General features: G+C 39.2%; 14 protein-coding genes and 1 long non-coding RNA gene across 23 annotated transcripts in view; 6 read left to right on the top strand and 9 right to left on the bottom strand.

The window, feature by feature from the left end:
- LOC118241894 (uncharacterized) overlaps window positions 1-3155 on the bottom strand; it is a 9066-nt gene extending 5911 nt beyond the window's left edge. For both annotated transcript variants that reach the window (XM_081725176.1, XM_035529374.2), the window contains exon 1: window positions 3024-3155. In XM_081725176.1, coding sequence (XP_081581302.1) covers window positions 3024-3099 — 76 coding nt within the window. In that variant the 5' untranslated portion in view covers window positions 3100-3155. The remainder of the gene's footprint in view (window positions 1-3023) is intronic.
- Window positions 3156-20089: 16934 nt separating this feature from the next.
- anp32e (acidic (leucine-rich) nuclear phosphoprotein 32 family, member E) lies at window positions 20090-27304 on the top strand. Of its 2 annotated transcripts, none has more exons than XM_027026130.3 (7): window positions 20090-20273; window positions 22483-22632; window positions 22844-22966; window positions 23257-23419; window positions 23558-23685; window positions 23787-23844; window positions 23966-27304. In XM_027026130.3, exons 1-7 carry the CDS (start codon window positions 20220-20222, stop codon window positions 24046-24048), a joined length of 759 nt encoding a protein of 252 aa, XP_026881931.1. In that variant the 5' UTR covers window positions 20090-20219; the 3' UTR covers window positions 24049-27304. The 2 variants fall into 2 exon arrangements, with proteins under 2 accessions (XP_026881931.1, XP_026881932.1); XM_027026131.3 differs by lacking the exon at window positions 20090-20273 and adding an exon at window positions 21242-21450.
- Window positions 27305-32391: 5087 nt separating this feature from the next.
- plekho1a (pleckstrin homology domain containing, family O member 1a) lies at window positions 32392-45338 on the bottom strand. 2 transcript variants are annotated; one of them, XM_027026145.3, is made up of 6 exons: window positions 44354-45338; window positions 43650-43796; window positions 39137-39277; window positions 37787-37891; window positions 36883-36984; window positions 32392-36563 (listed from the first exon to the last, which is right to left on the bottom strand). In XM_027026145.3, the coding sequence occupies exons 1-6, from the start codon at window positions 44411-44413 to the stop codon at window positions 35439-35441; spliced, it is 1680 nt and encodes a 559-aa protein (XP_026881946.2). In that variant the 5' UTR covers window positions 44414-45338; the 3' UTR covers window positions 32392-35438. The 2 variants fall into 2 exon arrangements, with proteins under 2 accessions (XP_026881946.2, XP_081557236.1); XM_081701110.1 differs by having other exon boundaries at window positions 37787-37811.
- A 130-nt stretch (window positions 45339-45468) lies between these two features.
- On the bottom strand, window positions 45469-53888 carry vps45 (vacuolar protein sorting 45 homolog). The gene is made up of 15 exons (XM_027026147.3): window positions 53650-53888; window positions 53095-53229; window positions 52595-52655; window positions 52393-52472; window positions 52116-52184; window positions 51719-51856; window positions 51309-51419; window positions 50848-50982; window positions 50441-50554; window positions 50158-50325; window positions 48936-49094; window positions 48660-48767; window positions 48186-48307; window positions 47546-47677; window positions 45469-46668 (listed from the first exon to the last, which is right to left on the bottom strand). The coding sequence occupies exons 1-15, from the start codon at window positions 53740-53742 to the stop codon at window positions 46581-46583; spliced, it is 1713 nt and encodes a 570-aa protein (XP_026881948.2). The 5' UTR covers window positions 53743-53888; the 3' UTR covers window positions 45469-46580.
- Window positions 53889-54073: 185 nt separating this feature from the next.
- On the bottom strand, window positions 54074-59514 carry crdh (cone RDH). 2 transcript variants are annotated; one of them, XM_081701115.1, is made up of 7 exons: window positions 59324-59514; window positions 57503-57637; window positions 57169-57381; window positions 56005-56166; window positions 55491-55610; window positions 55160-55364; window positions 54074-54796 (listed from the first exon to the last, which is right to left on the bottom strand). In XM_081701115.1, the coding sequence occupies exons 1-7, from the start codon at window positions 59415-59417 to the stop codon at window positions 54691-54693; spliced, it is 1035 nt and encodes a 344-aa protein (XP_081557241.1). In that variant the 5' UTR covers window positions 59418-59514; the 3' UTR covers window positions 54074-54690. The 2 variants fall into 2 exon arrangements, with proteins under 2 accessions (XP_081557241.1, XP_026881933.2); XM_027026132.3 differs by having other exon boundaries at window positions 57169-57360; window positions 59324-59513.
- Window positions 59515-61653: 2139 nt separating this feature from the next.
- Window positions 61654-72039, top strand: pogza (pogo transposable element derived with ZNF domain a). The gene is made up of 19 exons (XM_035529441.2): window positions 61654-61797; window positions 62479-62593; window positions 62697-62825; window positions 63196-63293; window positions 63610-63694; window positions 64097-64315; window positions 64467-64661; window positions 64916-65004; window positions 65426-65799; window positions 65948-66102; window positions 66266-66366; window positions 66530-66676; window positions 66885-67019; window positions 67255-67493; window positions 68056-68196; window positions 68636-68695; window positions 68785-68897; window positions 69079-69103; window positions 69749-72039. The coding sequence occupies exons 2-19, from the start codon at window positions 62491-62493 to the stop codon at window positions 71406-71408; spliced, it is 4068 nt and encodes a 1355-aa protein (XP_035385334.1). The 5' UTR covers window positions 61654-61797; window positions 62479-62490; the 3' UTR covers window positions 71409-72039.
- Window positions 72040-72481: 442 nt separating this feature from the next.
- psmb4 (proteasome 20S subunit beta 4) lies at window positions 72482-75594 on the bottom strand. The gene is made up of 7 exons (XM_027026115.2): window positions 75435-75594; window positions 73857-74063; window positions 73575-73721; window positions 73342-73423; window positions 73031-73147; window positions 72863-72951; window positions 72482-72621 (listed from the first exon to the last, which is right to left on the bottom strand). The coding sequence occupies exons 1-7, from the start codon at window positions 75545-75547 to the stop codon at window positions 72609-72611; spliced, it is 768 nt and encodes a 255-aa protein (XP_026881916.1). The 5' UTR covers window positions 75548-75594; the 3' UTR covers window positions 72482-72608.
- Window positions 75595-76316: 722 nt separating this feature from the next.
- LOC113587462 (uncharacterized) lies at window positions 76317-84699 on the top strand. The gene is made up of 6 exons (XM_081706232.1): window positions 76317-76328; window positions 77612-77910; window positions 80477-80563; window positions 82917-83048; window positions 84484-84583; window positions 84691-84699. The coding sequence occupies exons 1-6, from the start codon at window positions 76317-76319 to the stop codon at window positions 84697-84699; spliced, it is 639 nt and encodes a 212-aa protein (XP_081562358.1).
- A 696-nt stretch (window positions 84700-85395) lies between these two features.
- Window positions 85396-90710, bottom strand: LOC113587460 (digestive cysteine proteinase 1). Its single transcript, XM_027026123.3, has 11 exons — window positions 89868-90710; window positions 89638-89703; window positions 89449-89541; window positions 88804-88976; window positions 88470-88719; window positions 88143-88338; window positions 87846-88036; window positions 87640-87731; window positions 87162-87323; window positions 86658-86847; window positions 85396-86254 (listed from the first exon to the last, which is right to left on the bottom strand). The coding sequence occupies exons 1-11, from the start codon at window positions 89908-89910 to the stop codon at window positions 86067-86069; spliced, it is 1644 nt and encodes a 547-aa protein (XP_026881924.2). The 5' UTR covers window positions 89911-90710; the 3' UTR covers window positions 85396-86066.
- Window positions 90711-90842: 132 nt separating this feature from the next.
- sytl1 (synaptotagmin-like 1) lies at window positions 90843-98269 on the bottom strand. 4 transcript variants are annotated; one of them, XM_027026127.3, is made up of 15 exons: window positions 98019-98269; window positions 96839-96980; window positions 96588-96730; window positions 96284-96428; window positions 95964-96018; window positions 95809-95845; window positions 95575-95669; window positions 95384-95473; window positions 94999-95093; window positions 94730-94832; window positions 94156-94317; window positions 93952-94030; window positions 92944-93043; window positions 92603-92796; window positions 90843-92325 (listed from the first exon to the last, which is right to left on the bottom strand). In XM_027026127.3, exons 2-15 carry the CDS (start codon window positions 96952-96954, stop codon window positions 92183-92185), a joined length of 1557 nt encoding a protein of 518 aa, XP_026881928.2. In that variant the 5' UTR covers window positions 96955-96980; window positions 98019-98269; the 3' UTR covers window positions 90843-92182. The 4 variants fall into 4 exon arrangements, with proteins under 4 accessions (XP_026881928.2, XP_026881926.2, XP_026881925.2 ...); XM_027026125.3 differs by having other exon boundaries at window positions 94999-95165; window positions 96839-96983; window positions 98019-98268; XM_027026124.3 differs by having other exon boundaries at window positions 94999-95165; window positions 98019-98267.
- A 4939-nt stretch (window positions 98270-103208) lies between these two features.
- On the bottom strand, window positions 103209-109598 carry fkbp9 (FKBP prolyl isomerase 9). The gene is made up of 10 exons (XM_027026120.3): window positions 108837-109598; window positions 108113-108258; window positions 107102-107291; window positions 106646-106791; window positions 106115-106304; window positions 105351-105496; window positions 104937-105123; window positions 104505-104650; window positions 103793-103956; window positions 103209-103676 (listed from the first exon to the last, which is right to left on the bottom strand). The coding sequence occupies exons 1-10, from the start codon at window positions 109244-109246 to the stop codon at window positions 103497-103499; spliced, it is 1905 nt and encodes a 634-aa protein (XP_026881921.2). The 5' UTR covers window positions 109247-109598; the 3' UTR covers window positions 103209-103496.
- Window positions 109599-109678: 80 nt separating this feature from the next.
- On the top strand, window positions 109679-112871 carry crtap (cartilage associated protein). Its single transcript, XM_027026121.3, has 7 exons — window positions 109679-110252; window positions 110431-110580; window positions 110997-111168; window positions 111326-111454; window positions 111597-111742; window positions 111900-111983; window positions 112533-112871. Exons 1-7 carry the CDS (start codon window positions 109794-109796, stop codon window positions 112569-112571), a joined length of 1179 nt encoding a protein of 392 aa, XP_026881922.2. The 5' UTR covers window positions 109679-109793; the 3' UTR covers window positions 112572-112871.
- A 1072-nt stretch (window positions 112872-113943) lies between these two features.
- On the bottom strand, window positions 113944-124027 carry susd5 (sushi domain containing 5). 2 transcript variants are annotated; one of them, XM_027026119.3, is made up of 5 exons: window positions 123853-124027; window positions 120865-121039; window positions 118549-118658; window positions 118143-118331; window positions 113944-117545 (listed from the first exon to the last, which is right to left on the bottom strand). In XM_027026119.3, the coding sequence occupies exons 1-5, from the start codon at window positions 123938-123940 to the stop codon at window positions 115942-115944; spliced, it is 2166 nt and encodes a 721-aa protein (XP_026881920.2). In that variant the 5' UTR covers window positions 123941-124027; the 3' UTR covers window positions 113944-115941. The 2 variants fall into 2 exon arrangements, with proteins under 2 accessions (XP_026881920.2, XP_081557172.1); XM_081701046.1 differs by lacking the exon at window positions 120865-121039 and having other exon boundaries at window positions 123853-123984.
- Window positions 123788-125701, top strand: LOC113587457 (uncharacterized). Its single transcript, XR_003411742.3, has 2 exons — window positions 123788-123927; window positions 124025-125701. It is a non-coding gene; the product is annotated as an uncharacterized LOC113587457 (long non-coding RNA).
- A 693-nt stretch (window positions 125702-126394) lies between these two features.
- fbxl2 (F-box and leucine-rich repeat protein 2) lies at window positions 126395-137589 on the top strand. The gene is made up of 14 exons (XM_027026128.3): window positions 126395-126690; window positions 127344-127405; window positions 127517-127571; window positions 127682-127756; window positions 128034-128128; window positions 128513-128677; window positions 132736-132862; window positions 132971-133045; window positions 133676-133806; window positions 133930-133990; window positions 134162-134206; window positions 134448-134504; window positions 134707-134919; window positions 135688-137589. Exons 1-14 carry the CDS (start codon window positions 126661-126663, stop codon window positions 135793-135795), a joined length of 1299 nt encoding a protein of 432 aa, XP_026881929.1. The 5' UTR covers window positions 126395-126660; the 3' UTR covers window positions 135796-137589.
- The last annotated feature ends 2925 nt before the right edge of the window (window positions 137590-140514 follow it).

The following is a 140514-nucleotide window of genomic DNA, read 5'->3' as shown; positions in this document are numbered from 1 at the left end:
CCTCAGCTTTGCCTATCTTCAATCACATCCCTGAAGAAACTAGGTGCTCTCAATGAATGCTCATATCAATGCATGCTAAGGTATCTGACAGAAGCCAGAGGGACATTAGCACAGTGGTTAGCCATAACATTCAATAAGACTTGCTGCACTTTATTAGTCTCAAAAAAAAAAAAAACAGCAAAGAGAAGTTTGTTTTCAGTGTGTGCTGAGAAACCTCATGGCATGAGCTAGCTGTTATCCTCTCCCAGCATGGAGGTAGTAAAGAAAAGAACTGAGTGCTACTACCTGGATCAACACCAATAAACAAGTGGGATCCTAAACAGCATGGCAGTAAGCACTAGCTGTGAGCCAGGAGTCTGGTAGTATCTGGTGTTTATTTAAGACTACCAGCTCCAGGGGATGGTAGCCGCCCGCTATTAATTTAAGTGTCACTACAGGAGACAACACTGGGAATTGGGTACCATGATCCAGGTCTCATGGTCTCTGTCAACCATTTCACTAAGGTGTTCCACTATGTCTAGCTAAGTGATCCTATCCAAACAGCATTGTGACTTCTTTATCACACGGATTTGCTGAATAAAGAAGTAACAACAGCAAGGCCATATTTTAGTTTGTGCTGGATTAACATGGTGTAGAGGGTTTTATGCTGAAGGTATTCACATGCCCTGCTGAATGAGGCCTTCCCCAGCAGGGAAAATTAATGGAGCTGAGCTTTGTCCAGGCACAGTAAAGTCTGTTTACTAGCAAAGCTTTTTCCCTCTGCATGACTTTTTTTACAGCTTGCATCCCTCTCTCTCATTCTCTGTGCATCATTACTGAGAAGACTTGTATAGATATGAGCAAAATTCTAAAGTTTAAAAATTGAACACATTGTTCAGCCTGTGGATATTAGACCACACAGAGCACCAATAAATCAACATTAGAGACATTTGCTGTCGCCCAGCAAATAGCTGAACAAGATGAAACAAAAAAAAAGATGGAACTGAGCCATGATCAACACCTTTAAACTGAGAGCACAGTGTATATATACTAGTATGTTTCTGACAGCTTCTTTAAGATCCTTAACATTCCTTAAGAAAATAGAAGATACGGTTCTTTTTTTCTCACGAAAGGAATTATAGCACAGCCATGACCAAATATAGATATCATATAACTAGATACCAAAATCTCCCAGACATTACACTGATATGTGCTATACATGTCAAAACAAGTATGGAATATTAGGATCATAGCACTAATGTGAGTTAAGATCTCCCAAATAAAGATTTATGACAGATTTAATCTCTTTATGTGATCTTTGGAAGGTATGTACTCTAAAGAGAGACAGAACACAGAGGTGCTATTCATCATGTATTAATTCAATTACTAATTCTGAGCTTCTTTTGTTTTTGGTGATTAATTCACCAAACTGCTTTCCCAATGTCACATATCTGAGAGCATTTCTTTTACTACTATCTGCCAGGTTTTCCATCCTAAAACCCAGTGCTGTGTTAATTCTCCCTGTATTATAAATAAAAACCATAAACCTCTCACACTTTACCCTGTATGACTCAGAATAAAGTTTCACTGTGAAGATGAAAGAACATTCTGGCTTTCTTTTTTTTGTCTAGGTCTGGGTTAAACTACATGACATCCCAGCCCTATTAACAATTTGCATTTACTTCTGGGTCACCTGAGACCTCATTTTTCTTAGGCACTTTCTAAACCCCCACACAGCTAAATTCCTGATACTGAATGAACGTCTGCAATGTTGAACAAACTGTTACAAGATGTACACTATGGCCTGTTTCCCAGATTAAGTTAATCCCAAACCTAAACTAAAAGGACTTTCAGTTGTGACTCACCATAGAAATTACAGTTGCGTTCATGGCTAGGAGACCAGTACTATAGATATTAAACACAGGGAATTTAGCTGTCCATGGTGTATGGTCTATGGAGCAACTGACTTTTTTTCTTAGTCACTCAAGCACAAGCTTATCTCTTTTCTTCTGGGGCAGGAGTCTTTTGAGTGTGAATAAAGAGAGTTGTGCATTACTTCCTCACAGACACATTCTACAGAAAATAGTTACGTCACCCATATGATTGTTCTGGCCTCTTGAGCCAGCTCTCATACTGGGGAAACCACACACCATAATACCGCTCACTCTCACATGGCTTTGTCAGGATGCCCCTGGGGGTTATACCTTTTCCGGGGTATTTCTTCATCTAGCAGATGCCCTGAAACTATAGGGAAGTGTTTAATGTTCTCCAAAATACACGAGAGAATTGCTTTAGGCAAAAGCACCACATGTCCCTTTGTTGTATTGTTTTTTGGAAGTAAGAGCTACTTAAGGAAAAAATGATCGGATGATCTAAGAGAAATAAATGCTGAGAGCAGCATTTTTCTTTATTTCAACACTTACCTCAGGGCTGCCTTTGCTCACCCTCTTCTACATTTTCTATTACCATCCCTTGCTTCTCTGAGGTCAAAATGTACAAATATATAAAGATTTCTGCCCTAAGCTATCCCATTTCAAAACTTGTTGCGACAAGAAGCATGACCATGGTTCATGCGGCCTTGCTGAAGCAGTCCCAGACAAACTGAAAACCAGATGCTCAAGGGATCAGGGGGTCTATGTCTACCTCCATAAATGTTTTCTGAAACTGTCACAATTACTACTCCCACTTGCCAGACAACTCTGTCCTAAACAAAAACATGTGCAACCAGTTACCTTAGTGCTCTAGACAGATCACACATGTTGTCTATTTTCCTTTTCATCCTAAAATATGCACTTGTCCACAAAAACAACCCTCTAGAAGCACATGTGGTCTAAAACATTCAAATAGCTTTTATAGCTCTGAGACCTAAACATCAACATATTCTCACATATCCAGCTCAAACATGCACATACAACTTTTCCCTCTCTTTCTCTCTCTCTCTCTCTCTCTCTCTCTCTCTCTCTCTCTCTCTCTCTCTCTCTCTCTCTCACTTACAGCAAAGATACACATTCACATACACTTATACATTATTTCTTTGGACTCACCGCAGTAGAGTGGCAGTAGTAGCAGAGATCCTGCCATGCACACAGCTATAACACAGTGATGAGGTAACCTGGGCATGTTGATCTTCACAGAGTTTGTGTGTGTATGTGAGTGAGAGGAGCTTGCACACCGTGCCTCTGAATGACTATACCATGTAAGTGGGGAGGAGAGGGAAGGAAACAGCCAAGGGGGAGGGGGTGGGAGAAAGAGCGAGGGGGAGGGAACTCTCCTGGCTTGCCTGGATGCCTCAGTTATTTCCAAACTAAAGGTGCCCCTTTTTTATACTGGCCAATGCCAGCCAAATTATAGAGGTCTTGGTTATTATAAGTGTAATCTAATTTAAGGACTAATATCATCAATTTAAACAGAAACCTTTACAGGTGAGTTTATGACTGGCTAGCTTTGGTTAGCAGTGCTGTTTTACGGGTTTTGGATTAAGATCTGATGAGCTGACGGTGGTTTAGGATGGAGGGTCTGTGGGCCCACAGAGAGGTCAGGGAGGTTATTCTCAGGTCAGTAGATATAAATGTCATCTAGACAGCTGAAACACATTGTAGTTGTTGTGATGTACAATAGTGATAAATGTGTGTGCAAGCTTTGAGCAGAGTGTGGGAAAGATGGTTTCAAAATCAGCAAGAAAAACACTAAATAAGTGAGTATGATGAACTGCCAAAAGTCCACAGGAAATATTTGACAGCAAGCACATTAAGTCATGGCTGTAAGTGCTTGTGAGCAGAGAAACATTTACAGTATTTAGCTGACACTTTTATCCAAAGTGACTTACTATTATGACTGAGTACAACTTGATTAGATGAGGGCTAAGGGCTCAAGAGTGGCAGAGCTTGAACCAGCAACCTTCCAATCACTAGTCAAGTACCTTAACCACTGAGCTAGCACTGCAGAAAGCATTTAGCTGACACTTTTATCCGAAGTGACTTACTATTATGACTGAGTACAACTTGAACAATTGAGGGTTAAGGGACTTGCTCAGGTGTCCAACAGTGGAAAACTGGCAGTGGTACTTGAACCAGCAACCTTCTGATTACAAATCAAGTACCTTAACCACTGAGCTACCACTGTCACAAGTAAATACACCCACATGTACACACATTGGCAGTAATGGTGTTACTCTCACTTTAAATAGGCAAAGAGACATATTTTCGTTTTTCGTGACAAAGCTGCAAAAAAGTCATTACAGCTTACAAGTGGATCTTAACATCTTTGTCTTGTGTGCCCAAATGCTCCATTTCTCATACTGTACCAAGCAGCAGATGTTTTTCTGACCTGGATCGCAAAGGAAGGAGCTTTGAGCTCCCCATTCTTTCTACTCAGCATGGGGTTGGAGGAGAAGCTAAAGGTATTAAGATGTACATCAGCAGCAGGACATGACAGAGAGCAGTGGGTGTCAGAGAACAGACATGGGCAAATGGATGAATATTCATCCCACGTCTTTCCCTGCAACATTGGCCTGTTCTGTGACCTTTAGTCTGACTCGGTGGGATTTGGCTTAGTTCCCCTCCTGCATAGCCCCCAGCTGTGTGTGCTGGATCATGGGAGTGTGTGGGTGACTGGCCATGTCAGCAGAGTTTCTCACAGGTAAAGCCAGCTGATGTCCTCTTTCCCATCACATATCCCAGGGAGCAGCATTAGGTCTCCACTACTCATGTCAAGACATGCCTTCAACTCAGGCTAGAATACCACAGGCATGCAGTCAGAGTAAGAGTGAAACTTAAACACCAGCCACACAGGGTGGTCACTGCCTACAAGGGTCGGTAAGGAAACAAAAGGCACATCAGCAGTGTCCACCATGGCAATGTAAAATCAAACAAACCTGCACGAAATATTGCTCTACAGTTGAGAGGCCAAGGCTTGTTGGAGATGTGCCCCAGGAAAGTTCTGGACTTCATGTGGTGTCTAATCCCATCATTCATCATAACCCACTTCCATGTTGTGTATGTGAAGAATGCACCATTGCTCCAGGGGTTAGAAAGGCCTCAGAGGGTTTGAATTTGTGCAGGGGTAGGCTTCGGAAGAGTTCACTGCTAAGCTATTTGTTCAACTTCATAGATACAAAAAAGTGAATTTGCAAGCATTGTTAAAGACAAAGTCATCGCCACTGTAAAATCTCTGGAAAATTACTGCCCAGTTCCTTTCCTGGGAAGAGATTATGAGTAGTTCTAATCTTATTTTGAGTCAAGAGGTATATAACTTTGATAAGACAATTAGAATAGAGTCATGTATTTCAGTCATTGTAAATATTAATCAGGAAAATTTTCACTTTTATAGTGTTTTTATCTGAATTTGAATTTCAGGGCTGCCACTCCAGACTTGCATTGATAAATTGGTTGGAATGGGCATATATGTCAGCCACTTGACTGCTCTTTTGACAGGAAGATATGGAGTACACATTCAGGGCAGAGACAGCAAGGACAAATGCTCTACCTAAGAGACATGTAGAGATGTATGGCTGGCAGGCCCAAGCACACACATTTAGGGCACTTGAATAAGGCACATGTGACACAGATATATCACTGTCCCAAGACATTAACTTGTCCTTTCCCAACACGTACTCATGTAAAGGAGCTTTTCCACTCACTGGAGTGTTCTCGGTTCTATACAGTTTTAGGCTGTATTTTCCAGGCTTTCTTTCTACTTCTTTTTAGCAACAGAAAGATCTTCTTTTTTTCTTTTTTTTTTGTTTCAGCTTCTTTGTCACAAACACAGTCTGTGCTGTCTATTGTTTAAAGACAGGTGTAGTGTGCACAAGGACACCATATTTACCCATATTTTAAGTGTTAGTCTGTTTTGTTTTTTCATTTTAAAATAATTCCAACAAAATAACTTTCTATTTTATTTTGGAAGGAGGGAGTGGATTAAATGATGCATTGATAGAACCATGGTGAGGGAATTTGCCATTTGACAGAGCTTCACAGAAATATTTCTAAGGGCAGCCTTTTTCCTTTTCTTTGGGTTGTAGTGAAAGGACTTTTGTGTTCAAATTGCAACAAAAAATTAGGACAGCTATAGTTTTATAAAGTAACACCTTTACAGTCTATAATAATATCTACATTAAATATATAGAAGTTGTGTTTGCTTCAAACTTTGACTTAAATGATCTAACCTTTCTGCTGCAATATGTATTTTAAGGTTTATAACTACGCGCTTTATCATCTGAAAACAGGACACAGTGATAAACGTCCAAAAATATAGTCCACAAATTCCACACTATAGTATGGAAGTTAGCATTCAGTGAGAGCAGATGATAGAAGAACTCTCATACTCTTAGGACCTCTCTGTGGATTGCATGTGAGAGGGATGTGAGGCACACTCCCACTGCCTGCTGTGTGCACACCAGGAAATACAGCAGTGCGTGTTTGTGCGTGAGAGCAGTGGCAGGATGAGCCCCGATGTCCCCCAGGAGCCTGATGCGGGCCCCAGGAGTTAGTGTGGAGGAATTTGCCACACTGACTCTGAGGCTCTTACAATGAAAAGGCCATTAAAGAGATCATTTGTTAATATAAGCCACGTAGCATTTGCATGGAATCTGGGATCACTTTCAGAAGCTATTTTACATGCATGCAGTACACCAAATGCAGACCTTTTATGCAGTAGTACGGTTGAACTAGTGTCTGAGAAAATATAACTATCCTTGATAATAGTATTGTATACAGAATGTTCTTTTGTACATTTTGTACAACAGTAAAAGTATTTTCTTAATACACTAAAATATCATGTTACTCAATAACTCCTTAAAGCAAAGGTATATTACATTCTCATCAAGTAACAAATGCATTTGAAATTTACAATAGGACAGTATAAAATTAGGTTTCTTACTGGTTCTTGACAGTATTTTGGGATACAAAATGCCAAGATTTCAACCACAACAAATGAATACCGGCTAAGTTTCATCTGCAAGGCAGAAACACAACCCCGTTGAACCAGTGGGTAATTAAGGTTGTACTTGTATATGATTACAAGCATCCTACTTATACCAGCTTCTCTTTCAGGTTGCTGAGTGTTGACAGCGAGAGAGGGAGAGAAATCTTACAGGTACAGGTCTCTGCACTTTGTTTATATAATAATTCCGGCTCTATGCTCCACCTCTGTTTCCTGCTTCCTGCTTCCCTGATGAAATACTACAGCCATGTCAAAACGTGAGACCTAAGATGCATGCACAACATGAAGGTGCCTGTGGCTGCCTGAACAAGAGCTGGGCAGTGCAGCTGCTTCCGCTGCACTTGTCACTGGCCCAGCAGCTGGAGTTCGTTTCCCTCAGGATGATGATCCTGCATAGGGGTGGCCAGACTGCATCATCAGACCCTAATGTTAAAGGAGTTTGACGGTCCCTTTATCTTTATGCAGCAGCTCCAGGACTGTTGCAGCCTGTTACTCCTCTCTTCATATTGGGGCTCTGCAGACACTGCCAACCTGAAGGTGCTGGGGCAGTTAATTGCCACTGTGCCACTGCCCTTAGCACGTGGAGGAAGCCATCTGGCTGATGGGGGACTATTTTGCAGACCACATTCCACCATTGCCTGGTTCAGTACGAAGTAATACATACCAGGTGAAGGCGAAATGTTTTCACAGAGATATTCACAAATATCTGCTGGTACCTGTATCTGCCAGTACATGTATCCACTAGAACCTGTCACTGTCACTAGATTTTCAAGGAAAAGGCATAGATTCCACCACTCTCCACCATTTCACTGCGAGTTATACTGTGTATGACTATGTATGTGACGAATAAACCAAACTTGAAACTTGAAACTTGAAGATTCAAGGCACTGGCTACTGTCTAGCCACTGTTTTCATGGGCATAATGGCATGTACTCAGAGATGAGTCCCGAGATAGACGTCCAGGTGTGACTTCTGCTGCCTTCAACCAGGAAGCACTTACAGGGTCATCCTAAACGGTCAAGAGCAGGAAGGGCTAAGGGGAGGTGCCACAGCTCAGGAGGACACTCCTGAAAGAAGGGATTGATGTCACAGTTTCCTATTGATTCCTACTGTCCCGGTTTTTTGTCTGTGCATTCACGGTGATCTACACAAGTGATATGCCTCATCCCACAAATGTCATCTGTCACAAATGTCATCTGATTAACCTTATTTTGAGTCAAGAGGTACCTGGCAATACCAAGTACTTTTGCACCTCCCTATGATCAAGGGATCTTCTTCAAAAGAATTGGCATGGTTCTCATCTGGCCAATATAATGGAGTACACAGAGTTACAGCTTTGTAGGATCCCTGGTAGACTATGCAACACAATACCTGGAAGGGGTGGCTGTCTGCAACAATTCAGCATACAGTATTGCAATAGTACTCCTCCAAAAGAGATTCTGACTGATCAGGGCACAGCATTTATATACACTGTGAACTGCATGTATTATTGGGGATTAAATTAATTTGCACCAGAGTGTACTACCCCAGAATGGTTGACCCAGTAAATCAGTTTAATCAGAACCTGAAAACTATGATTTTAAAGTTAATACATGAACATGTCATGTATTTGGATAGGTGGCTGGATGCCCTACTGTTTGCTGCCTGAGAGGTCATGCAAGTCTCCACCAGATTCTCCCTGTTTGAATTATTGTATGGGCAGAAGCCATGGGGCACCATATATGTCATCCAAGAAAATTGGGAGGAAGGACTGACAAATAGCAGAAATGAAATACATTCTTTACCTGAGGGCAAAACTCCATTCACTGGGACACTCAAGAAAAGTTCTTCAAGCTCAAGAACAACAAGCCCACACATAAAACAGAGACACCCAGCTGCATGTGTTTTCATTGGGAGACAAAGCGCTCGCATTGCTCCGCAGTTCAAGCACTAAATTACTTGCCAAGTGTCAAGGACCTTTTGAGGTTACACAGTGGGTAGGGGAGGTTGATAAAAAGATAAGAATGATGCACTCCACATTTAACACTTCATCATTCTCTCCTCATCCCAGAAAGCAGAGTTTGCCCAATTGTAGGCAGTTTGTGCATGTGTTTTTGATCCTGATTTGTCCTACTGACCTCATTGAACATCACAGTGAGACAACCTCATTAGTGGTTGTCCACAACAGCTCATATAATTTAGAAAAAGGTGCCTCACTATGAACTCAGAAATCAAGGGCTGGTTCCCAAGCTCAATGGAACTGTTCCTTTCTGAGCTGTCTATAGAAAAGTAAATTGGGGGTCTAAATTTTATGGCTATCCAGTTTCATGTATTGATGAACTGCTTGATCAGTTCAGCTGTCCTGAAGTCAGTGAGATAAGCCGGCCTCACTACAAATCCAAAGAAGTGTACCATTCAAAGGATGAAGGTATCTGAGTTTCCACTTGGGTCACAGACAGACGCATGCCAAAACTGACAAGATTGCAGCATTTCTGAAGCAGAAACTGAAATAGTTTTTGGAGCTGGCTGCCTATTAATGTAGGTTTGTATATTCAGACATTATTAGATCACTGACTGATCTGAGTACAAACGGAATGCCAAAACCAGTACAGTGGATGCAGCAGTGCCAACAGGTTTTTTTAGTTAAAGTGGTCCTTTGTGAGGGCCAACTGTTGCATTCATTATATTAATAAATAATAAACTACTGTTGAATAAGGTAAGTAAGAACAAGCACCTATCAGGTACAAGGCTTTGACATGAGAGATGTTGTGTTCTTTCAAGAATATATAAAGTGTAGTGGATGTCAGTTGTCCATTGTTGGTCACTAGGCTTTCAAGATTGCATTAACAACTAAAGGTGCTATTGAACAAATCCTTTTATAGCATCAGTTGTAATAGATGCTGCTTCATGTCATAATCACTAAGAGTGATAGCATACATACAGTCCCATTTAGCCATCTCAAACAGTCCTACTATTTGAAGGCCTATATTTGTCCATGGAGCAACAGGTCGAGATAGCTGTAGTGGCGTGATGAGAGTCTTTGCTATTTGATCTGAACTGCAGCAGAGCATACAAGCTGAGAAGTGCATCCATTCCAGTGCACCGATATAAGTCACATACTCATTGCTTTCTTTGAACTATGTCCTGGTGGCTCTTATGTAAAAACTTTTTACAGAGATGTAGGCACTACAAAGCTACAGTTATACTCAGATCTTTGCACAGTTTGAAGTATGGCTGAAGGTTAGAGGTCAATAACTATGGGGAAGCAGGCCATTTGTGTTGAATATGAATGTTTAAAAGCAGAGAGCTCAGGGTATGATACAGAGGCAGAATTGAATTAAGCAAGTGAAATAGCAGCTTGTGCAGTGGTGAGCAGTGCAACCAACTAAAGAAGTTCAGTCTCAGATTCATCAGCAGAAGGCAATTGTAATCAAAAGAAAGACAGTCCGCAGTGTGATTTTGTGAGTTAGTGTGGTAAACTACATCATAATTGAAGTACAACAAACATGCTGACCTATCTTGCAAGGTGCATTCCAGCTCTATCAAAGAAGAGTAGTGAGTGCCCGTATCTAAAATCTACAGATTCTTATTCCACCTGTTTTCTTCTATGTCATGACTATTGGTCAAAAATGTGATACATCAACATGTTTGATTACACCAGCAGAAAGCAACTGACTCAATTCTTGAGACAGGTCTCACAGACAACGGCAGACATTGCAGTTTTTGATGTACAGGTGCGGAAGCCTCAGCAACTGTTACCTGGTGCATGAATCCTTTCACATTGTACAATGCAGGAGAGTTCAGACAAGCTGTGGAGATCTGCATGAGTGAGGTGGCGGTAGGAGAAGAGCAGGCAGGTACATCAGAAGCACAACTTAAGGGCAGATATGAGGTCCATGACCATCAATAGCATTCCAATCTTGATAACATAAAGTTGTTTGTAGATATCCGTGTTTCTCACATTTGGTTATATACAACCCAACATTTTGATTGGAGTATGTATGTAACAAGGTAAACTGCAGGCAGCTTTAAGGGTGCTTCCTTGAAATAGTCACCATACACACATTTTGGTATAACAGACACTGAAGCGTGTCTTGACTGTCAGATTTGTTTGTGTGTGTGTGTGTGTGTGTGTGTGTGTGTGTGTGTGTGTGTGTGTGTGTGTGTGTGTGTGTGTGTGTGTGTGTGTGTGTGTGTGCTTTCCCAGCACAAATGTCCACCAGTGGTGTCACAAATCAGTAGCTTGTGACAAATGTACAGCAATTGGCATTCTTCCCTCACAACCACCTAGGACAAAACAACCCCAGCCCTCTGTCCATCTGCAAGACATAAGGGAGAAAAACCTGGTGAATGCTGCTGTGTCCTGCATTTCTTAACATTGTATTCATAGCAACACCACTAGATGTCAGTAACAAGCTTAACGCACTAAAGTTATAGAAGTGAAGAAGTTGTTGAACACTTGCATGTATGTAATGTGATGCTGCTGTTTGCCTACATGATGGAATACAATTATGAGTTCTACTTAACGTTATATTGGGTTCCCATGTTTTTTTACTTAAATATACCTGATTGGTGATGAGTGACATGTAGTGTGTAGTTACTAGCATACTTCCAAATTCTAATTTGAATAAGATTACTAGAGCACCGTTTCCCAGGATTTTTCTGCCTGGTCCAGGGGAGTTCAACATTCCATTCATGACCTGGGGAAAAATATTTTGAAAACTACCTCATGGTCATCAATGTTGATGGACAAAAATGGACAGATGCTAGATTACCTGTGCTTCTACTACATTACCTCAGTATAGAGGGCCAGCAAATATTCTACACATTACTGAAGTCAGGTGTTACATTGGATTTGGCTCTGATTGCTTTGCATGGCTATTTTCTATGAAAAGTAAACGTGGTTGTAGAGGGACACATGATTTACCATACACCAAAAAGCCATTTTCCATACACAAAAAAAAATTGGAACAAGTTTTAATTCTTTCCTCATACTGCAACATCTGACATCCCATTGTATGTGTTTTTGTTATCATGGCATGGTAATATTTGTAACATAATTTATAATTTAATGTAACTTCAAATTGGTTTACCAAACACTGCTGCATGTTCTGTCGATATTTGTATGTTCCTACATTCATAAGCAATGCAGAGAGAGTCAGCCTGCGTGGTTCATTTGAATCCACAGAGAGAAACTAAGTAGGGTACTGTCACAGAATGCTCCCACCCAGCACCCACAAATCACATTGTATGGCCCGCCGCATGAAGGGGAATTTACATTTGTTTCCATGCCCTCCATGATGGCACGCACCTGCACGGGGTTAACGTTGAGTGTATGTCTGTTTATTTCAATCCCTGGCAGTGTGAGCCTCATGGTTGGTCATTGTTAGTGTTGGTGTAGAATGTTAGTGCCAATGAGTGTGTAGCCACTGTTAGTGTAACCCAGCATTTATATCTTTTTCTGTTGTCATTGTTACTGTTTATACTGTTTGTGTATTCCTGTCCATTAGTGTTATTATGTGTGAGTGCCACGAATGTCCTTTATGTTTTATGTCATTAAATGTTTCACATCGTCAAGGAAGTCTATGCATCCTGTTCACCGCTCTATGGCACTCAGGCCGTTACAGTTACTGGTGCATAAGGAGATACTATTACATTTAAAATGTACTTAATAGGTCCTAAGAGAAACTATAACTATAAAGTTTAACTTTATAGTTTATAGTATAGTATTACTATACTATTAACTATTAATACTATATTATAGTATTATTGACGAATGCATAAAGGATGTCAGACACTGGATGTTGAGGAACTTTCTCTCACTGAATCCTGACAAAACAGAGGTGCTTCAATTAGGCCCAGAGATGGTTAGGTCCTTACTATGTAATTACTCAATGAATCTCAATGGTCTCCCAATCACTTCTTCCCTAACAGTTAAAGATCTTGGAGGTATTATGGATCTCAGTCTCTCATTCGAAGCTCATGTAAATAATATTTCTAGGACTGCCTTGCTTCATCTTAGGAACATTTCAAAGATTAGGAACATGCTCTCCTCACATGATGCAGAAAAGCTAGTCCATGCATTTATTACTTCAAGATTGGACTACTGTACTGCCCTACTATCAGGCTGTACTACTAAGTGCCTAAACAAGCTCCAGTTAGTTCAAAATGCAGCAGCCAGAGTTACTACTTGTACTAGAAAATTTAATCACATCACCCCTATCTTAGCTATTTGACATTGGCTCTCAGTAAAATTTCATATTGATTATAAAATACTTATATTAACCTACAAAGCACTTGTCTTGCCCCACAGTACCTTAGAGAACTCTTAGTGCATTACGATCCACCACATCTGCTTAGATCAAAAGGTGCAGGCTCTTTACTAGTATCTTTACTAGAATAATAAAAACTCCTGAAGGGGGCAGAGCCTTTTCCTATAAAGCTCCCACACTATGGAATAACCTTCCTGTAATATTCAAGACTCAGATACGGTCTCAATATTTAAGGTTAGGCTGAAAACCTATCTGTACAGTGAGGCATTTTATTAACTGCTTCCCATCTTAGGTAAAGCTGTAGATCTGGGGCTCCATGGGCATTGAGAGTTATGGTAAACTCTTTTTCTTTTATCACTCAAGTTTGTTGACTGAGAGCAGCAGAGTGCTGATGTTCCAGGGTGCCCTCTGATTGTGTTTCCTTCTGGCTCTATCCTTTTAGCTGTGCTGCCATAGCTAGATCTGCCAGAGTCCATCATTGTACATTATAGTTGTTCCCTAATTTACACATCCTCATACCTGGACATGCCTAATAATCTAGTCTCTCTTTCTGCCAAGGTACACCTACACCTGATATCATATTACTGAGCCTCTTCCCAACTCAGCTGCCACGGCTACTCCTACCACCCCCTGATGTTCCCTCCTGTAGCCCACCACACCTCAACCCTAGCCAGCATCTCTCCGTTGCCCTTAATGGACGTTCTCTTGTGGGATGGGTTTCAGACACCATCGGGACAAGACTAGGACCTCTAGAAAGTTGGACTACACATTAACTGCTTATTTTTTTCATTTTAATAGTTATTTATAATAACTTAGTTTTTATTATTAAGTTAATTATTTATTTTTCTCTTACATTTGCTATTATTGTGCTGACCGTTTTCAGCCAGAGGAGGATGCCCCCCCCTTTGAGTCTTAGTTCCTCTCAAGGTTTCTTCCTCATGCTCTAGTGGGGGTTTTCCTTGCCACTGTCACCCATGGCTTGCTCACTGGGGGCTTGGACTTGAACATTTGTAAAGCTGCTTTGTGGCATCTGTTGTAAAAAGCGCTATATAAATAACTTTTTGATTTGTTTTGGGGGTTTTTTTGGTTTTGTTTTTGTTTTTTTTATTTAACTTGGGAAATCCAGCAAGCATTCCACCAACACTAAAGTACCCATATAATGTTGCTGAATAAGTAATCCTCTAATTTCTCTAATTTCCTTTAGGGGATTAAGTGTTATGTTATATGTGTTTGGTGAGTAATGACTTATGTTAAGATCATTAATTTTCACAGGCCAACTAACTAACTACTGTGAATGTAAAAACAATCATTTCAATAATGAAGGCCACCCCATCCCAAAATGCCACCTATAGGGTTTTAGAGGGAATACACATTGCTGTTGTCCCATGATGAGCAGTTTCATTGACTGAAATTCAAATGAATGTTCCTGATAACAGTACTCAGTGCCTGTTCCTTTGTTATTTTTAAATCAATCACAGGACACTGTGAGAATGACTATCCTGAGAAGCCTGAGAAAACAGAGGGTGGTGGTTTCTGAGACAGTTTCACACATGACCCTGTCTCCACACTCCTAGAGAATGGAGCCCCTGAGACAGCTTCACATGTGACCCTGTCTCCGCACTCCCAGAGCATGGAGCCTCTGAGACAACATCACACGTGATCGTCTCCACCCTCCCAGAGCATGGAGCCTATGAGACAGCTTCAAACGTAATTCTATCTCCATGCTCTGTACCTCTGGGCTTTTTTGTCTTTCTTTCTTCTTGGTTCTTTTTGAGCATAGCAATGGAAGGGATAGGTGTGAATGTGATCAAATAAAAGTAAAGAAAAGAAGAAAACAATCAAAACAAGCAAGAAATATACAAACAAGAAAATTAGAAAAATGCCTCCATTGGTTAGCTTCACTCAAGTAGCACAATATGTTTTATATAATGCACAATGCAAATTAAATTAGTTGACTTTATCTGAAAGCATTGGAAAATCTGTTTTCATGCAATACAGCATCCAAATTGTCCCAGTGCAGCAAATTAATTTAGAACAATATACTTGTAACAACTCCTTATTGTTTCATGGTGAAGTGGCCTGGGAATATTCAACACAATGAAGTTCTTATATTCAAGACTGTCCAGTTTTGGCCCAGCAAATAAATGGATCCTTATGGGCCAGACATTTTTGAAAGATGAGTGTGTTCTATGATTTGATCTTTCTAAATGTCTTGAGGACACTTTTAATAGCCTTTGGGCCAGACAAGACAGTGTTTTGTGAATGGAAATTTTGTATATGTGCAGTGGATGTTGTGTTTTCTGTAGGTAAGGAGCAGAAGCCCATTACATAAGTTCCAAATTCATCATCACATGCTCAAGGTTATATAAAAAAGGTTATATTAAAAAAAACTACCAAAGGAATTACCATGTACCAAGGACTCTAAAGTCTGAAGGTTTAAACAACAGAATCAGCAACCAACCAACAATCAAGATTTTGTAGGGAGCTGCATCAATTCTTTTCTTTATTTATATACAACTTGTGCATGGGTACATTTAATTAGGCATCTTAAAAATATAAATTATTCAATATAAAATTAAATAATGTAAGACTGTGAGATAATGAAAATATCCTGTTAAATATCCTAAATAGCTGATTATAGCTATTTTGTTATCAGATAATGGCACTTACTCATATATATAATGGCCATTAGAAGAAACCAGTATCTGTTTTGTCAGAGGAATTCACTCTAATCTTTGGGTAAAGAATCCATTCATAAATTTCAAAGCATTTATACCTGATTGTCAATAATCCTGGTATAATAGAGACAGTATGGTTTTACTTCCAAAATAGAAAGATTAATCTTTTTGTACCAAGACTAATCTTTCTGTACCATCACACACATATAAGATTTGATGAATGATCCAATGCTGGATAAAAATCTTAGGCAAAATCTAGTCAACCATCACTAAATATGGTCAGCTCTGATCCAAGGAAAATTTTATAAGTGTGTATAAGACATTGAAAGTGGTTTTCCTAAATACACACATATAACACAGAAACTGCTTATCTAGTTCTCACTGGCACCTGTTTGTCTAAGTATAGCTGAATGTTGTGGTGTCTTGCAACTTTGTTAGGATAGCTCATACCATACAGTATTTACACACAAACACACAGTGCAAATGAAATGCCTTCATCTGAATATGTGCACATAAATACTTAACACACACATCACATATATATATATATATATATATATATATATATATATATCCTAAGAAGATACCAGGTTGCCAGGTGAGTAGCTACACTGCACTATAATAAGAGATGTATATATATTTAAAATTGTAGTGAAGTGCACAAGGTTTCAGAGAAACAGGATGTTTCAGACAAAGGTCCTTCATCAGCTGAGCAAGCAACTGCTGTCCGAATTGTTCTATTTCTCTGAAACCTTGTGTAATTCATTATAATTTTAAATATATATACTTTAGAAATGCCCTTCTATAAATCTACAAACTGATTTTCTGAGTTATCTCATTGCTCCTCTGGAACAAATAATGTGATCATTCACAATCTACAGGCCTGTAGAAAACAAAGGAAATATCTTTCAGGATAGAAAGCTTCCTCTTTGGCTGTGCCATCTGTGTCAGAATGTGTCAGTGATGGACCCATGCCCTCTGTCCATATGCTTGTGAGTTAAAATTTTAAAAAGAGGTTTTTTAACTTGACTGTCTGTAACACTACCATTTACTGTTTGGGGATTTTTTTTTGGGGGGGGGGGGGGGGGTCATGTAGTTGAGACACTACACCTGGAACTAATTTAAATCATGCTTTGTGATCTTATGGGGTAAATATGTATATCAGAACAAAACAAAACCTGTTCCTTTTAAATGCCTCTAAGAACCTTTGTTTGTTCTTCATTGTAAACCTGAATAGCAGGTTACCATTCATTGTTCACAATGTTAATATAAAGAAGGCAATTATCTACAGCTTCAAGATATTGGCACATACATATATAACAATGACTTTAGCAGGGTCAATGTCAAATACCTCCACTTTATTTAAACTCACTATAAAAACTCACAGTACACTCTATGTAATGCCTGATAAAGTTTTGAATTTTTAAGGGATTTATACCTTTTCCACAAACATTGTCTTTGCATTATATTTTTTTCTTCCCATGTTATAAGATAAGTTAAGTGACAAAAATAAGTAAATAAATTTTTTATCTTCCTATTATGCTCTCATTGTTTTGACTGGTGTCCTATTCAAACAATTTTTGCTTCAAGAATACCTGATATCGATAGAATTATGATAACACACTGTACTCTTACAGTGTTGTAGGACAAACATTCTTGGTATAAGTTCCCAAAATGTTCACCATTTTAATCACTTCCTAGTGTCTTCCCGGTGATACAGGATAGGCTACAACAATCCATGTTTAGTCTTTGCTGTGGCTTTGTGTCTGGCCTTCTCAATGCTTCCTCCATTATGAATCTTTAAGGACTCCCCAGGCAGTCTGACTGCTGATTCCCTATTGTCTTCCTGTATTCAAATACACCAGTGTCTGCTTGCCTTTGTTCTACACTGCCGAGACCCTCACATACCCTACTCCCCCACCCTCTCACTAGTGGTTTGGCTAGTAGTGGGCCAACATGCTGCCGAAGGACAAAAGGGGGCAGTTAACAATGCAGAGAAGTGACAACAGCTCACAATCAAGGTCAAGGAGAAACGGCGGTGTTCCAGCACCATGAACCATTACTAGAACTTATCCTCTTGATGCTTCATGGTTAGGTTTTTGAATAATAAAAGACTGAGGTCTTTGACAGTAAAAGAGTGCAATGGTGCAAGTCAGTACATGTTTATAAAGTGTAGAATATCCTCCATTGGTTAGTGCAACAATGGTCTATCTTGATATTCTTTCTTTACATTTTGTATTTTATTTAAACTGTTTAAGGGCTAACTGTTTGTAAAATGTGGTGTTTTGTTAATACAATTTCAGTCTTTTTAAATTATGAATAGTACCACAAATACCATTCCTAGTATACAGATACAAACATGTGATCTGTCCAAATCCAAAAAATATATATCCAAAGATATATTGCTCCATCTAGCGACAAAATCTTACTTGAGTTCGATGGTCTAAAATATGTAAGCAAATCTAATTATAACTGCATAAGGCCATGTCCTTGTTCTGTGTGCCACCTAGTGGGTCTTTATGCCTTCACATACTGGCATCCTTCTACCAAACTACCAAAATTCATGGACTGTTGTGTTTTTTATATTTGGATTACTTTATATTCACTGATGGGATTTTACTCCAGCAGTGATAAAATGTATATAAAATATATTTTCAGTTGCCTGTGGGAGTATGTCACTAATGTCTTTAATCTACCCCTGTGGTTTTGGTTTGCTGAGTTTGTAGGACTAGGACCAAGTTGCAGAGTTTTAAATTTTGTAGCAAAGGAGGATAAGTGCTATAAAATAGCACAGGAAAACAGAGATTACTAAGAACACTGAAACGATACCAAGTACATGGACCACAATGCACATTATATGTAGTGTAAATATAACCATATGTATTACCAAACCTATTATCAACATTTGTACTATATTATTATGAAGTACTGAGCAGGAAAGAAAAAACTAAATCACATAAACAATGCTCTATTTTCTACATCCTCTGTCATCTGAAGTATTTCCTGTTTCCTGTCTGTCAATTGCCTTTACCCCTCAATCCTGAATATCTCCCCTAACGCCTTTAGTGGGGTCTCTCCGTGGAATAGCTGTCTGTTTACATATAAACAACAAAAAAACACAAACCCTCTGTAAGTGCATAAAACAGCAATTTGACTTACTACATATTCATACCAAATATTATACCATTTGAGGTGTATATGGACTTGGGGTGTGTTTGTACTTGTTCAGACAAAAACGTAACTAAATAATGGCTGTGAACGTTGAATGACTGTAAGGTAGGGAAGATTATTCACTTCCTAAAGCAGCTTAGTAGCTCTATCATAGTATCCGTTCACTCCAGGGTCATCGTGCAATGTCCTAGTGGTCACCTTGGATATTACACTAATGGGCATTATCACCAACGTGAGGTCCTTTTCGGATTGAGGGGTGGAGGTAGCATGAATTTAAAGAAAAATAAATAAAGAAATATGGATGCTGAAAGTAATTTTGCCATTCGGAGTTTAGTTATATTAGGATCCAAACCCCATATCCACATTTTTCTTGAGTGTATTCACTGTGACAAGGCCTTTTCTCTATACATGAGCGTTATTTTTTACTATGATTTTTACACTACAGCTTTAGCATAGTTGTTAACCTGGTGGAGACTTGCGCAGACTGAGCATGCTTTCTGACTAAGGCTAAGTACAGAGACTTTGGTCTGTATGTGCTGTGCAGACAAGTGGTCAACAATAAATTGCATGGGACAGATGGCCTGTAGCCTTTAAGCCACCATGACTATCGTGGTTTATAGTCAGCCATTTTATTTAATAGCTGAACGGGAAATATTCCTGGATGATAAGATCTCTTGGCTGTTGTAGTTCATCATATTTAGCCTAATCTAAACGGAATCTTTAAAAATTTAAATGTTGGTTGCTGGGTTGCACAGGGTTTCTTGTAATGAAATCTGTTCGCTCTTAATCGATTTGTTTATTGGGCGCGACATGGCCACCGAAATTAAGGCGCCAATGAGGACAAAGAATGGGCGGTTTTGTAGTTTGAAAGCGTTATACTGACATTCTCATCAACCCATCTAATTTTACTGCGCGCGCAATTCCAACCAATCAACTGCCGCGACAAAGACCGATTATGTTGATCAGTGTGCTCCGTTTGAATGGCATGTAGTTCTACCGCTCATGCGTTTAAAAACAAAAATTAACCAATCATGTCAAAGAAGAGGCGGGATTTCGAAAAGGGGGTTGGGTGCGAGGTATCATGGAGGATCAGTTAGAGAAGGGTAGACGTTGAAGGAAGCTGAGCTGTGGAGGCGCGCTCTGGAGTTTCTGACAATTTATTTTCTAAACGATCTCGTCCAGTACAATATCTTCTAGAGCCATGGAGATGAAGAAGAGGATCAGTTTAGAGATGAGGAACAGAACTCCAGCGGAGGTAATACATTGGACTTTAATTATTTATTTTTCAAGAAATGCGAAATGATGTTCGCGTAACCTGTCTATTCTGCAGACTCGGAATACTTCCTCCACTCTGCAGTTAGACCACATGGGCACTTAAAAGGATGTGCGAGTAAGAAAGGTTCTAACATACAGTTTTCAGGAGCGCAGCGAGCAGTGTAATCGATCATAGTTGACTTTAACGAAATGCCATATTCGCGTAAATACTTGTGTTATTTAGAATACCCATCTGCTTCGATCTTTAGCAAGACAAACTCTGGAAGCTTTTGTCAACTCGTTACTGTCCCCTTCGCCATTGCATTACAGCTACTGTAATCGTTAAGAACGTCCGAAGCGGCATTTGCGCCACAAAATAATGTTCTCCTAATTTACGCATAAATTAGGAAACTTAAATTAAACAAAATCGATTTCAAAAACGTCGTCGATTTTAACGGCGATATTTCATTTCGATCGGTTGGTATGGCACAAAATCTAGAAACCAGTGTTGATCTAAATTCACGATTTTGTCCCGCCGTCATCTTTATCTCTGAATTCGGATCAGTTGTTAGAAATACTAGTCAGACTATTTACTGCGAATAATTTGTCAGTAGCTCGACGAAGTTTATTACGAGCTAACAGTTAGCTAGCTTCACGGATGCAGACTTCAGTATGGCTTCTCTAACCTAGTTGTAAAGCGAGCAGTTTCGTCTCTCAAGGAGGACATCTTACTCTCCAACTCTTCGACATATTAACACTCACTTGTCGTTGATGTTCCCCCACCAAACCCCTCTAATAATTATTTTCGGACTTTCGTGTCACACAGACAAATGAACTAATAATACGTCAGTATTAACGGCAAAGCGCAGTCTATATTTAGGCTCTTTACTGTCGGGCGGAGGAGACGTGTGCTCCTGTAGCGCCTCACCGCGTGTTGTGAGAACTGAGGACAGTGCGCTGCAGGTCCTCCACGGACGGACGGGGAGTGGGAGTCATTTTGTTGCATCGGTTGACGAATGGCGGTGTTTTCTACCTTTGACTTTAGTTGCCTACTGTGTGTGATAACAAAGTTATAAATGAGAAAAAAGGCCTAAGGCACTTAACTGAAACCGAGTCGCAACCGATAGTGGTACTTTCAGTCAATCAGTTAAAACTACAAGGAGTCCTGAAAGAACAAGGTGCCATTTTCCTTCACGTTCATATAACGATGTCGTAATCCTGTAACCTTATCTGATTTCGTTCAACTGCGGTTGTATTTTATATATCCGAAATTGTAACACATTCTAAAACAAAATGTGATCAATCGATGCTGTTATTACTTGACGGAATGTAGCAGATGGTGAGGGAGCAACCCCCACCCTAGCCAGCTAACTCTAGCTAGCTAGCTAATTTAGTAGATGGTTGTAGTCCACCGTAGACAGCAGCCTCGGAGAAACGCGTTTGTCTTTAATAGATACAGCAATTAGAATTGTCACAGGAAAGCAAAGTTTTGCGCCATGACTTCTTTGTTAAACTAACTCGATTGCGAGCGTGGTGGTTACGTCATCAGATACCCATGCATAATCTCGAGCGCCTTCTTCTGAGACGTTTGTAGACTGCTCAGCCCATTCATCCGTAAATGACAGTTGTATCATATGTTTTATATTTAATAACGTGTTCATTTAAAGCGTTTGCGATGTGATTGTTGTGATGCCTCATAGTAACACTAATCGTGGAACAGAGAGGAAGAGAGAAATTATTGGTGACTTAGAAATAAAGGCTTCAACATGTGATCAAAGAAAAATTTAAACTTGGTTTTGAACATTGCTTTTGAGAAACATACATGTATGCCTAGTTTTGCCCTGTTAAGACCCATTGTCACAGTCAGCCTCAGATAAAGTTTAATAAATGGTTTGTATTTGTAGGAATTTACAAGTAATCATATATTAATCATAATGACACAAAATAATCATATTTTAGTACACTAAATAGACTGAATTTATAATGTGAGCATGAGCACACACTCCAGATGTTAAGAATGCTCTAAATATTTTTCACATAAATAGTCACTTTGTTAGACAGCAAAGTGAAATGCTGCATTCTTTATAAATGGCAAGGACCCGAATAATTACCCATTGAGAATTGACTATTAACTTTTCTGCCATTAGATCTAAGGACCTATCCACTGTCCTACCTGGTGTGATTTTACTCTCTATCCTTTCACCCTGCAGGTAGCAGAGTTGGTGGTGGATAATTGTCGCTCTAGTGATGGAGAGATTGAAGGCCTCACAGATGAGTTCAAAGAGCTGGGGTTCCTCAGCATGGTCAATGTTGGTCTCACATCCCTGGCCATGGTACCATCGCTGCCTAAACTGAGAAAGGTCAGTCAGCCAGTCCCAAAAGATGGATTGGCACTTACATTGTTAAATATGTGATTGTATTTTATGAAAGCATCAAATTTCAATTAAACATGAATCCCCTTATTTACATGACTGCAGTTTTAAACTAAAAATTTACTACTTTATTTTTTCCCCTTTCTTTCTCTAGCTTAGTCTAGTTCTGTATGTGATCCCTGTGCTTATGTTTTAACAGTTGGAGTTGAGTGACAATAACATCTCTGGCTCTTTGGAGATCCTATCTGAGAAATGCCCCAATCTGACATACCTAAACCTGAGTGGGAACAAGATTAAGGATCTCAGCACAGTGGAAGCCCTGGTGAGGAGATCCTAAGATTCCAACATGAAATGTGTAATTTAGTTTAATATTGGCCATGCACCAGTTATTTTGTTTGATAATACAAACAAAGCCAGTTAGTGTTTTTAACATATGTTCAAATTAATGTGTTATAACAAATGTTCTTATTGAGTTCTTATGAATGAAATTTAATAATCTTCAGTAACCTTCAGAATACCTGCTGAATAGGCATATTTTTGTGTGTGGCCTTAGATTATTGCATGGGTCTATTCACAATTGACCATGTTTTGCCTTTCTCCTGTAACCCTCAGCAAAACCTGAAGAACCTGAAGAGCCTGGACCTCTTCAACTGTGAGATCACCACCCTAGAGGAGTACAGGGAGAGCATTTTTGAGCTGTTGCCTCAAGTAACGTATCTGGATGGCTTCGATGCAGAGGACAACGAGGCTCCTGACTCCGAGGCAGAGGATGATGGTGTGTGGAGTCAAGGGGAATGGTTATGCAACCTGTTGCACCACTTAGGATTAATTCATATTTAATTATATGACATGGCCTTTAATGACTTTAAGTAAAACTATAGTGAGTTTAATAAAACTCTTTTTGCCTGCCCAGATGATGATGAGGATGGTGAGGAGGGAGCAGGTCCTGTTGGGGAATATGATGATGAGGATGATGAGGAGGAGGAAGGATCCGAGGGTGGAGATGTTGGGCTGTCCTACCTTATGAAAGATGAAATTCCGGTAACGTTGTTGTCATCTCTGTTGAAAGTTTCTCACACACCATCCTTAAACCGGTCTCCAAGTTTTATGTCATTAATTATGCATTAATTAATGCACAATAGGATGAAGAGGATGATGATGACTATGTAGAAGAGGAGGAGGAGGAGGAGGAAGGTGAGGGTAAGTATAAAAGACTGATATCTAAGTATCCTTTGTTGTTTTAATGCCTCAGGCGTCAGAGGCCTGCATGGGTTTGATGCACTGAAACATGACTTTTGTCTTGGACTTGCTTCCTTTGCAGAAGAGGAGGCAGAAGTTCGAGGAGAGAAGCGGAAGAGGGATGCAGAAGATGAGGGTGAAGATGATGATGAAGATGATGACTAACCATGTGTGTTTGACACCTTGGAAACCCAATCTGAATTGTAGATCAACCTTGGAAAAAAGCGTGATCTTGCAGATTGTTTTTCTCTTTGTATACCATAGATATATCACTGTAGAGGCTAAATGTTTTCTTTTGATAAATACATTATATTATACTATATAAAAGGGGTTTATTGACGATTCATTTATAGCCATTCCAAGTTTATGTCCCAACATGAGAATCTTGCCAGCGTGAGTGAATGATGGGAGGTCAGGTCTGTGGTTTACGGTTTGGGCCTTTGTGCATCCAAACGTGCTGACCAACAGTCTGTTTCTAAAAAAGGCACTCGGACTTTAGTACTGGGAGGCGATTTGACACAGAAGACCTGGTCCGTAAACAATAAACTCCACTATATACCTTGTGCTCAGCCTGCCAGTGTCTTTCCCAAGGCGTCTTTGAGGAATCGAAGAGTCAGCCTGTTCCTCATCTACCTCTCCTGGCTGTCTCAATCTCAGCCCACCATGGATAATCGGGCCAATCCTCTCCAGCTAGCAGCTCCCGTGTTCCTGGATCGACTGGTCCTCGTTGAGGATTTCCGCTGTGGCGCTGTCCGTAAGGGATATCTCCACTCAATTTAGCTTAGGTATCATAGGCCAGGCTTTCTCAAATAGACAGTCCAGATGGTATGTGATCTCATGGATTTTAAAGTGTGATGTATGTAAATGTGATGTAAATGAATTGAAAATAAGGAAAACGGTTAGGGGTGGGGTATAGTTTGACAAGTTGATATCATATCTAATTTTAATCTCACTCACTCTTTTTTTAGATCAGTCCACAGGTGTGTTAAAATCATGTGATAATTAGCTTCATCAGCGGTTTACTCCTCAAATATCCTGCAGAATTCAGTTTTGTTAGAATCTACAATTATGCTATGTCAAGAGCTAAACTAGTCAGAATTTTTTCCTTTTTAAGAGAGGCATTGCTGGAAATATATCATAATGATCAGGTTGAATGGCTTTGTTGGGTTAAATAGTACCCTTGAGTACCTTTATTCCTACGTCTTGCTGTGGAAACAGATTAGTTTCTACCTTTTGTGGGGGTATTTTACAGAGTAATACCTTTAAACTAATGTTCGTATGGCAATATGTACAGTATATAGTATCTGTTCCAAAAGGTTGGTGTTAGTGTGTTTTTTAACAAAGCTATTTGGTTATTTGTTTAATACAAAGCACAGGTCGGAGGCCTAAAGTCCATAGATACAGGTCACCTGTTTTATTTTTCAGTACTTGGCTGTTGTGAGTGTTGTATTTGGGGTTTTATGTGATGTAACCCTCTTAGGAGGGATTTAGTTTTGTTCAGTTTTGATGTTTGAATTTTGATTTTCTTTCTGTCCTTGTCTGGGTTTTTTGTTTGTTTGTTTGTTTTGTTTTGTTTTTTGGAAAATAAACATGAAAGATGGCATACTTTGAGATAAATGTTTTGAAGAAAGTGTAAATTCTTTGTCTAGTAATGAATTGTGCAAACCTTGATGAATGAGTGATCCTTTGAGCATTAAAAGAATATCTCCACAGGAGGTGATGCTCAAAAGAGGACTGTTCATCTGTCTCCAGGGGGTAAGAGCTGTTGAAGAAAACAAATTGCTATAAGCAGTTTCTTGCATTGCCATTGTATAGTAGTTTTCTGTGAAGCTACCTTTTCAGTTGTCTTGCTTAAAAACAGTTAAGGCAGCGGTGTTTTTAATGTTGACTGGTTTAGCGACATGAAAACTCAAAATTGTGTTTGTTGAACAATATCTGAGAATGTAGACATATGCACCTCAGAAGCAAGGCTTTGTTTATATTGAGCTAGCATTTTAGGAATTCTTGCATTTCAAGAAAATATGTTCTACTCCTGCAGTAGTAGTGTTGTAATTTGTGGAAAAAGAGTGAGCATAAAAGATTTTAACTAAATTTGGCAAACAGTTGAACTGAAAGCATAAGGTCGAAGAACTGAGTGTCAACCATGTTTTAAACATTCATGTGGTATGCAGATAAGGGTTTTTTGTTGTTGTTTATTTGTTTTTTGTTTTTTTTATGTAGATTTAAGGTGAGTTCTATTCAGGTTTATTTTTCATGTTTGTGTGCACTGGCCTAAACTGTGTGTAGCTACATGTAACAAATGTATTATGACCAGATTTTTGCTTCAAAATGAGTTCCCTGGAAGTTGGAGTTGACAGCAAGTTCTTACTTATGACTCAAGAGATGTTCACAAGTGCCTATATAGCTGTGTGAGTAACCTGACCCTTGACATCTTAATTGGCACTGTGGTGTGTGCATTACAGGACCTCTGAAAGCTGTCTGGTGTGTTTAATACTATATAGAGCTGCCATCTGCAAAGGCTTGTATACATATCATTAATTATTCATCAGCTAAACATGCTTCCAGCAACAGTAATATAGTGGAAAGGGGTGGGGTCAGTGTGAGAGCAAAACAGACATGGTTACCAAGAGAGTTCTTAATAAGTCATGAGTAAAGCACTGTCCCCAGAACCAATAGGGATGGCTGTAGAGAACATGATGGGTGGAGTCATGATATCACACATTAGTAATTTATTGAATTGATCAGTGAGAGTCTTGTGCTGCAGCAAAGCAAAACATCACTGGAGCTGTATACAAACAGCTTTAGTTTTCAAAGAGAATGCCTGTTTATGTGTATGTTCACGTTTTACATTCATTGGGTAATCTTCTGAATCTTGAGAAAGCATAAATTTGCTGAACTGACAAAAGGTAATCCAGTACACAGTAATGAATTGTTGCCATGAAATTACTTCACCATTACACACATGAAGGACAAATTCTGACCTGTAAGATTCCCTTCATACCCCTGGCAAAACATACCCCACCTTTCAGTGTTTATTAGAGGCCTAAATGAATTGTTTCATTTAGGGGAAATGCTGTTGGCATTTGGTCACTGTAAGAAAAACTGGAGTATGAAATAACAATGGTCAAGATGAAAGACATCTTGCTAAAAGACACTTTCACGGGGGGAGGCAGTAAGACATGTCTGGATATGGTGTTTTCTCTTGAATGGTCTTTTGTTTATTTGTTTGTTTTTTGCCTCTGTATTTTTAAATGAAACAATGATTATGATGTTAAAACTCAAAATGTCAGTTTTAATTCAAGGTTGTTTACATCTATACTGGGTGAACCAAAGGTATCATGACTTTTTTATATATATAGTCTCCCTTCCAGGGGACCATAAGTAAATAAAACAATTTCAAATAAACATAATCTTGAATAAATTTGTGTTTTTACTTGATTAAAAATGCTTTGCAATTAGTGTTTGCCTGAAGCCTGCTTTCCAGAGATCTCACTAGACTGTGCAAATCTTCTCCAGTGACACTGCCAGGTCTGCATTGCAGCCAACGGCCATGCCCAGCTGGTGCAGGGTCCTTTGTCTTGTTTTCAGTACATGAAGTACATGCTCAGGTTGGACGACTGACTTGGCTAGTCAAGAACATTTTGCTTTGTGGCCTTGAAAAAGTCCATAGCTGCTTTATCAGTTCTTGGAACTTGCTTTTCTGTTCCAAGATGAACATCCATCCATTAAACATTCCTATAGGGACATTTGGTTGGATCTGAGTTGTTAAGACACTCCTGAAAAAAAAAATAAAAATAAAAATAAAATTTTATATATATATATATATATATATATATATATATATATATATATATATATATATATATATATATATATATATATATATATATATAATTCATTGTTCTGCTGCTGTTGGCAATCATGTCAATAAAAACATGACTTTCCTGCAGCCATGCATACCTATCAGTTCTGACTGCCAGTGGAACTGGATTTTATATCGTTTTACAAATGAGGCAGTGGGCTTGGAAATAGAAGCAGTTGTCTTTTCTATTTCTTTCATTGTAGTACAGATTAATACATGTTTTATATGTTCTTAATCTTTAATACCAGAACTTTATTTCTTATTCTTTTTTGGGGAAAGTGTAACTTGGCCATTCAGTTTTTGAAACTTACTGGTGGTATGCAGGTTGTGGTAAATTCAGTGATGTCTACCAGTTTGTTCCATGAGCAGGGCATTCTTACTTCTTAAAAATGTATTATTAACATAATATTTTGGCTTTGTGTTTAATTTATTGTGATTTTTCAACCTTATGATAGCCTACTTTATTGACAAAAACAAAAGATTTAAACGCTACATCTATCTAGACCTTTCATTTGCATTTTTGTGTGTAATTTGCATTTTATGAACTAATATTAATATAATGCATCTGGCTAAGATAAAACTAAACAGGTTCAACAAGTTATTGTCCCTAGAATGGAAGGACAATGTGTAAAAAGGCTGTAATTCCAATTCCAATTAATTCAAAGTGAAGGATATACAGTGGCAGTTTGTTTTAGTTGTCTGAAAAATATGTAATTTGCTGCTGTTTTCATAGTAACCACAAGAACAGAGATTGTTAGCCTCTCAGGTGGACCAATGCTTTGTTGCATACTAGCTCCTCATTCAGGGGCTACAGGACTCTTGATTCCAAGGCCAGGGTGAGAAGGGTGTTGGAGAAGTGTGAATACATGGGCTGTATGGGTACCCCTGAACACTGCATCAGGACTGTCTGCTCTAGGTTTTCTTTGAGTGCCATTGTGTAAATACACCTGTGCTTTATGGTGGCACCCCTCAGAACGAAAGCAGGAAAGGGCCCTCCTGTGTACTGGCAGAAGCCCCTCTGGGGTGACTTTACAGCTTTGTTGACAGCTGGCTCCTTGCCAACAGCTTTGTTGCTTCTTCATCAACACCCTTAGTTACAGACTGGCAAAATCTCCTCCTATCTTAACACCACTGGCACACAGTTTAAATTCAACCAAAATTAACAGAGGAAACTGAGCCTATTATTGGGTGATTGGTGCTATTGCATTATGATAGTTGAAAATCTTGATTCTATTTTATGGTTGCTATTGCACCAGCAACAACATACTCGTTTTAGAATTTTTAGACTGCATTGAATCAGAGTATAACAAATAAAATGATTTCGGAATATGCAATGTCTACAAGAGAACAAAATGGAATATTTTGAGCCTGCTTATTCACTGTAAACATTTAAAATTAGTATTTAATATTTTCTTTAAACCAACATCTTCATTGTTAAATTCTTAATTCAAATAAACTATAACAGTCACTTGGAGGCGCTCTTCCACCAGTTATCACTATCCATACGGAACCATATCTTTTCCTCCTTGCTGAAATACGGAAGGGACTGAGCTCACTCCTGACAGACTGTTCTATAGCAAGTCCTTCCATCTGAGAACACTATTATGACTAGTAATGGACTTGCCTAATGTACATGTTCAAGTAAAAGAGAGCATGTTATTCCTTTGCACTTAGAATGGAATATAGGAATTTGAACAGTGCTGTTGTATATCATAAATGTAATGTTTACATGTTTATACTAGTATGTTTACTTGAAAGTAGGTCATAGCTTCTTCAGTTTGAATGTGTATATTTATTTCCAAAAACACCAACATCAACATACGCAGCTTGCAGGTGGGGAAAAAGTGTTTGTGAATTCCTGTTTGATCAAAAATATTTGTATTCAGTTTTGCATAGTCCACTATTATTAAGCATCCTATACATCTGCATAATGTTTGCATCCACCTATGCAAATGGCCTTGGCTTTGTGGTGAGGGGAAAGACATTTGTCTGTAACCAAATAAATAAATAAACAAACAACTAAACTCTTGCAGTGTCCAACACAAAACAGCTTTTCTATGGCGTGAATCCCTGAGTCTCACATGCACATTCACACACATGTCACACAGCCTAAAGCTCTTCCATGCACATGCTACTCCAACCCCCACTGCTTGAATGAAGAGCACAAGTCGTCCAATCAGAAAGGCAAAGTCTGCAGAAGCCTTATATGTAGGCTATGCAGTGAGGGGCCAGGAGTGTTCAGTAGCTGATGAGCACTGTTTAGCTTTTGTTGTCTGACACAGCATCTCCACATGCCCCAGATGGGGAAAATCCATATTACCTACAATCCTCTGTGCTTTTTATTGGTATCAAATATGGTAACTCAACAAATCTACAAACTCTCAAACTGGGACAAAATCTGAGGCAGGCACACACACAGCTGAGGAAATACAAAACAATACCTGAGTGACAAAGCACTTAGAGGACATACAGAAGAAATGTGAACATGGGAATATACTGAAAAAACTGTTATGCATATTTGTTGCTAGTTACTGAGGTCCAATATCATGAATTGAGTTTTGGTTTGGTTCTGTGAAATTAACTACAAAGTGAAATGCACCGACCTTAGGAACTGCTGTGATTTCAATGCACAGACTGTGTCATGGACAGGAAAATGCACAAAAGTTAAAGTGACAATATTTTAGACAGGTTGTACCTTTTTGTGCTTTCAAACTATAAATAAAATTACCAAACCACTTTTGTAAAAGCCATTTTGTGAAGCCAGTGTGCAGGTGTTCCCAGCAGAATCCACAAATAAGCAGTTGCTTATTACATTTACAGCATGATTGTGCAACAGCTCACAGGATTAAAACAACTCTGAACCTTGATATTTGATTATGAATCTGAAAACACACTGTTACTTTTCTGAGTAGGCCATATTTGTATGACTGCAATAATGCCGATTTTTCAGATACTTGCTGGAAGTGTATTCATAGAGACACAGACAGGTGAAACTACACAGATGTTTTCTTCCGGTCCCCACAGACTGTCACCCATGTGGTGTCACCGAGGTTCCTCTTCATCTCCCTTTCCTCTACAACCCTCTTATCACATCATGCCCTGTAAATGCAACAGAGGATTCCAACAATGCATGAGTAAATTCAGCACAGTTTATTGTGTTGGTTCATCGGTAGCACAATACACCAGCATTCTATTCTGAATGTTTAAACTATGCATCATAAGAAAAGATTAAATACATTTAGCAACACATACAATCAGAGAGAATCTCCTCTAATACAATATTATAATAAGAGGTGCACACTTGCTTCATAAACGTATAACCTATACAGAGTATAATGAATTAAATATAAAAAGCATTTCCCCAGCTAATCTGAATGCATAATCCATGTTATCCTGAAGAAAAGCATGGCAAGAGGCTGATGGGAATTGGCAGCCGTTCCTTTTAGCTCTGGTCAGAACTGAGTGAGAAGACTGTATAATTCAACCACAATGGATCAGTTAGTTTTGAGAAAATGTGGGGGAAATATATTGTTAACAATTATAAATGATTATACTCTTATTCTATTATATTGATTGGAATTTATTTGCAGGATCATTTCAAGTTGGCTGATCATCATTCTGAAAACCCAAACTTGTGACTCGTGTATTTGGCAAGAAAAAGCACAGTGACCCAGAGCCTGATTTCTCTTGACATATTTTAAAGTGGCCATTTGCACTGTAGGGTGGTCTGGAAGAAGCAATGTGTTAATTATGAGCCCTGCATTTTGTTATTGTGGCCATGCTGTTTTGATATTAGTAGTATGGAATGTCTGTAGAGCATTTGTTCTGCAGACATAAAGAGAATGATTTGAACCCTTTTAAAACTTTTATTCAAGTATTCCTCTAAGGACTCAACTATTTTTCCTGAAGAGATAATCAACATGTACACACTCAAAGTAAATACATAGAAATGTTCTGTTGAACTAATTAAAACTGTTGATCTAAATTAAAATTGCTATTACTTGAACTCTGTATAGCTGAATGAACAATCTTCAGTTTTATCAGTATGTTCTGGTTCCCTGAATATATGTAATTCAGAATCACCTGTAGCTTAGTCACAGTCATGTTGGATAATACAGCATGCTTGTGATGAAGACAAACAGATCTTAGGTAATTGTCTTTTAAAGTCACTAAACATGAAATATGAAAGCTATGGCCGTTGTGATCTGGTCATTTTGGTACACGTCTAAGGCCAGAGTAAATACTGCATATACTGGGAATTCAACCAGAATATCTGGCCTATATGATGCAGTTTAGGCATCTTTAATGTGGACAATGTGTGCACAACCCATATGTCTCTGCACTGAGTATCTGTCTGTGAATATAGGTCATGTTTGGTAGTCATTCTTCTTGAGCTTCTTCCTATGGAAAGAATGCAGGAGTTTTAATGTTTTTTCTCAGGACTCCAGTTCTACTAATGCCATTACTGTAATGTCCCCCTATTAATCCATTTGATTCGGTGGAGGCACACTAAAGCTAGATGCATCAAAGCTAATGAGTCACAAAGCCAGGGCCCATCCCCCACAATTCCCTCTCTCTCTCTGACACACACGTGCACGCACACACACACACACACACACACACACACACACACACACACACACACACACACACACACACACACACACACACACACACATCTTTAGTTAGCAGATTAATCAGGTTGGCTTCTCAGCATTTAAATTACATTAGTGGTTACATGTACTCCATCTGATCACTTTTGTAAACATGAATGTTAGTCATGTATGGTTGCAGGATAGTCTGATTTTACATGGCCAATCATACATTACTTTTGAATATGTCTTTCCTAAAAGATAACATAATGACAAATGCAGTCCCTCTCCCAAGAGACTCCAGAGCTGGTTAAAATAGGACAGAGACAAAAGAAGGCGGCTTTAAATCATTTAGTTTAGTTTGGCAGTGGGAACACTTACACACAGCCTGGAAACTCACAACTGTTTGCTGAATATTTGAAATGTTTGAATGCTGATGTCTGATAGTACTGACAAATGACTGGATATCTTGGATGAATTAACAACATTAAATAACTGTGAATTTTAATCATTATGAAATTAATTTATTTATGTATTTATTTGGTAAAAGGAATTAATGGTTGAAATATCAGACATTTCAGTATGTTAAAATTGTGGGGAGATCAAATCTAGACTTGTCAAAATATCCTCTACAGGTACACCTCATTACATGTGTAGCTTAATCACCTGTGACTCATTGCCTTCAGTAAATGTTTCAATTATGCATCCTTTATATAGATTATGACTATGGGTGATGGGTGAGATGATACACTGTACAGCATCAAGGTGGCCAAAATGAGTAATCAGTTTTTTATCACATATTAATGTGTCAGTTCACTTGCTTATGGGCACCATTGTTTCTAATAACAATACATGTGTAACAAGAGGTGTCACTCAAAACAAACACATCCAATCCCATCATGAGGAAACAGGTTTAACATCAGCAATCCTTCAGACCGACAGAAATGTCCTGACTGAAACAAATCCATCTGTCACATTTAATCGATTATAACTGTGTTAATGTACTGTGATTTAAATGAGCAGGGATGACCCTTAGTGACCCTCTAGGTCACTAGAGAAGCTAGGACCAATAAATGCCCTTAGCTCTTTTGGACCATATTGCAAATTCTTCTGAATGGTAAATATGAGTTCTGGATGAATGCCCACCTTGTACAGAAAGTATATGATACAAATACAATTCAGTAATGTAATCTTCATATCGAGCCCATTTGGAGCTGCAGAAGGACAATTAGCCACTTAGAAACAGAACACCTGTTTCAGCACGATGATCTCACACTTGCCCTTCACAACATTCAATTCAGCAGGACAATTTAATGACGTGAAACATGCTGCAGATGATCCGCCAGCCAGGCAGGAGCCAAGTCTGCCCTGGGTCGTCATCACCTCAGCAGCAATTTCTTATTCATTCTGTGACTTATGATTCACACTGGCAACCAGTATGATGGAAAGTTCAGGCCAGGAGTGGCTGCTTTCCTAATGACTGCTTGTTTCTTAATATGAACTGTGAAACCATATAGAGAAGACCATCTTAGAGCATAATACAAAATAACTGTGCAAGATAAGCGTAGCTAATGCCAGACAGGTGCGCTTGAATAAAGCCCTCTGAAAAAGAAGAGGAAGCATATATAAGGGCAGTTAGATCTTTCAATCATCTGATGAACATTCAGCTGACCCTACTGTAACCCTAGCAGCTGCTATTAAAAGCCCGTAATTATCATTCTTCCTTAATAAGCACTTTCTACAGCTACAAAGATTCAATTCATTGGCATTTTTCATAGAACAAATCTCTGTCATTATTCAAAGCAATGGCAGGGCTTCTGAAGCTGGAGGTGGAAGAGTTCCCCTGTACTTGAGTCAAAATGATGAAAGTGTAATAACAGCACCATTTCCAGCTGGGTATGCTGAACATACAGGGATAACTCAAAGCAAGCATGAAATTGTGCCATTTATACTATGCTTAAGCAGATAAATTGTACTTCCTGTAACATTAATAAGTAGTACACTTATATATACAACATATTAATAGGCCACAATCTTTATGCTGTGGCACAATAAAGTGTTGTATGCTTTAGTCTACTTTTTATCATCAGGGCATAAACTGCAATCCTTTGCTCCACTATGCACTCTTTTAAGATTTGACCAACTCTATAAACTCTTAGGATGAAACATAAAAGATCACTGGCACATCAATACACTTAAATATATCCTCTTCCTATGACCTCAAGTCTCACAGCATGCTTAAGTAAATGTGTTTATATATTAAATGTCCATAAAGACTTAGGTTTACAAACTGATCAGATCAGTTTTGACTGAGCAGTGAGCTTACTCTGAAGGGGATGAAGAAGGATATTGGACAATTTTACCTCAGATATAAGTTGCTGAATAAACAATCACTGGTTTACGGGGAAAATCAAAAGGAATATTTTTATTCATAAATTCACAAACATATGTACTGTAATTGCAGTACACAGTAACTTAAAAATATGTAACCTTCACTGTAAATGTTGCCATGTAAATATCTGCAATATGGTCAAAATTAATCAATATGGTCACTAAATTTATTTATTTATTTATTAATATATTTTTTGATGCAAAAGCTTGGAATGAAATACAAATGTACATTATGGCCAGGTGGTCAGAGAGGGGCATGTATGACACCACCACCCCCAGGGCTTTTGTATGTGTGGGTCACAACAATATCTGACCTAAAATTGACAGCCTACTGCTTTATGCAGCTTAAAATACTCATCATACACTACCCAAACCTTGAAACAAACTGTAAAAAGTGTTTGTTACACAAACCCCCAAGGTCCACCGAGGGTGGTATAACAAACAAATCCAATTTTTAACAAAAGCAAAAGAAGTTAACCTTTACATTACTGAGACAAGAGTACAGCTAAAAATAAATTTACAGCAATTTACAGTGCAAAAAAGTAGAGACACATTGGAGATGCAATGAATAATATCAATAATCTACTATGAGAGTATTTATGGAAGAGAATTTAAAAAACTAGTGCATTGTGTGTGTTTATAGTGCTGTCTCATCTAATTAGGTAAGAATATGCCCATGAGTTCCATAAAGCAATGTGGCTATAAATGTATCAGGGGCTTTTCTGCTTTTTGCGCTGTGAGGGCATGTAGGTGAATGCAATCTTGCTCTGCTCTGCTCGCTGTTGTCTGGCCTGTAGCTCCTTCACCTCTGCCAGGACCTCCCTTGCCTCCTCCCAGGAGGAGAGAGCTTCCTGCAGCAGTCGTTCAGCTGTGGCCCTCCTGCTGTCCCAGTCTGGCGCATGGCTGAGAGGAGAGTCCATTCCCCTTGGCCCTTTCAAATGGGGTGAACTTGAAAGCCAGATACTGGGCGAATCTATGCCCTTTGCATGGGATGAAGCTGAGCCAGCAGAAAGTGGTGAGTCTGAGCCCTTGATGTGGGTCAAGTCAATGTATTTCATAAGGGGTGAGTTGGAATCCTTTGAATCAGGCGAATCAACACTCTTTGAATGGAATGCACCCTTGGAATGAGGGGACTTTGACGTCTTCCAAAGAGGAGAATCTTTTGCCTTCACACGGGGCGAACCCATCGTCTTTGAAGTGGGCGAGTCCCTGGCTTTAAGTTGCGGGGAAGAGTTTGTATTTTTCCCAAGAGCTGAGTTGTGGGAGTTAGAGCTCTTGGAATGTGGAGACTCTGAGCCCCTCAAATGTCGCAAACGTGGGGAGTCAACACCCCTCAGATGGGGCTGGGAGCCTATCTGGGTCCTGTGAGGTACCTGCTCCTGGATTTCAGCCAGTAGCTCCTGGGTCCGCTGTAGCCCCTGGGTGATCAAGTCCTCTAGGTGGTTTATGGGAGTCTGGAATAGCATGTCTGGGCATTTGAACCTATCGTTCTTGGTGGCCTGCCATTCTCCTCGGGACAGGGCATCATCCATGGAGCCACAGCGACTCCTTCCCTGAGCTAAGAGCTTCAAACCAGGCTGGGCGTGGTGTGTCTGGCTCTGGTGGCTCCAGAACAGCTCACTCCCACGGGGTAGGCTGTTGGTCTTCACCCCATCCTCTATGGAAGTTGCTCGGGGCCTGGAGACATCTGTATCAGCACGCCTCCTACCAGGAGCCAACAAGTCTAGTTTCCCACGATTGTCTTTGACCCACACAGCACGATCGTCCTCAAGCAATGTGCCATCCTCCTCATGCACCAGGTCCAAAGTCAGCGTTCCTTCTGAGGTTGTGGAGGCCTGTAGGTGAAGCATCGTTCTTGTAACCAATTAAATATGTCAATGCCCCAGATCCATTTTTGTCAAGTGCAAGATGATCAGTAAAAATGAGCACTTTATTACGCAATATTTCAGAGACACAGAATATTTTGGACAGACGTCCTTCATCAGCTGTGCCACCAAAACACTTGAAGGTGTTTCCACAGATATTCTCTTAAGGCTATCGGAACTCTAAACTGCTTCAGCTTTCACTGAAAGTACTACTCACAGATAAGAAATCAGATAAGAACAACAACTGATTTCTGACTGAGCTCAAAGTCACTACTGAAATGCCACCCACCACAGCCATGAGATGAGCCCGGGTGGGCAAGCGGCGCCGGAGGGGGATCTTGACACGGTCACGTGTAGGGTGAGCCAGAAGGCTCTCCTCATCAATTGTGACCTACACAATGAGGAATAATGAAAATGACAGTTAAAGTGGGAAAGGCTATTGCCATGGATGTAAGTCATTTCGTGGAAGCTTAAATTAATTCTAGATGTTTATTCTATAATCAACACTGCAAACACATGTCATGGTTCCATGCATAGAAGATGCCTTATATAGGAGATGCTCAATTCACAGTGTAAGAGTGACTCCATTTGTGGGGGGTTTTTCACACTTCACACGTTCATAGGAGAAAAGGCGTTAACATTACTCAGATTACAGTCAAACTAAGTTCACAGCTAACCTCTGAGTGTCATCTGGAAAAGAAGGCTGGTGCAGGTAGCTGGCAAAGAATATTACAACATCTTCTGTTGATGGATGGCTTTTTCTAAAATGAGGTCATTTACTGATAAATAAATAATGGAGAAAGCGATTTAGGCTTCCTTCATTGGATTTCTGTCTCTCGTAGAAGTCAAGTTTTATATATATGCTAATTTCTGCTTAACTTCAAAAAACACTATCAACTATCAAAAAAAAACAAAAAAACCCACATCCCTTTCAAAGAACCAAGGGACAATAGGTTTTACATTTTTCTGACAGATGCAGTGCTTTGTCATGTCCTCTAAAAGGATTACAAAGACAGAGCTTTCTGCTCCTATTAAGCTCTATCCCTCTAATGGTGCAAAAAGAATGCAAACCTACACACATGGGGAGGGTGGGAGCATGAGCAAGACCAGCAACCAATTGTGGATGCAAATACAAATATAAGAATAAAACAGCAAGGAACAAAGAGAAAGAGACAGAAGGGACTTCAGCTCACCTCATCCAGAATGCGGTTCTTGGCTCTGTTAATAGCAGTGTTAAGAACATTAATCCAGGACTCTTTTTCCTCTGGACTAACAGCCAAAAATACAAGATTGGGAGTCTAAGGAGAAGACAGTGAATGAGAATATTTCTACCTTAAGTCAAGTGTGCTTCTTTTTCTTAATACCCTATAGTATCAAGTAGGCAACTGTTTGTTTAATGCTGGCACTGATTAAAGAGGTTGAGAAAGAAAAAGAGGGGAATTATGATCTTGGATTTAAGCTTTACATGAAACACAAAACCACTCAAATTTTGCTGTAAAGCAACACATGCTCCCTAAACCTATGCTAAACAAACTAAAGTTGGCCACAGTCTACAGATGGCAGAACGAGGAAAAGGTATGTGGACAATGAAAAAATAAGTATTCTTAAACTTATGGCTCTCCCTCTTTTACTTTTATACAAACACATGCACACACACAAACGCACACACACTTATCTGGTCAATCTTGTCACTGTTTTCTCTACATGGGCAGTACTATATTTCACATTTAGCAGATATAGTATAAGAAAAACAGCAAAACAGCAAAGATTAAGCAAGTAATACAAAAATTATGGATCCTTAATCCATAAGGAGTAATCTTACAAGAAAACTGACTACTCTTACACAAACATGCACACACATGCACACACACACAAACGCACACACACACACACACACACACTCATCAGGTCAATCTTGTCACTGTTTTCTATATATGGGCAGTACTATATTTCACATTTAGGCAGATATAATATAAGCAAAAACAGCACCACAGCAAAAATTTAAAAGGTAATACAAAATTATGGATCCTTAATCCACAAGCAGTAATCTTAGAAGAAAACTGAATGGACAGATCCATTTGACTGATAGCAAGCTCACAGAGGCTGACACTTATATTAGCATGAGGGGCAAGATTGTGACAGACAGTCTAATACTGAAGCTTGTCTAAAGTACATTATGTATTTCCCTTCCACAGTTGATACTCATGACAGTAGCAGAGGAATTGGATTAGCACATGTAACTGCCAAAAAGAAATGACTGTACAAGAAACTGTATTTAAATTATTTGCCTCCAGCTATAGTACAGTTTCAGTTTCAGGGTGTAATCTTGTCTGTCTCATTTAGCTTTCATTTATGGATTTTCACTTGACTGGTGAGACTGAAAATGACTATCCAGGTAGTGCTTTATCAAAGAGTCAAACACTGACACTGATGGTATGGATGAGAGCCCTAAAATGAGTATGATCTGGAACTGTATTTCTAATGTGTCCTTTGCTCCTCTGCTCCTCCCCACATGTCTGTGGTGCACACCCTTGAGGACTCACCCGGAAGCCCGGCTGCTGGCAGCACAGGAGGGCAAACTTGCTGTGGTTCTTCTTGCTGTGGCTGTGGGCCTTGCATACCTCCTCTGAGCGCTCGTACTCCACCAGGTCAAACACTTCATGTGTCTTCCCATCATTCTTCATCTACAGAGAGAGTGTAAGTAAACAACAACCTCACAAGGCCACAAAGCAACAGTCACAAACAGTCCACCCCATGGGAAGATACAAGTTGTCACACGTGTGCAGAATAACTGACAGCTATCTGTGACCCTTCCACATGCTGAATGTTCTCCTGATGGTCGGCCACAGCAGGCTATACTGACTCGAGCCTGAGGGACACAGGTTAGCACTGTCGCTTTTAGCACTGGGCACACAATGTGACAATGAGTGTTCAAAGCTCAGTCCATGCAGATACCACTGCAACTGAAGTGATGACTGCTGCAAAAATCTCATCTTACACATAATGACTGGTATGATTGCCTTTCAATGTCCTTTTGGCAGGAGTTAACTAAATACCGAACAACATCCACATGATCATTAAGTATTGCATATGAATGCAAACAGTAAACTTTTGCATCATGGAGATCTATCTGTTACACTTTTTTTTCTAGTAAATGTTTATACCTAATTTGAACACTTAGAAATTTTATGTAAAATTCAATGTTACGATAAAGTTGTTAAATTCAGTGTTAGTGCAAAGCAGTGTTGCTGCAAGCGGTCATTAGGCTCCAGACAATGGCAAGCAGAAGGTCTGAACTGTTTTCAGTTGGTCCAATCTCTCTTTCTTTTATTTTGCCTGTGACCCATCTGGGAAAATGGCTCATTTAAACACAGGTCAATTCTAATTAAGCCTGTCTGAGTCCAAAAAAATGGAGCACTTCACTGAGCCCGACAGAGGGATCATATGTTATTCCCTTCTGGCACTATAGTTCCCAGAGGACCACAGATCACAGCAGTTCACTGCAAGATAGAAAGAAAAACTGTGTGGAATATGCGGTATCAGTGGCTTCTCTGTGTGTCAGTCTGACTATAGTGATCTTACAGCCTCAGCAATGGTAAATGGGCTGATACAGCTCACTGGGTTGGAATTCTATATTGTTGCTAGGCATTCACCATAGCAACAGACCTGAGCAACAAAGGAATGAACTGTCAGAGAGCCAGTGCAAGTGAAAAAAGATCAAAGCAATGAGAGTTCATAGAGTGTAATAACAAACAGCAAGCACAAGCATGCCAATCTGGTCCTCAGTAATAGGCAGATACTAAACATACTCAGCAGAAATACAATATGATGAAAATGAAAACAGGATAAATATATATATATATATATATATATATATATATATATATATATATATATATATATATATATATATGGACATGTAAAACGTACTCCATATATGCTCAGTACTAGTGTATGTAACCTCATTTCTAGTTAACTGTCCTCCTGGGGTCACATAGTTAAGTGTGTGATCACAGTGACAGAGAATGAGTGAGCTAATGGTAATATGGGGCAAATGACCCCTGGAGGAACATGCCTGGCCTCTCTCCACCACATCAATATTTCATTGCCCTGCTGGTGGCCCAAGCATGGGGCCATCCTGCTCCCAGGATTAACCACCTCCAAAAATAACCCACTAACTATCCAACCCACTCTAACCAACAGTGGCACCTTTAGGCTCACATAAGATGCATAAAGTGTGTTATGAATTTTGCATTCACTGTATAAATGCATTGCACCCATTCTCAGAAAGCAGCACTCAAAATACCAGACGACTTCTTTGGGGATGAAGTATGACTGTAAGACTTGGCTGCTTATTAAAGGTGCATATTACCAGTAGTGCACTAATGAGCTTTAAGACACAGCACTAGAAAAGAAGGCATGAGCTCTGTGTCATGAACATGGCTGTTTTACAACATACTACTCATTCTAAGTGCCAAGGAACAAGGCAATTGAACAGTGTACATAGAGCCTTGACGAGGAAACCATAAAGGAAATTTTGAGTAGTGTGGCTTCAAACAGTAGTCAACGTGAAGTGAATACTATACACTAATGTGCTCAGAAGTTTTGTTTCTACACAAAGTAGATTAGAATTAAAGACAGAAAAAGGATTTGGAAAATCCATTGATTCATTGCACATCATATTCTTAAATCTGGTTGGCAGCATTGTTTTTGGGCCAACCTTGCTTTCTCAAAATAAAGAAATCAAAATTAACATCATTAAAGTAATGGAGATATGTAATTCTTTCAGGCTTACATCACTGTAAATAACGGACAGTGTTATGCAAACTGAAAGACCGTGGTTCAGTGCATGGTTCAGACCGAGGTTCAGTGATTACTCTGCTGTTGCAGCAGATTCATTTTCATCTATAATAAACCTTACTTAGATCAGTCTTGTATTTTCATGAAACAAAAATATCACAGTCATAAGACCGTGTAGTACAAGCTGGGATTCCAGTCTGATGAGTGTGAACATACATCCCACTGCATGGATATTGAATGCAGGAAGCTATTCTCCATACGACAGTGTTGTAAACTGAAATCATCAGCCCACCTACTTTAAGATACATAAATTATTCACAATATACATAAATAAAGCATTTGAGCGTAAACACTTGAATAATTTAAAACGTTCAACTTTCCCCACAAATAATACAAACTTTTCATGATGCAGAGGACAAGTAAGAATAGAGAACCCATTTTATTAGCCTTTTCTGTACATAATTTACAATGAATAGAAATTTAGGTATTGTGGTTACTTTCACTGACATCATCTTGGCAGGCAGGACTGTGTGAAAAAGTGTTAGAATGTAGTGCTCTGCAGCATATCCTGCCACTCTGTTACCTGCTCCAGGACCCCCAACACTCCCTCCAGGATCCACTGGCACCTGAGGCAAGCACAACTCTGCGCATGATGCAACCTGCTGACACCATCTCTGCTCACTGTAAAAATAACTGCCTGCCTGACAACATCTCTGCCCGAGATGTTGCTAGTGAAAGCTAATATATAACATGCATTGACTTAACTCGCTAGTGCTAGAATTTGATTTCAATTAGAGATCCAGTAGGTGCCCTTATTAATCTGTCTATTGATTTCTTGTTCTGTCTGTCTGTCTGTGGGCATTATACTAGCTAAATTACCTCAGTAATAGTGCTACACAAACTAAGGCTATTCCTCGTTTTGCCATTCTGACTAAAAGCAATGACAGCAATCTCTACTGCTAACTGGTTTTTAGGATGAAAATCCCAAGGAAAATCTCTCATTGCAGTTCCCTGAGTGTTCTTGTCTATCCTTTTATTCAGTGTTACACAGAGCTGAATGCATGAATGAGTGACCAACATTGAGTCCAGTTTGATTTTGAAAGGAGCAGCACACCCACAAATGCATTCATCAACAGTAGCATACAGCCTATTCTATGGGTTGGAAATATATTACTCAGCTTAGAGAGGCAGGAAAGTATCTCTACTTCCTCATGAAGAAACAAACCTATTTCACTAATATCTGCATAATAACGAGTGGATGCAGCCTCCAGTTTTTATTTTGAACCATCAACATGCTATCAATTAATCTTTTATTGAAATATTGGAATCGGAAGGTGGTTTACAACAAACTGCTTAATGTATTCATGTGTGTGTATTCGTGTGTGTTTGTGTGTGTGTGTGTGTGTGTGTGTGTGTGTGTGTGTGTGTGTGTGTGTGTGTGTGTTGAGAGTGTCTTGGTTTTGCATTTGGAGGCTTGGACATCTTCAGGCACATAAAGAGATGCAGCTGCATCTTTATCTTCTAATGTGTGTAATAGCAATTGTCCTTCATCCAAAAGGTTGCAGCTGAGTGATGGAGGGGTGCGCCATTCAGCAGCAGTTTTTAATGCAATTTCGGTTATGGAATAGAGGGGGTGTATTAACATATTCCACCTTCCTGCTTCCTGAAGTGACGGAACTGCAAAACTAGCAGGGCTTCAGGCTAGGACATGAGACAGCTGTTGCACTTCTGCACAAATTCCTGTCATTCATTTGCTCATCCGGGTTTCATTTTTTAAAATTGCAGTAACAAATATATGTAAACTGTAAAAGTAAATTTAAAAATAAATTCCTATTACCTTCCAATTTACTTTCTATATTTATTAGTGGAAAGGGGAAACGTTTGAAGCAACTAGTCAACCTTAAAACCTTAACTATGTATTTTAGTCCACAACCTTAAATATGGAAAGGGAAAATAGGCCTACAGAGTACTAAACTGCAATTATCAGATTTAGTTTTTTTTTAAATATGAACCAAATATTTAGAGCATGTATCTATTTTTTTCAGTAAAAACGAATAAGGGTTATTTTTAATGCTACCCAACATGACTAAAAATGTAAGGAGCCAATCATATTCCACCATGACACCATGACAATTTCCAGTAGATGGCAAATTCCAGGAGCATATAAGACAATTTCAAGTTACGGTTTTTAATAAATCCAAAGTTATTATTATGTATCTTAAAGTTAAAATTTAAATTTTAAAGAACTTAACTCACCTCTTTCTCAAAAATATACAAATGGTCCCCCTTAAGCATCACAAACCGATTTCTCCATATTTCCCTGAAAATCCCTTTGCCACAAAACTTGCGAATCCAGCCTATTTTATCAGGCTGCGATGACAGTTGGTTGGCATCTTGAAGACCCTGCGTGTATAGAGAGTAAGACCGTTAATGCGGCGCCTATCTTAGGTTACATAACAGACGGAGTGAAGTGCGGAAAGAAAACCCGGTCTTGCACAGACAACATGGTAAATTAATATTTTTAGATACCTGTATGACAAGCGATGCAGATTACATAATGGAACATAGTTGCTATTAGTTATTAGTTGCTATTAATTACTTTAAGGGTGTGGCCAATTAGCCTAAACACTCTATCCTAAAAACAAAAGCAATATTACCTGTTCTGATCGCCCTTACAAAAAGCGCCCATACATGTATGCTCAAAAGCATACAAAAACCATTCCGATTCCACATTAAATAAAAATCAAGACAAAGGAATAGGCAAAACCAACTTGCAGATTTACGAAAGTGGCATAGCCTATAAAAATGTTACAAATATGCCACGGTCATAGAAATATTTAATAAACCGCATTAACATGCAGTAAAGCATTATGCACAATATTTAGGCCAGCACACATATTTTAAAAGTGCGCCGCTGTATTGTTAGAGCGGCATATATTTATTCAAAATGTACACCTCACCCTTTTGACCAGATGTCTTCTCTTCATGTTGAACGTGCTATGTGAGACTTTTCTTATCATCTAGTCCACAAATTGCTCCCGATTTTCTGACAAAAATAAATTTTGCTGTTGGGTGTGCTGTTCTGGACCTCTTCGGTTTTTTACGAGTTTCTATCTACCTGCCTGCTACCGTGCTGACGAACGTTTGGAAGCATGCATTACCGGTCGGGAAAGAGCTCGTTCTCAGAGCTAGATAGCTTGACGGTGCCTATTACTGAGGATTTGCAAAACGCGGGCATAGTCTCTCCATTGGCTTGGGTGGCTCCCCGACAGATGCTAAGAGTTGCAGTGAATCAGACTGAGGAGTACTCCGCTTTGAAGAGCTCCACTGCTCCATTTACTGAACCGACACGGCTGCCTCTGTGATGTCACGGATGAATATTGAGGTTGAATGAGTGTAGCTACTTACGTCCTTAAGTTAACACAATAGCCCATATCGTTTTTTGTTTGCTTGTTTTTGTTCAGTGATTTACCTAGTAATCTATCTCCATGATTAAATAGTTAAAATAATAAACTATTTTGTTTGGTGGGTATATCTTAGCTGCAAAATATCTATTGTATATTGCAATGATTTTATATGTTAAAAGAAAATATGTCTATATTCTTTAATCATTGTCATAACCTTTCAGTTAATTAGCTATTTAATGTCTTCCTAACCTACAGGATTCCAAAATTCACCTCTCCATAGTCTGATACACAAATATTTTCACATGCACCATTACACAGTAGAACTGAGTTTAGTATTTAGTGTTATGATCCTCTATTAGAGGTACAAAAAAAAAATGCTCAGTCGAGAATCTTATCTTGGGCTTACAACACTTGAGCCTTATGTCACAACAAACGTGTGAGCTCGTAGCACTTGAGTGCTTGATATGAAAGACAGCTGGCTTGAGCTTAAAACCACTAGCAATTTCCACATTATAACCACTTCATAAGCTTTTTGATTCCTCAATGATTTAAGAAAAATAAGTGATAAAGGTTTATTAAATAAAGTAAGAATATGAAAATTGACTGTATGAAAAATTCCAACTTATAGATTTTTTTTCAGTTTAATTTTAGAACATAGTGATGATTACTTACCTAACCAAGGCTTTCTTTTTGTTTATTAGGCTTAGTCATAAAATATTTAGTTTCTTCAGTATATCACACTGTACAATTGCCAAAGATGAATTATAAGGACATAGAAAAGGTGGGATACAAGGGCATACACAGTCACACCAAACCAGTGGTCTGTATTGATCTTACTGCAGCTGTGGTCACATATTATATTAGGTGTAAATTCAAGTGTCCATTCAGGACATATCTGCATTTTCCCAAAAAGGTCCTGTCCATCACAAATGATTAACTAACAGAAAAAGAAAGAAAAAAGAAAGTTAAACATTTGTCATATAGAAGTCAAATTATTTCTTTTAATGATATAAGCACTAACTATTAGTGCTGGCGGATGAACCAATCATCTATCATTTTAGGAGTGATGAAATTACAATTACTGTCAGTAACTGTGTATCAACACTACATTAAATCAGTAACAAATGAAATGCCCAATAAACCACAAACATGTATAAATTTCATATGGTTGTCTTTTTAAAGACATATTTGCAGGTATAATTCAGCACTGATGCAGAAGGAATAATTAATATTTCTTTACCCTTACACACTTGCATTAGATACACTAACATAAAATGAAACCACTGCCAACTTGAAGAAAGGCCACTTGTTTGTCACTTAAGTGTTATCTGCAGTCTGCCAAATAACAGATCATTTTGAGACTACACGACTCTGATTTTAGCTTTCACAGGAACAATGAGGACATCTACATTATTCACACAGAGCAGAGCACAAATATTATATAGGAATAATTCTCTTTCTATGCAGTTACTTTTGGGAGGTGGGTGTGGTCGTCGCGTTGATGTAGTGCTGTCAACATTCTTTGGGAATATCATAATGTCCAACTTAATTTGGATTATATAAGGTCGATCACATGTAACTTTTCTTAGTTTCACATAGTTTGGAACATCATAGACACCTATGCAATATCATGGATTTTTTTTACTTATAGTATAGTATCTCATATTCAGCACTGGACAGAAATGTCTGCAGTAGGAGCTAGAGAAGCATGAAGACAGCTTTGGGCTCAGAGCACATGCAGCACTCTGTCCATGCAGCGGAAAGAGACATGAATGAGTGCTCAGCGTCTGGTTGGCGGACGACCGGCTCCATGTGTCCTGTCTCCACCATGCCCCAAACCAACTGATGATGTCACCTCCTCCAGGAAGCTGTGAAAGAGTGGGAAGAACTATTTATTACCATGTTTACCACATTCATGATAACATACATAACAACTTTGAAAACCTGCTAGCACTGTCCTGAAATGTTTCATCATTATTAGCACCAAATAAAACTATTATAATAATTAATGCCTCTTTAAAATATGTAAACAATGTAATTCCAGTCTTTTATTAACTCTTTCTAAAAATAGTAAATAGTTTTATAGAAATGTACTATTTCTATAAATACTAAATACATTCTGTTGTATATATTTATTATTTATATTTACCTATTGAATACAGGTAAGGCTGATGGACCCAAATTTGATTAAGGGTCAGTACAAGAACATTGTGCTGTCACATAGCCATATATATGTCAAACTGAGACATAAGGAACCATTTACATCTCATTTTGTTCTGGTCTATAATGCTGAGTACTAGAAAGTGATGCATTAGCAGTCGTTAGATCAAGAAAATCAAGTCTGGAAGTTCACTAAAAACATGAAATGGAACTTCACATGTGAGAATAGCAGCAAGAGGTGATGCAATGTTTGAGTTGTTTTTTTTTTTAAATAACGCAGTCACAGAGGATTCATTGCAAATGGAACAACAAAAGAAGAAAAAAAAGAGAAGGGTAATAACCACAGATTAGGGTTATAATAGAATGTTTTCCTTTCTTTCCACATTAAGTTTTGCACATTAGAGCACTACTAAAACCTTTCAAATAACAAATGGGGCTGAATGGAGTGATGCAAGGACACTGATTGCTTTTTATATAACACTGCTGAAGGTTGGTAAAATGTGGGGACATTCTGAACAGAGTAGTATTGCTGTGGGCTAAAGCAGGGGCAACTAATACACAAAAACAGAGGTGAAAGCCACTGACCTCTTGGTGTTGTGAATTGTTGTTCCCCCAAGCACAATGCGCACCCCTGGCATAGTGCGGTTCAGGTTGTAAACAGTAAGTGCTTCCTCATATGTTGCCCCTCCGATGATGAACACAATAATGTCCTGTGGCCTGCAACGGACAGACTCATAGTCAGTGACAGACAATCACACAGCAGTGGGCATTCATATGGGGTGAATACGCTTATTATACAGTCATTTGCAAGTATTCCTCTATTAAGAAAAACAGAGGGAAAAGTGGAGGAAAAAATATTCCCATTTTACTAATTTTGCAGATGTAAGACAGAATGCAGTCATTACTGCAAATTTGTGTCAGGTTATCATCTGACGCTAAAATATGCATGAATGGTTTATAATATTGCATTTTTTAAGAGTCTAAATACTTCCACAATTAGTATGAGACTGTATGAGACTGAGTATATTTTTCTATTTAAAAAAAACGTTGTTTAATGTTTAAGGCACTCCTTGTCTCTGTGGAACACACTAAAGTTAGCTGATTTACTGAAGGGCTAAAGCTAAAAACAAAGCAGATTTGGACGTAAAGCCACATGGAATGAAAATGGCAGCTACACGGAACAGGGTTAAGCAGTGAGGGAGTTCAGTTGCAGGAGGATGTGAACCTGTCCCGCAGAGAGTTTGGCCCAAGGTATGGGAACTGGCTGTCCTTCAAACGGCCTTTAATCAGTTGATCCAGTGTGTCATGCAGCAAGGGTTGGTGCTGGGTGTAGACGTTCTCAACACCCTACACACACACACACACACACACACACACACACACACACACACACACACACACACACACACACACACACACACACACACACACACACACACACAAACATAAACACACACAACCAAGAAAAATTACTATAACTACAACTACATCATGACTATAATTACTATAAAATAACTGCTAATTGAAATTGACAGAAAATTGACACAAGAAATGTACATATTGAGACACAAATACAAACATTAATGCACTTTGTGATCACTTCATACAAACTGTCACAAATCTCAATACATACATACATATATCAACTGAGAGTTTGTATTTAAAATCAGTAGATGGCGTTTATTGTCTAATCTTGTACCTTGAGTCCTTTGAAAAACTGCTTTGTGATGGCCACAGCATCTGTGGGGGTAATGAGATCACTTCCTCTGATTCGCTTGCCTCCATATTCAATCACAGACTGTACCATCTGTTTGCAAAAATACAAAATTTATATTTCCATATGTGGCATGTAAAATACAAAATCGATATTATATGGAACAGTCTACCATATAATACCTCTATTTACATCAAAGCAATATGTGGAACAGAAAAGAAATGAGCTCTGCAACCTGATAAGTGTGGTGGGAGCCATCACCTTGCGGTACCTCTCAGACACGCCTCTTCTGTTGAGCTCCTCCAGAAGGCTGGGCAGGATGTTGCTGCTGTGTCTTTCATAGCGCAGGGCGTAGAGCATCACCAGTCGCACCGCGTCCAGCTCTGCCACACGTGGATTCTGCAGCAACCGCCGGACGTTCTGTAGTGTCGCAGCAGGGGAAAGTTTTCAGCCTAACCTTGTGATGAAAAGCCCATCCACTCCAAGCTAACTGTCTGTCAAAAAGCTTGCGAAAGATTTTCTTTATTTTCTGAATAATGCACAAAGAAATCTACATAAAATGTTTTATTAACAAACATTTAATAATACTTTGAGGATGTTTTGCCAATTTGAAGCAGATCCACACTCCGGTGTTGCAGCTGTCATGGTGCTCAGTGACCATGCTCTCTTTATTTTTGCTTTGTTCCCTGTCTTTGGCCTTCTCCTGTGTTGGCACTCCCCGTCCTTTGCCATCCTCAGGTGTTTCTTGTTTTATTTCATTAGTCTGTATATTTAAACCCCTTGTTTTCCAGTACCTGCTGTCAGTTTTCCTTATCTGCATGCATGTAGACAAGCTGTTTTTCCCCCACGTGTTCATTATTCACCCTCTTAAACCCAGCTGTGTTTTCCTTGCTCATTCCGATTGTTGCTTCATTCCGGTTTTGTTCGTTTTTTGTTGTGTTTGCTGTTCTCATTTCTCTTCAATAAAAACAGCTAACACTTGCATCTTGCTCTGTGCCTTTTGGATGTTACACAAGCTCAGATTCATGTTTATCAGTGTCCATTGTTCCATGGTATTAAAGTAGATCTTCCCTAAATAATTGACAGTTTCTTTTGTTCAAAATGTTAAGAGTACGTATTACAAAGGTTTTAAGGAAAGCCTGAAAAATCTGACTGTTCACATGAAGTGTGTACAGCAGTTAAATGTGCTGGAGGTACAAACTAATTGTTTGTTTACTATTCTTGTTTAAACTAAATTAAATATTTATATTATTTCCTCAGAAACAACCCATTAATATGTCATTAATAGGTCATTTACTGCAAACGGACAAAAGAAAATATACTCTCTGAGTTTCTCCATAATTTTGTCAGTCAGCATAGTTTTGCATGTTTCTGGGCTTCAGCCAAGAAGACATGGCCTAAATATAGGTGGTTGTTCTCAGTCTTCAGTGTGTGCAGTGAGGCATGTGCGGCATGCTGTTAATGAGCACAGCGGACTGGGTACCTGCTGGGCGCTGGAATGGTCATTTTGGCAGGCCAGTTCTTGTTCTACCTCAGACACCTCCATCAGCAGCCTCTCACTGACCAGACGTGAGAGCTCGCCCACCACCGTCACATGCTTGGACACTGTGCCTGACATCTTCTTAAACTGTGGGTAGTTGTCCACGAATGCCTGCAGAAAGAGGGGGTGACAGCCCACAAATGGCAGGGAATTGAGTGATAATGATATGTGACGTAGAAGACTGCACTATGAGGACAAGGTACTGCAGCATGCTCCTCAGCCTCACCTTCATGTCAGCAATGGACTCCAGTTTCTGCTGCCCCTTTGGCTTTTTCTTCTGGAAGTCCTCCATTAAATTCTTAATATTTGTTCCAATCTCACCAAAATTTAAATACAGATTCTGTGTCACAGAAAGAAGATTTATGAGGCTCACTTTAATAAGATCACACACACTTTCAATCTGATCTGCTTAAGACCAGGCATTGTTAATTTTTCATTGTTTGCTATGGCTGGTTTCCCAAACAAAGATTAATCTAAATTTTTAATTAAAAGGTATTCACATTAGAATCCCCACTGACACTCTAATCCAGCCAAAATCTTAATCTAGGTTTGAAATACCAGACATAGTGTGATATGCATGTTATTAAGATACATACATCTTAAGCACTATACTGTGAGTTTGGTGTTACCCACATTGGCATAAAACTCATCATTCTCTGCAGACAGCACCACCTCCTTCAGGTCTTTATTGATGCCGGGCACACGGGACAGGTCTATTCTATTGTTATTGAGGGCAAGTAACTCATGGACCATAGCCTGATATGTCCACTGGAGGAACAAAAGCATAAACATGCCATTCAGAGAACACACTAAGCTGGATCAGAAAATAACTTTATTAAAACTTTGTTAAAGTAATCAGAACAAGCAGCTGACAAGAATAAATGCTTGGGGTTCCTCTAACAAGCAGTACTAGTAATAACAATAGCACTAAGTAACAAAATTCTTACTAAAATCAGAGGGTCTGGGATCATTTTACACAGTGGTCTCTACTGCTCTCTTGTGACCCCAGCTCATAATTACAGCAACTGAAGTATCTACTATACATTGATCACAAGAAAATGAAAGATTCCATAACTCAAGAAGCAGGTTCTCACCTGGTTAAGGAGGGGTGTGATGGCATCGTCACTTCTGTCCAGAATTAGGAGGAGAGGAGATACTTCTGTTTTTCTGAAGTCAAAAAGCTCATACTCCTTGGTGATGATTTGCTTCAGAAAAAGAAAATTGGTAAAAGATTATGCCATATGTACAGTATGTATACCTGGGAAATACACAATACAAGTATAAAACAGCTTTAAAGCATTTGAAAAAATTCATTCACATTTTTGAATTTACATTTGCCCTATTTCTGTTGTTCATGATTAATGACGGCATTTTTACAAAACAGGCTCAAAAGGTTAACTATATAAGCATTTTGTAAGACATCAGTAATAAGTGAATACCTTCGGGTAATAATGAACTTCTAATTCTACTACTGTATATATTTTTACTGGGAGGGACACCTTACCTTAACACTCTCAGCCAGTCTCTTGGCCATGTCAGAAGAGAGCTGGTAGCGGATCATGGGACATTTCTTCAAGGCCAGCAGCACAGAGGTCAGGCCTTGAGTGACACGTGGAAGAGTAATAGGCTCCCAGCTGCGACCCTGAAGCAAATAACACAATCACAGAGCACAAGTCAAGTATAGCTGAGTGTATATTTGAGAATCAATGAGAATAAAATGTTTTGGTAAAACAACAATGTAATTTTTTTCAAAAAATGTTAAAACTCACAATTATCTGGAATCTATAAGAATATTCTCTGTACCACGGACAGTGCATTAAAACAAAATTAAACTTGTCAGCATAAAGCTTTTTCAGCATCATGCTGCATACTGCCAGTGTCCCATATCCCATGACTCTTACCCTGGATACTCCATGTAGGTTGAGGGAGAAAAGATGAGGATTCACAGCGATAAAATCTCCATAGAACTCCTGCAAAGACAACACAATACAATCCTTTTTTTTTCTAATGTATGGACTGAATGCTACAAGTTGTTTTTATTATTATTATTATTATAATTACTCACTGTGTATTACTCCTCACTAGTAAACCATAACTTGTATAAAGGAGAATGGCTGTAAACCCTCTGCCACATGTTCCAGCAGGGCATTTTCTGCAGTGTTCCACCATCTTACTAACCTGAACCTCTGTAACGACCTCCTGTTCATCTGCCTCTGCCAAGGCCTTCACTTCACTCTTACTAATGACGTTACTGAAATCTACAGAAACAGACAATTCAGCAGGTTCATAATAAAGGACAGACATATTTATAATAACATTTTGGATTGGATTGGGAGCTATGATGGATACGACAATGAGGACTACGCATGCTGTTCCTCACAGATGAAGTAGACGCTGTACTTCGGCCGACGCAGCTCCTGGATAAGATTCTCCACATTCTCCTATGCACAGAAGATTTATGTCAATATAATACGAATGTATGGCTTTGTGGAGGCAGATGTTTTTTATACTGCTGTCATGCTGTATTGCCAGGACTCTACCACCAAATCATAACTCTAAGCTGAATATTTAAATGATATTTTGTTTTTTGCCAGTTTATTATTACGGCTCTTATTATTTTGTTATTATCCCTATTGCTAATATTTTTATATTTTCATAGACTGTTTGTCTTGTCACACTTTGTTTTTGTTTCCTTTAAAGTATTCTTGGTAATGTGAAATCAGTCTTGTATGTGTGTGCAGGATTTTCAGATATCAAACATCTTAGGCCCCTGGGCTGCGAATGTACATAAGCTTGTCGTTCTATTGTTGTTTACCGTTGTAACTGAGGGCCACACAACTTCACAATCCAGTGTGTTATCATAACTTAAAGAATAGGCACCTTAGTGGGTCGCAGGTAGCAGATGGCCTTCAGATGTTTCATGCTCTCTCGGTTCTGCGAGTCAATGCGTTCAAACAGGTAGACCTCTTTTTGCAAGATCTCGGACTGTGTGTAGACCATACTCACGATGCTGGTCTATAGCAAAAAAATTAAAGTGAGATAAAGAAACACTGGCTGATAACTAGCTAGCTGCTTAATGAAAGGTCCTAGCCTGAGTGTCATGATATTAAATAAACTGATTAGTAATTCGTGCTCTCATAATAAAAAAAAAAATTAAAAACAAAAACAAAAAACAGAAAATATCTGATAGTCGAGTATTGCCGAGAATTGTCACCGTGATACTGCAGGCTTGCGTGTTCTTTAAAGGGTGGAAATAAGAAGTTTTCTCATTAATTTTAAACGATAGTTACTGCAAAGCCTCATCTGGTTTCCCCAATTTGAGTACATCCGATACTTGTTGTAAAGTTCTATTTTGAATAAAGTGTGAAGAGCTCTGAATTATGTGGATAATAGCAGGAACTAGCTAGGATAGCTAGGTTAAATAACTGAACCTACCGTCTCTTTATCCATGAGCAAAACCTTCATCCCCGTTCCACTGCTTTCTATCATTTTGGAGACGTACTGCTTGACAGCTAAAACCACGTTCATTTTTATCAACAGTGCCTTTTTCAATGCCTATTCAACAGAAATTGTTTTAGATGAACAAACACGTAATAACGTAATAAAACACAAGGTATCTCTAGACAGTATCTAGTTATAGTGCACCGAATTTTTGTTGACAATGGACACAACTCCCTGTATCCCTCGTAAAACCTTAATACTTCCGGTGTGTCTAACGAAATTGTAATACGGATCTGGGATCTGTTAGTATTATCAGTTAGAACAGCTGGTTACGAAAACTCATCGCCATAGCGGACCTCGAAACAGTTCACAGAGGAAGGACAAACTATCCCACAATGCAATGCGACAATGTAAAGTAAAAACGCCATATTGGTAACGCAGTAAAACGCCATACTGTTAAGGTAACCGATATTTCTTTATTTGTTTAATCATTTAAGTGTTTATTTGACACGTCTTACATACTAGCAGATGGCACTTAATATTTTAAAATTATTTTTATTCGCCAACTGCACATTACACAGTAATAACAGTTAAGAAATAACAATAACCTATTCATGTGAACCCTGATAAAGTTTATTTTAACCACAAATTGCAGTAGACATAGATATTATACTTTATTGTTATATTTTGAGTAATTATTATATTTTGAATTATATTAGGATAATTTATTATAAAATGATTATAAGATGAATGATTAGCATATCATAAATGGCCTACTTCAGAGAGGTTTGACAGATTCCTGGCAAATTAATGAATTTTGGTTTCCAGCTATTTCTAAAATTCAACAGAGCTGTTGTAATTAAAATATAAAGCAAAATCATAATGTAAGCAGACACAGGGTAGATAAATATTTAGCACAAGCTCCTCTAAATCCACTGCGTCCATGTGATAATGGCAGAAGATCACTGGTGTGTTGATTAATGGCAGAAGATCACTGGTGTGTTGATTAATGGCAGAAGATTAAACTGGCTGGTTTCAGTCCTCTTCTTTCAAGCCCACCATTTCAGAACTCACGTCCCATAATCTCATAGCAGTGACATCATCTTTAGCCTCTGGACTTGGCTCTTTCAGCTGGCAATCACTGACACAACATGCATAACTTTCATAATCACAACAAAGATTTTTGTGATAATATATGTTTACACACATATACTAGATTTGTAATATTCAAATGAGAGTGCTAACTGAATTTTTTTTTTAAACTAACTAATAGTTACTAATAAATGTTGCGAGTTTTCAGCCTGATTAGAGACCCAGGCTGACACATCTGATCACATGTAACAACTGTCAAATTGGTTTTGTCATACTGCAAGTCGTACTGGTATCTCAGTACAGACCACAATAATCAGAATATGATTATCACACACCTTTACCATATAGCCTACTGTGTTGTATATACAAATATCACATTGATTTTACCTAGAAATCTAGGGCATGAACCCACCTAAAGTAGCCGCCACTGTACTTCTCCAGCCCCTCTGTGACAGCGCAGTAGATGGAGGTTTGAGCACCCTCCTTTGGAGTCTTCATCAGTATGACAGAGGGAAAAAACAGCAGGGCACTGAACAAAGGGTGCCGTGACTTCACATAGCGGCCCAGCTCGGTGCGGATCACTCCGGGATGCAGGGCATACGCTGTTACTCTACAGCCTAACGAGAGCAAGAACGGACCAAACGTTGAAAGGCATTCAAATATTTGTGTGTTAATACAGTAGAAAATATTGTGTTCATAATTTTTTTTGCAGTATAAGAATGTGAACGGTTCTGAGTTCATACTTTTGGTCCGTCGTGAAAGCTCTTGGGTAAAGAGCACGTTGGCCAGTTTGCTCTGCCTGTAGCTGACCAAAGCATTATATGGTTTTTGATTGAAGTTCAGGTCATCAAAATGAATCTTTCCTGGAGCACAATTGCATGGAATGGAGTTTTGAAAATCAGAGAAATTGAGTTACAAGACTTAACACAGATTTCTACACACAAATAGCCTGTAACTCTTGGGTTGGCTGTTCACACCTTGGAGAGGAATTCCAGCACACTTTGGTAAATTCCCTGTTCAAATGCACTTGATTTAACTCATTATCAGACTTAGTAGGGGTTAGAGAAGGGAAATCAACAAACTTTCCTCCAGGGTCTAAGTAGGGTACCATGCTTTAACTGAATACTAACAGCATATCTGGAATCGAAGTATAATGTATACCATTTGTGGTTCAGTTGAAGACCATTAGCAATAATTTAGATGAAAACAAAAACAGACTGGTAACACTAAGAGCTCAAATTAACAGGTAATGCTTACCTCCTTTGTGAGCAATGCTGGACACATTGATTACACGACTAGGGGCAGACCTCTTCAGAACATCAAGGAGCAAAAGAGTAAGGAGAAAATGGCCCAAATGATTGACAGCAAACTGAGTTTCAAACCCATCCTCTGTCAAACTGTGGGGGCACATCATCACTCCTAATGGAGTACAATAATTGTCACTGTGCTGTTGTGTAATACTTCAGTAGTACATAATACACTAATTTAACGGTTTATACTCAATATTTTATAATTAAGGGCACGTATTTTATGTATATACACAATCATTTGTCATTCGATAAATAAAAATTGTAAACATTATAAAATAAAAATTAAAGGTTTTTAAACATAACCATAAATTCGCTGGCCTGGGCGCTATTTCCAAATGTACACAGACCTAAGACAGAAACACAGCAGGTTTCTAAGGTTTTCTACACAAAACTATAAGGGTGGCTTTAGCGTTTATCCTTTCCAAATGCTAGTTACTTGATGCCAGAGCAGGGTGTCACCCGTCTCCATTACGCCAGCTAGCCAACCATCTAGCTAGTTTTGGGCTAAGCCATCATTATTGATAGGTTGTCTGAATGGACTAGCTATAGTTCGTGCTATGTCTTGGCTGCTTAAAGTAAGTGGTTAAAGGTAACGAGCTAGCTACCCTAGCGAATTACAATAGCGAAGCGGTGGTTAACGTTAACGAACCTTGCCATTTGGCAAAATGGCGCAGCTCAAAAACAGGTTTAAATTCGTCTTAAAATTGTGTCTGACCTGTTTCAGGGAATACTACTACTCCATACCGTAAAAGTCCCTGAAACAATTCATAAAGTTGATTTATATTTACATATTTATATATCCACCTCTTTAAAAACGTTTAAATAACAGTGAACTTAAAGATATAGCTGAATCAAATCTTTCATAAAACATCTGAACAACTTCAAATTGGACATCTTTCAACAGTCCCTCTCTATTAATCATGATAATACACAGTTTTGGAACAGTTCAGAACTTTAACAAGATTTGACATCTCAGGGTCATCTGTAAAAGGCAGATCAAATTACAAATATTCCATGAAATTACTCAGGCAAAGTTAGAAATAAATATCTATTGACATTCAAACTCAGTTGTTTTTTTTTGTTTTTTACAATAAAACTTGAATGGGCTCACCAGCATTGTTGATAAGTATGTCCAGTCTGTCTTCAGTGGTAATGAATTCATGTACAAACTTCCGTACTGAAATCAAGGATGCCAAGTCTAATTGCCGCACCACCACATTCACATTTCCTGTGGAACGCTGTATTTCAGCTGCAGCCTTCTCTGCTTTTATGAAGTCTCGACAAGCCATCACAACTCTTGCTCCTGAAAAACATGCCCTTAGCCCTTAAAGTGAATGATTAATTCACTGCAGAATATTTCAAGATAGCATCTTCTGCATATATGTTGACTTATTTGATCAAATAAATGTGTCAGGTAATGATAACGATGGTGACAGGATGTATACCTCTCTTAGCCATATCGCATGCTGTTTCTTTTCCAATGCCTGTGTTGGCACCAGTGATGATAACCGTCCTTCCATCTAATCGCACAGAACTATAGCATCCTCCACCTGCAATCCACTTCTTCAGCAGAATGAAACCTACATTTGATATGCTTCCATTAAAGGTCAAATCAAGGATGTTGTGATTGCTTTTCTCTACTGGACTTAAGATACCAATTATTTATTATCATAGATTTAGTTGTATGTCATACCTTTAACCACTGAGGTCTAACACAGCACATACATGTTGTAATACTATAGTAATAATTAAAATAGAACAAATAATAAACAAATAATCTTTTTTAAACATTGGGACACCTTGTCAACAACAACAAACAGGCGAAGCATCAGAAAACTGATGTTACTGAATGACTTGGCCTCAGTTGGCTATGACTCTCTTTTTTCATTTACTTCTATCAAATACCCTAAACTATTGAGGCCTGCAACTATTACAGACAACCTGAAAACAATTAGGCTGGTGTCTGATTTGGAAAAATATCTGAACTAGTTGCTATTGTGGAAACACTTCATGTCTTAATACAGTTCTGTCTACTGGCATAATAGTGTGTTAAAGACTTTTCCCTTATATTAGTTCATATTTTTTGTAACAGCTGTATGTTCGTTTGTGCTCTGGCAAATTTATAGTTTGCCCTTTTTAAAAATAAACATATGCAAGGTTTTGACCAAGCTTAATGCATTAATGTTACTATTATATATATATTGAATCATCTGTGTATATCTGCACAGCGTCTTGTGTATTGTCACATGCAATGTTTAGACTGACATGGGATTCCACTTTGAAGCACATCTTGATTTTACAGATTTCAGGCCAAAACACCTTGCATGACTTTAAATTGTTTTTGAAGTGCAAGTAATGAGTGCATGCCATTCTTCACAGTCTGATTATAACCCTGTGTGGAATCCAGTGAAATGATACCTTTTAAAATCTTTGGTCTGAATTAATTAAAGGTTAAAATGCTACTGACTAAATTGACATTTTCTAACCTAAAGGTGCAGGGTTGGCATTTGGCAGTAGAAAAAAAAATCCCAAATAATATTTGATTGATTACAGAGATTATTCAATTAAATTAAATTATTAAAAATACTGCAACATTTAAGACTTTTGACTGCAATCAGATTTGGAGATCTGACATGCAGCCCTGAGCTGATTTGATGCTCTTACAATGATTACCTCTGTACAGAAATGTTCTATCTCAGATACAGTATGGTTGTTCTATGCACAATGACACATTTTCCATGTTGGAGCTATTTCTGAAACAGTTGCCTAGCCAGATTAGTATTAATAATCTCCTCAAAATGGAGGATTAAATTTTAGATTGTGGCTAGATCACAGAGTTTTCAGTTCTGGAAATAAAATGTTAACCTCTTATATGGTTCAGAATCCTGTATGTTTCTAAATGATTGCTGCATCCATTAAACCATTATATAATTTCATAAATTACAGAAATATTTACTGTGACATGTTTACATAGGAAAAAGCTTGAATAGGACTTGTAACTAACAATAACTATATAAATTCATCAAAACAAATCTATCAGATGTTCAATTGTATAGAATTAAACAGAACCTTATAGTCAGTAAATATGTCTTTACTTGTACATTATATAACTGTAAAGGATCAACATTTTATTTTATAATTTTTGTGTATTATGTAACTTTCTGTGTATATAGTCAGCATTTTAATACTTAATACACTGCAAACACAATCAGACCATAGCCTAACCAAAGATTACAATACAAAGTATACAATTAGGTATAACTTACTTATGGCTGTAGCCACAGTTAATGCCCCATATTTGGCCAGATGATTTGACTTCAGTTCTTCCCATACATGAGCTGCTGAGATATCTAGATTCATGTTATATGTTGAAGAGAGCTATCAGGGCTCTCATTCTCTATAGATAACTGCATACGTCTTTCCTCTTCATTAAATGTGTGAGTTGTAATACTACTGTCTAGCACAGAATGCAGAACTCTAAGCTCCTTATGTGGAGTTAAGGTATTATAACCAGATTAGACTAAGATTATGCTGCACAGCTCATTGTGTAGTACTCAGAGAAAACTGCGCTACACAGCAATAATAAAAAGTGCTATTAATTAAACAAATTTGTCTACTATCATAAGTGTAGTTACAGTATAACAATGTATAACAATGAACAGGAACCAAAATAACAAAAACTAAAAGGTGGTGTTATCAAATGTGTGCTGCACCTTATGAAACTTACAAAATGCAATACAGTAAGATATGTGATATGGTGCCTCCACTCAGCAATGCGTTAGATATTTTGTTCTGTGGTTTTGCAGCCATTTGTTCCATGTTCCACTGCAAAAGTGAGTATGTAGCATCTTACAGCCCCACGGTTCTTCTCTATAAGGCAGAACAGGTGTAAGATGGATGGATGGGAACACCTTAAACTGACTATATTTAAAAATGTGTGGCTTTTATCTTTTAAACTCCATAAGGTGCGCTTGTTATTGATGAAGTTACATCCATGGCTTTTTAATAATTAGTAAAGTGGTAACGATTAAAGTGCTGGGGCCTATTAGCTATTGGTTTCAAACCAGTAACAACTTTCAGCTGTTATTACCACAAGTGTGTATATTACCGTTTGTTCAGTAAATTTAAAAAAAAAAAGTCTTATTAAAAATATTTATCATAGAGCGCAAGAAAAGGTCACTGTTAGCTCAGTGGGAATTTGCAACATTATCAGTGCTAATACGCATCCATGGGGGGTGGGGGTGGGGGTGGGGGTCTAAATTCCATGAAATCCCACCTACATTTCGAGAACAGTTCAAATTCATGAAGCAAAGTGATTTGTTGATAACGTGGTTATAATCCAATTCGACCTAGCTGGCCTGCCAGACGGATTATATATTCGACCAACGGAGCCACTAGCCGACGGTCTACTTTATTAAACCAGCCTACTGCTATACGTTTAAATCTAGCAGACGTTGTGAATTTAAAATAGTGCTTAGTAACTATTAACCTATAACTTGAAAGTTAACTTACTACATAAAAAGCAAGACCTAGACAGAAAAGATATGTCTAACAAGATTAGTTCTTTTGGTGATTTTGCTCAAGGTGGAATTCTCGATAGCTAACTAAGATAGCTAGGTTCAGTTAGCCATCTGGCTAATTTGTATGATTCACTGAGGCTGAACAGTTCTAACATCGTAAAGACTGCCCAACATTTGATATGACACACCAACCCAACTTTTAGATTTGTTAATGTTGGTTGAAGAATCATGTGGGCCGGTGTGCACGTGATATTATTTTAGGAAATAACTTGACAAATTTGTGAATATGCTCCGCAACTTGTATGGTTAAGACATCATCGCCATTTTGAAATCAGATCAATTGCTTGCTAGCTCGTTGTTAGCCGAATAACCTGGATGTGGTAACTTGTGTGATTTTAGCTAGCTGCCTACCAAACGTGAGTCTAGTTTGTATAGTTAGCTATAGCTGTATGGTTTTTATAGTGCGGCATTTAACAAACACATTAACGTTGACATGTAACAGTCTACTGTATTTTCCATCAGTGCACTTGCTACAAGCTAACGTTAGCTGAAAGATAGCTACAAGCTAGCGAGCTAACAGTTAGCTGGTTTCCATCAAACATCAAGTCAACTCAAGTTCCTGAATAATCAGATAGCTAGACAGCAGTTAACCCCCACCACGAAACACACCTTCAGTGGCAATAACTTCGTCTTTACGGAAACGTATAGTCGAATACACCATGTATTAGTTTGATTAGTTAGCTAATGTCGATTGCTTTTTTGATACAAAATGCGTGTTTAGCCTTGAAATGTCAAAGACGCCTCGAATGAATGCACTGATATTTTAGGACTACAAGAAGTATCACATCTGTGTGGAATAACAGAGTTGGTATCTGCATTATTGCGTACAACTTGACATGTGACGATGTTGGGGGGGGGGGGGGGGGGAAGTACACTTTAAATTCTAGTAATTGCACCATTTTTTAGAAGTTGGAATATGAGCGATTGGCCTGCCTCAATCCCAAAGATCGTAGCCAATCAGCTTGTCGATGAGAGGTTGGGGAAGTGACGTCGTGAAGTGTTCAGCCTACCACCGCGAGCGGCTTGGAGAAGGAAAAAACGCCTGCAGAGTTAACATTGCATTGTTTTTCTTCTGATTGCAAAGCCCGCGAAGAAATTAAAGTTACACACGGAATACGGCGTTATATTTCGGTTTGCACGCTTTAAAAACAGTGTGTGAGGTAAGACACTTGTTACTTGTCTCACTCGAAGCAGTGAGCTACGAATGTTTGGAAGTTTTTTTTAACTCATTTAGCGAGCCAGGGTAATATGCTAAGGCTAAACAGTGCAGCTAGCACAGTCTGTGGGCAGGGGGGCGCACATGCAGCTCGCCAGCACAATTAGCCTTAGCTGCACGCGCTGTGTTGTGGGAGGTTCTTATAGATCGCGAGCCTGCGTGTAATGCGAACGGCGTTTCTTGCAGCTTCTGAGAAATAGACCCGATAACAACAGCATTACATTGTGCTTTATGTTGGAATATATTTGCGACTATCTTGTTAACAAGGAGCGTTACAATTTAACACCATGTGTAGCTATAATTTTTTAAGGTGTTCTTTCTGCACTAATGTTTCGCTGATGTGCGCTGTTTGACTACAGAGGAAACGTATTTTTGATATTTTAAGAAACATCTGTATACAGTCTTTTCATCTGAGTGTTCTAAACTACTGTTTTGTACCGTTTTTCTGTGCCATATTCAACTGCGCGAATTTGTTAATGGATTTAAACAATTTCCATTGTCATTTATGCGATATACATCAATAATGCTCGTATCTCCCACAACCATCAGATCACCTACATCATCTTTCTGACTGACTACTTATTAATTATATATTTTTGTGTGTCTGTTTCTATATATTATATAGACTTTATGGAACATGGCTGAGTCGGAACTTTACATGCAGTGTGAGGAGGAAGAATTGGCGCCCTGTCAAAATAACACAGATGAGGCTGATCAAACAGTAAACATAAATAATGCAGGTAAATGACAGATATTGAAACCTGTTTCAAGTTGTGTGTTTAGTGTTTTAAACCATAGATTTTTAAAAAAATATTAAAAAGTGAATGAAATTTATTTTCTCAGTGCAAAATGGGTGTGAAGTATTGTCAGCGGCACCTCCTGATTGCACCCTTGTGGTATCGCCTTCTGTTTCCTCTGCCCCAACTCCTTCCATGGGTGGTATTAAGACAACAGTTCTGCCAATTGCTCCTGGTAGGTTTCCATAAATGGAGACATGAATCAAGGAGTGAAATGTCAGGTTTGGCAGACCTGTGAGCAGTTGCTGAATCTGAAGTGATGCACAACCTGAACTTCAGACAAAATTGTTAGAAATGTAAAATAAAGAATATCAAAATGCTTTTGCACGAGGCCAAATGCTTATTAAAGTAACCCCAAACCTAAATTCCATGTTGGTGTCTCTTCAAAATGTATAATTGAATCCTTAGATAGTTGTTTGCTTTTGTTAATATTTACAAATATAAGAATTCTCTGATATAGTTTATGCTTGCAGACTTTTGTTGTTGTTTGAATTTGACAATTGAGCCATTCTCAGCTCCTGACTGAATAACTGTTTTTCTTTAAGCTCCTGCTGTTCACAAGCCACTTTTGTCCAGTGTCCTGCAACCTATTCAGATAGCTGCTGGTGGAAACCCTGGCCAGTCTATCTACATCGCTTCACAGGTTTGTCACCTCTGACTTGAAAATGACAAACCTTTGACCTTCCCCATATCATGACCTCTGAAAAAGGGCTTTTGACTTGGAATGATACCCCAATGTTTAAATACTATTTCTATTTGCCAGGACAGGATGAGAAACTTTTAATTATAATAGCTGTTTCCTTACATTTTTACATTTTATTTATTAAATAAGATTCTTGGTCCTTTGCAGGCATTGAATGTGATATCTTCTTTTCCACTTGTTATAAACTGTTGTTAGATTCTGATCATCTTAATTCTATGCTTGTCTTGTAATATATTTGTTTTATCTTTGTTTCCAGGCCCCTTCAGGCACCCCTCAAAGCTTTGGAAGCCCAATAGGTTACATCCTCCCTGCTGGTCAAGCTGTCACTTTTTTAACTCCCGGTACAGTTTCCTTTAAAATAATGCCCCCTGTTTCTCTAGACAGTAGTTATTGATCTTATATACTTGTGATGAACATGTTGTTTTTTTCAGGTTATGCATAACTGTAAAAAATTTTTTAATATAAAGCAGTGTCAGGATGAAGATTTTCCTTTTCCCAGAGGTTTTTAATCCACTCATTCGGAGACCCACAGCCAGACCAGGTTTTTATTTAGCTGTCATCAGACACCTGGGCCTTTTAACCAGGGCTCCAGAACCCTTGATTGCCTGGTCTTGGTGTGTAGGGGGGTGGATCAGAGTAAATATGTGGACTTAAGTTTATGGGGACTAGACTGAAAACCCCTTCTTTATCATCTCTTTTGCTTTTCGTCACATGCTGGTTGAGTTGTCATGTCTCTACTTCAGCCCAGACAGGTCAGTTCATCACTCAGCAGCTTCCTGCACCATCAGCCATGCCACGAGCAGTGACTCCAGGAAACTTCTCCACAGTTCAGATCCCAGTCACCCTTACCATCCGTGGTGCCTCTGGTGTGCAGAGCATCGCCACTGTAGCCTCTAGTAGGATGACTGGTCTTGGTGTCACACCTTCCAACCTACCTCCTCTCTCCTCTCCAGCCATCTCTGGTATCAGTATCATGGAATATGGTTTATGGCTCATGGTTTATGTATAAGTGTTGCCTGTCATACATTACATCAAAGTAACATGATATTACATGCATACAGTTATTCTTATTTCTCATATTTTCCTTCATTGATTCATCCAATCCTTCCGCAGGCACTACAGTGAGATTTACTACCCCTCCACCTTCTGCACCACCAGTTGCTGGTCAGGTGGGGAGCCCACAATTGCAGCCTGCAAAGGTAGTCCCAGTCCCAGCCCCAGTGTCCACCAAGGCCCTGTCTCCCTGTGCTCTGGCAGCAAAGCCCCAAGCCCAGACCTCTACTCCCAGTACCTCTGTTAACACCAAGGGTCAGTTATATGTTCTAACTTTTTTACATGGCCACCACTGATGTTCTGATGTTTTTTTTGTTGGAGCTTTACCTTAATACTGATAAACTAATGCATATCTACTTGGATTTAAATTGGATTTAAAATGATTGAAATTGCATCTCACCTAACTGATGTTTGCTGAATTCTTTTTGGTGAGGAATTTGTGCTTTACTGATTTCATTGTCAATTTCTGATGTAAGAGATTGAACTGAATTTCTTTGCATATATTATAGTATTTCAGAATGCATCCAGACTACCACAAACATGTTCCACCTGTGGCACCTCTTACAAAACTGTGCAATCTCTCCGTGGCTATGTTTGTGTAAGTTCCCTATCACTACAATATTCAAGCCACATATAAGTAATGGACACTGTTTCAGGATCGCTCTGTCAATGATCATACTATACCAAAACATGACATTGCTAAAAGAACACGACTCTTACTAAAATTGTAATTAATAACCATACTTGGAGTGTGCCACAAACACATACATTTTGACACTCTGTGAAATACAGAGATATCTGGGATTTGTGGTAATATTGTCCATGAGGGATCAGTCAGTTGAGAAGGTATTAGACTCATGTTAATTAGTGGAAACAGTAATTTAAATGAAAGAAATTTCAGACCACCTACAGACACTTGATTCTCCTGCAGAGGATAGGCATATGGTGGACAGTCAGCCCCAAGGTTTTTGATGGGTTTTTGTATTTGTTGTGGATTTTTTTTTTGCGGTCCATTTCAGCAATGCAATCCAGAACTTATTAAGAGCATCCAGGCATTGTCCCTCCATCCCAAAAAAAAGAAGACCAAACGCATTAGCATCTCTGTGCGTTCCACCCCCTCCTCGCACAAAACCTCATCCTCGATGTCCATCGGCAGTAGACATCCAGTAGCCTCCCCACCCGTTCCTCTGAAACACATTACCACGTCTGAGATCCCAGAGGGAGCTCCCAGCCCTGGCACCGGGGACTATGACCAGCACGGCAAGCTCATCATCCTGGTGGAAGACTTCTACTACGGGAAGGACCCTGGACAACCTGTCGTCATAGAAACCAGCCAGGTGCCAGTCATGATGAAATGCCATCTCTGCGACAAGAAGCTAAAGAACAACGTCAAGTAAGGTCTAGTTCATGGAGGTTTGGAGAGGCAATTTGAGGGTTGACTTTTTAATGTTTTCTGTATGTTTTCTGCATTTAACTCCATCCATGTTGGTTGGTTGTCTCCCTGTCAAGCTGTTTGTGTCTAAGCACTTCTCACTCTGCAGGCTGATGAACCACATGAAGCACCACATGGAAATGGAGCGGCAGAGGGGTGATGTGGACTGCCACATCATGTGCCAGCACTGCTTCCGCCCGTTTGGCACCCCCTTTACCCTGCAGTGCCACTTGGAGACTGTCCACAGCCAAGTAGAATCCACCGGTAAGCATCCGTACAGGGATCTGGATTCTGCTTTCTCCTATATGTCCACAATATTTACTTTACAGTAATTGTTCCCTTATGATCTGTGTACAAACATAAAACCAAAGAGAGACTCAAATGCTGGGTGAGGAGTAGTATAGAATTGTCATTTCTTTTTCTACAGCGGTCTGTAAGATATGTGAGTTGTCCTTTGAAAACGAGCCACTGTTTCTGAATCACATGAAAAACGTGCACAAGCCTGGTGAAATGCCCTACATATGTCAGGTAATTCTGATCCGTCTGCTGAGAAGGCTCTTGTCCACTTGGGCTGAAGTACAGTGTTTTAAAAATTATTTTCATTTTTCTGGTTCCTTGTTTAAAATGTAAAAAAGTCTTTGATTTGCTTTATAGAAATGACTTTGTAGAAATGCTCTTACTGCTTCTTTAGGTTTGCAATTTCCGGTCGTCTTTCTACCATGATGTTGTTGTTCACTTCCGAGAGATCCACAAGGACTCAAACAACCTCCTGTGTCCCTATTGCCTTAAAGTGTTCAAGTCTAGCAACAGTTACCAGATCCACTACAGTAAGCATCAGGTAAGCAACAGAGTTAGTATTGGTGAGAACTAAATAGTGAGAGAGAGCTCTTTCACGTCACTTCCTCTTGTCTTCAGTGGAGGATGAGTGTTGATGTTATTTTATCATTGAAAAAGGTCTGATTTGACATCCAAAATGGTAAGAACAGTGAGTTGCATAAACTGTATTTTAATCACATCTTTTGTCCTGTTGATGTTCATGCATCCAGAAAAAATCAGTACTGCATTGCGACAAGTGCCGACTTCAGTTCCTCTTCTCAAAGGACAAGGCAGATCATAAGGCATTATATCATCAAACTCACCTGAAGCCCGCACAGCTGATGGGGCTTAAACCTGGCACCAGGGTGAGCTGCTTCTGCCCTTGCTCTCTCATGTGATGCACATTCAGACCAGAATGCCTTGTACTTACTTTGCTCTCAAACTATATCTTAAAGCCAGCTTTATGTAAAGTAATTGAAAGGTAATTAAAAATGTGTCTAAGCACATGTTGGGACACATTAAGACCTTAATTTATAGTAATAACTTCATACATTCAGCAATTTTTGCAGTAAACCTTTACATGTTTTATCTGTCTATCAGGTAACCATCCGGGCCTATTCCATGACTAAGACGGATGAAAACATGGGATTTAAAGGACCAAGCAACACTGCTCGAAGCCCTACTGTGAAAGAGGTCTCACCAACCCCTGTAACCCCAACAACCCCCATACCTGCACACTCAGTTCCTGCACCTCAGAATGCTATCCAGAAAATCATCCATCCAAAGAGGAAGCCTGTTGAGAGCATGTTGGATCTCCTTGCCAGATTTCAGAGCCATTGGTAAGTATATGGTGTGCCAAGACTCCTATGTCCAATCCTGGATTTTGTGTCAAAGAGCATACACATTAAAAAATGTACAGGTTCTGCACATTTCCCATCCTCACTTTACCAATGAGTCAAATGTATGCAAAAGTGACCAATCAGTTACATAGATTAAAGGAGCAATAAGTCATGTTTACCACCAAAAAGTAGCAAACAATATTTATGAAAATGGTTGTTTATTATTTTTGTGCAGTATACATGAGAATCAGATTGCTTTGTAGTCAATTTTATGCTGCATAAAGTGTGTTCCCCACTTGGATGTTTAGTATATAATCTGAAACATCCAGACCATTTGGTGTCAATATAATGGCTGTTTCATAACGTGAAGACAAATCATTGAAAAAGTTACTTATTGCTCCTTTAAACTACTGTTCATTTCAAAACCTAGAACTGGATATTGGATTTGAGGTTTGGAGCTGAAGACATATCTTAAAATGCCTTTGTTGAGGCTAAGAGCAGCTCCTGTAGACTGTCCTGACTATAACCCCTGTACTGCATAACCTCTGTCTTCTCTTGCCAGTGAACCACCAAAAAAACAGTTGTGCATGGAATGTAACTTCGAGATTCCAGATTTTTCCCGACACTTTCCCACTTTTGTACACTGCTCCTTGTGCCACTATAGCACCTGCTGCTCAAGAGCTTATGCCAACCACATGATTAGGTGAGTGAGTGTGTGTGTGCGTGAGCATATTTAATAGGTACTCAGGTGCAGGTTCAAGAGAGAGCAGTGAATAAGTACTAGGTTTGTTAGAACCAGAGATTTGTAGTTAATGTTCTGAAAGTAAAAATTCCCTTGCTGTTTATTATTCTCTCGTTATAAGGGATTGCGTGGAGGTGGTATTGTTTTTAACCTCCTTGCCCTGTTAATTAGCTCAAGCTAGCAAGTAAAATTAGTTAAATCAGTTGGCACAAAAGCATAAAGTACAACACACCTGACCCTTTATAACTTATTAATTATTCATAATATTATACGAACCAATAAATGTGTATTTATGAATTGCTCTGATCATGAAGTGTAAAACAAAATGTACCTTTGGTTGAATCATCAGTATATTTTGTCACTAAGATGCCTTGCTCTAACATCTTTTGTATCTATGCAGCAACCATGTGTCTCGCAAAAGCAACACTAAATACCTGAACTTGTACAAGCCCTGTCCAAGGTAAGAGAGCTCTGTTTTTCTTAGTTTTACTGGTAGCAAGAAGAAGACTGGAGGTGATCTTGTGTGCATGTTTTTTTTTTTCATTGCAGGATGGGTCAGCTAAGCTGCTGTTCATGTGATTACACCACTCAGGTTGGAGATCTAATGGCCAAGCATCTGGTTGATTATCCTGGTCACTGTGCTAGCCTCTTCAAGTTCAATGGTGAGATTCTGTATTTTACATATATAGGAAAATTGGCTTTTCTCCCATAGAAGAGTGGGATAAACCTACTGGGACATAAATGGTTTTGGTGAGGGGTTGAAATATAGGCATACCATATGTAAGAGAATGTAAGTAGGTAGTGATATATTAGTCATTTATTAGCCTTTTCTGTTTCTTTCAGAGGGATTTTCACGTGGCTATAAAAGGTAACTTGAATTCACTTTATTCTCTTTACAAATAATGAAACACTTGAAAACTAAAGAAAAATTAGTCAAAAGAATGTTTGTTCTTTTTTTAAATAGATTTCATGTTCTTTTTGTAGCATTATTTTGTTGTACTTAATATATTATGTATATATCTTATTATATTTTATGACTTGCATATCGTTATATTATATATATATATATATAAACAATTTTTGCTTATATATTTTATATATAATGCTATAGTTATATTCTTAGGCACATTCTGGTACTCTTCTGTTTTGCACATTGCTACTATTTGCACTTCTTGATTCTAACTGCATTTTGTTGCCTTGTACTGAGCAATGATAAAGTTGAATCTATATCTGTCTGTCTGCGTGCGTGCACACTTTCCTGAGAGCAGTTTTATCATACTTTACTAGTTTGTAGTTTTGTGAAATGCTGCTTTACTGTTAGCTGGTATAGAACCTGCTGAGATTGCTGAAACTTCATAGCTTTATTCTCAAGTCAGTAAGGTACATCACAGAACAGCATGGAAGGAAAAGCTGCTAAGGAATTACTGCACAGGTGGCAGTACTTGGTCATAATTATAAAGGTATGGATGTGAAACTTTGTATCTCACTTCATGAACTATTGTTTATTCAATAGATTTGTCTTCATACCAACGGACCTGATTAGGGGGGGTCAAGGGCTCAATACTGGGACATTCATGCCTCTCCAGGTATTGCAAGTGAGTCGGAGTTCACTTCCCCACCCCACTAAACCAGCCACCCAACCCAACCATTGCATAAACCTCCCTGTTAGCTCTGTCCATATTCCATCAATTCCTATTCAAGTGCAGCCTGTAGATCAAAGCACTGTCCCTGATGAGAACTGTGGGACAGAGCCAAAGGACTCAACACTAGAAAACAGAGAGCTTCCAAGTGGATCCCCTACAGAGCCAGAAGATACTACAATAGAGCACCTTACTTTAGCCCAGCTCAAGATCGTACTCTACGCCCTGTGCTTTGGTGTTCCTCAGGCAGCCAACCACTTTGACACTCAGCCAAGAGAAGTTCAGTCCTTGTTACTCAAGCGTCAGCTTCAACTTGGCTCCCCAAAAAGCAGAGAAGGTTTGATCCCCCGGGCAAGTGACCGGCTGGCTGAGTGGGTGTTATGTCAGCGTGAACAGCAGCTACCTGTAGACGAAGGCAACCTTTTCTCTAAAGCTTCAGAGTTCATGAGCACTGATGGTGGACCAGGCATTACTTACCAGTGGGCAGTGGATTTCCTGCTGCTCCATGACCTAGGTCTGCAAGCTTTGGTCACATCCAGACGCCTGCTACCCCATAAAGCCCAAGAGCGTGTGTACTCTTTTACTCACTTTATAAACAAGCAGGTCACCTCACAAAGCTTTGGTATGTCAGTCATTGGTGCCATGGATGAGCTCTCTATTTTCATAGACATGGAGCAGCTTGATCCAGCCTCAGCTGACTCTTCTTCCATGATGTCTACCTTCAAGTTGGTGGGAGAAACAGATCCACTTATGGATGTTGTATTTGCGGCCTTAGCGGATGGCACCATGCTTCCGACCATGGTGTTTCTCAGGGGCGAGCCCCTCAGCCCAGATGCACCAGCCCTGCCGGACATCATTGTCTTAGAGGCAAAGCCAGAGGGATTTTCAGATGAAGAAAGACTCCAGCTGTGGCTTGATAAAGTTTGGCGTCTGCACTTAGACCCAAGCTCTGGAGGGAAGGGATTGCTGGTTATGGACACCTACCGTGGACACATAACTAATGACTTCCTTGCATCACTCAACAGTGCCAACACTCTTCCAGGCATGGTGCCACGTGCTTGCACTTCTCGTCTTCAGCCTCTGGAAGCCTGCATTGGGCCAGTGTTTCGTGAGTTCCTCCAAGCACGCTGGAGCCAGCATGTGACTGAAGCACCACAAGACCTGATTGGTGCTGAGCCTGCTGACCTGGCTCTATTACTCTCAGCATGGCTCACTGAGATGCTGGATGTCTTGGCGGCAAAGCCAGAACTTCTTCAGCAATCCTTTCATCAGATGTTGAACACTAATCCAGAGATGACACCCACAGGACTGTCTGAGTTAGTGCGTAATTTAACAGAGGCCCTGGTTGTCACTGCACTTCAGGACCAAGAAGATGAAGCAGAAGCTAGACAGAAACGCAGGAATTCTGAGGTTGCTTCTCCAACCTCTCTGCCCTCCCCTCCAGCCAATCAAGCTTTAAAAAAGATCTTTGAGAAAGATAGTGATCTTGAATCTTTCCATGGCTTTGAAGATGCTGAAATGATGGACTGCTAATTTCATTAAAATGGCATGCAATGATGTTGCTCCAAATAGGTCAGTTTTATGACAAGCTTTTCAAGGGTTTTTTTTTTTTTGTCACCGAGCATTATTTTTGAACACAAAAAGAACATTAGTTCTTGACTAATGTGATTAATCAAGTTGTGACTTTATGATTTCATATTCTTTTATAATTATTACCACAGATGGAAACAATTTGTTGGCTTTGTTGCATGTATGTTTGTTTTGTTTTTGTTTTATGTATTGGTATAGATATTGCAATGACATCTACAATATTGATAATGTAATTTAACATATCTTGAAAGTAATGGCTAACAATCATGAGAACCATAATTAGCATATTTGTCAAGGGCTTTCAGATAACTTGTAGCCCAGTGTATTTAAATAGTTATGTCTGCTGTAAAACTACTGAACTGTTTGTCTTTATTTTCTTTTGTCTATTTAGTATATTACTGTTGTTATTTCAGGAATATTAACTCTGATTATGCTGTTAAAATCTGCATCAATTTACAAATTACAGTCCACCTGTCCCACTATCAAAGGATATTTGTTACAAAGGATATACTGTATTTAAGGCCATATGTAATAAAAGGGCTCTGCTATATAATAAACCTTTTTTAATCTCTTAGTTGTTTGTGTGGGTATTAGAAGGCATAAGTACACATTTTAATTTCAATCAGTACATTTTATTCTGTTATTCTTGTATGCAATAATGGCAGCTTTCTTCACTAGCTTTCTTCAATCTTTACGGTGGCAAACATTGTCCAAAAACTTTTCGTAATATATATTCGTACAACAACCTAGTCCTGAAGCACACCCAGTTCCGATGTTTGATCTATGATGTTTGATCCGATGTTTTGAGCTCAGGGGTTAAGGTACTTGACTTGTAACCAGAATGTTACTGGTTCAAGCTCCACCACTACCAGGTTGCCACTGTTGGACCCCTGAGCAAGGCTGAAGTTGTACTCTGACATAATTGTAAGTCACTTTGCTGCAGTTATAAATATACACATTGTATAATACTCTATACTGTTATATATTGTTGATAACAAACCAGACACTCGCCCTAACACGTTTTAAGAGTTTATTTTTGTAATAAAGAACAAATCAATAACATTGATCATACTAATTCCAACAAAGCAGTCCTCTAATGGAGCAAAGAATACTTAAGAAAAACCAAATGTGCAGGGTGAGCCTTCACTCAAATCCACTGTAATAAGAAAAACAGCAACAATCATTCAATCATTATGAAATCTCTAATTGTATTTGGTATCTGGTACAGCTAAATGTAATTTACAAAAAGGGGGAACATTTTCAGATCCAATTAAAGCCATAATTTTTATCATCAGTCAAACAATAAGGTTATATTGCTATTAAAAAAGGGAAGAAAATGTGCGCAATTAGATCAAAGTAACATTTTCTCTGCTGTGGTAAAGTACATGTCAACCTACCTGACCATATTGGCAATGTCCCAATTTGTTTCTGATGACAGTGGACCAAGAATTTCAACTCCTTCCTCGGTCACAATTGCAATCTCATGCTGAAGTAACAGAAATTATGACTTAAAATATGACTTAAAATATGTGTATATTTATGAAGATCAGGAAGAGATATCTTACTCTGTTGTAGGAACGAGCATCCCGGTAATACAGCACTTTGAGGCATCGTTCTATCAAACCCCGTGCCTCATCCTTGGTAATTTCTACCTTGTTTTCCACCACCTCCCTCATCAAGGGCTAAAATGACAATCAGGTACACTCAGTTAATAAATGCACAACTACATTTGTGATTATTAATGGATTAGCAATAAAAAGCTCTCATATATTCCCCAAGTGTTTATCATACAGCAGGGAATTGCACAGATAATTAACAAAAGAGGCTCTATGCAAAAATAAAAGGTACAGATTAAAAATGCTTTCCTTAGAATTACCTGAGCCAAATAGGCACCAAATCCTGTTGCTACTGCTGGGGATTCATATGCAATTCCAAGCTTGTCGACAAAGCCAAGGAAGCTAAAAGATAAAGAAGCAACTGTGTTAAAGAAAATACATAATACATTTTTTAATCCCTAAATTCCAGCCAAAAATGTACTTAATTATTAATTAATAATATTAATTAATAATAGCGTTACCATTAACTATTAATATTTGAAAACTAAACTACCTTTCTCCATTGTAGAATCCACCAATAACTACAGAGTTCCACAGTGGATTCATTCTGCTGCGGCGGTTGTACATGACACGTGTAAGCCAGGAATGAATGGCTTTGGGGCTGTAGCTGTGGCCATCTCCAAGGAGCTCCTCATCAATCCTGAACCAAACAGCATAGGAAAAAAAGTATCTCAACTTTGTTGTTTAGCAGCATAGACACACACTACTATGGTGCTTCTATGCATCGGAAAACAAAGCACTACAATACTAATTATGGAAACTCTTAAGTACTTACACCATTTGTTCAATTATCTGTTTGAGGTACTGGTAGTCTGCATAGTCCCCTGAAGCACCCAGGATGGTGTTGTCATTGACTTTCATGAGGCGGGAGATGTTGCGGAAGCGTGCCAGGGAGCCATAAGAGCCGAGCATATCGGCAGCAATGATGACGCCACCTGTAAATTTCACCCCAAGCACCGATGTCCCAGTTACCATTGGGTTACTGGAAAAGGAAACAAAAATGTCAAAAACAGCCAGGAATAGCTAATGGATAGACAGCAGGTATCACAGTTAGCACAGCATCTTGGTGGTTATCACATTTGACTCTCAGCACTAAGGTCTTGGGTTTGAGTCCCTATCTGGATGGTTGTTCTCCCTGTGTGGGTTTCCTCTGGGGTCTCCAGTTTCCTCCCACAGTCCAAAACAGAGGATAGGCTGATTGAATACTCCTCTGCACCTAGTGTCAGTCCTCCAGAGTACGCAGTATGCAAACTGGCTGCCGCTTCTCATCATCAGTGTGTGTGTCATTGTAAAAAGTTGATATCTGTCTAATAATATTATTAGATAAATCTAACTACATGTAACTAATAATAATATCATCATTATTATTAGTTAAGTGTAATTACATTTATCAGATAAATGTAACTATATATCACTAATAATTACATGTAACCAATAATATCAGTTATTATTATTATTATTATCATCATCATTACCATTATTATTAAGCAGCAGCAGCGAACTGAAAAAGAAATCAAGTGATGACCGTTAATGATTTCTCACAAGATAACCTGGTTTCAGCTGTCTCCTATTGTTTTGAAGATAGAACGATGAATGCGTGTTAATACTAGCTAGCGCTAGCTATATTCCTTTCCTAATTACCAAGCTAGCTAGCTAACCTAACTATCGCGATGGCAGAGCCTGAACGAAAGAGGGCTGCTAATTAGCATTAGCTAATGTGGCCAAAGCAATGAAAACCCTGATCTTGTTTTAGAGATAAAAGACACTGACACTGAATTAACTAGCCATCCAGCTATATTCATTTACTTCATAACCAACTAGCTAGCTAGCTAGCTAGTTAGCTAACCTAGATGACACAGCCCAAACAAAAGAGGACTGCTGTTAGCATTAATTAAAAATGATGTTGCATTATCAACAACAAAGTTAGCGAACCCAGCTAACGAGGACCTGGTTTAGATAGCTAAACCATGTCCTCGTTAGCTGGGTTCGCTAAATAACTAGGTTAGCAAAGTTTGGTCTGTGCAAAAGGATAAATAATAACGCTAGCGATCACAGGCCAAATGTTTGACCAGCGAGCTAACAGCTAGCTAAACCTCCTATTAAAATCATATAGGTAACGAGTAAGTGAGCTTCCCAAAATACCTTGCTAGTCAAGCAGCTAACCACGTAATGAGCGGCTAGCTAATCTAGCTAGGCTATCTTACCGAGGCAGTTAACTACCATCGCGATTTCCACCATGATGATGCAGCACTGTTAGCCATCTGGCTAACCTTGCTAAGCAAACCGAAACTAGCTAGCTAAATTGGGTACCAATCAATTGCCTACTATACAAGACATTAATTTCAGATCTTACAGTGTGTGTTTCGTAGGCCCACATCCAGGAGTACGGGTACCTGGAAAAGAAAAAAATTGCCCAGGTTTTGGTCCATTTTCCCAGAAATTTAACTTCAGTCCACTTGTCTCCATGTTCAACGGTGACGGAAAAGACACTGCAAAAACGACGCTTTCGTTCTGCTTGTTCAAACCCACATTTGTTTGTCGTCACTTCCCCTTGGCGTTGTCCAGCTATTCATTTTGCGATTGAATATGTTAAGTATTCTGATTAAATATCAGACTATATTATATATCGTCGTATACTGTTATATAAAAAGCATAGCTTAAACGTGCAGAAATTACTTCGTTTGGAATTGATAACGTAGCAGCTTCGGCTAAAAGAGACGCATAATGTAAAAGTAAAAATAAATATACAGCTAAGCCGCTGTTGTGGAAGATATTGGGCTATATTAGGAATTAAATTATATTAACAGTTAACTGACAGTTATAACAGTTATAATATATGTTATAATAAAATTACATTGCGAATATTGCATTATACTGTATTAATTATAAGCACAGGTGACTTGCAGCTGAAAAATAAGAAATGTAAGAAAGTCTATGCCTATGCCTTTGAAACTTTTTAGGCTCGTAAAAGTCACTTTCTAATATAACTAGTACCATAATGCGGTATTCCTTCATCTTATTTGATTTCTTAATAAACCTCCTTTGTGGATTGACTCCAACATTCCACATCCCATGGCTGATGTCATTTTAAAACCTAGCTGAGTGACAGTAAAACAACTGGATATTATATATATAGCCTACCTATTGAATGTATAACAATTAACGACCACTAGATGAGAAACAACAATTTTCAATATTTTCTACACTGCGGTGTCAAACATTAATGTCTGACAAAATGTCTTGTATGGTACATTAAGACGGTACTGGTAAGCTTCAAAAGAGAAAATAAATCAACAGCACAATAAATCAAGAACACAATATGTCTAGGATGTAGGCATAGACCTGTCAAAGATTACCATAAAATACATTAGCAGACCTGTTCTAAAAGATACAAATCAATTCTAAGATGAAATATGTATCTTAAAATATCAAAATATCTGTTTGTTGCATCTTTTGAAATTCTCGCTGTAGGAATAAAGTAGCTAAAATAACAAAAGAACTAATAACATTTTGAAAAATACAAGGAAAATAAATATCGTTATAATTAATACTCAAAATTCTTACTAGGTTTCATCTAGGTGTTTCTTTCAATAATGCTATTATTTTACTTAGTGTCACCAATTTATTTCAATCTTGTTAAAAGATTAGTCTGAGTTATTTTATGTAAAATGAGTTAAAAGTAAATTAATTTACACATTGGCAAAGGTATATCTTGGCATCATCATCAAAGTCTGTTCTCATCGGCGCAAGACGCGTAGTCGTCTATGGTAGGCCGATTACCACACGTCACACCTGATCTATTTCTGATTAATCTTGGGGCCTTCTTTTGTCCTACTTCATCTTCCAACTACATTTTCAGCCCTCTTCCAAGAAATTATGCCTTTTCTTTTTTTTCTATTTCGAACGATAATTTCATTTGCTTTTTAACAGAATAGTTAGCCAGTGCCCAAAACTGTACTGTTTCTGAGGTATACTTTTTACTTATTCTAGTTAGTTGTTAAGGAGCGTAACGGTTCATTAGGAATAACCTAATGCTCTCTAAATGTTCCAGCAATGTGGGACAGTAACATAAAATACTTTTTCATGGAAAAAAAATATTTCGCAATTATTTTGGTGTGTTTTAGTTTGAGTAATTACAAAATACTATTAGTAGCCTTATGATTTGAAAAGAGAATGCCACTTATAATTAAATTTACGATCAAGCTAGATCACGCCAACTATAGTCATAAAAGACGAACCAAAATAAATGTTTCATAACTACCAGTAGTGTTCTGCTAATAATTCAGTACATATTTAGTGACTGACTGCTTGGCTCTATATAGTTTATGACTTCAAAACCTAGTTGTCCCATTTTACCTGATGTTACATGTTTCATTAATTAGCCCGACGTTTAGCATCACGACCTGAGCTCCTCGCGCGTATACCATTTAGTCTGCGTTCATCAGGATTATCTTCTGATATGGGTGTTGACGTTACTAGATTTTCTAAGGCGCAGAATGAACTTTGATCGATTTTTGGCCGTTTTGGAAGGTAACAGAAAAATTTGTATGTGTGAATTTGTCTTCCACAAATCTTTGTTGCATTTCACATGATGGCTACCGTCTTTACAGGCGCCACGCCACCCCATCACTGTCGGGGCGCGGTACCGAGAACTGGTACATTAATCTATCTAGTACTGTTAGCTCCGTGAAACACAGCATCTTCCCCATCACTGGGCTCGTAGACTCGTGTAGCATTCGGTTCTCAGCAGAGAACCAGACCGCCCGGACAAGTTGTCAAGGACAGGAGTACACTCGTCAGATATTCGAGATCATCATAAGAAACACTAGGTAATGCATGACTATTACATAATTTTAGTCAATAAGTGATACAATACATAGCTAGTATTGTCTTAATCCATGGAATATATGTCAGTTTGATGTTGTAATGTTCTCCGATCATGGCATTTCGGTTGCAAACGTTTCATCACCAGACGAGGTGACATCTTCAGTGCGAGCGTCATACTGTGTTTGATACGTGAACTCAACCCGAGCTACCGATATTTACCTTATTTACATATGTCAGTTTACCAAGACGTTTTGGTCCTCTTGGTATAGGATCTTAGCCTTCCCTCTGGATAAAGACCACAACACGTTTAAAGGGGAATATCATCCAAATCACATCTGATACCTGTAAGATCTGTACATTTTGTAGATGTGTGTTGGTATGTGTGTTGTTTCAATATTGTTCAATATTATTCAATATTTCAATATTGTTCATTCAAATAAGTGTACTGTACTATAATTGGATTGAGCCTTGTGTGGTTCTAAAACAAATACACAGTGGTATATGTCTTAAGACATAAATTAAGAGCTGAGGACAACTAAAGACAAATTAGTAGCATTGTTATTATGCATCCATTATTAAGCATCCATAACACAATCTTACAGACAGTATGAGAGAGCGAGAGCAAGCAGAGAACATGGCAGAAAACTGTGAGTCTCCCTGCCGACTGGAATAATGACATTTACATGTTTTAGTGTTGTTCTATTAGTTTATTTAGGCTGGTCGGGCATGTCCTTTCTGTTTAGTCTATGTACTTGTAAGTATTACCGTCTTCTTGTGCATCTCTCATTTTTCGTTATTCTCTCCCTATCTCTGAGATTTACTTCTGTTAAGCATGTTCTGTTGCATGCTGTGTGTTTGCTCATTAAAAGGTGTGAGAATGTCATCTCCCAGGGATTGTTCCACATGAAGAAGCCTTTTAAAATGTACAGAAAGAAACACCTGCAGTGCTCTTTTTGTGGATGATTTGTTGAAACATTTCCTCTGTGTGTGCATGTTTGCATTTTACTGGGATCTTGTCTGTGACAGGGAAATTCTGAACAGTCTTCATTCTTCCATCTATATTTTGGGTTTGCTTGTGGTAGCAGTGGTATTTGGTGCTATGTTTGACAGGTATATATGTTTATATGACAAGATTTAGCATTGTGAAGTGTCATATAGAGTACATGATCATTCTCATAAGTTTGTGTAAAAATCACAATTTGATCTGAATGAAATTCCTCTGCAAATCCTTGGTTACAATTAGTTAGAATACACAGGCAAAAATGCATGCACCATAGAAATACTACATAAATAATTAACTCATATAAGAATAAATTCCTTTGATGACCACTTCCTCATAATATCTTTAATGTTAAGGCCCTTGAATGGGTTAATGTATGACACACTTTACACTAAGGTTAAATCAAAGGTTCACTGTTTTAATTTTAATCATGCCTTCTTTAAGATGTATATCTGATTATAGTGCAAATAATTAGAATTAAACATCAATCACATTAATGATACGATAAGTAACAAACTGCAGGTAATTCCGTCTGACATTCTCAACATAAGCATTGAGAGACTTTCATGATTTGACTCAGGTGCATCACTTTTAAGACTTACACAGAAACTACAGGGAAAGAAGCACTAAAGAATAGATCTAAGAATCCTGTAAAATATTACTTACATCCTGCACATCCCACATACTCATGCTCAGTTTTTCTCAATTGCATTACTCTTACACCCTCTCTCTCTCTCTCTCTCTCTCTCTCTCTCTCTCTATATATATATATATATATATATATATATATATATATATCTCTCAGTTATAGCAGGAGGTTCACCATACTTTTGTCTCTTGCCCTTCAGACAGTGTTTGGGGTTGCTGTTGACTTTGCACCAAACTTTCTGCTGTATGTGACCATACACTTCATCATAACAAGCACCATTTTTGGTGTCATCATCAATGGGTTTGTGCTGAGTGAGTCTGTGAATTTAGGCTGTGTTCAGACTGCCAGCCCAAATCTGATTTTGGTATATCTAGATTGTATAAAGATTGATTTTTGAGAGTCTGCTTGACAAAAAACTACATGAAATACAATTTTTGCAGATTGGATCCAAACCACATTTGGATGTGGTTTGAAAAGCAATTCCAATTGGATTTTTACAGATGTTTCTGTTTGGACACTCTGGCTGCTCAAATCATATTTCAGTGTCGTTTTTGTCATGCACAATGTGACAAACAACAAGAATGTCAAATCTAGAGTAGCAAAAGTGCTGGGATTCAAGAAGAGCATTAAGAGACATGCCAGAAAATTAAATGCCTTTTCTGTTGTTGGCCCAAGACTATGGAATATCTTATGCTTTTCTATAAAGATGTTCCAATCACTAGATAAGTTGTTGTTTTTTAAGGTGCTGTATAAAGATAATAAAGATGACCTGTCTTGACTCTGCTCTTCCCAGTCCCATCTACATTTAAAAACATTCTCAACCACTCCATAGACATAGAATGGACATCCACAAAAAGACACATGCTGGCAAAAATCTTCACTGATTATTTCTTTGTGTTGGGCTATATGCTGCTTGCAGACCTGGCTTATCTCATTTGAGACTAGAGAAAGCTACAGTTCACCATCTCAGTACCATCCCAGGGTTCTACTTTATTTTCTATATCTGGTAAGAGACTGCTCCTCCCACACTGACACATCATGCTGTGCTAGTCAAATAGAAATACTGGTGGCATTCTACTGTGAATTCATATTTGAATATAAATTCTCACCTGGTCTGATGAACTCATTATCATGTAATCATATAATCATATAAAGACATATAATCCCCAGGGCAATTTACACAGAACTTTAAAATAGGCAGAAAGGCAGGTTAAATACTTCACATGGATGTTTTATCTTGAAGTACATATTTCTCTGCAATATTTTCTGCTGTTTTCACCACTGTGGATGCATTGCTAGCTGAAACCACCTTGAAGCTCTGACAAAAAATGAGAGTTGTAGTTTAATGAAATGGAATGTTATTTTCTATGTGGATTAACCTAGAGGACACCTGTTCGTTTTTGATCAATAGCATGTGATTACGCAACAGAATGTAACACCTCTTATGCATAATTTTGTCAAATTGTATTCATAACATTTTGAGTGTCATGTCCCAACCGAAACCCAGTCAGATACGGGTCAGTGTGCACTCACACATCCCCATGAACACCAGTCACAGCTACAGTTTGTAACACACTTCTCCACACACCTTCATTCCCTTTCACCAGAACGCTGATCACACACACCTGTTTCCAATCATGCTAGGCTGCCAGCCATGTCTGCATGTCTCCCATGTGACTGTATATATGCATGTTTAGAAATGAGTGTTTGTGATTGCAAATTCTTCTGAGCTACTGTAAAAAAAAAAAAATTCCTTGTATGTGAATATAACAGGCCAATAAACGGACTTATATGCTGCCTTTGCTCTGTAAATATGCCTGAATGCAAAATTGAAAAATAAAAACAAAACAATTTGTCATAAACGGAAAATGCCACCTCTGATATGCCATTTAAGTCACAGTGCAGCACAATAAAGTGGTTCACAATCAATATAAGTGACAGCTTTACTTTTCAAAATAAAATTAATGTCTGCACAGAGCCACCTCTAACTTGGCAGTGTAATGACGGTTATTGTTTCCATAGCATTTAAGACTCTTTTATTTTCTCTCCCCATATCATTCCCATTTGATTCTTCCCTTTCTTTCCAGCCTGGATTGTTTAAATATTTTGAACATCTATCTCATCCTACATTTTAGGGTTCATCCTCAATCAGCCTGCTGGCTATTGGTAAATGATAGAAAAGAGGAAGCTATTGTTCTTCTCTGAAAATCAGCTTCGGTCAATGGTCACTCATTCCCTACCATGGCAGAGGTATAACAGCAGCACACTTACTCTTCCTCTCTCTCAGTTAAAAGTGCCCAGCACTCCTAGAAAAAACTCCCAGCTTCCATAAAAAGCTCCATTCAATAGCACTATTAACTATCACCACAACAACAGGTACCGCCCCCTCTAGGCGGCCAGCCAATCAGGCAGTCATAGTTCAGGAGTTTTTCCTGAATGGGACAGACTAAAGCTAATGGTTCACATTTCCAGGGCAACAAGGGAATAACTCACATCATCAGGGAATAGGGGTCTCCTGCCGGTCCACATAATGTGATGTTATGATGTTTGTTCTTGCTTATTGTCATTTCTGACAGCCCTCAGAAATTAAGTTGTTCTAAGTTTATTACTGTTTTTAATAGTTAATATGCTTTTTTATTTACTAAGCTAATAGTTTGTTATTTAGTGATATTTAATCAATACATTAGGAGGAGGTGTCATGATTGGCCCCTCCTAGTGTCCTGTCTCCGTGGTAACCCTGTCTCGCATATTTGTTTTACTTTGCTTCTTCATTGTTCCATCCCTCGTTTGAGTTATGCTGCCTTGTATCACCTGTTCCTTGTTAGCCCTCATTAGTCTGTGCTGATCATTGTTATCTAAGCCTCTGTCATGTTTGCTGTAGATTGTTGTTTGTTCAAGCCTCTGTTTGTGTAAGTTATGTTATTAACTGTAACCTGCTTCCCTTTTTTGTTATCATGTGTCTTTGTTCTTTTGTTTCCCAGAACTATACATTTCAAGTTTCAAGTTTCAAGTTTGGTTTATTTGTCACATACATAGTCATACACAGTACAACACGCAGTGAAATGGTGGAGAGTGCTCTGTCCAAACTGAGGAAGAGAACCAGGGGTGCATAGAGAAAAAATATATATATACAGATAAATATATATTCTATGTATGTACAAAAATATATTAACAATGTATGTACAATATATGTATATTATGATTATATACACAATGTACAATGTATATGGTTGAGTATATATGTACATGTTGGTAAACTGAACCTGGACTCTGTTTATGACTCTGATTTTGTATTTGCCCCTAATAAATCTTGCTCCTCTCAGCATGTGTGTCCATCTCATAATCCTTCAACATTACAGGACACCCGATATGTCTGCCATCTTGGTGCTGTTGCAGGTGGACAGGTGTGAGGCAACGCAGGGGTGGAGTCAGCACTGTACCACAGATCTTCCTCAGATGAGGAAGAGAGCCCTCATCCTCGTCTACATCTGGTGAGCAGAAAACAGTGGCACTTCTTAAGCCCATTTCTCGTGTTCTAATTCACTGCAGATTTTTGTGTTTTTAAAATAATTTATTCAGTTCATCAGATAATTACAAAGTCCTTCTTGGTAGAATAGGTGTAATAGAGAAGGAAAAACGTCCATGGTTTCACCAAACTGTGGGATTGATGTACACATGAATATGTAGAGCCTCCAAAAACATCAAAGACATGCTCAAGAGTGAGAAATGACTAGTCGAAAAATGACTGTAGTATTGTAGTCTGCCATTCCTTGGCATGTGCTACATTCAAATTTATTAACACTATAAAATAATCATTATTTTAGTTATCAGCCATTCCTCACTGCAGGAGTTGTCTGCCATATCTCTGTATCTCTTGCAAGAGATGTAATAGATGTGTGTGTGTGTGTGTGTATATATGCCAGATCGCTGGTTTTGTCCTCCTTCCCTATAGCTGTTTGCTTCCCCAGAGCATGTTACTCACCATCGGGGTTGGGGCCTGCCTCATCATGCTTGCTATCCCAGCAGGTGACCAGACAGCTGTGTCTTGAATGTGTTGAATTATTAGGAGATTCTCGTTGAAGTATAGCCTTGAAAAAAGCTTTTCAGTTTGGAATGCCACAATATGTCACTTATGGTCACCATTCAAAGTTAACTGGTTACCTTCATTCCTCAGGTTCGTATAGAATCCTTCAAAATATCATCAGAGTGGTCCCATAGGCATGTATACAGCAATGAGTTCCTGAAACTATAATAATGAGCAGTTTAGTTTAGTTTCACCCTCTGCTAGAAATCCATCCTATACTAACCAAGAAAATAGCCTATATGAATAGATGGATGATTTTAAATTTACTGTATTTATGAAAAATATTCATATTCTCTTTCCCCCCATATATGTTTTTGTTTCTCTGAAGGGTGAGAAGGTCTTGAGTGCTTGCCACTGCTGTATATTGTTACCCAACATGGGTTTTATCATAACACACTAAATACTGCATTACAAGATATGCTGCATTTTAAAACTAATTTTACAGTTGAGTCTAATATTAAATCCAGGTGTGGAGCAGTTGATTTTTTCCAACACAGACAGATGGGCACTGGGGTGTCCTCACTGTCTGCAAGAATGGGTGGAGTATTAGCTTCACTGATAAATCTGCTGCAACATCGTAGTCCTGTTATGCCTTTGGTGATATTTGGCTACACCCCCCTGCTTGGTGCAGTTCTTGCATTGCTCCTGCCCAAGGCAGCAATACGCCACTACCGGACACTATTCAAGATACAGAGTGGTAGGCAGATGATATACAACCCACAGAACTGGACAGCTCTTACAACTCATAAAACAAAATTCTCACACATACAGGCACTACACACAGCCTACTTTTTAGAACAAGCACATTTGCATGGCCCCTTTTCTTTCTTCTCTCTCTGCAGGTTTACTGCTCAGAAAAATGACAACGATTTCCCTGTAGATTTGGTCCAGTCACCAAGCAACACAAAGGGCCAGGAGCGCCAATGCCTGACAAAAGTCTCTGTATGCATACATACATGTAATATGCTTCTTTAGGTTTCAGATCAGTAAATACCACAGTTTTGTAATACATTTGTAATACATTTTTATAACTTTGGGTTTTGATCCAGGCTTTATAATGTCACATTGAGAAATATAGCTGTCAGCACAGGCTTTAAATGAATGGTTAGGAGCATCTCTACTCTGCTACCACAATTTCTCACTCAAGCCTATGCAAAAAAGAACCTTTCAACACTACACTTTTGTACACAGAACAAGCAGAATATACTTTTTAAAAATATATTTCCCTTGAATAGATGTTTATCCTTCACTACAACCAGTATCCCTACCAATGTCTCAACCTGCTTTAACACCCTAAACATCTTTCCTAATGTTATATAAAACATTTGTGTAGTTTGGTCACAAAATGTAAGCGCCAACCGTCACAATTCAAGAATACTACTAAAGGACGTTCACTACTTGAACTGTGCAGTGCCTTGACTATAAACAGTCCTGTAAGGGTGCCTTCTGTTTACTTAATATGCAACACCACAGCAGTTAATGATTCTGTTGCCTTGTAGACATTAGACTTTTCTTGGTATGTCTATTTTTGTTGTTTTCTTTAGACAAGAATCCTCTTAACATTACAATTCACTAAAATCCAATACCAACTGCATAAAAATCTTCCCCATTGATTCTAATAGACACCCTTTAACATACTTCATTTTCTGAACACATTCTTGTGGTCAGTGCTGCATTCAGGGGATCGTCAAACTCCTTATGAATATCATTAACCAAATTTTTGGTTGTTTTTAAACCACAACAACCCACAAATCTAACCCATTAATACATTTTTATTTATCTGATCAATAAAACAAGGCTTGATACATGTTTAACCCTGTTGATGTTTTTGAGGCAGAGGACTAAGCAGTAGTGCCCCCTTTAGGTTGTGTGTATCATGCACCAATTTGCATCCTGCATTCCAGTCAGTCACTCATTACACTATTGCACCATAAATTGTTTACTATAAAATTCACTCCGACATGCTCCAATTTAACATTTAGATTAAGGCCTTAGGCTTACTTTTTGACCATAGTTTCCTTCTGGACGTGTGTGTAAGAGGGAAGTCTTAGGGTAATCAAATTCAACATATTTCTTTAAAAAAATAAAAATAAAAAATAATAATAATTAAAACGTAGCCCAACATTCAGCATCCAGAATATCCCCACAGGATTCTCAGCCATGTTTGCATGTACATACATCACTTCACATGGTAGTTGGGATGTGTGAAAACATGGTATTTCCATGTGACTGGCATTAAGGTAAAACAGTCTGATTATGAGAGAAGATTTATATAGATTCCATCAGGCTCTTAGGTGCCTGTTATTCAGCAGAACACTCACTGAACATCATGCTTAATCACTGCAGAGCAGAACTCCATGACATCCTGCACATCCAGCTCCAGTTACAAAAAGTGTCCATTTGTGCACATGTGCAAAAACATGTATTAGACCAATGTAACATATGTAGCTGCAGTTGCTACCCCACAGTTGTTGTCCTTCATTGACATGAGCACATAGCCATCATTGCCCCAGTAGGTGGACCAGGAGTTCTTCACAAGCCAATAAGTTTGGTTGTCCAGCATCCCATAACCCACTGCCAGCACAGCATGGTCCAAGTCATCCATTCCATTCTCTAAATCACAGAAATATAAACAAAGTGGTCATGTAGGAATGGATTTTCTTACAGGCACTTATTGCAGCCTACAACACATTAAAGCACTCACAACTCAACATCTACCCTGCAGCATCCAATTACAAGAGCTCAGCGGTGGTCATGAACAGTTTTCTGGTTGCTCTCCAGACCATTCCCCATTGATCTGTCTGACCAAAAAGCCAAGCAATGGTGGCCAAGTATGGAACCAGTACAGGTTCATCAGGCACATCATTACTGCAGGGTTTGAGAGTTGTCTTTCAGCCAAGAACATCTAGCCAACAGCAGCTATGTGGTCAGAAACTGACCACTGATGGATGGCTATGGATGGCCAAAAAAGTCACTTACTAAGTGTACATGTGGGTGAAGGTAGGAAGGAACTCACTGCAGGAGGGTTCATAATACACGCCGTTGCTGTAGAAGGTGAAAGAGCGGTGGGAGGCATCGATGCTGACGGCAGCAGGGCCGTTTTTGAACAGCGCAACCTTCAGCGCCTCCATGTCTCCGCTGGTCACATTGGTGTAGCTCTTCACCCGGGCAGTCAGAGTAGACTCATTATAGTGACACAGGCTGTTCTGAAATAAAATGCAAAGAACACAATTCAAGTTAAACATGTAAAACACTATAGTGAATGCAAAACACATGGGGCTAATCAGAAGTGAGTGAGCATTAGCCTTTACACTTACAACATTTAGCAGATGCCATTTTTGAGAGTGATCAGTATGACAGTACGCATGTTCCCTGGGCGTTAAACACCTGACTTTGGTCCTGTTAGCACCTTGCTCTACTTCAAACACTGATGCTGCTCTGAGCACTCTTACATGCCATGTGGCTGTAATCTTACACAAACAAAGTTCCACCAATTCCAGGATGGGTCTTTAATACACACCATTCCTGTGTATGCTCCATAGCTCTCTGCAGTGGAGATGCCACCATGTTTCATGACCCACTCAAATGCTCTCCACTCCTCCCCTCCATCACAGCCATTGTTACCAAAGCCCCATGTACAGTCCACCAGCATCTGCTGAGACAGCGTCACTCGCTCCCCTGTCTGAGAGACAGAAAATAATGAAACAATTAATTTAAAAATTTGCATTTTTATAAAATGTAGAATATAGTTGTGTCAGTAAAATCAAGTTAACTTTGAAGGTGTGAGATTTGAAACATTCAACTTGAAATCACAACAGCTTGTCATGACTGCAATACTATTAATTATTATTTTATCGTCATTTTATTTATTTATTTTTTTTACTAAGAGGATCACACTTAGAGTGGACCTTTTATATTTATGGCTTAACAGTTAAATGAAAGGATACAAGTACCAAATGTATAATTATCTGTATTGCAAGTGTGTGTTACATGTTTACCTTTATAAACAACGCTCCCTCCAGGGCACCTGTGGAGGCAAAGCTCCAGCAAGACCCACACACTGCCTGATCCTTTACGGGGGTCACAGCACCTACACACACACACACAGCATGCAATCTCTCTCTTATCACCCATTCAGATATCACAACACCTGAACAAACCCACGTGTTACAGACCTATGCACACAAAACATGTAGACACCCACCATAGAGCCTCCAGTCCAGGGAGTCAGGTGGGGTGACAGAGCAAAGTTCCATAGGGAAGGGCTGGGCTTTGTTGGGAGTCTTTCGTCCTCGTCTTCCCCTCATTATGGCCAGCTCATCCTGTGAGCGGTCAGCCAGGTGATTCACAGAGAGAGAGAAAGTCAGTCCAGCCCTGTTCATGGAGTGAACATACCTGAGAAAAGTAGAGGAAGACTGCGGTGACCTACACATCCTAGGACCTGCATTAGATTTAGCTCCCCATCTTGCGCTCATTCTGAGAACCATGTACATTTCCTCACCGAAGGTTATGTACAAAGTGGTGCTCTCGCGTTTCATGCTCCATTTCATTTTCATAGGAACGCTCATATTTTTCTTTAAAGTGTCCAAACAATCGCTGCACATGTCCAACAGGGGATGTATGAATCAGGTCTTGAATGGGATTGGCCAATAGCTGGTGCTCCACCCCTGGACCAGGAAATGGGCCACAGCTTATACCTAGCAAGAAAATAGACCAAATTAGATATTCATACATGTGTAAAAGCCTAAGAGACAGAAAAACTGTGTGCACACATGTATTAGTAAGAGTAATGGAGGGAAAATTAGTGTGCATGTTTGTATTTAGATACCTTCTGGTAGAGAGAAGTCTTTAGGGTCAGTATGCGGTTTGAAATCACTGTAGTCAATAAGGTATTTGTCATAATGGGAGCCCAGCAGCGTGTTGTAGCCCATCATCTCATAGTGATGAGGTGTGGCCACGGCTGCCCCTCCATCTGGGTGTGCCACCCACAGACGATAAGTGTTCTTTTTGTGACCGATAATTGTAACGTTCTTCCACACCTCACACAAGACACCTGCATAGTACTCGATCCGCTCAAACTGCACACGAGCAACATTAGTGAGGTTCAGAAATAAGTTATTTATACACTCACTGATTTTGATTCAAACTTAATCATAGCACACCTGAAATCCCTGAATGTTGGGCAAGGCTGCCTGAGGTAAAACTGGAGCCTCCTCAGTACCATTGACCTGGAAGCATTTCATGGCATTGAATTCTGTCTCCGTGGTAACTGGTGTGATCTTGTAGCCCACACCCTGTGTCATCAAGGCACTGAGCTGTAAAGTGGAGACCATGCCTGACGAGGGGTCACCGCAGGGCAGAAGTCACAGGTACACCAATTAGTATGCCTCTACATTAAGGACAGGTCACTCAAAACAAAAATCAACCATGATTTGGTATCCCAGTGATCTGTGTGTGTGTGTGTGTGTGTGTGTATCACAGATCAGGCACAAGAAAGTTCAATATTTTAATCTACTTCCTGCAATGAAGCAGGAAGAGTAAAAAAAACATGGGTCAGAGGGAGTAGGCTGTAAGTGTTGCTCAAGAAATTTCTGCATACATGTAAGAATAAGTTCTCTAATGGTACTTAATACAGATAGACTCTGACTGTCAGCCTTCAGGAATCTGGTTAGGTTCTGTTATTTATTTTAATGCATCGGGCTGACACAATGAAAGACACTGGTATAACATACTGAAGAGTACATTTCATCCACAGCTGGACGTACAGGACCTAGAGTGACTAAATCCACTACCAAGAGATCACTCACCATGGTAATAGTCAATTCTGCTTCTCTTTCCTTCTAGGTCATACCAGGCTTCAAATGGTTCCTTGATTTCAGCATAGGGCAACGAAATCAGGCCTTCAAAACAGGAGCATGCCGATTCGTGAGAGAAGAGAACAACCAAACACTTCAACAAATGGATGAGTCTCTGCGTGTAATTAAACAGCTTCATACCTTTCACGTGATACGTATTGCCGAAATCAGGAACCGTTCGGCCAACAAGCGGTGTGGCCTCCAACACTATGCACACACAGATATGTGATTTTAAATGACTGCATTTTCATTTCAGCCCTTTCACGTAAATAACTTATGCAGAAACGCATGGATGACCGATCGCTCAGTAAGATTTAAACACATCCTTGTAGGTACGTTCATCAGTCCCTATTCTTGAATACAAGCCTTACCTGAAGCGCAGCAGAATAACACGGCTAGCCCTAGAAAGGACATCGCGGGGAAAAAATCGGTTAAGAAAAAGAAAACTATGGAAAACACACAGCAGAAAGCCGATCTAAAGTTCAGGTTGTTGATAGCGATCTGGCTAATGAAGGCACTGGACTTATAAAAAGGTCCAATCAGAGCACACGTAGGCGTGACTCAGGAAAGTCATATGACTTTAGGTAAGTGGAACTCACATGACTATAGTCAGATGTTACAGAATCTCGTGTACTTGTATCAGCAATAGAAGGGGGTTTTATTTTTTATATTTTTTTAATACCATGTACAAAATCGCATTTGCAAAATGTTCATGCCAGTTTGACACCAATTATGAATCTCACAACACTATGCAGGGACAGGCTGCAAAACACGTTTCCGAAATGTGTAAACCGAGATCAAATCTTTTCCTATATTTGCAGAAACCTAATATAAGTATCTAGCAACTTCAGGGTGCTAGATTGTCATATTAGGTAATGTAGCCGATTGCTGCACTTAGCTGTGGAATAGCACTTCACGATCGTCAGCATCGTCTGGTATTCCACATTTCATATTCCAAGGCCAGTAGTGTTGCATGTTAAATTTGTTCCAGAACCTGAATTTGTCTGGTCTTATGAGCAGCTAATGTAGGCCTGTCTATAGTCACTGATGTTTGTCAGCCTTGTTTATGATTAACATGTGCACCAGAAGAAGAAAGGAAAACAAATGGTGACCATGTTTAAATCACTTAGGAAATAACATTGAAGATGATGTCTGTAAGTGTTCCTTATCTTGAAAAGCAATGATCAAGGCTGTATGTTTACCTCTCTATTTTAAGTACTAAACTATGGGTTTAGCTACAAGGCCCAACACCCCTTTTCATTTAAGTAAAAATATGGATGTAAAGGATGACAAGTAAAAATAGAACATAACTAATGACCGTCCACAATAAAACTGATGCTGAAACATTGTACACTCAGAAATTCTGTTTATTAAACTGCATATTTTAGCATTTGCCAACCATAAGTTCATTACTCTCATTATTATGTTTCTTTTAAATATTTTTTTTTCCCTCCAAATTTACCGGAAGCCAGTTTAGTAGTAGTAGCTGAAGCTGAATTTCACTGTACAACAGCACCTCCGGTGCGGTGTGGGCAAGCCTGAAGCTCATTAAAACTGCCACCAAAGCGTTTTGAAGTACCAGCCCTGAAGACTTGACACACATGTAGAATATGGAACTGTGCATCTCTGGCTGCCATAATTCATGGTATTGGGTCTCTGCAGAAGCCTAACACCCTTCTCTTCCTATCGAAATGCTTCCATTCGTTGCGCACAGATACCCAGACAATAAATGGCACCTTAAAAACAAACCTGAATTGAGGCACACCTTTCATCAAATACAGCACTGGGGAACGCATGGGGGAGGGGTGTTAATGTTGTTAAAATATAGCCTATGCAAGGTAGGCTAATCATTTACCCAATTTAACAGAAAGAGCTATTTGCAAAACAAAACAAAAAATTTAAATAAAAAAATTAAGGTACAAATTGTAACATTTTTATATTACTGATGTGTTAGACTGTGAAATTTTGAATTCATCATATTAACAGTGAAACAAATACTTTACCTCCCTTTAGGATACAGATACACAGACAAGTATAAAAAGTATGTTAAATGTGTCACACTGGAGCACAAAATAAACATTTACATTTAATTACTGTTAATAGTACTTTATTAAATTTTTACTTTTGTGAGAATAAGGATTAGCTGCAATGTGTCAGCCAGTTATTCAGATATTCTAACAGTGAATGCTGAATTATTATTTTTTTCAATATTCTATTGGCAACATGTAAATGTATTTTACTATTAGGTTTGTTTCTGTTCCCTTCACACAATTTTCAATTACACCAGTTTGTTGTCTGTTTGATTATCTTAAACATGCAATTTAAGCTCAACTGATTTATGATATGACAAACTAAACCTTCATGTAACCACGAAGAAAATCCAAACTGACCAGTATAATGGTGAATGACCCTTTACGTGACCTCTAACCTTTAAATATTTCCACTGTTTCTGATTACATTTTTAATAACCAATGTTAAGGGCTAGCTCTGCAGACACAAATTTACCCTAGTCTTGATTTCTTAGTCACAGTGGCAGTAGTTTATTGCCATTAAAATTAATTCCTCAAGTATATGATCTCTAGAATGCCATGAATGTTTTACTTGCTTTAGAAGAATCACACTGGGAATCCAAAAGGAGCTGCAAGATGGTTCTGTTACATTGACAAAGCCACCTTAGATAGGCATGTCACTCTGAACACAGCCGTAGGTTGGTTCTGATTGGCAGAGCAGTGTCCACCCAGGCGTTGGAGTTTTTGATCACTGTATTCCACACACTGATCTCCTCTTCAGTGGAGTCCATCCAACAAACCATCTGACCATAACTCACACCTGAAAAGCACAAACACAAGCACTGAGAGAAGATGAAACTAACTAATGAAGTTTGCATGAGCAGATTTACGACTAATTAGTGACCTATGAGATGATGTAATGCAGTTAGTCATTAACCACACATCATGTACACACTCTGCAATCTACCTTTGTTTGTTTTCTCCTTAACAAGTTTGCTTTCCTCATAACCAGTTTTATTCAACATCCTAAGCTGCTATATTTAGGGATTTCAGAACAGTAACATGTGTGAGTGTGGGTGTGTGTTTGTCCGTTGTACCTGAGCCCATGCTCAGACGTACTCCTCCCAAGCATGCGGATGAGTTCCACACAGTGATCTCAGTGCAGGCCTGTGTGAGGTCACTGAGCTGCAGGCCATCATACACCATTGTGTGGTTGAACAGGGGACTGACCGAGCCACGGACCACACGCGTCTGCTGACCGCTAATGCCACTCTCATCTGGCAAAACCACGCTACACACACAAAACCAAGCATCATCCATATGTGTACTTGCCTTTGAACACAAACGTGAATTAATCTCAGTTGTCAGTCTATGGAAAATGTTTACATTGTACAGTGCTGTATACAGCTGACAATTATTGTGAGTAGGGACTGTATACCTTTTGACATAGGTGCTGGGACTGCCACGCTTTGGAGGAATGAGTCCAACAATCTCCTTCAGCCAAATATGTAACTCACCAGTCAGAGGATATCCTCCTTCTGGATCACATATTCACAAACATAGGATCATACGTGTGTGTGTGTGTGTGTGTGTGTGTGTGTGTGTGTGTGTGTGTGATATACAAAATTGTAGTGAAGTACATAAGGTTTCCAGAGAAACAGGATGTTTCAGATAGAGCCCGTTCATCAGTTGTGCAAGAAAAGTGTTTAAACACACACGGTCAGAGACACAAATCAATCTAACAGATCTTTGGAATGGGAGAAGAAACCCAAGTACCCATAGGAAACCCACACAGGCACAGCTAGAAATAGTCAACTCCACACAGGCAGTGGCTGATCTAGGATTCAAACCCAGGAGCAGTGAGGGAAGCAAGGCTGAAGCAGATCTGATCTCTCAATCCTAAATCACTCTTGGTCATGTGAAATTGTATATGATTATTAGAGCTAAATGTGTCAGATATTTACATTAATTATAATTTATTGACATGGTAAGTGCTAGATTAACAACAGGAGTATTAATAAATGCATATGTTTTGAGTCTTTATGACAGACTTTCCATAGTACAGCTCTGTAGACTGGCTAAATTATATACACATACATACACAAACACGCACGCACGCACACACCCACACACACACACACACACAGAGATCAGCTGCAACCTTAAAACCAGGTGAAGTAAATAACATTAATTATCTCATTACAATGGCAACTGTCAAGGGGTGGGATATTAGGCAGCAAGTGAATAGTCAGTTCTTGAAGTTGTTGTGTTGGACGAAATGAGAATAAATAAATTATTTGGCCAAAATCTGTTTCTCTGAAAACCTCGTATACTTCACTGCAGTTTTGACTACAGCTACATTGTATACTACAATTTACTAAACACTATAAAGCTGAAATTCTTTACTCTCATGTATGTCTCTTTGACTATATGTATGTGTGGTTACCTTCAGAGCCAGGAGGTATGAATTTCAGCGATAGTAAGATGGTTCCTCTGCTGAGGATAGCATCAGGATTCATTTGTACCTGAGACCAAGAGAGAGATAGAGGAGTTCAGTAAAGTCAGTCAGACAAATAATTTTTAATTGATAGAGTTTAATGGCGTATCATTGATTCTACATTCGCTTTATTGTCATTGGTATTTGGCTCACCCTTGGCATGAGGGGATACCAGATTGGTTGACTCCGCCCCCAGTCCCACTGGGCAAGCCCCACCTCCACCTCCCCCAGGAAAAGGTTCCTACGCACACGCTCCATATGCCACACTGACACACTGAGTACACGCGCCTGAAGGTCTGACTGACGCACTTTATACTGGGAAGAGGATTAGTGTAGCAGTCAGTATGAACAACCTATCATTACAGATCTTAAAAAAGAATACTTACAATATTTTCAAAGTAAGAACATTTTCTATAGTATTTGAAAATACCATGAGAGAAACTGGCAATATTCCAACAAAGTATATGAATAAACTACATGAAGATTACAGTGAAGTTTTCTATATATTCCATATTGTTTTCTAACAAGTCCCAGACATTTACATGCCTGCAAATGTCCCTTTTTTGGTCAGGTCATACATGCCTAATATTGCTCATGTCATATGGAAGGGTCCACCAATGTGTTTTATTTCAACCACAATATGCACTGTTAAAAACAGGATGCTAATTCCAAAATCCTATCTGTACTGTACTGTGCTGTGCAGCACCAACTTAACCAGGGTTCCTACTTTCAGTGTTTCATCATAGATAGGGTTTAAGGTTTTCCTCTTCACAGAAGTCTTCCTTTTACTGCGAGATGTGTTGTCTGGGAGCAGGTACACTTTCACATAACTGTAATGAACAGGCAAACACATAACCAGCACCTCCTAGGAGGGCACACTTAAGTATTCAGTGGATGGTAGTTGGTAGTAGTGCACTTAGTTACTTCCCAAGTACAATAATCCTCTCTGCATGAACATCAACACATCAAGAATGGCCACGCCTGTCCAAAACTTACGGGTCAGAGTGGCTGTTGCGTGCTGGAGCTAGGTTCTGACATCGGCACACACGAACACAAAGCTCCTCCCTCTTGGTGTCATACTGCAGAGAGAACTGGATCCGCCCAGTTATGGTAATGCCCCCAAAATCCCCAACACTGTATAGGCTCATAAGGCTTCCACTCACCTATGACATAAATGGATACTCATGCAGCTAACTAATGTTAGCATTGTCTCACAGCTAGAGTGCAGGACATTGCAGAACACACACAAGGTAAAATGGAAGAGGATGTATGTTAGGACTAGTTCAATGCTGCTGCTGATAGTGTAGGTGTGTATATATCTTTCATATGTGTGTGTTTATGTGCACGTGTGTTTGTATGTGTGCGCACACACAAATCTTACCATATGATTGGAGTGCAAGCTGTTAATTGAGCCAAATTTGGAGTAGTATAGCTCAGTGCTGCCAGAGTCAATATCACCCTCTGAGTCAACCTATAAACATGCACACCAAAATTAAAACAAAAACACTCTTCACCTATAACAATCACTGTTAAAATACACTGTACACAAGTCAGCAGAGTGTGCTTGAGTACCTGTGTGTGTATGTCTGTAGCATAGACCTGCAGTGGTGGTGGTGTGTTACGCAGCATGTCCATGTCCTCGGCAATGTCAGAGTCATCAGCATTTCCTGAGACAGAAGGGCAGTAGAATACGGAGGTTAGATGGTTGGACAGAGGAGGCAGGGCTGAGAAGTAGGCCCTAAAGGGCTATTTTATAGGGCTAATTAATGACATGAGACTTCCTCCAAACATGCATATAATACATACCTCTAACTCCTGAAACACTTTCTCTGTTTTCTGTATTCTTATAAAGGAAAGAAGTATAAAATGTCAAATAAATGCATTATGCAGCATTCTTAATCTTGCATGCATGTGCACATGCATGTGCACACAACCACACACACACAGACAGCCAAACTGACCTGTGCCGCAAGTCTTGTCCTTGGTCGTGGTTGAGGAACCACACTGAGGTTGGGACTGAGGAGGAATTGTTAAAGTTAGCTGAAGAACAGGATGTGTTATTTATTTATGTCTGTTTTGGACCAGAAGGGAGAGGGATATATAGTTATGATGTTCCTGCACATCAAAATAAACAGTTGTCCTGTTAGGCTGTGATAACGCCTAGTTTTATTTGCATCCAACTAATATTCACACAAAAAATATTTCCATCTGTGCTGTTAGGCTCTAGTCATCTGATGATATACTGATCCAACATAAATTTTAAACAAAAAGGTCTTCCAACCTTTCGCTTTTTTCTTCGCCTGTTTCTATTCCATGTTCTGCTATTCCTGTGTCTTCTAGATCTTCTGTGTTCTCCACTGTGCTCTCTTCCTGCCTCTCTGAATTCTCTTCTTTCTTTTCCTCAAATGCTGAACTCACAGGCAAATCTTCACAGTGGATATACAATATACAAAAAAGGGTAAATAAGTGCAAAGAGTAACAAAGAATGAAATCTAGACATAAGCAGGAATAGGATATGCCCTACAGTAGGAAAACCTTTCCAGACATGCTTTTTGCTTTAAATGGCCTGTGACACATCATATGACCTTTGCTCCGTCTTTTGTGGCGTATGGAGGCGTGGATGATGTCAGCCCCTCGACTGTGATGTCGTTTCGCGCGTTCCTCATTAAACCACGCCCCCGTGAGAGAGCGCAGGCGCACAGGGTCCGACTCCACTTGCTGCAGTTTGCTGAACACAGACACGCCAAAGCAGGACATACATTACATACAAACATACTAGAGGATTGCTTCCCAGTTTCACAGCCATATATAAGAGTTTAAATGTGCTTACACACACCTGATCCGGCCCTCCTCCTGTTGTTGTAATTCAGCATCCCTCAGTAACACATTTAAGATCATGGTTTGTTCTACCTCAGTGAGGTGCCCCAAATCGAGCAGAGCTTCCTTCTCCATAACAGACTTGCCTCACACATCAAATCCTGCTTCAGGGTTATCAGGCACAATCAGCAGTGACATTTAGTCACTGGAACTCAAAATTATTTCTTGATCATCAACATGTACTAAAAGGGTGGTAATATAAACAAATAGTAATAGTAATACATACAAAGCAAAGCACATAATTCCAAAGAAAATCACAGGAGTGTTTAGAGTGGAGCTAAGGCTACCTGTACCCTAAGTTTATAAAAACTTCACTTCTTAATTCGCACTCTTATTTCTGAATGAAGTTACATTATGTGAAGAAGCTCGCATGTTGCTCCTGCGTAACTAATTTACACAGTGTTTGTTAAGCACTTACTTAGATATGACTGCCCGTGGAGTTCATCTAAATGTTTTCTTGTGAACTGACTGTCACCGAAAACACTGAAAGCTATGCTGCAATTTACAATAATACTGTTTCGTCCATCATGCTAAGTTACCGCTCTGAAGAGAATATAGCAGCAAAAATGCAATCTATAAGTTCAGTTTTCATGGGCAGTAATGGTTATATTAACAAACTGTTAACCAAAAGGAGCTCATGATAGCCAACAAAAAGCAGCTTCTTCTTTTACTCTAATTTAATGTGAACGGCACAAACGGAGGATGTACTTCCCCGTGAGATAAAAAGAATCCACATCGCGGGCCACGGGGGGTGCTTGCCAAAAAGGCATCTGAGAGCGCGCAAGCGCACAACAACAGGCAAAAGACTCGAGGTGAAAGTAAACACAGCCTATTCGAGAGGCCAACTGCTCTCTTACAGCACTCGTTAAGTGAGCAAATCCAGTTCTGGGTGGAAGAATGGCTCCACACCCTTGTGATCAAACTTGACACTGAACTCGTTCCTGAGCCACCGAAATGATTTTTGCTATTAATGATGACTTTTATAGGCTTTCAATTAAGTAATTCCCTCGTGCATTGTGCGCATTATACAATATACATGTGTATTCCTTTCCATTACACGATCCTTTACAGATACTGTCACATACCAAATTTGCCAAAATTACAGCAGGACGATGGTAATATCTCGTGTGCGGACGCACCTGTTAGGCTGCCCAGGCGTTTCACTTCAGGAACACAGGAACAAGCTAACAACATCACAGAGAAAGTTAAGAAATAAAAAATATATCTTTAGATACATTAAAGTTTGCCATTTCTTGCTTTCTCTTTGGGATTTGCATTAACTTCAGTTTTCTGTTGCTGAGAACTAGAATCTTGCAGCAATGAGATCCCGTTTCTGCTTGAATTGGTAGGATTAACACCCTCCGTGCCCGCCCTCCAGGCGCTGCGCAAAATGTGAACCGGATTTCAGTGCATTATTCCCTATTCATCATATAGCCATAAACTGAATGACTCGTCTCTCCCGATCATTATGCACATTATGTGTGTGTGTGTGTGTGTGTGAGAGAGAGAGAGAGAGAGAGAGAGAGAGAGAGAGAGAGAGAGAGAGAGAGAGAATATGTATGTAGTATCACATATTAGTTTAGTCTTAGTTTAGTGTGGGTAGGTCATCTGTTTTAGGTATTTTGATAGAAAAAAATACACTGCACCCCCCCCCCCCCCCCCGGCCCCAAGTGTGTGTGTGTGTGTGTGTGTGTGTGTGTGTGTGTGTGTGTGTGTGAGTGTGTGTGTGTCTGTGTGTGTGTGTGTGTGTGTGTGTGTGTGTGTGTGTGTGTGTGTGTGTGTGTGTGTGTTGTGTATCAGAGAGACAGAGAGAGAGAATAAAGGGATACCATGTCCATTGCAGTCATCTTTTGGATCTCCAGCTCAAGTTAACTCACTACAGGCATTAGCTATCAGTCCACACCTGCTAAACACACAACCTCTCATGTACAAGTACACCCAGTAAATACACAAAAAGGAACAAATACATGCATTATGCAACCATGCATTATGCAATTATGCTAGGCGCCTTCCCCAACCAAAAGGCTAAAATGAAATACTGAAACACTTTCTCTGTTGATTTTCATAATTTATTCTTGGCTGTCTTCTCACATTCTCTTTCTTACCTTCAGGGATTAACAGATTTATGTACGTGGACATTATTTTTCTTTATTCACATTCAATTTATGAAAAGTGTACATGGACATAGAAACATTTATCATTCATCAGCAACACTTAAACTTTTGACTGAGTAGCTGGCAACCGATTAGTAAAGTGACATTCAGAGTGACTTCTTTTTTTCTCTTTGTAATGCAGTAAACATGCATTTCCTAAACTAAATGGACCTATATTGGAACCAATCAAGCATAATCCTAAAATATTTACATTGAAAAATCATTTTATTCAAGGCTGATTAGACTTCTTATTTAGGCTACTAGCATTAGAGATCTTAGAGCTAAATTACATATATGATCCTTTTCATTATATATTTATGATACCTTATTCAATTCTTAATAACATAATGGTTAATAATCAAAAAACAGTACAAGAATATGCCAACAGTGAAACATATAAATATAAATATCAATAAATAACTAACTAAATAAAATAGTGCAGATGAATAAAGGTTGCTGAAAAGGAAATGCACCTGAACCCATATAGAAGTTGGTAATCAGTCCAGTCAAAACTAAAATGGGGCCAGTATGTTTAAACTTTCTAGTTAAAGAAAGTAGTAGCTGAAGCCAGTTTTAAAAAAAAGAAGAAAAGGACAGAGAAATTCAGCCCCACGTATATCAACAAGATTAGACAATTAGAATCGGCTTGTAAATATACTGTTGGAGACTATAATCATGTACAGATAGGCAATATTTGTTAACCATTCTCTAGCTGATTTGCTGATGACAGTATTTACACTGGGTGAATGTTTTAGGAAGACGGATCATGCTCAACCTGTGGGTAACATTTACACATTTAAAAAAACTCCAGCAATACTCCTGTATCTGACTTATTCATACAGAAACAGACCAGTGACAAAAGTTGAAAGGATGCTTATTGAATTAAAAATAATGTAGTTGCCAGTGAGTACAGGTACATAGTCAGCCTTACTAGTTTCAAGTTTCAAGTTTCAAGTTTGGTTTATTTGTCACATACATTGTCATACACAGTATAACTCGCAGTGAAATGGTTTGAGATACTAGTACACTTTATGGTGACTACATGTCCACAATAATTGCTGACAAACAACTTCCTCTTTTCTAGGAAAGGAAGATTTGAGATTAACCATAGCTAGCTTTGGATATGGGTCTACTTTGTTTAGGGTTTACCCTATTTCAAGTTCAAGTTCAAGTTCAAGTTTGGTTTATTTGTCTTTATTTATCTATCTATCTATCTATCTATCTATCTATCTATCTATCTATCTATCTATCTATCTATCTATCTATCTATCTATCTATATACACAAAATATATTAACAATGTATTTACAATATATGTATAATATGTATATATACACAATGTATAATGTATATATGGATATATGGATATGTGTATGTGCACAATGTACAGTTCCATCTTACAAATTTACAGATTTAGTGTCAAATGGTGGTGGTGGTCCCCACAGTTAATCAGTTTCCCTGATTCAGGGCCTGAATGGCCTGTGGGAAGAAGCTCCTCTTCAGTCTCTCTCTGTTGGTCTTCAGGGAGAGAAAGCACTTCCCTGACCTCAACAGAGAGAAGAGCCTATTGTTGGGATGGGTGGGGTATTTTTATGAAGTCACATTACATTGTTTAACTCTGTACATACTGTATACAGAATACCTTTGTATACTGATTACAAATTCACTGTACAGTTATTATTTACTGCATATACAGTACTATAACTTTACTGCACTGTCATCAGGTGCTAGCTGTTTTTATCATTTGGACTCTGGGTACTTGGGACCTTGTTTTGTTGTTTTTATTATTTTTGTTTGTTTATTACATCTCTAGTTAGTTGTATACAGTTTGGATGTATTTTCACATTACTACTTCTCATATAGCTTACTAAGTTCTGTGAAATATGTTTAGGGATTCATGCTCTTGCCTGAACTCCTTGCTTCCATTGCCCATCATGTTCTAATGGAATACCCTTCACACACTAGACATAGCATCAAATACCCCTCAGACACTAGACATAGCATCAAATACCCTCACACACGAGACATAGCATCAAATACCCTCACACACTAGACATAGCATCAAATACCCCCACACACTAGACATAGCATCGAATACCCTCACACACTAGTCATAGCATCAAATACCCCTCACACACTAGACATAGCATCAAATACCCTCACACACTAGACATAGCATCAAATACCCTCACACACTAGACATAGCATCAAATACCCCTCAGACACTAGACATAGCATCAAATACCCTCAGACACTAGAGATAGCATCAAATACCCCCACACACTAGACATAGCATCAAATACCCTCACACACTAGACATAGCATCAAATACCCCTCAGGCACTAGACATAGCATCAAATACCCTCACACATTAGTCATAGCATCAAATACCCCTCACACACTAGACATAGCATCAAATACCCCTCAGACACTAGACATAGCATCAAATACTCTCAGACACTAGAGATAGCATCAAATACCCCCACACACTAGACATAGCATCAAATACCCTCACACACTAGGCATAGCATCAAATACCCTCAGGCACTAGACATAGCATCAAATACCCTCACACCTAAGATATAAGAAAAATATCCTCACATGCAAGACACTGCATTAAATCCCATCACACCTAGATATAACATCAAATACCCTCACACACTAGACATAACATCAAATACTCACACACTTGACACAAAATATCAAATACCCTCACACGCTAGACATAACATCAAATACTCACACACTCTACACAAAACATCAAATACCCTCTCATGCTAGACATAACATCAAATATCCTCACATGCTCGGCATTGTAACAAATACACTAACACCCTATGTATAATAATCAAATACCCTCAAACCCTAGACATAACATCAAATACTCTCACACTTTAGACATAAAATCAAATAGGGGATTTTAATATTGTCCAGGTTCGTTGGAGATCTTTCTTTCCCTGAGGCATGTGATGTTTGTGTTGGATGGGGTGTGGTGCTTAGTAGTTTTGTGGTTAGTTGGCATGTATACTGTTCCTTGTTGTTTGCAGCTTTGCAACTTTGTACTTGTGTGACAATAGCTGCATTTGATCTGCAGTGTTTACTTTCCACTCCTAGGCCCTTGAGATGTGTAAGGATAATTACTCATAAGAGCGACTTCAGACTCCTATATGACCCACAATATTAAAAATGAATATTCATAAGCTTGTTTATGAGCATCTAGTTTAATTGAGGGTGTTGTCAGTGCAGCCATTAGTGGACACTACCATTGGTGTATGTTCACTTGAGGGTGGGGCTTCCTTTGAATGGGAGGTTTCACCTGAGTGAGCAGTTTTGCGTGGACTGGAGGGGACAGAGGTATTGAACACTCTGGTTGTTAAAAAATCTAAGTTAATAGGTACATTTCCTCTGCTTGATCCACTGTCTCCTGTATCTACTGAACCTCGGTCTGTTGAGGAGGCTTGTATTGAACTTTATTTTTTTTATCTTCAGGTGGAGGCAATGGCGAGGGACACACTGATTTTAAGTTGGCAATACACAAAATAGAGTTGGAGACCAAGTGGGAAATTTAGTTATGTGAGTTGGATTTAAATGTGAAGGAGCTTGCCTCTATCCAGATGCAGCAGCCAAGTCCACCTGCTCAGTGATCTGCTCGTCTGGTCTGAGCCTACACAGTACGTATAGCAAACGCTGTCTGCAGCACCTGCAATGTCTGCATCTACTGCTCACTTACACACCTCTGACTTTGATTTTACTAAATGTCTTTCCATAATTCCTGTTTAGGCAATGTGGACACTTATTTAATGAGTTTGAAGGACTAGTTACTACTTTGGATTTGCTAAGTGAATTCTGGATATTCTTACTGCAATGTATGTTAATAGAAAAAACATGAGGTTCGGCTTTATCACTTACTGTATGAGGTAGTAAAAACAGCTTTTCTGAGGACATATGAATTGGTACATGAGATTATAGAATTGTAGAAACCTCAAGAAAACAGTGTTGCAGTTTTTTGTGAGTTTGTATGGGCAAAAGGAGCTTTTTGATAAATTGTGCAGCACCATTCAAGCTACTAATTCTGAGTCACTCAGAGAGCTCATTGTGCTGAAGGAGTTCCAAAGTTGTGTACATGAGTGTCTTGTAGTGTAAATATCTATACCTATAAACCTACAGATAAACACAGTGGGGTTTGGAATGTGTTTATTAAAAGGGGTCTTTTTTGTAAAAAGTCACAGACATTTTGGCACTCTTACACACTCAAAAGATGTGCTAAAAAGTTTTACATACTGTAAAATCACACACAATCACATTCAAACACATTTAAACATGCAAACACCTCTCACATACGCAAAGGTCATCCAATCTGCACCTAGTACACACTGCCAAACTTTTCACCATTTTTATCCCCACCCATTTATTATAATAACAAAACACACAGCCAATCCCACCCCCCTTGTCCTTGAGCACACCCTCAAAGCTCATCATGAGTGGATGCTTCGTCCGCCTTCAGTTTGAACTCGTCGGCGGTGATTCGCCCATCCTTGTTGCGGTCCTGGTTGCTGTACATGTTCTCAATGATGCGGTGAGGGTCAAAACCAGGAGCTAGGCGACCTTTACCATCGTTGACTTGCCGGAGTATGTAGTCTGAGAACTAGAGTTGCAAGAAATGTTACGCATATAAAAAGGCAACACAGCTATAGGCGTATGTAAATGTAAATGTACTCAGACACGCGCACACACATCATATAATGTCTGTATAAACTGTACCTCAGTGGTGTCCACTTCTAAGTCTTTGTTTCTGTCCATTTCACTGAAGAGGTCGGGTGACACATCATCATTCCACACAAACATGTAACCATCAGGAAGACCCTCCTCAACATTTACCAACTCAATATCAAACACCAGCACTGCACTGCCAGGAACCTCCCCATCTACACACACACACACACACACACACACACATTGTAACAACAGCTTTATTTAACATATATTATGTGTAATATCTTCTATAACTATTCCAGTTAGTATTGTACATGTAAAAGTCAGTTTCACAAAGCATACCCCTGCGTGGCTGGACTGAACCTATATTAACAGGTTAGAGCGTTCCGATACTTGCATGAGCAGTGTGGCACTGCATTCAGAAGAAGTCGCAAGACATTGATCCGAAAGCCACACAGAGGTAATATGTTAGTGGTGTTATGCTGGCCTAAATATCAGTGCATGATTTTGGCACCTCCTGCTGTTTCTGTAAGCCATTGCTATCAAACTCAAACAAGGCCCCCTGAAATCCAATCAATTACTCTACTCCCTGGTCTTCATAATAAGCTCAAAGTAGAATAAACCACAAAAGTCCTATTTATATAATAGATTCTATTTGTCTATCAATTCTATCAGCCTTTGTGGGGTGTGAAATGAGTGTGTTTGCATGAGAGATGGAGACACGGCATAATGGACAGTATTAATAAGTGAAAAGCCTTACCCACTCCTCTTTCTCCATAACCCAGGTGAGGGGGCACAACCAGTGTGCGTTTCTCTCCAACACACATCTCCAGCAGGCCTTGCTCCATGCCAGGGATTACCTGCCCTGCTCCCAGAACCACATCGTATGTCTTCCCATAGCTGTGTCTACACATACACATACACACACACACACACACACACACAGTACAACTGTCACTGCAGTAGGAGCAGAAACTGTCTTACATTGCTGAGTGCCACAAACAGCTGCTGCCCTGACAAGTGTGACTGCAGGGATGAAACAGATTTAACAGACCACATCTAGCACTGTTTAAGCATACAAAAATACAAGCGTGACATTTGTTATTTTAGATTTCTGAGGTTTAAGACGCAAAAAGAAGACACAAAGCATCCTGAAGTGTGTGTGTATGTGTGTGGGTGGGGTGTTACTAACGAGGAATCGATGTAAGTGCCATCCATAAGTGTGGCGTTGTAGTGGTACTTGATGAAGTCCCCGCGTTTTGTGGTGTAACTGCATTTCTCTGGCTTCACGCTGGTGATCTCCACTTTGTCAGATGGGTTGTGGAAGTCAATGATGTGGACATCAAACACCAGCACAGCTGAACCAGGGATCTTAGTGCCTAAGACCGGGAGGGGGGGGCAGAGAACATGTTATTCAACCTCCCTACAGCAGTTGTTCAGTTCAGCTGTACCTACAGTAGAGAGGAGAGAGATGTTTAGATTCCAAGCTCAATATGTTTTGGATGTCATATATACATTCTGCTCTTATGAAAGCAGCATGACAAAATGAGCATATTGTACAGAGAGGACAGGGATTTTTTGTGGATTCTTTGGAAGCGCCACACACCTGTGCCCTCCTCGCCATATGCGAGGTGTGGCGGTATGGTGATTCTCCTGCGCTCTCTGACACACACACCCAGGAGACCCTGGTCCATCCCAGCTATCACATAACCTTTCCCAATGTAGGTGTCATAGGTGCGATTTCTTGAGTAGCTGAAACACAAAAATATTGACATGAATTCAAAAAGAAAAATAACCTTAGTATTAAATATTCACAAGTATTAATTCATTAGATATTCACACTAATGAATACAGGTTGAGTGTAAAGGGTTTATTAATATCCAATCATAGGATAATTCAAGGGAAGAGTAAAAAATAGGTTAGGTACAAAACCAAAAAAAAAAAGTGACAACTGCTTGGAAACACTAGACAATGCTGAGTGGAAATTTCACAAATACTAAAACAGTTGGGTATAAATACTCAAAGACATTAGAGATAATGGTAGCTCAATGTTTAAGGTACTAGTAATCAGAAGGTTGCCAGTTCACGCCCCAACACCCAGCAGGTTGCCACTATTGGACCCCTGAGCAATGCCCTTAACCCTCAATTGCTATTATAACTGCAAGTTACTCTGGATAAAAATGTCAGTTAAATGCTGTAAATGTGAATTATGGTGCACATAAATAAACTGCAGTCATGACAAAAAGTGAATTAACTGTGGTAGGAAAGAAAACTATGTATTTTGAGTTATATAATGCTTTGCTCATTGAGTGTCAAGCAGTATTACATTTTACCAGAACATTTCTTTTGAGAACATGGCCTTTTGATTACCTGGAGTCAAAAAAGGTTCCATCCAGCAGTGTCCCATTGTAGTGATAACGCATAAAGTCTCCCTCCACACTCTTACGAGTGCAGGAATCTGGGAGACTCTGGACCTCCACTGCAATCTCATCTTTGGGGTTGTGAAGGTCCAGCAGAACAACATCAAACACCAGAGAAGCCTGAGGAGGAATATCACTACCTGCAGAAATACAGAGAGATCAAACACTCAGTTTCCCAAAAACATTGTCGTAGCACCATATTACAATGATCTGTTTCCAATGCACAACCTTGTATGTGACACACAAATCTCAGGACCCAGAGGAGTCATATGACCTGGTGAGCAAAGCCACTTCTATGATGGATTACTCGCATCAGTGTCCCTCCTCTACAAGACACATCTCTTACTGCTGCCCTCACCAGCATAAACCAAACAACCTTAATAACTGAGGCATCACTGATGGAAATACCACGAGTCTTCAGAATCATATGTGACTCTTTCATTTCAGGACTTTTGATTCTGGGAATTTCTATAATACTTACCATCTCCATGCTCTCCATAGCCAAGGGAAGGAGGCATGGTGATGATGCGTCTTTCTCCCACACACATTCCCAGAAGCCCCTGGTCCATACCAGCGATCAGCCAGCCAATTCCCACGTATGTATCATAGGTCCTCATGCGTGTGTGACTATAACACGAATAAAGATGATCAGCAGAATAAAGATATCAACAGAATTAGATCAGTACAAGTAATCATGGAAAAAGGACACACATACAAAAAAAACAGCTGATAATAATTACAAGCGTGTGCACATGTGTGTATAGTACTTCACGTATACATGTATATATGTGTACAGTAATTTGTTTATAAGTGCATACATGTGTACAATACTCTGTGTATGTGCATATGTGTGCATGATACTTTGTGTATATGTGTATATGTGTGTATGGTACTTTGTGTTAGCTGTGGCTGGGGATTCGCAGTCAGCACTGCTCACCTAGAGTCGAAGAGCGTTCCGTCAAGCAGAGTGCCGTTATAGTGGTAGCGCACGTAGTCGGAGACCTGCACAATGCGGCCACACTTCTCCGGCTTGTGGTAGGTCTGAATCTGCGCCTTGTCATCAGCATTCCAGACATCCAGCAGCAGCACGTCAAAGTGCAGGATGGATTCAGGGGGAATTATGTCCCCTTGGGGTACACAGCACAACCAGTGATTTTATATTTTTTATATCTTTCATAGAATTTTAATGAACAAGAATATTCTAGAACCACTCAGCATCTCTTTTAGCTGTGTTTATTCTTTCTGCATTGGACACGGCGGTTACTCAGTTTAAGGACCTGGATGTGTTAGGTTAGCAAGGACCAACTTAGAACTAAGTGGTGTTTTGTAGAGAAAGAGATGATATATGGAAGGAAAAGAAGGGTCATGGTGATTGCAAAGTACATTAGCAAAAGACACTTACACAATGTGATGGGGTTTATAGACTGGATTGACAGTAAAAGTGAAATGCCATTTTAGCTCTTTGATAGTCTCATAGGAATGGGTTATTATATAAGCTTCATTTGCTTTCATTTCAAGTTCGTATAATAATTTTTACCACTCATAAACAAGTGCCCACAACACGCGACTCACTTGATGTGAGGCAGAACTTAATGTCCCCTCTAACTAGTACCAACATGTGGACAATGCTGAAAATTCTTTTCAAAGTCACTCCCTTCAGGAGGCCACACCCCCAAATATTCTCAACACCCTGCACCATCTTCCCCACCCCTGCCACCAACATCCTCATGAACACCTCCTCCTTTAAACGCTGGGACACGCCAGCTCCCACCCCCATCATTTATGGATAGTGTACATCTAACCCAGGTAAACACTAAAAAAAAAGATCATATTAAATGCTGAAAGACGGAGATGATTAACACGCTGCTGTAATATGAACTCTCCAATGTACAGCAGTTACAAGAGCAAGTGCACCAATGAGATGAATGATGTGACGAAGTACGATTACCATAACCATCCTTCCCGTAAGCCAGCTGTGGGGGGATTTTAACCAGACGCCTCTCATTCACACACATGCCCACTAAGGCTTTGTCCATGCCAGCAATTAGTTGCTTCCGGCCAACAAACACATTGTAAGTGGTGCCACGATCATAACTGCAAATACACACACACACACACACACACACACACACGCACACACACGCACACGCACGCACACGCACACGCACACACACACACACACACACACACACATACCACACACACATACCACACACACACACACACACATACACACACACACACACACACACACACACACACACACATACAAAGAGAGAGCAAAAGAATTAAAAAGAGAAACGTCATCAACTGAATGGAATTCTATTAATCCACTCAAAAATATTATCTTTGTAGTTTTGTTCTAACTGGAAATGTCTCTCCCTTTCAGGAGTAAGAGTGCTACTGTTTGACCACCAGCAGCATTCTGTCTAGTCGTCGGAGACTTGTGTATTTCTGAGTTATGCATTGCTCATTAATTCGTGCATGCCGTTTGTTGTTTGGTCACTATTTAAAGCAGCCAGTCAACAACTATTTTTGTTAAAATACAAATACTATTATTTGAGAGTAGCCTCTGTTGCCTGTGATGCTGAGATCCACCAAATGTAAACCAGGTTACATGTGATAAGTGGACAGGTAAATCATAAGTTTTCGAGTTTTTTATTTTTACTGACCTGGAATCGAATTTCTTGCCGTCAGGAAACATCCCATTGTAATGATACCGGACGAAGTCTCCCGATTTCACGGCCCGGTCACAGCGCTCGGGGGTGAAAGTTTTTTCTATGACGATGTCATCTAACGGTACCGGGGGGGCGTTGCATGCGACAAGAGTTACCAGAAAAGCAAAAAAAATCATCCTCATCGTTAGCTGCAACATCTTCCACCCGTTCTCTGACAAGGGTCGGTAACTCCCTTCTGCGTTTTTGCAGAGGATCTCCCGTGTAATTCGGAAAGGAGGACGTGTACCACGTAACGCAGCCGCAGATCCTCGGCGCAGATTTGTAGACGTGGTAACGCAGGCCGGCCTTTGAACGAGAGGAAGCGCTTCGGCTAGCCTCACGTTTCCCTCTGGCTCCGGTATCATTTTACATAGAAACGGCAAGCTAGAGGCGGAAGCGTGGAAACGCAGCAACAGCGTGCTGGTTTCTACGTGGCACGGAGTGGGGAGGTAGAGGAAGGCTATTTTAACGGGGGTCGGGTGGATGTTTAATTATAGACTAGTAGAAGACCAATGAGCAATATGCTTTAGGGAAAATGCTCCTTGCCTATCATTCTCAATTCTAATATAGTTTTAGATTACTGTGTCTAATAAAGTGGACTTTTAAAATTGTTACAACACTCCTAATGATGCCAAATGATGAAAAATTTAAAAATGTTCTCAGATACATAGCCTATACTACAATCTGTTCTTTTGGTAGTCTATTATTTACTTTAACATAACTGTACAGTAGCCAGTGGTCGTTTACAAATCTTTAGCTTTGTTTTGAGACCACACCAAACAAATGCACTCTGCATTCCTGTAGCCGGCGGGGGAGGGTGGGGGCAGACTCGAGGACGTGGAGACGCGGCGGGCGGATCCTGAACTCTAGCTGAAACTCATACACTCTCTGAAATTCCGACGTCGGACCAAAATGGCCTCCTCTTCGCTGTACTTAACTTTTGCCATTTTCCTAGTTGGGTTTTCATCAAGTGCTCAAGCGCAGTATGAAAAATATAGCTTTCGCAGCTTCCCACGACATGAGCTAATGCCTTTGGACTCCGCATACAGACACGCACTGGACCAGTACAATACGGAGAAGTGGCCTGAGACCGTTGAATATCTGGAAATGAGTCTTCGGTTGTACCGGCTGCTACGCGACAGCGAGGCCTTCTGTAATCTCAACTGTAGCTCCGTGCGACTCGACAACGAGAAGCGTTTTGCAGACTTTCCAGAGTTGCGTGCTTTCGGAAATGTGATGAGGCGGGCGCAGTGTCTCAAACGGTGTAAGCAAGGTCTACCAGCCTTCCGCCAGACGCTTCCGAGCCGTGAAACCCTGGAGGATTTTGAAAAACGGGAACCCTATAAATACCTACAGTTCGCATACTTTAAAGTGAGTGTAATGCACATCATTTCACGTGAGCATCCTCTCTGTCTCAAAGTATTGAACACCACCGAACAGTTGGTTGTCTGTTGTGAATAATTCATATAATATTAACAGTTTCCATTACTTCGTTTCAGAATGAGATAATGTTTTTCTAAACAGTGTGCGATGGTCACGTTTGTTTCAGAGTGATAACCTAGCGAAAGCCGTATCTGCTGCACACACTTTCCTACTGAAACATCCTGATGATGAGATGATGCAGAGGAACATGAACTACTACAAGAGCTTACCCGGAGCCGAAGAACATCTCAAGGACTTGGAGACAAAGTCATATGAGGCAAGACACATAAAGACACACACTTGTCATATTAAAAGTCTAATGGGCATTTTCAGAATATGAAGCCCATTTCATGCCCTTAGTCTCTGTGCTTTCACTCGCTAGCGCACAAAGGTGGGGCCACTGAGGCCAAATATAAAAAGCGTCTTACAGGAATTAGTTTGTTTTTGAATTGCAGAAGATTGGGTTGTTTTGGATTTTAGCATGATGTGTAAATATAGTGTTTTCTTGTGCTACATATAAATTGGCTTGTCTAAGAGTCAGTGTGACTTTCTCATGTAGATATGCTTGATACATTACCTTTAATTTGTGTTAAGTTTCCTGATTTACTTCAAGTATTTATTTCCATATATGCTGTAATGTTTCAGTAAATAACCTTTAACATGGACCCTAACTGGTTGTGGTTTCCTCCACAGACGCTGTTTATTCGAGCAGTGAGGGCCTTTAATGGCAATAACTACCGCACTTCAGTGTCAGATATGGAGTTGGCCCTGCGCGACTTCTTTAAGGTTTACGATGAATGTATTGCTGCCTCAGAGGGTTCTAGGGAGATCAAGGATTTTAAAGATTTTTATGCATCTATTGCAGGTTGGTTTACTCTTGTATTTTTTAACTGGCAGATCAAACACAAGGCCCAGATTCTTGTTCAAACTGAGATTATTTATCTTTGCATGTCTTCCGATCTGTGTGACATTTTAGTTCCCACTTCCCAGAATAGCCGATTTCATGTTTTTTTTCTCTCCAGATCACTACACTGAGGTTCTGGAACGGAAGGTACATTGTGAGAATGATTTGACACCGATTGTTGGTGGGTTTGTCGTGGAAAAGTTTGTCGCAACTATGTACCACTACCTTCAGTTTGCATATTATAAACGTAAGTCAAAAGGCTCAGCTTGCTATACAAATAAATTATAAACCTTCAGTAGGTATACAGTTTACTCTAAGGTATTAGGATCGTTAATTCCATTATAACTTAGCTTGCAATTTTGTGTGTGTGTGTGTTGTCTTGGTCACAGTGAATGATCTGAAGAATGCAGTACCATGTGTGGCGAGCTACATGCTCTTTGACTCTGATGATGAGGTGATGAAGAATAATGTGGTGTACTATCAGTACCACAGAGAGAAATTGGGTCTCACAGATGAAGACTTTCAACCCAGAGCAGTCAGTGTTTCATCTCTTTATAAATACAAGTTGCCATATATGCTGTACACACACCATATACAAATACTGTTCAAGAATACATAAAGAATACATATTTACAGAGTACATGTTTGCATGAATGATGGAGTTTTATTGATGTGTGTGTACATGTTAACAGGAAGCAGTACGCTACTACAATCAGACAACATTGCAGCTGCAGCTGTTAGAATTTTCTAAAGCAAAACTCCAGCAGGATGATGAGGTGGGCAGAACAGAATGTGTGTGTGTGTGTGTGTGTGTGTGTGTGCACATGTGTGTCTGTATGTGTGTGCGCCTGTGTGGTTATTATGTGAATATTTAGTTATTAACACGTAACAACACAACATCATAGCCAACTGTGATATTAACTTCACCTGAAAGAAGATTTTATTACTTATTATAAATGTTACACATTACAAACATAGATAAATGAGACCGTCACTTAGTATAAAGTTAGAAATAAAAATAAAAGTGATGAAGATTTCCCTCACTTCATCTCAATGTTGCACTGCTATTAATAAAAGAATGAATTTTTGCACTATAATGACAAATATATATAATAAGTTAAGAATAGTTAAGTGTGCCAAATGAATTCAGTGAAGCTTTGCTGACTGCTGTAACACTGCTTATCCATTGGGGTGCAGAATATGCTTATTTCAAGTTTTCAGAACTGCTAGCACCAATGTTTGTGGCACACTAATGACTGATGACGCTGAAGTGCATGTTTAAATCCTGTCACCGTGGCCGTTTCATGATTATAGGTCTGTTTCAGGGCGATGTTCTGGAGTATCTCGATGCTGAAGAGGAGTAGGCTGATGATTTTTTTCGTGCACTGAGAATGAGAGAACCAAACAGTGAGAACAGAAACAGATTGAAAAAAACAATTTGTGAAAACTGTTTTTGATCCTTTTCCAGTGTGAGTATGTTTGTTGTATTTATTTCAGGTGACAAGGGGCCTTTTTAAAATATATATGTACCAACAGTATGACTTGCATAAATGCATTGATAATCATGAATGCCATGTGTTGTCATTGTACAATCACTGTAATTCACAAGGATGACTCGGACCATCTCGGTAGTTCTTTTATAATAAATGCCAGTTCTCTGTTCACTACTGTCAGTTTGGATTTTTTTTGTTTGTTTGTTTGGTTTTTTTGCTCTATTTTAGATGGGGGAGTAAAAATCTAAAGTTACCTGTTTATTTTAACTGAAATAAAGTTTAAAGACAGATTTTGATATTAGACTCAGGTAAGTATCTTTAATACGTGCACTGCTTTGTGTAACCATTATCTCTTTGTGACATATTGCTTAAATAACAAATATAATTTCATAAATCTTTCTCTCTAAAGTCACCTCTGTTGTTTTGTACCACAGTATATTTAAATTATGAATAACTGTCTGAGGTACCCATGCATTGTGAGGTCCTCATACAGGTTAACAGGGTATAAAGGTCATTTGGCACACCATATTCTAAGTGCCTTTGGCTCTAGCTTTTGAAAAAATATTAATGAGATTACCTGTGACAATTTGATAAATATATATCTTGGCAATACTGTGATATGACTGAAACCACCAAATGTCAGCAGTTGCATTGGAAAATGGGCCAAAGTATGTACACAGATGTGAAATTCCTAGACTCATGCACAAAATTAGAAGTGCACACCTTCAAATGCCCTGATGCTAAATTTAACAGCAAAAGACTAAACATTGGATCTTAAGTTCTGACATTTTAATTTTAAAGGTGAATGTTGGCTTACAGTCACCTACACACATACACCTCTCATTTTCACTAAAATGATAAAAATGCTGACCCATGATTCTCTCTCTTCCTCTCTCTCTCTGTCTTGCTTTCATTCTTTCTTTCACTGTGAACTTTTCCTACTATGGTGTGATAAACTGCACAGATACTCTATGTACTAACCTTTTTAAATGAGTTTCTGTTCCTCTTGTTAGAGTGTATGTGAGCACAACCACGCATTCTTTGTCAGTACCTTTATTTTATTATCAGTTGATGTGACCTAATCGTGTATATAAACAAGCACTATTGGAAATACACAAGATAGCTCAACTAATTGATTTATTATCTTCAACTTTCATAATGAGCTAAAATGAAATTTTACTTTGCTGTTGAAAATAAACAAAAAAATATATATGTACCAATTCACCCACATATACACAAACTCCAAATAAGAAAGCATTTTCCTGAAGTGATTGGATTTTATTTAGAACAATTCAGTTAGTCTGTTACACTAAGAAATATAATTCACTGATATTCTGTCACCTCTTAGAAACTTTCAGAGAAAGTTTATGGATCAGATGAGACATTCCAGAGACACAAATAATTGGGGAAAATCTGCATATGGCATACAAAATAGATGTAATTCCCATGTTTTAATTTAAAGGTGTTACTTTCGCTAGCAGCCTGTTGGAAGTCTACATAGTCCTGTATAGTATATTGGCACGGAGATGGTAGTATCCCGCACCAGGATACAGACACTTGTACATTATTCCAAAAAAGCCCTTTGGTTAAATTAATGCCCAAATCAATTTTGATCATATTTTTGAAAAAATCAAATGCTTCTTGTTGCATTGGTTGTGAGTACAAGCACTTTGGCGATTACTGATACATTTTTTGATGTCTGCTAAGAGTTTTGGGTTAGTTACAAAGGATCACGAGTATAAAAAAAACAGTTTAACAAAACATGAATAACATTAGTTACTGAACTAAAGGGAATGCACACTACATTCACACTAAATATATCTGACATAAAAGATTAACAGATGTAGCTCCTAATTCTGCGGTGGTACCTCTTGAAAAAACCGAAGAGGCCTAAAATAGGGAAATTGGGCAATGCACCGAAATCTGCTTGTTAACATTACAAATAAAAAACATTTTGCAAAGTTTTAATTTCAGTAAGATCATTAAGCACTTTAAATATTAAGTTACTCTACTTGCCAGTTTTTATTTATAGCATGTATGTCTACATTTATTCTTGGAAACCTACTAAAACACAAATGGCAAATTTTGTAAGATCACTAATGAAGCAGTAGAGACAGCAGAGATTAGGTTTAGCAGATTTAGCAGTCTACTTAACATGCCCACACCAAAGAAAGCTGATTAATACAGAAAAGCTGTAAGAGATACCTTATACTGTTTTAATTACAAACACCTGACACAGCAGAGGAAAAACAATGTCAGTGGAATCTGCTAGACATAGAAAATTACATAGTGAGACAAAAGCAAAGCACAAATGTATCTGTTATATCCAGAAGATTAAACTCACCCCTACCACACCACATACCACACCACACCACAACAAAAAACAGCTAATGTCACAGCTGATTAAATTTTAAATATATCCTATAGAAATAATTTTTGTTGTGTTTTATAGCTTCTAAATTAGTCTCTTAGGTATTTGATTGTTATAGGTGTGTTATATATTATCCAATAATTACTGCGGAAATCTATATTGTAAATCTGTGTTGTACTGAAATCTACAGAAATCTATAGATGAAATCTATAGAATGTATGCATGTGTAATATATATATATATAAATTCACTATCTGTATTAATCTGTAGATGCTTGAATTATACCAATTATACTAGTCACAATATACAGAGAAGCTTTTTTTTTTTTTGCTTTGTTTGTTTCAAAACTTCCCTTCCAAACAGTACAACTGCATGATAGTACAATTATTACTGAGCTGATTTATCTTTGATTCAGATGACTGTCTTTTGAAATATGAGAAACAAATTCCTCTGATAAATCAAAATGTTTGTCTTTAAAAGTTAATCAGACATCCAGTGCCAGTCAGGCAGGTAGCCTCTCAAATGCAGTCCACGAAATGGAATTAAATTCACAAACCTAATCCAGAAATAACAAGGCATCAAATATAGACAGGCAAAATACATCAAATATTACGCACACAACACGGCAAACAGGGAAAATAGAAATAGAAATAGAAAATAGAAATAGGTATTAACAAAGCACAGAAGTCTCTCACTCCTATTACTTTGGTTAGTGTGGAGAATTTCAGGGACTTGATTCCGAGGATTATTGGGTCTACATAGATCATATTGTTCAAACATGTATGTTGTTTGTGTTCGAATATATGTGGTGTTTGTGTTCAAACGTATGGTGTTTGTATTCAAACATGTATGGTGTTTGTGTGTGTTGGGTTACACAGTCTGCCGGAGCTCGATGCATTGTGTTTGTCTGTTAGTTCCATTGAGCTGATAGTGAGAGCTCTTTTGCTGCCTCCTTTTGTAACACCACACACCCAAGATTGCACCAAGAACTGCTACTAGTACGCCAATGATGATGCCAGCAATCGTCACGCCACGGCCAGCTACATGGCAGGGGTCCACACCACAAGCTCCTTTATCGGAGCCTTCTGGATGGTCCAGGCTAAGCTCTGTGTCTCCTTCCATAGCACTCCTATTATCATGGGTTTTGACAGAGGTGTCACCACCTACAGTGGGAATATACTCCAGAAAGTGGCCAAAGTCTTTGGTTTCCCAAGCGGCACTGACTGTAGGTCTGACTGTAGGTGTGGCCACATTGCTAATGATGTGAACTTTTTGAGTGGACTTAGTGTCCACCGGTGGCATTCCTGTAGGTGTGGCAGTGCGCTCAAAACCTATCCCCTCCTGGCTGGAGCTGACATTTTCAGGGGCAGCTCCAGGTGTGTACGGGGTAGGTCTTTCGTTAAGAGCTGAATCGTCATGGCCTGCTGAGATCTGAGTGAAGCTGATGAAAGATGTGGGGCTCATCTCGACATCATTTGGACTGTCCGTCATGCTTTGAGATGGCATCTCTTTAAACCTGTCATTAACATCCTCAAATTCTACCTCTATTGGTCTCTTCGCCTCTCCTTCAGTCTGTTCTATGGTAGGTCCCTTTGTAACAATATGTGTTTCTTCTGTATGATCAGAGACCTGGTCTGGAAGTTTGTCAGTCACTTTTTGAAGCTCCCCACCTTGTTGGTTAAACACTCCCCAATAGCCTGTCCCTTCAGTGCTTTCAGTCAAACTTTCAGTCTCTAAATTTTCCTGATAATCATTAACCTTTCCAAAGTCCTGCCTCTCAGGTGACTCAGACAAACTCTTAGTCTCTTCCTCCTGATAGCTGGGGATAATTCCTGCCATGCCTGTTCTTTCAGGCCTGTCAGTCACACTTTCTAACACCTGCATTTCTGAACCACCAGTCACACTCCCAGTGTCCATAGTCTGTCCTGGCCCTGTCCGCTCTGAAGACATAGTCCCTGTTTTTTCCTCTTCCTGGGGAACAGGGTATCCATCCAGCCATGACTCCTTCGTGCTACCCACACTGTGTCTGGCAGGCTCATATGTGGGAGGTTGGGGTGAAAGTTTACTGTCATGATCTTCTGCTTTTATCTCAGTCTCTGACAAGCTCTTGTCAGTTTTGCTCAGGATGTAGTTTTCATCCTTGGTGGGGCCATTTATGGGTGTGGCTGTGCTGAGCAGAGCATGCTTCTCCTCTTCAAAAGTCTCTGAGGGAAACCAGAACATGTGTTTCTGGCTGAGCTGAGACACTGGGTTCTCTGTTACAGACACTCTAGAATCTTCCTTATCTGTGCCTTCTTCCTCTACCATGACTGGCCCTTTCTGCTTTGGCTCAAGCTCAGGTGTAGACTCTTCATGATCAAAGATCTCAGTGACCCTAGGCACCACAGTCAGGTGATGCACCTCCCCCAGGCCCTGATGGAAATGATCATCATCTGGAAGCTTGTCTTCATAGTCAATGAAGGCTTCAGTATCAGCTGTAAATGATCATACACATTTGTACTGATAATTGCACCTCACATTACATTACATTCACATTATATTAATTCTGGTTTAACAAAACCCAGAGAAACTTTACTACTCTCAATATAACGCATAAAAAGGAGCAATAAGTACTGTTTTGTCACATATACTTGGTTCACTACATATGTCAATGTCACATCGCTTGTTATCAATTTGTATGATACATTGGAAGTAACCATGGTCAAACCAATCCCCAACCAAAAAAAAAAGATATTTCTCAAGTTCAGTACCTCCCCTAATTGCTTAGTCTAGTTCTGTTTGTAATATTAGATAAAAGAGGGAATTTTCAAAGTAACAAAAAGTACTTTTGCAGTATATTGAGCCATGGTCAGTGTGGAACAGTCTGAAAGACAGCTCCCCTGCGGCCTTCCATGGCTGTTAGTACCATTCTTAAACAAAAATGTCTTGCTATTGTAGCTTTCTTGTAATTTTATTAAGACAATTACAAAAATGTTTCACAAACTTGCTACAAAACCCATTAAAGAATTGTAGACCATGATATTTACTCTACCAAGCTCCCTTTTCAGACCCCAGTGCACAAATGGTGTCACCTTTAACGCAGAGCTGCACCAGGCCGTACCACTTCCCGCAGCTGTCGCACAGCAGGCTGAAGCCTGTCTCTCCTCTGGGCAGCATGTATCCAGGGCTACAGGAGTACAGCACCTCATCACCCAGCTCCAGTCCTCTCTGGCCCTGTATACGTGTGTTGGGGAAAGAGGGTGGACTTCCGCACGGCGCCCCTAGCAAACAGCAGGGAAGTAGACAAGGTTAGAAACAAAACATAGACCTTCTGTATTTATACACAGTAATAGTGGCAGAAATCTGAAGGCAGATTTACTTTGGTTCATTTAGCACAGGAAGCCATGATAACTTACTTAAGGGTATAATTGCTTAAATATTGGTTGTAAAGACCTAAATCCCTCCCCGAGTTGTCTCATTGCAAAGCTTAAAACTGACCAGTGTCTTTCACACAGAACACAGGCAGCCTCTCAGACGACTCGGTGGCATTCTCCACCTGCATTTCCACAGCCCGGAAGCTCCCAGCCACACTCCTGCACACTGTAGTCCTGCAGGGAGACAGAAGAGAGGAGGAGCTAATGTTCAGCACTGGACTGCAGTCTAACACTCAACACCACTTTTACACCATTACATTATGGATAAAATATCCTCCACTTTACTCCATACGGTACAAACTGTTGGTGGTCAGCACCCTAGTTCCAGCAAGCATTTAAAAAGTCACCTCCAAAACAGGCTTAAAAATTTAGTCTCACAATGTGACTCTGCAGTTTAAGTTGTGTATTCTGATTCCATACTTCAGAAAGTACAGAAAAACACCACCATTTGGTTGGAGAGCAAGAATGTAAATAATATGGTGGTATTACTTAAATGGTTGGGAATTAAATACTTTCATTTTTGGAGCAGTTTTTGTCTGCTCAAATAGATCCTCTCTGAGGAAATTAGCAATGCACTAAAATCACAGTTATGTTCCAGTAATTCCAATACAGATGCCAATATTATACACTTACCATTGAGATTAATTAGTTTTAAATATGGACAATAAGTGCCATGCCTCGGTCAACAAGTTGTGTGTTTGCAATGTACATTGTCTCATGAAGAGAATATGCTGATAACAAGAGCAGAAGTGAGCAGGTCTCCCAGCAGTTTGATGGGGCAGCACTGTGAAGATGTTAATGACCCTACTGCAGCGTGGAGATGATAATGACCTAACATGCCCCTGCCCCTCTGGTCAAGCAGTGACCCTCCGTGCCACTACAGGGAGGCTTGGTTTACCTTCTGGCTGTGTTCACATGCATTAATTGATTATATGAGAGATTTAACACAATTCCTATTACTTACAAATGAACTAATATGAAAATGTGAGGGGATGATCATAAGGAGAATTGTCAGAGAGAAAACTGCAATGCAGCTGTAATCAAATTAGAATGTTTTTACACAGGCTGATGATTTCTGACCTAGTCTTTCATTGTTGTAATGAGATTGCATGAGGATGATTTTGTGTTCTGATACTACCCAACCCTGCACATCACACACACACACACACACACACACACACACACACACACATGCACACACAAACATGAGACAGGTGTACTCCATTTATGACTTAGACTCTACAAGTAATGTTACAGTGTGAAACAAGCAGCACCTCTTGGAACAATGTCCTTTATAGATATAAGATGATAAAAACATGTGAAACCAGAAACCCATCTGCATAAAGCACACATTGGTTTTCCTGGATTAATTATCCATAGTGATGTGAACTAGAACCGTTTATATAGCTTTATCCCATTTTCATTCCCAAACACATACCTACAAACAGAGACTGATGCTGACACAAATTAAAATTATATCAGAAAAAAACTAGCACACATAACAGAAAACAGGTCCAGAATCTAAAACTAGATAAAAATGCCTAATGTGACTGGGGCTGACCATGAGGTCTCTTGGGACAGTGTAAAGTCACCTAGGAAATTCCCCCTGACTGAATTATCATCAGTATATCTACATTAGAACTAAAGACTGCTGTAGATGTGTTTAAATTAGAGTTCAGGTAAAGGCCAATTTGTCTGTGATTAGGTAAGATTTATGAGCCAGCTGTGACAAGTCTGTATGTAATCCAAAAGTTGCTCTGAAGGGAAGGGAATTCCTTTTGGGTGGGGTAGCAGATACATTTCAACATAAGGTCAAAACCGTTCAACATGTACATAACCACACACTCATCCCCACAAAAAACTATAGTCACATGATTTTCATAATAGCCAGAACTAAAGAAGACAGGATACATCTGAGCATCACATGCTTAAAATATTTTTTAAATAATGTGTATAAAATATTATAAGAATGTATATGTTTCAAGGTTAAAGTTTCTAAGTGCATTCATAATTGTAGGTTTCAAGATTTATTTGAGACAGTTTATAATTCACAAGGTGTAATAGACTTGCAATTAAAATTTTGAAAGTGCTAATTATTCTGGGATTTGGGCATTCAGATTACAGAATATACAATAACTGTGTAATAGCAGTGGCAACAAATGGTGGGAAAGTGCTAACGTATTTTGTGACTGTTTCTCTGGTCCGGCTCTCTCGGGGGGATAAATGCCTGAGGAGTGAATGAAAACTTTCCACTTGAATCCTCATATTCCCTTCCTTGTAATCACACACTTACAAGTGTTCCTCCACCGAAATACCACTGTTCTTCTCATGTGTTACAGCAACGAGACAGACAGAGTGTGAGAGTGGTGGGGACGCTCACCCGATGCTGGGACCGGTGAGCCAACCACGTGCACAGGCTGAGAATGAACACTCAACCACAGCATGCCGAAGCTCACTCCGTGACGCAACCCGTGCACCTTGAGCTGCACACGCGTCCAAGGCTGCCAGGAAGCCTGCATGTGAGCCAGGCCTCGGCTCCAGTAGGAACACCCGGCCTGCCAGAGACACGGACACATATGGTGACTGCACATAAAAAGATGCGTTATTCCTATTTCTTGCATCGTTTTCTGGAGCATGCGGCTAACATTACAAAATTAGAAACCACTGAGTGTCAGTGGAATTCATAGAAGGGAACAGAAGGGGCAAGTCCACAGCAAAATGGTACTGAATTGAGTTAGGAGATGGTAACAACAAATCTGCCAACAAAGAATTAGAGATGATTTTAGTAATTCAGGCCCAGAATGGTGGAGAGGAGACCTGTGCCATCTCAGGGATAAGAACGAATGCAATGGAGAGCAGAAGAATACTTGAACCTACCAGTGCAAGGTCAGGTGAGGGCAGAGGCTACTGTGTGTCAGCAGAAGGAGAAGGGTTTTATTTTTATGGAAAGGGTGTGCAGGGTGGACACTAACTTAAAGGTAAGACTGCAAAGAGGAATGAAGATGAGCTCCAAATAGGGATCCATGACTCCAGGGTGCAAATATGAAGTCACATATACACACAAACACCAGAGTCAGCATTATTCCATAACCCCACCCTAACCAACTAACACACACACAAACTGATTGCTTGTAAGTAGCCAACATTCTCACAAAAACTGCCACAAAAACACACCAACTTCACGTTCCCATTTAGTCATATTCTCACACATAGGGCTAAAATAAAAGTTGGAGGCAGTCATTGTGGTGAACCTCTTCAATAGTTCCTTCAGTACCTCTAGACAAATTTATCCCAAAACATTATCATCAGACACTGGTATATTACTTTATATTTCAAGAAGTAAAAGGAGTAAACAGAGTAGACTGTGACTATCTTAAAAGTGACTAAATTAGCTTTATGGATTAGTCCATTCCATTGAATGAACTCGAGCTCTGAAATGTTATATTTTAACAGTCTGAAATATTTTCAGTAGTATTCTATTTATGATGTTGCCTTCTGTTTGACCATAAATTCCTGGTAAATGTCTATGTGTATTTTAGGTCCTTTTGCCCCACTGTTATTAATGTTTTTAAATAGGTCTATATCTAACACAATAAAAGGATTACTGTTACTGTACACAAACAGACAGACAGACAGACAGACAGACAGGCAGGCAGACAGACAGACAGACAGACAGACAGACAGACAGACAGACAGACAGACAGACAGACAGACAGACAGACAGACAGACAGACAGATAGATAGATAGATAGATAGATAGATAGATAGATAGATAGATAGATAGATAGATAGATAGATAGATAGATAGATAGATAGATAGATAGGTAAGTTATCACCAACACCATTACTAGACAGTATGCTGCCTGCATCATGCTAACAATACTTCTGTGTATTCTTCAGCAACAGATAATATTATTACTGAATAAATCAAATGATTTATGACTAGGATGGATGGCTCAGAGTGGATGGTGCAAATGACTTCAAATTATGTGGCTGGTGTCAGGCAGTCTACCATGACATCACATGGCACTGGCCCACTAAGTAATACTCACTTGACCCACCATAAATGATAAGTCTGTCATCCATATTTCCTTACTGTTAAATGTCACAATTGCTTGATGCCTGTTATATTGATGATATGATGATAAGTGTCAGGAGTTTGTAAAGCCTTCTGAATGGCTCACGTCATTGTTACTTTTTTTTTGTGTTTCCAAAATACATTATGAGTTACTTTTACTCCTAACTCTGCAGTCCACAGCCCAGCCCAGCCCACTTTAGCGTTGTGTGTAAAACAACACGTCTCCTGACTCATCTCATTAGCTGGCTAATTCTTAAGGCCTGTAGGATCTGTACCAGGTAAAGCATTAAACTGTAGGAATTAAATGGGTGGCTACAGAACTATTTAATCTGTAGACTAGAAGAGAATGAAATAGAATAGAATTGAATAGGAACTAATGGTAAACACCAACCACTCTCAATGTGTCAAAGTGGAACTTTGGCACATAGCAAACAGCTATGTGCCAAAGTTCCACTTTGACACATTAAGAGTGGTTGGTGTAGCAAACAGCTATGTGATCCTAATTAGCCCTTATCTTCACTGAAATCAGGAAATAATAGTTTCCCTTTACATAACATAACTGATTAATCACATATATAATTATCTTGATAATTAACTGATGACGTCAGGTGTACTTGTAGTAGAGAAGGGAATATCACATTACACGCTAGGGCTGCAGAGCAGGACTGGAGTTAGCCACTGCCACACTAAAGCCAAATAAAAGCCTTCCAAAATTACTGTTGGCCAAACGAGAACTACTGCACCAAATTATAGTTATTTTATTTAGGCAAATGAAACTGAATCATAGGTGGAGATCATCGGAGTACTTGAGAACATCCCGTGCAGTGGTGAAGGCTGTGCTGTTTTCTAAATAAAACTGCTGGTAGTTTGAATATAGGTTCTTTCCAGCCACTCGCTGTGTAATGTCTATTTTGAGCACGACTCTTTAAGGATACACAGTTATTCGTTTAATTCATAATGACATTGCTTAGGTAGCAAGGCAGTTGCGGATAATATTGAAATTAAAATATGTACAATCTAATAAAACACAGATTAATTAAACTTCTAGATTTGACAGTTTATTATGGAACAAAAAGTGAGCCCATTAAGAAACGTCTGGAATGAATGTGTACTCCCTCTCTCTCTCTCTCTCTCTCTCTCTCTCTCTCTCTCTCTCTCTCTCTCTCTCTCTCTCTCAAGCGCGCGCACAGGATTCTTGTCTCCTCTGTAAACCATCAAGTGTTGATGCTCATTGTAGTAGCGCGTGAAAGTAATTAGCGAACCAAGATCATAGAGACAGGAGAAACCTACCGTCTGCGCCAGCAAGACCAACGGTTAACCAAGCCAAGCATCCAAGAAAAGTCATGAGCGAGAGGTCCTGGGCAGGTAATCGTCGCATACCGTAGGTTGAATAGTCCTTGTACTGGCTCCAAATGTTCCAAAGTTAACTGCAAAAACGCTTCGTTGCGCACTCCAAATGCAGGGGGATTCAGTTAGCCCAAGAAACAGTGCAGAGCCTCGGACGTGGAGGAAAGGAGGTTTATCTGACCAAGAAGTGCATTACCGAGCTGCTGGAGCGCTCGTGCGAAAACTCTCACTGCGCTGTCAGTAAATACGTCATGGCTCAGAACCGGCGCAGCAGTCCATGAGAACAGAGGCGCTTCGGAATAAAACTCCTCCAGCGAAGGACAGGGAGGGGGCCTCAGACGACGTGCGACACTCCTCGGGCGCGGTGATAACTACTAACTGTGTTGGTCATGTTTTGCCACTGTGTAAATTTGGTGCTGCAATTTTGTTGCTTTGTCTTGTCCCAAGGGCGCGTTCGAGTTTCCAAATTGATGTGTGTCATTGTACAAAATTAACAAAACAAACAAAATTCTTCTCAAAATATTTACAAGAGGATTCTCCATAAAAAACCTCATACCAGCGTCCACACTCTCACACACAATCACACACACACACACACACACACACACACACACACACACACACACTTCCTCATAGTACTTTATTGGGTTTTTCACTGTATTACTGTATAAAACAATTGGTAGGCGTTCACAGTAATACTACGGAAATATTTTGGCTAATTCATTTTAATTATAAATAATGAAATAATCATTTTGTGATTGGAAAGTAAAAATGCACAGGTTCCTTAGGTTCCTCAATTACAGCATAAAACAAACAAACAAAAACAAATGTACACTTTAAGACTTCACATCCATGTTCCTATATACATAGCATACTGTGTGTGTGTGTGTGTGTGTGTGTGTGTGTGTGTGTGTGTGTGTGTGTGTGTGTGTGTGTGTGTGTGTGTGTGTGTGTGTGTGTGTGTGTGTGTATGTGTGTGTGAATGAGAGAGAAAGAGCATGTTTTAGTGAGTAAGTGGCAGGAAAGAGGCCAGTACAAGCTGGGTCTGTCTGAATCCCTTCTGATAATATTTGCTTAAACAGCAGAGCTGTGTGTATGCTGCAATGAGGAGAGTTTGTCATTTAATCAGTGCTAAGAGACATACGACACTTGTGTTATGCATACACTTTATTTCATTCTCTCACTCTCAATCACACAAGCAAACTCCACACACATGTGTATGCAAGCACACACACACACAGCAGTCACCACTCTAAAATCATAACGATTTATTGTTATTACAAGTCATACCATGTTCAATGATTAATTTATGTATTTATATCATGCACAAACTGAAGCTTGTGTAAAAGAAATCTCTTACAAGTCCTCAGTTTTGCTGTGGTATCTTTATTGCGCCCTCTGCTGTTATACACGGGTGCGGTTGAGCATGATAAAGCTCAATGAAGATGAGTCTCTAGATGAGGGGTGCTGATGTCCGGTTTTGGTGATCTACCACCCTGCAACGTTTAGTTCCAATCCTGTTCTAACGCATTTCATACAGTTAATAAAGTCTTTCAGTAGCATCTTAAAATCAGGTGTGCTAGATTATGGTTTTTATATAAATGTACCATCACATACTAGGCCTATTGTTCAAACCTTAATGCCACTGTGTGTGTGTCAGAAATGTGTCAAAAGTTTACAGAATTATTTTCTGATTTGAGAATACAATAATTTGCTGCCAGAAGTTTCGTTATGATTTCACAGCAACTTTGCACTGTATAGTTAGCATTTCCTGTTAAACATATTGAAAAGACCCCACGTTCTAAATATCTCATTTCATTTTAAGATACCATCAAACACGAGTAATCCAGCTAACAACTTTGCAGTTAATCTTAAATACTGGCATCAGCTTTCAGCAAAATGGTCATATAGTCACCAGTGGCTGAGATTTAAATAAAAATGCAGGTCATTTCCAACTTCACTTATATGGGATATACATTTTATGATCTTGGATTATATTAATAAAGCTATGCATTACAAGATAGAAAAACTTCAGAGTAATTCGGCACAGGTAGCCCGTTTCTTTCGAGCATTGAATAATTGCTTCTACAGTCTTAATATGATAGAATAGTTAAGTAAGCTGAATTACATTTGTAGATAACGCGTGTATCTTAAAAGCTAGACATTTTTGACTATTCATCTGTGTTGTTCAGGTCGTAATCCGTATAGAAAAGTGAAGTTGCTATGAACATTATGAAAACAATCAACCACGCGTGTTTTTCCCGCAAAAATGACGTCACAACAACACCTTCCAATACCCTGGAAGAATAGGACTATGTACTAACTTATATGAACTGAAGTTATTCAGATGAAGCTTCCCGAAGTTAAGTAGTTGAACAGTTTGCTACGTTTACTTAATTAACGTTTGAAGATAAAAGTCACACTGCAGACAACGGCAAAGACTTTACGACCGAGCGGAAATATAGTCAGAGCAGTCGCTTGGGAAGCGGAAGTGAGGTCAGAGCAGCAGCAGTCTACTTCGTCCATGTTATTGTTATTTTGACTGTGTGATGGTTCACGGCAGAGCGCACGGACGGCGAACAGCCCCGGATTCCTCCGGTTACCAACCAAGACACGAACGGCTTCTAGGCTACACGGACTCGTCTGCCTCCGTCTTGCGGTAGTTTTAACAGTAACGCCAGCATACCGACTAAACGTCTCCGTGCGCAGCGCTCGCCCCAGACTGTCTTTACTATTGACACCGCAGCGGAGATGAACGGCATCACCAAGGGCAGATTTGAGGTAATTAAAAGCGAGTGATCTGAGGGCACGGGGACACGTAACTTTCAGTGTGCTCGGAAGAAACGAACACGGGCGGTGGCAGCTGACCGACCAGTGTGTGTGCGCGCACGCTTGTGTGTGTGTGTGTGTGTGTGTGTGTGTGTGTGTGTGTGTGTGTGTGTGTGTGCGCGCGCGCTTGTGTGTGTGTGTGTGTGTGTGTGTGTGTGTGTGCGCGCGGCCGTGTGTTTGTGTGCGTTTGTCTGCGCGTATATGTCCATGAGCGACTCTTTTGACGTGCCATTGTATTGCATTTGTTCGTCAAGGGTAATCCTGTCCAAAGAGTTGACCGTGTCAGTAGAGGGCCAGAATCCGTTTAGCGTTGGAATCGTCTTGTGCTACCTGGAGTTTAGATATAGCTAATATGGTTACGTGCCCTGAATGCGCGTGGTTAGGAAGAACACAAAGCACAATACATCAGATGAGCAGCACCGCTCGTGTAGGTCTTGCTGCTGACACTTCCTTTTTCTTGTATCTGTCTGTCTGCATACAGTAGAGGCACAAATTGTAATCCAGCAGTGGAAGGTATGCAGAGGAGGTCGCAGTTAAAATGTGTTTTAAAAAAAAACAGTTTATTGTGACAAGTTGGTAAATGTGGGTCTCTTGTTATTCCCCAGATGTTATCAAACAGTGATGAGGCCCCAATCAACAAAAAGCTTCCCAAAGAGCTTCTTCTTAGGTAAGACACCATCCTGCATAATCAACAGTGCTGTCTGGGGGATTTGCGGATGTCAGTTTAGGATATAATCTGTTTAGTGCATTTATGTTTCTTTGCCTTTGTCTTGTTCAGGATTTTCTCCTACTTAGATGTGGTTACGCTCTGTAGGTGTGCCCAGGTGTCCAAGGTATGTCCTGTCTGATAGTATGCCTCATTATATTGAAATGGCGTAATCTAGAAATAGGAGTTTGACAAGATCCTGTTGTCTTTTTTCCTGCCATCTGAAAACTTGAAAAGGCATGGAATGTTTTAGCATTAGATGGAAGCAACTGGCAGAAGATTGATCTCTTCAACTTTCAGACAGATATTGAGGTAAATGATGGCTATACATTTCTCTGTTTAATATAACTGTTATGATAAGGACATTGTGTTCATGTTTGTGGTTGTATGTTTGTCTATAACAGATGGTATGTGTTGTACGTGAATAGGCTTTGCACACTCCATTGTACTTTAGATATTTGTGTGTTTCTATGCCAGGAATGGTCTGTGTGTATATAGGATTAGTACTGGGTCGGTAAGCTTTGTTACTGAATCCATAGACTGTGACATCATCCGTGATATTCTCTCTCTCTCTCTCTCTCACTCTCAGGGCCGTGTGGTGGAGAACATTTCAAAGAGATGTGGAGGTTTCCTGAGGCAGCTGAGTCTAAGAGGCTGTCTCAGTGTGGGTGATGCCTCCATGAAGTGAGCTTTCCTCACATTGCTTGATTTAACTCTTAAAACATAAATGCTGACATCTCACAGCTAATGACTACTCATTTTTATGTTCATGAGCATGTTAATCATGTATCCCTTTTACACAGTGCTAAATGTATTTTGTTTAGATAAAATGCTTCAAATTGATCATTTAACCATGAAGGGCAGATGCTGTAGTACACCCGTGTTAATAATTACGATTTGACTAAATTGTCAAAGATATTTTAATATAGAGGCCATCTTTATGGCCTTGGGGATGTGTAGGTGTCATGTGAGTTAATTTAGGACCTTCCAGCCTGATTATCGGTATCGCTAGGTTATTTATGTTATTGATGTTTGTGGTGATCAATAGATTTTTGTTATTGTTAACAGGACATTTGCTCAGAACTGTCGTAACATAGAGCAGCTGAATCTGAATGGCTGCACTAAGATCACAGATTCCACCTGCATCAGCCTGAGCAAGTTCTGCTCCAAACTCCGCCACCTTGATCTGACTTCCTGCGTGTCCATCACCAATCATGCACTCAAGGCCTTAAGGTGAATGCCAGCGGTTCAGTGTTTATTGGGGGGAGTGGGCGCACCCAGGCAAAATGGGGCCAAGGTGGGGGTTATTTACAAGCTCAGAGTGTTTGTGTTGAACCTCACTTGTGGATGAAGTCATGTTGAATGCGTAAGCGTTGCTATGGACACTTCTTGTCATTTATCCTTTGTTTAGTGGGGAAAGAAGTGCTGTAGTCATCTGTGGTCATGTTGGTGAATGTGGCCTTGTTTATAGCTTGTTTATAGGTGTTAATGTGTATCTTTTAGAACACTGTGTGTGTGTGTGTGTGTGTGTGTGTGTGTGTGTGTGTGTGTGTGTGTGAATACATAGATAACTGAATAAATAGGGTGATAGTAATAGTAGTTGATACTTAATTACTAGTAATTGATTAACATATATTTATTCTTCTTTTGGTGCATCCATCATCAGTATTTATAAAAGGACAGATATATGAACAGAAATGTTATTTCAAATGCTCATCCCTAATTTTTAGTTGAGATTACTGTTCTTTTTGAAGTTCTTTATGCTAATATGCTATGGTCATTATGTGTTTTTTTGTTTTGTTTTTGTTTTTTTTTGTTTTTTTGTGGCTCTGGTTATGAAGTGATTTTGATAATTTGGGTTATTTACAAACTCACCATTTGCTAGAGCAAATCTCCTGACAGCTTGCTGCCAGCTCCTCCTACTTTACTAGGAATTTTCAAAGTTCATAGCATGCCATCCCAACCATGGTATAATCTCTGCCATGCTATTTAAAGATAACGCCATTACTCCATAGGTTGTATATAAGATTTTCATCAGAAAATGGAGGAATTTCGAGGATGCATTATAGTATTTTGCCTGTGTTTTCAAATGTGTGCATTTGTCTAGATTAAATGGCTGAAAGGTGTTTTTGATTTAAAAAAAAAAAATAAAATTATGAATCTGGATTTCCAATACCAGTCTGCCTTTCTGAGAGGTCTAACATGACTCATTGTAGCCTAACATAGGTCAATGTTTAGCCTAAGCAGAAGCTGGAGCACAATCATTAACTCCCAGTGTTAAACTTTGTGGATACCTGGGGCAGTGACTGCAGTGGCTTTATGAGTTGTGTTACTTATGTATACTCCTAATGGTTCAGCAATACCATATGCAGAGATTTCCAAAATATAGATACTAGACACATGAGTTTAATTTTATTATAGGGAATGATAACAAATGGCTCAATAAATAGCTCAGTAATGTAGCCGAAACACCAAATTAATTCTAATTTGAATACCTTTTAATTTAAAATGCAATTTGTATCTAATAGGAATGCTAATAAACAATAGATTTCAGTTAAGATAGGTTTGGTATGTATTGGTCAGAAATAAAGGGTGGTGTGAGTTGGGAAATACAATTTTATACAGCCTGTGGAGAGCCCCAAGGTGCTTCCTTTCATACATTTTTACAAACCATTTGGCCAGTGATGATATAAGTGACAACAATAACAATTATTAGATTATTATTACAATTATTATTATAAGTGACCAACCAAAGTGCTTCAGTCATAATGTGATTCAACAGAAATGTCAGCCAGGACAACAAGAATGACATATGTTGTATAAGACACCAGCTAAGAGATTTTGTAATTTAACATAATGTTGAAGTTTTGTTTATAAACATTAAGAATTCTGCTTGAGTTATGAACTAGTGAACTTACAATACTAAAATTTTGAAATAAGTTTGTCTGCCTCATGAGAGTGCTAAAGGCAAAGTTAGCTGATCAGGATTTAAGGTTAAGGGAACATGGCTAACAGGCTAGGAACGTTAGCACTACAAAGAGCAGTCATGTCTAAGAGTTAGTCTTTATCAAGATAAGCTGTCTAATTGAATAAACCAACTACATGGTAAATGACCACGATTTCAATAAAATTTACCAATACGGCAAAGTGTATTATGATTAGTGATTTCTTTTAAAGTTGACAGAGAAATATAGTCTGTGAGAGCAGATAAGCTTTATTTGGGTTCTTCCTCAACACTGGCAGACAAGGTAATGATGGGAAAATCTATAACCATCAACACAACAGCAATCTCACAAAGCCAATGCACAGGGATCCTGTTATAAAGAACTCAGATAAACATAATAGCTGTAAATGTGCTTGTAATAAGCAATAATAAATGTGCTTGTAATTAAGAACATGATTGAACTTGTTGATATGGTGAACTAGACACAGTGTTGAGCTTGTGAAGCGCAGACTGTTCAAAACCCAGCTTCATGGTGTGGGTAAGTTGTGTATGTCACATAATCATGGTTAAATTAAAAAAAAAAAAAATCACAGAATGACTTCAGCATTAAAACCAGAATTGAATTTCTTATAGGTTAAACAAGACACATTTTCTTTACATAATATTTTGATAATGCAGTGTTTCTCATTGATCTCAAACTGTATAGTATACACTGAAGTTTAAGTAAACCTCCCACCAACACAGTTTGTACATGACTAAGGTATGTGGTATAAATCAGGCAGGCCAGGTTATAAAGCATCAGTCAGTGTTCAGTTACACATTGGAAAGGGCAAAATAAATTACCTTGATGACTATGAACGTGGCGTGATGGTTGTTACTTGGTGTGCCAGCATTAGCACCTCAGTCAGCTGTTGTCCTGTCTTTTCACACACAACCATTTCAGTGCTGTAGCCAAAATGGTGTGAAAAGCAAAAATATTGTGATAGGCCCTTGTGTGGACAAATATAGATTGTGGATAAGAGAGGTCAAAGAAGAATGGCAAGAGACTTGTACAAGCAAACGGCCAAGCCACAAGCAGACAAATCCCATCTAAATTCAACAATGGTGTGTGGAATTTCATCTCAGAATGCATTGGTTATCAGATGCTTGTCTCCGGTGGACAAAGGCGCTTCATAATTTGACTGTTAAGGATGGCAATAAAAAGCTTGCATGGTTGGACAAGTCCAGGTTTCTTTTGCATTGTGCTGATGGAACAATCAGAATTGAGTGCAAGCACCCTGTGTCCGTGAGGGCGTCTGGTGTGATGTCAGAAGGATAGGCTGGTGTAACTGAATACTGTGAGTGACCCTCTTGGTGGCTACAGATGATTGACACTTTGATGCTACCAGCATAATGCTGCCCCACAGCATAAAGCGTGCATTGTGACAAAATAGTTTGAGGTACAGGACAGTGAGTGTCCACTGATACCCTGGTCTGCACAGTGCATGTATCTCTCTTGGATGTACTTGAATGAGGTGGAAAGGCTTTTCACAGCAAGACAAAACTGCCCAACTGTCCAATGTATACCAATTGCACAATATCTTAATCTTCTCATGGTACAAAGGTCCTGAGCAGCACATCCAACATCTAACATGCATGATGTTCTGAAGGCCAAATTAGTCATAGTTAGGAGTAGTAGAACCACTAAAATGTCTCCTAGTGAAAGGATTTATTGACTGAAATTGAACCTTTAATTACTTGGCAGTCATAGTATACAGTACTTTCTGAAAGTCCTCCTGCAAAACAATGTTATAAAGGATATTATAAAATATAAGGATAATTAAGTAGCTGTTTTTTGAAAAACATAAAACAGTAATTATCCAAATATTTTTAAGGAATGACTTGTACTAATTTTATATTTCAAAATAAATATACTGTTCCTTAGCTAATACCATAAGTATTGTAAATGCAAACACTTATTTTTCCTTCATTATCCATCACAAATATCTCTGTATAACGTTTCTACTACTGCCACAACTGTCAAATTATGTTTTCAATAACATTTTAAATAATAAATATAAGAAACCATATGCCCTTTTCATGTAAGCCTGTTAAACTGATTCAAATGTACTAAAGGTCTTTCCATCCAAACCATTGCAGTACTTCACATTAGGTTCTGTGTGAGAAGCTTTCTTCTGATAATGAAAATCTGGTTTATTTAGGGTTTTGTTAAATATAGCTGTAGGTTTTACATAGCTATCACTGTTAATCTGTTGTAGATCGGCCTCATATGTCTTTAGATTGAATATGGGTGTGCGTGTGTTGGTGTTGTGTGGCTGCCTTTAGTGCCCATTACTTTGTATTTCAGCGAGGGCTGTCGGATGTTGGAGAATCTCAACCTGTCCTGGTGTGATCAGATCACACGTGATGGCATCGAGGCGATCAGCCGTGGCTGCTGTGGCCTCAGAGCACTGTTCCTTCGGGGCTGCACACAGGTCTGCGCATGTGCACAAACACACACCCCTGAAAAATCTCCCTCATCTTCATATTTTTGGGAGTAGCATAGCTTGTGTGCATCTGTGAGCAATGTGTGTGTTTTTCAGCTCGATGATCCTGCACTGAAGCACCTTCAGAAGCATTGCCCAGAGCTTGTGACAATCAACATGCAGTCCTGCACAGTAAGACATGAATGTGGCAATAGTGGGGGACCACTGTACCAATATAAAGAAAATTACTTTATTATATCACAGGCTGAGTATAGAGGATTCAGTCTAAAATTAGCTTTTGCTCTTGGACACCAAATGTACATTAGTCAGGCCATGCTTTGCGATTGTGATCATGTTTCCATCTAAACGTGCAGTGTAAATCAGCCCCATTCCACAGGAGCACATACAAATCCAAAGTGGAGGGCCACTGCCTCTATTATGTCCTTTTGTCCATGTTTTGGGGTTTGTATTTGTATTTATTCCCTATTTCAAATCATCACAATGTGGTATGGCAAAGCCTGCACATACATTTCAGAGGTGGGTGAGGCTTGACTGCCCTTAGAGCACAGTGCTGACTTGTCCAAAATCACCATCCCTATAGCATTAGGCTGTTAGGAGGGTTTGCTTTAATACATATAGAGATGCTTAAAAACAATGCATGAGCCAGACTGGAAGACAGTAACTCATGAGAGTGAGCCACTGCTATAAGGTTTGATATGGCAGTGTTTCTACTTTGATTATAAATACGGGGGGCTTTAATTTAAAGAAAACATGCTAGAGCTAATGGCAGAGATATTGATATGGTTAGTTTGTGTCCTGTAGCAGATAACAGACGAGGGATTTGTGAGCTTGTGTCGAGGCTGTCACAAGCTGCAGATGGTGTGTGTGTCTGGCTGCAGTAACATCACAGATGCCTCTCTCACTGCACTCGGCCTCAACTGCCAGCAACTAAAGTAAGCTTAAAACAACATGCGGGCACATACCCGTTCTTGCATATGTGGGCGCACGCACACACTCATTCTCACATGTGGGCACACGCAAACACACCCTTTGATATGCATTTTTAAATTTGTTAGGATCCTGGAAGCTGCTCGCTGCTCTCATGTGACAGATGCTGGTTTCACTGTTTTGGCAAGGGTGAGTGTCTGCACGCATACACGCATGCACACACACACACACACACACGCACGGCTCTGACAGCACATTCCTAAACAGCACCTTAAAGCCTGAGTGAAAAATGGGAAATGCAAGAAGACATTCTCTTCCATCTCCATCTTCCATCTATTCTTGACATTTTCCTTTTTTCAGAATTGTCATGATTTGGAGAAGATGGATTTAGAGGAATGTATTTTGGTAAGCTACACACACCCCTTGCAGATAAAGCAGTCACATATTGCCTTGCCTGTTGTCTGATAGTGTTAGTACTGGCTTCGTTAAGAGTCCTCAGGTATGAAATGGTATGTAGCGATAATATATCGGTTACCAGTTCCTACAGTTATGAATATATCTAAGAAATACATTTATTTCCATGGTAATTTCTTTTTCTACAGGATGGTAATAACCTTTTGTGCTGTGTATGTGTTTGATATTTCAGGTGACTGATAACACATTGGTTCAGCTGTCAATTCACTGCCCTCGGCTTCAGGCTCTGGTGAGTGCCTGCTACATGTGCATGTGTGTATGTGCGTGCTAGAGAGATATATCAGTATATCTCAAGGGTTCCTATGATGAGTTATTGCTCTCTTATTTACCTCTTCTCTGTTCAGTTCAGTTTAGTCTTGTATAGTGCTTTTTACCATACAGGCGTTTTCACCCTTTTTTCACACATTTGCACATGTGCCTGTGTGTTCCAGACCCTCTCGCACTGTGAGCTGATAACAGACGATGGGATTCGGCACCTGAGCAGCAGTGTGTCCGGTCAGGAGCGCCTGCAGGTGGTGGAGCTGGATAACTGCCCCCTCATCACGGACGTCACACTGGAACACCTGAAGAGCTGCCAGCGTCTCGAGCGCATCGAGCTCTATGACTGCCAGCAGGTCACTCGCGCCGGTATCAAACGCATCCGGGTCAGCCATCACCTACTTCCTGGCTAAACAACATACTGCGCCTGTTCAGCACATTAAGTTAAATTATACTCATGCTTAGCTGAACCATTGAAATGTGCCAGCATTTTTGTGGAGACTTGGCATGTTGAAATGAGACCCGTTTACTCCTGTTTGTTTTGTGTCTTGGTTGTTTTATGTGGCTTGTTATATGTGAATATCAAATGTAAGAGTAAACACACCCAAGATGCATTTAAGTTGGACGTAAATCTGAAGGTTCAGGCCGCTTAAGGAGGTGTGTTTAAGATGTAAAAATGTTTAAAGCATCTTCTGGAACCAAAATCCTTCACCTCATTTCACATCAAACAAAGTAACCATTAAGGAAACACCTCAAGTTGGTGTTTTCCTTAGGGTAAATTAATAACACTGTATATAGTTCGTTTTATAAACAGCTATAATGTTATTCATGTTGCACAGTAACAAGAAAAATAATGCAGGAATTTGGCTACCAGGTGGTATGAAAGGATTTACATGTTTTTGCACTAAATAGTAGTCAGAGTTCAAGATAGCTAGTCATATTAAGCTACCTGCATTTGACTATGTAGTGTACATGCATGTGGTTAAAATATTATCTGCATACAATCCCAATACAAGACACATTAACTGAGCAAGTGTAAATGGGGTCAGAGATGGTTTTCATGCTGGTACTCATCATTCTGAATTGTATCATTCATGTGATTAACATAATATGTCAGGTAGTGATGCTTCTGAATGCTTTTGCCTCTTCTCTAGGCCCACCTCCCTGAGATTAAGGTCCACGCCTACTTTGCCCCAGTCACACCTCCTCCCTCAGTGCATGGGGGAGGCCAGCGTCTTTGTCGCTGCTGCGTCATACTCTGACAGAGGGTGGGGTTTCTGAGGAACGCCATGGAGAGTCGAGCTGTCAGTCAACCTCCAAACCCTACCCTGGTCCTACTGGACCCCACTGCTCAACTCTGCACATGGGTGTGGCTGTGGGAAGCATGGTTTGTTCACTGAGTATTTGCCTGGCAGCAGGTCTGAGCTACACAAGTCATACAAGTTGCAATTGCAAAATACAACTCAACATGAAATATAATTACTACATATGATGTGAACTGTCGGATATACAAGAAGAAAGTGGAAGAGCCACCATGTAAAATATTTCATATTTGGATCTATAGAAAACTATAAGAAAGTACTTAATGCTGTATGACATGGATCTACTGACTAAAGAAGCTTGCCTGTGTGCGATGACTCCCAGGGCTTCATGACAACCAGACAGTGTTTACTTCTTGTTCCTCTATCACCATTAAAAATGCATTCCCTCCTGAGGGAACCAGTAGATTAATTGAATGAGCAAAGGGGAGCAAGATGTGAGACTCCTGTGTTAGCCATGGGAGGGTGCTGGAGGCTCCTCCCATCGTCTGTAACTGCTTCAGCGCGGAGAGTGGGAAGTCATGAATTCTGTTGGACTTCTAATGGAGTTTGCGTGTGTGTATGAGAATGTTTGTTTAATTATGGTGGGAAAAAATATAACACTACAACCAAGGAATGTATTTAAACTGGAGTAAAATGGTTCTTATTTTCTGTCAGTGCTCACCATTATTTTGAGAGGGGGTGGGGAGAGTGTAATTTTAATGAACTTAGGCAATTGTCAGAGTGCCCCAGGGTTGGTGTGAGTTGTGGGGGTGGGGGGATTGGGGGGGGGCACAGAGATAAAGAAATAGAGAGCTTATGTTAGAAGAATAGGGTTCATTTAGCTGATTGGGCTGTATCAGTGTAAGTGAAGGATTCTTAGGAGTGATGTGACACTTCATATTTAGAAGAATTATATTTACTGAGGGAATTTAATATCAGATATAGAAACATGGATTTTATGTTCTAAGTGCAATATTGCATATCTTCAAGGCCCTGATTTTGTGTTCTATATTTGAGGATTCGCAGCACTCCATATTCAGACATTTTCTTGGAAATGGTGTAATAAAGTATTCTTTTACAATAGACCTGCTTCTATACCCATATACCCACTTAAATATATCTGCTGCCAGCTACTGCATATTTACTTAGCTGATAGAAGACAGGGCCCAGTGTGCAATTTGTCAAAAAAGTTCAACATGGAGGGTGTGCTTTTATGCCAGTGCAGTGTCTTTTAATGCTTATTTTCTAGTGTGCACAAATCTACATACAATGTTATGTGGTTTTGAGCATTGAAAACAAATCTTTGCACACTGGACCTCATTTTACTAATCCAGACAACTGTTGAATGAATTGCCTAATCAATGAAGATGTCCTTAGAGTGTGAGTGCCTTTGATTTTGCAATGGTGTAGAGAGTAGGAAATTTGGTTTCAGAGAGAAAAGACTCAGGGCTGCAATGTCATACTTCAGATCTGGGTCTACCATTGGTTCATTGAGTTTTAGCATTGGAGACCATCACAATAAAAAATAATATAATTTACAGGTAAAGAACCATACACTGCAACCAAGCCTTGCACCCATGTTGAGAACTGAAGGTTAAAATAATGAATTTGAACTTCACAGCAACGTAAGGACAACCCCCTCTCGCTTTCATATTTTTGACCAAGTTGGGGAAAAAAAAAAAGTTACCTGATTTGTCCTCGTGTTCTGGTGTAACTGTGACATTTCTTTAAATAAAAGATATGAGCAGTGTGTCACATTCAGTGTTGTTTATGGCTTGCACTGGACTTGAAACTTTGTTTTCCATGTTTTAATACAGAACCCAAAGTCATGCCTGTTTTCTATTCGGTCATTTTCTTGTGTTTTAGTTGTAGCACCTCCTGCAGTGTCTGCTTGTCCACTTCCATCCACGAGCAACTCTCACCTGTTAGTCTATTTTCACAATGTTTTTACAGTTTTGTCGTCACACAAATCAGGACACATTTACCATTCTACACAAGCGCCTTACTGAAAATATGTTAAGATGTCCTCATATGCTGTAGAAGGCATAACCTCCATAAGAGGCCAAAGCTCTTTTCACAGCAGAAAGCATTTCCCTACCAAAATGGGTTTCTTTACAATAAAGAAGTACAGTCACTTGAATAATTAGGTACAAGTTTTCAAAACTCAAATTGCACTGATCATAGATGCTACTGTAGCATTATTGGCTTTAGCACCCCACACCTTAGGTGGAGGCAGCTGTTATTCAGAAGAGGAGGGTTCTACAACCCTGACCATGTGAAGGAGACCAGTTTTCACCTTTCTTTACACAACAACCAGATAACCAGGCTTGCTATTCTTAACAGGTCCCTAGTATACTTCCTCTCAGCCAGTCACAGTTTGTGCACAACAGGCACAATAATGTAAATGTACAGTATGGTCCATGTCTCTTCTATGTGTCACTAGAGGTGACTCATCAGTCACTTTCCTTTTTTCTGAGAAATACGTTCATCAGCTTAATATAGGCACCATCTTGCTTTCCTTTCATATACACCGAGAGGCTGTCTATACAAAAGAGGCAGGTTGGCAGAATTTACAGGATTAGTGTTACCTTGGAAACTGTTACTGAAGGCAGCATATTACTTTGTCTAAATAATTCTCATTTCTCTCAGATTGAGAAAGGACCAGCTTCTAGTTTATGAAGCTCCTGTATGGAAATTTTCTTCATGTAAAAAAATGTATGAAAGATCATGTTTCATCCTAGTTCAGACATGTGGATCCGGAGAAAACTTCACCCAAGTTAGGGGCAGAAAGGCTATTACCAGCTGTGAACTCCACATTGTTCACATAACATGGCTCCAGCTCTGCCAGAAGCATTAGATTATAACAATGATATTGGAGGAACTGTTTAAGTGACCTGTCTAACACTTTGCTCTCTACTTTTTTAGTGTGATCTGCTAGCAGGTTAGTGTTGAAGACCTTTATATAGTCTGGGCTGAAGGGATGTGGCTGTGTGACTCCTTTTAAAGTAGTATTTATAGAGTTTAGTGGATGGTTTCTTTTGCTTTACTTTCAACTCACACACATGAACTTGACATTAGAGAAAGGTAATTAACCTAATAATTTCCTAAATGTTGCTATTAATTCTTAAGGGGTGCCAAACCCAGATTTACATTTTAAGGAGAATAGTTGAATAATCCCTCACATACTTATTTATTGTTATCACTTAAAAGATGCACACTGAACTAAAGTAGATAGAGTATAGTAGAAGGAATTATCTCTAACAATATGTCACAGGTAAAGCAGACCAAATTAGAACAGAAAAATAAGAGAATACATAAATGCTCTCTATCAATCCTTTCCTGGTTTATAGTAACCGTAGAAAAAGGTTGTTTTGATGTTTTATGTAAATGTGTTTGTGTTTTCAATCAATTAGATGTATCAGATTGTATTTAATGCATGTTCTGAATAAACAATCAGGGAGGGCCATTCAGAAAGGAGATCTACACAACATCCTCCTGGTTGTTTAAGCCCAATGAGAAGTGGCAGATGAGTGGTAAGGCTCTCGATGCTAAAGATATCAACAATGTTGTGATACATCATTATAATAATAAAGATAATAAACCTATCCTTTGTCATCCATCACTTTCTTTTTCACTATGGCAAAAATCCGTAGTGACACACATGCCTAACACTCTTAGTAATCTTTTAATAGGGGGAAGGTGAGAGAAAACAAAATAATTAAGGCAAAAACAAGCAAACAAACAATTTAAAAAAACAAAACAAAACAGAAAATACCCACCTCTGCTTAGAACAATATTTAAGAAGTTTCACACAACTGGAACAATGGTGACCAGTTTGAAAGTGGTCAAAAATGCTTTTTGCATCCACACATAAGGATAGTTTGAGAAGCAAAAGTTTATTCATGGGCAACAGTTGGACAACAGCAGTGGTTCACTGCTTCTTTGGCAAGACTGAGTCGTGGTTGGATCTTCCAGCAGGGCAATGACCGAATGCATTCTTCCAAATCCACACAAAAAAATCATTCACAGGTCCACAGAATCAAGCTTTGGCAGTGCCTGTCCCAGTGGCCTGATCTAAAGCCCATTTGAAAACTGTGGCGTGAGCTAAAGAAAAGATTCCAGAATTGAAGAGCATAGACTCTGAAGGATATGAAGAGATTTTGTATAATACCTGATCCTGTATCACAGGAGAGGTCTTGTTGCTGTTTCCTCAGCAAAACAAAGTGGCAATAATTGTGATTTGATTTTCAGGAAGTTACTAGTTTTTCTTTGAGGTTTTATCTGACTGATAGATTAGACGTATTAGTGTAAGAACAAACTAATAAACAAAAAATACATTTTTCATAGACTCTTTTAAAAAAGTAAACTATATTTTCAAAGGGTACAGTGGTTGCCAATTTTTAATGGTTGCAATGGTTCTAAATATAGTTCTTATTTCCAAGCATCCTGCCCATCAAAGAGACAGGAAGCCTAGATGTGTCTTAGATTGCTTAGTAAGTATCTGCTACCAGCCAGCAAACAAATACAGTTTGTTATGGCAAAACCTAATTTACTGATAGTGGTTACAAAATGTACCATTGTACTGGATGCTACTTTAGTGACTGCTTTGTTCATATATACTATAAGCATATCTGCTAAATACACCATAGTATATTGCATCTTTTGTATATCCACTCACTT

The sequence above is a fragment of the Electrophorus electricus genome, chromosome 2 (genome assembly GCF_041902795.1).
Source record: "Electrophorus electricus isolate QZ-2024a chromosome 2, ASM4190279v1, whole genome shotgun sequence".
NCBI classification, from domain to species: Eukaryota; Metazoa; Chordata; class Actinopteri; order Gymnotiformes; family Gymnotidae; genus Electrophorus; species Electrophorus electricus.
The sequence above is the reverse complement of the archived record's forward strand: the minus strand, read 5'-3'. Positions and strand labels throughout refer to the sequence as shown.

Excerpts from the sequence above, each read along its gene's own strand:
- fbxl2 (XM_027026128.3), top strand. The coding sequence starts at position 126,661 with ATGAACGGCATCACCAAGGGCAGATTTGAG. Across the intron at positions 127,572-127,681 it reads GGTGTGCCCAGGTGTCCAAG|GCATGGAATGTTTTAGCATT; the intron begins GTATGTCCTGTC and ends AAACTTGAAAAG. Across the intron at positions 133,046-133,675 it reads TCAACATGCAGTCCTGCACA|CAGATAACAGACGAGGGATT; the intron begins GTAAGACATGAA and ends TGTGTCCTGTAG.
- crtap (XM_027026121.3), top strand. The coding sequence starts at position 109,794 with ATGGCCTCCTCTTCGCTGTACTTAACTTTTGCCATTTTCCTAGTTGGG. Across the intron at positions 111,169-111,325 it reads TTTTTATGCATCTATTGCAG|ATCACTACACTGAGGTTCTG; the intron begins GTTGGTTTACTC and ends TTTTCTCTCCAG. Across the intron at positions 111,743-111,899 it reads AAGACTTTCAACCCAGAGCA|GAAGCAGTACGCTACTACAA; the intron begins GTCAGTGTTTCA and ends ACATGTTAACAG.
- anp32e (XM_027026130.3), top strand. The coding sequence starts at position 20,220 with ATGGAGATGAAGAAGAGGATCAGTTTAGAGATGAGGAACAGAACTCCA. Across the intron at positions 20,274-22,482 it reads GGAACAGAACTCCAGCGGAG|GTAGCAGAGTTGGTGGTGGA; the intron begins GTAATACATTGG and ends TTCACCCTGCAG. Across the intron at positions 23,420-23,557 it reads CTCCGAGGCAGAGGATGATG|ATGATGATGAGGATGGTGAG; the intron begins GTGTGTGGAGTC and ends TTGCCTGCCCAG.
- vps45 (XM_027026147.3), bottom strand. The coding sequence starts at position 53,742 with ATGAACGTGGTTTTAGCTGTCAAGCAGTACGTCTCCAAAATGATAGAA. Across the intron at positions 53,230-53,649 it reads TGCTCATGGATAAAGAGACG|ACCAGCATCGTGAGTATGGT; the intron begins GTAGGTTCAGTT and ends TTTTTGCTATAG. Across the intron at positions 46,669-47,545 it reads ACAATTCACAACACCAAGAG|CTTCCTGGAGGAGGTGACAT; the intron begins GTCAGTGGCTTT and ends ACTCTTTCACAG.
- pogza (XM_035529441.2), top strand. The coding sequence starts at position 62,491 with ATGGCTGAGTCGGAACTTTACATGCAGTGTGAGGAGGAAGAATTGGCG. Across the intron at positions 65,800-65,947 it reads AAGCTAAAGAACAACGTCAA|GCTGATGAACCACATGAAGC; the intron begins GTAAGGTCTAGT and ends CTCACTCTGCAG. Across the intron at positions 67,020-67,254 it reads GGCTTAAACCTGGCACCAGG|GTAACCATCCGGGCCTATTC; the intron begins GTGAGCTGCTTC and ends TCTGTCTATCAG.
- fkbp9 (XM_027026120.3), bottom strand. The coding sequence starts at position 109,246 with ATGATACCGGAGCCAGAGGGAAACGTGAGGCTAGCCGAAGCGCTTCCT. Across the intron at positions 108,259-108,836 it reads GGCAAGAAATTCGATTCCAG|TTATGATCGTGGCACCACTT; the intron begins GTCAGTAAAAAT and ends GTGTATTTGCAG. Across the intron at positions 103,677-103,792 it reads TAGAAGTGGACACCACTGAG|TTCTCAGACTACATACTCCG; the intron begins GTACAGTTTATA and ends TTGCAACTCTAG.
- susd5 (XM_027026119.3), bottom strand. The coding sequence starts at position 123,940 with ATGCGACGATTACCTGCCCAGGACCTCTCGCTCATGACTTTTCTTGGA. Across the intron at positions 118,659-120,864 it reads CTCACCGGTCCCAGCATCGG|GACTACAGTGTGCAGGAGTG; the intron begins GTGAGCGTCCCC and ends GTCTCCCTGCAG. Across the intron at positions 118,332-118,548 it reads GTTCTGTGTGAAAGACACTG|GGGCGCCGTGCGGAAGTCCA; the intron begins GTCAGTTTTAAG and ends GCTGTTTGCTAG.
- LOC113587460 (XM_027026123.3), bottom strand. The coding sequence starts at position 89,910 with ATGTCCTTTCTAGGGCTAGCCGTGTTATTCTGCTGCGCTTCAG. Across the intron at positions 88,037-88,142 it reads CACTTTGTACATAACCTTCG|GTATGTTCACTCCATGAACA; the intron begins GTGAGGAAATGT and ends TACTTTTCTCAG. Across the intron at positions 87,732-87,845 it reads CCTGGACTGGAGGCTCTATG|GTGCTGTGACCCCCGTAAAG; the intron begins GTGGGTGTCTAC and ends GTGTGTGTGTAG.
- crdh (XM_081701115.1), bottom strand. The coding sequence starts at position 59,417 with ATGAATCTAGATATCTCAGCAGCTCATGTATGGGAAGAACTGAAGTCA. Across the intron at positions 57,382-57,502 it reads ATGCGATATGGCTAAGAGAG|GGCTAAGGGCATGTTTTTCA; the intron begins GTATACATCCTG and ends ATTCACTTTAAG. Across the intron at positions 55,365-55,490 it reads GCTTTCACGACGGACCAAAA|GCTGTAGAGTAACAGCGTAT; the intron begins GTATGAACTCAG and ends TGCTCTCGTTAG.
- plekho1a (XM_027026145.3), bottom strand. The coding sequence starts at position 44,413 with ATGATAAGAAAAGTCTCACATAGCACGTTCAACATGAAGAGAAGACAT. Across the intron at positions 39,278-43,649 it reads TGTATATTTTTGAGAAAGAG|ATGAAGAATGATGGGAAGAC; the intron begins GTGAGTTAAGTT and ends CTCTCTCTGTAG. Across the intron at positions 37,892-39,136 it reads GCCAGCAGCCGGGCTTCCGG|ACTCCCAATCTTGTATTTTT; the intron begins GTGAGTCCTCAA and ends TCTTCTCCTTAG.
- LOC113587462 (XM_081706232.1), top strand. Across the intron at positions 80,564-82,916 it reads TACTTTATTTTCTATATCTG|GACACCCGATATGTCTGCCA; the intron begins GTAAGAGACTGC and ends TCAACATTACAG. Across the intron at positions 83,049-84,483 it reads CTCATCCTCGTCTACATCTG|GTTTACTGCTCAGAAAAATG; the intron begins GTGAGCAGAAAA and ends CTCTCTCTGCAG.
- psmb4 (XM_027026115.2), bottom strand. The coding sequence starts at position 75,547 with ATGGAGACAAGTGGACTGAAGTTAAATTTCTGGGAAAATGGACCAAAA. Across the intron at positions 73,722-73,856 it reads CAGATAATTGAACAAATGGT|GATTGATGAGGAGCTCCTTG; the intron begins GTAAGTACTTAA and ends TGTTTGGTTCAG. Across the intron at positions 72,952-73,030 it reads ATGCTCGTTCCTACAACAGA|CATGAGATTGCAATTGTGAC; the intron begins GTAAGATATCTC and ends CTGTTACTTCAG.
- sytl1 (XM_027026125.3), bottom strand. The coding sequence starts at position 96,954 with ATGGAGAAGGAAGCTCTGCTCGATTTGGGGCACCTCACTGAGGTAGAA. Across the intron at positions 96,731-96,838 it reads CAGGAGGAGGGCCGGATCAG|CAAACTGCAGCAAGTGGAGT; the intron begins GTGTGTGTAAGC and ends GTCTGTGTTCAG. Across the intron at positions 92,797-92,943 it reads CCCAGCACCTATGTCAAAAG|CGTGGTTTTGCCAGATGAGA; the intron begins GTATACAGTCCC and ends TTGTGTGTGTAG.